This window comes from Pomacea canaliculata, linkage group LG2 (assembly GCF_003073045.1).
Source record: "Pomacea canaliculata isolate SZHN2017 linkage group LG2, ASM307304v1, whole genome shotgun sequence".
In the NCBI taxonomy this organism is placed as follows: Eukaryota; Metazoa; Mollusca; class Gastropoda; order Architaenioglossa; family Ampullariidae; genus Pomacea; species Pomacea canaliculata.
The window spans coordinates 11,441,746-11,585,240 of NC_037591.1; the positions used below are offsets into that span (position 1 = coordinate 11,441,746).

A 143,495-nucleotide genomic window follows, 5' to 3' on the forward strand; every position below is an offset into this window, starting at 1 on the left:
TTTTTTTTAAAAAAAAAAAAAAAAAAGTTTCAATGCTATTTTTATGTGTTGCACGCGCATTTAGCTCTCGCTGCATATAAAAATGTGCTGATGAGAACGAACGTCTGTTTTATACACTGTTATCTTATTTCAAAAATTTTAGTTTGAAAAAGTTCTAAAAATATGTTTTGCCGGGTGTTTCTAAAGAAACTAAAAGCCTACAAGTGTTTAAAATTAGAAATGTGTTATGCAACTAGTCCCAGAGTATAGGAGAGCATACCTAGTTCACTCTGAAAGTTCCGATGGTACGACATCCCTCCCAGAAATCAGTATCTCTGTACAGGCAACGCCTGCTCCGTTGTAAGCTGAATGTAATGTACTGTAATGTTGCTTTAGACCAGGGGTGGGGATCCTTTCCCCATCCATTTTGATATTTATAACATCATTTGCAGGCGTTACAAATTTTTGCATTTAACAATTTTATCAAACTATAGTTTCGCCACGACACTTACAATCCCAATATGCTTGGAACTGCCGCCCTCTAAGTCACCACAATCCGCCTTTCCTAATTAGGTGAGCACACACTATGCTCTGCCACTATGAACAACACAGTAAAACATCTGTTTGGAGTCTGTAAAATATATGTTTATAATTAAAATGTTTCTAGAGGAGACAGAATATATCGTAACAAGACTTTTTTCCTGAAGCACAATTTTCTATTTGTGGTTTGGCAGTAAAAGTACAAAATACCTATTTAGTACTCACATACCTCTCCCTGGTCATAAGAAACGTGTTTCTTCCCCTACTCTGAACGATTCAATGCTTGCGACGCCCTTTTTTTATGGATAATGCATCAAGATACCGAAGACGAAAACTGGTGATCAGTTATGAACGTTTGCTTATAAAGTGCAAACAGGAAGAATTAAAGCAAAAGTTATCGAAACTTTAAGGATCACCTTTTAAAATAATATTATGTTATTTGTCTACTTTAAAGAGTTTTACTGGACTAGAGAACATACTGCGACTAAGTCCGTTTCTAACTCTCAGAACCTGACAGAAATTGATGTACTCAATACTTAGTGATGTGTTCGTGACAGAAGGCTTGTTTTTGGTTTGATTTGTTGTTGTTTGTTTGTTTGTTTGTTTGTTTGTTTGTTTGTTGGATTTTTTTTTTAGTGGGGAGTCTAGCGCAAACAGTATTTCAAAATTCAAATTTTGTCAAAAAATGTTGAAAACTTTACCAAACGATTCCTTTAAACTAAAAGTAAAAAAAAAAAAAAAAAAAAAAAAAAGAATTGCGGTACTTTTTATGGAAAATCGATGAAGGTGGACACTTGAAAGACGGGGGATGCCGGTGGGGCTGGAAAGGTGCTGGCTCACAGTGGGAGGGGGGCATTTCTATTCTATTGGGTTGAGGACACGTGAACACATTAAACCACACTATCTGGCACAATCACTTTAAACCTTCTATTGAGTGTAGAGTGTCTCCGTACCATTCTCTTTCCACACGACAGTGAAAGGGACGTTTGGGAAGGACTGTCATGCGATTTTGGAGAAAGCGCCTCTCGAGATGGTTTCTGGAACGATCGAAGGTCTGTGGGCGAAGTGGCGGCAACTGGCTGCTCTCCCCTTGCTAGAGCTCTTACAGTCCATTTGCAGGAAGAGGCGATGTTATCAGAACGGCTTCACGTGCTCTCCCTCCTCATCTTCTGCACGCGCCTGGCTGCCGCCGCCTGCACAATTCCTCTTGCCGCTCTTTGAGAGTCCAGCAGGCAAGGACAGCAGACGAGACATGCCACGGACTTGTTCTTCATCTTTGACATATTCTTTAGCATGCTTTGAATTATACATAATAGGTGAGAACTCAATCTCCCTCCTATCTGTGTATCCGTCAATCCTGCCTGTCTTGTCTTCGTGCATGTCTGTCTGTTTGCTCGTCTGCCTGTATTTGGGGTTTTCTTGAAGGAGAAGATACTTTTACGTTTTCAATGTAAGGATTTATTCCAGTTTCCCTTTTTAAGTATGTGTATTTATGTTTGTAAAAATTTATGACATGCATGTGTGTATACTTGTATGTTCATTCACACACACGCAGATACAATGTAAGTACATTCTAATTCACACATACTTCTGCATAAATAAATTTCTGATAACTTCGACTCTCAGAATGTGTTAGTCTAAAGTACATTCCTTCCTGCGTGCATGGGTGCGTTAGGGCGCATGTTTGTGTGTGCAAGCATCTCTCTGTAGCTGTTGGCTCAAGTCCCTTTTCATCTAGTATTCAGTGTGTTCACCCCAGGGTGCATTTGTCACTCAGACTCGTGTGACAGATTCTTGATGTTCTCGACGATAACAGTTTGTATTGCAGCCCCGGTGTCATCATGACAATTTAATAAGGTTCTGTGCTCTCATGTAGGGACCTAAATATATCTTAGTAGTAAACAACAACAACAAACAGCAAACAAGCAAACATATGTCCAGATTCTTTGCCTCTTAGAGTCTTAGGGCATTCCTCCTCCCCTTCTCCTCCCATCGAGCTCTTGCTTCTCGCTAATCCTGGCTTTTGTTGACCTCATGGCATCGAGGCTGCGAAGTTCAACAGGATTATCGTAGAGCCTCATAGAAAGTCCTACACCGGCATTACTAGGTAAAAGCCGCCACCTTGCTAGTAAAGATTTATAATTTAGAACGGAAAGTTAAAGATGCTTATTCAGAAAAGAGGTCGGGACAGATTTGCTTCCTTTTATTAATCGGCTTATAGTCTTTTGTCTTCGGCGTCTTCCTGACGTGTACTTTTTTTGTTCATTGCAGACATAGAGGCAAGGATGTAAGACTCGTGCTAACTTTTTCGCTTATAATATTTTTCTGGCCTTCCTGCAAGAAGAGTGTTAGTCTTCAGCTTTCTCTCTATCTCTATCACTTCTCTTCCCGTTTGGGTTATATCAGTGCTTGCTTAGTATAGATATGCAATAGTTTTTACAAAACGAAGAATTGTAGTAATTAAGGTTTGGCAAGAAATCGACTATTGTATATAATGGTGCGATAGTTATTTCATTCTCTCTTTCTCTTTTGCTTTTTTTCTGTCTCTCTTTTCGCTCACTTTTCAAGATTTTTTCGCCCTTTCTTTTCTTTTACTTTTCTTTTTTAACTTCTTTTTAATTGTCACCTGATCCACAATTGGATTTTCGAGGGCTTTACTGCGGTGTTGAGTGAGATACTTTGTTATATTTATCTGGCACCGCTACTTTCTGTGAACCTAATTTAGTACTTTGGTTCGTTAGACCTTGATTCCACCGAGGGTGTTTTCTAAAACCATTCTTTTACAAGAGGTACTGACCGCAGAAAATGCAACACAAAAAAAAATAGTAAATACAGCAATGATTTGATACGTTCTCAAAATAACTCAAGTTTTAAGTACTCGCCAGCAAAACAAGGTCACACATGTGTCACGAACTCTCTGAGGGTCATTGCACGATAGAACAAAACTGAGAAAGTAAGCATGTATATTTGTATAATATTTTTTTGCTAAAATTTTTGAAGATGGATGTCAATATCGTGAACACTTTCTTTTTTGTTCTATTTTATTTTTTTCTTTGTTGTGTTATCGTTTGTTGGGTTTTTTGGTTTGTTTCTTGTTTTGTTTGTTTTTGTTTTTTAAGGGGTTGTTGTTGTTGTTGTTGTTGTTGTTGTTGTTGTTGTTGTTGTTGTTGTTGTTGTTGTTGTTGTTGTTGTTGTTTTCTTTGTATCTCCCAAGGGCTTGAACCACCTGGAGAAAAAATCGTCCCCTTTTTGGTAGAGTTTAAAACCAATGAGGGTTGAGTATCGCAATCCTCGTGTGTTCTTCACCTAGGACATTATCTCTCTTTACCCCAAGAATAGTGAGTAAAACGAAGCTGAAACGTGTTCCGTTAGTCACGTGGTGTATCCCTGCTGCCCTTCCCGTCATCGTTACGCCGGAAGTTCTGCTGCTCGCCAAAGCTGCTCGTAAACAGCGAACTTATTAACGAGGAAGGCACGTGTCACGCGGGATCAGGGTGGGGATCTACAGACGTACACAATTAAGACACGACAGGCTTTTTCGATGGTGGATGCAGAAATCCATAAATACGATCACTGAAAGAAGCTGAGGATAGTGAAAATCCTTTCCTACATTCAGGGTCTTGTTGTCCTTGCATGCATTAAAGCCCCCATGCCAGTTTTCTGCATATTTTTTGTTGTCTCCTTGATCTGTACTAGTGCCATTGTGTGTTTTGTGCCATGGTATGCATGACCTGCATAGGATACTATCCTGTTCACTAACATTTCGATCCTCAGTGCCAGGAGTTGATGACCATGTGCCCCATGAGTTCATTCAAAACATAGACCAATTGTTTAAACCAACTTTTCTCCATCACCTTGACTGCGGGATCTTGTTATTTTACTTTGATGTTGTGATGTTGTGATGTTGTGCCTTTATATATTTGTTATGATTTTGTCTCTGTATAGAAATTATGTCCATTTGTAATCTATATTTGTACACATTTGTGTGTTTTGTAAGTGAATTGAGCCTACAAACGTAGTGAAATGTGCTCTACACATCTCATCATCGTCGTCGTCGACTTGTTACTGAAAGGGTGAGCATCACGTTTTCAACTCTTTAAATTTGACAGCTCAACGGTCAAACTATACAAGCTCAGCACAGCCGAGGGCGTTATTTGCAAGAAGAATTATTAAATAGCTATCTATTCTCCAATGTTCATTTTAGGTACATCATCATAAACTCTTTTCCGTTATATCAGTTTGAAAGCACGCTAACACACAAACAGATAAACACACAGAGAATACAACGTCCTTTGTTTAACTGATCAAGTGACTCAGTGCATATCTCATACAGTCAAACTAGCATTGATAAAAATATTTAAAAAGTGCCAGTATCGGTGTTTAGACACAGATTGGAGAAAAGGGTTTTATAAAAGCCTTTGAAGCAATGCAACATCTGTATTTCTGTATTTTCATTACATCAAAAAAGACATATGTACTTTTGGTATATACCATGTTCATAAAAGGCGTAACTGAAACACAACTTACAACAGTATATACTTGACTTTAAGCTGAAAGTTGATCCGAGTATTTCTGTATTTCCCAGAAACCGAATTAGGTATATTTCGATATACCAAAACATATCCAAACAAAATATTATAATACATAAACACTCACAAATGCAAACACCTAAAAGCGAAAAACATGTATGGCGTCAACTTCAATGTAATCATAATAACTGATATAATCTGTTTTGTGTTTATTTAGTTAGGGATCTTTGGAAATGCGTTTCGTAACGGCTAAAGTAATGTATTGATGATAGCCTACGCAAAACATGGTGTACAGGAAATTTGATTATCATCAAACAAGCAGCAGCAATAATAATGATAACAACAACTGGATTTGTAAAGTGCATTTCCCCGTCCTGATGTGTTCTCAATGCGCTGTACACAAAAGACTACGAACAAACCAACAGTCAACAATACAACAAACACAAGGGTCAACAAGCTGATGTCACCATGAAAAAAATAGCTTTTGTATCTACGAGGGTCTAAAATATTTACTGTGGTAAAGAACCTAAACTAATGTCACACTTTTTGGTCAAACTCCCCATAATCACTCAAACTATTAATAAAATAAATGTCGTAAAACACCCGATGTCTGATCTTAGTGTTTCTGTGACACCGACTTGGCTGAAAATTGGATGTCTGGTACTAGTAATAATTATGTCCGTCCTGGACCCATAACTAGACCAGGTGCTGAGGTGCACGTATTTATAGGAATGACTCAGCTCTTGTTATCTTCATATCTCGCTTAGTCTTCCTTTCTACGGGAGGTGAAGATTTTCCACAAGCAGCAACTTATTTATTTATTTATTTATTTTTGGTCTGGGGTATTTTAAAGGAATGATCAAAAACAACATAAAAACTGATGTCGTCAACTTAATCTCCGCTAATATGCGTTAAAATTAAAACTAATTAAAGCCAATAAGTAATAAACTTTGTCTTTGGTCAAGTGAAACACTGAGAAGATTAATATTTTAACTCTTGAGTTCATTTCCTTTGGGATCTGTACTCTATTTTCATTTTAGTATCATAAACTTCTTTTTCTGACTCATATTCGGTTTTTTAACCAGCCTCTTTGGGAAGATTTGCTAGCTTTAATAATTTCTTTGAGCTTCAAGTTTTTGTTATTTGTTTCTTGTTAGCTTTTTTCAATTTGGTTTGGTTATTTTGGGTTTGCTTATTTGTTTTTGTTGTTTTACTTTAGTTTATTTTGGTTTGGTTAGCTTCTTTTGTTGCTGTTTTAGAGGTTTTTTGGTTGTTTTGTTGTTTTTTGGGGGGCTCAAACTCTCAGATTTTCCCTTCATATATTTTAGTCGCTCTGCTGATGTCAGTTCTTGTAAATCCCTATGTAAGAAGTGGTCCAAATGTGATTTCCATAATGAACGTTCACAAAGTGAAACATTTCTTTCGTTAAAACCTGATTTTAAAGTAAGGCAATAAATTGTGCGAAACTAAATTTTTTTACATTCAAATCTACTCCAGGTCTCATTTCTCTCGCTGCGCCTTTAATCCGGTTTTGACAAATAAACTCTGGAGTTGTATGAGCACGTCTGCCTACCCTACAGAAGATTAATCAGAAACATCTCGTTGAAAACAATAAAAAGAGCATCCTTGCCATCACAATAATTATGGAAGGGGATCTGGACCAAATCAGTCTGTCAACACACAAGGAACACGCTTCTTTTCTTCATCCGCACGCGCCGGGCTGGGAGCGAGGAAGCGTCCGTGCGCGCGTAATCCAGCTGTGCCCTTCCGAAGGTGCGAGCACACGATCAAAACGTGATACTGGGCTCAAAACCCGGAGCCGCCCGCTTTTTTCTCATTGGCTGGATCTGCAACGACTCTTTTTGTCTGCACGCACTCGGGGCCTGCAATGGCGTCGCGGTTCTGACGTCAACTGCAGATTCGTTCCACCTCAGAGAAGAACAGGACAAACATAGGGAGGCTGGAAGTGGGAAAATGGAAGGTAGGAGGAGAACAAAAAGAAAAAAAAACGAGGGCGGAATAGAGGAACAGACAAAATAAGTGAAAGTACAAGAAGGGTGGGAGATAAGATAGGAGAGCAAGAAAAAGTAAAGAAACTCTCAAGACAGGAAAGCGGGGGAGGAAGGGCTTAGACATCAAACAACCAAGCCGTGCCCATCAGGCCAATGTTCGGAGTATTTACTATGATGTTTGTGTAAGAATAACCCTAAATGGCATTAAGTATTTTGGGGTTGTCCTTCAACTACCCAACCAATCGTTTGCCCCTTAGATGAAGTCAGTCCAGATTTAAATACTTCGTCGACTCCATCATATTAGGAATCATACTACAACCGAAAAAAACAACAACAAAACAGCAGAGTGATTAGAAATCCAGTCTTCCCCGTCCACTCATTTCTAACAGATTAATGTATGGTCGTAACCACTGCATTCAGTTCTTACAAAACTCCAGCGTTTGTGTTTAATGTTCATCACAATGGCGGTCATTTCAATAAGAAGTAGTCTCTGCTCGTATTTCGGAAATGCCTTATTCATCTCGTTTCAAAACCTTGATTGCTCGACACGTGACAAGCAGCGTGAAGCATTCAAGCGTTGGGTGCGCACTGTGCTGGAGGACAACCGCCTGTGGATTATGTTCCCGCAATGTGGTGGCGAGCAGGACAATGGCGCAAGACAAACAAGTGGAACTCTAACTGCCAGGCAGCATTCACACTCACGGCAGGGTGAGATGACAGCCAGTAATATGTTCTTTCCATGCTTCCTCCACTCTGGACCAGCAGGATCCTAAAATCTTCGACGCATGGCCCTTCATGCAGACTAAGGTTTGGTTGAATGAAAACACCTCGTGTGGCGATGGGAATTGCTTCCAAAGACATTGTGGGGCAGTAAACAGCTCTGTAGGAAGAAGATTGCTGGTAGTAAGAATATTTAAAGGACTGGTCGGTTGAAATTATTGTCTAATGATTGTGCTAAGCTCAGTGCAAGATGCTTCTTGGACGAATAGTTCGGTTTAGTTTTAAAGTTATACGCCTGTAAATATCAACATGAACATAGTCGTTTCGTAGTCTTTTTCCATCTTCCATCCATTATTGTAGCTTTGAGAAGAAATTTAAATTAAATAATGAAGAAAGCTATATCTCGACAACCTATGTCATAGTGGTCTGTACGAACTCCACAAGATCATCTCTCATCGCCATATTCCTTCAATCCAAACTACTAAGATTCTCATTGGGTTTTTTTTAGTTCTATCCAAATTAGACCATCTTCAATCTCGTCTTGTTGGGTGTCCACGATACCTAATTCCCAAGCTTCAAAAAGTCCAGTTCTCCTGAACATACTACACCACTCTTGAATGCTCTGTACTGACTACCAATTGAAAATTAGCATTGATTCTTTACTGGCCCCTCCCCTGATTTCTCTGATTCCTTGCCTGCTCACACGCCTGCTAGAAACCTCTACTCATCGTGTGACCCTCGCATTCTATCCTTTCTACCTACAAGACAGTCACATATGGATAAAGTATTAATTTTGTTTAAAAACTGATTTTAAACGAAAGCAATAAAGTTTGTGAAACGATTTTTTTTTATAAAAAAAAAAACCTTCTTCAGATCTCCTTTCTCTCCCTGCACTTTTAATCCAAGTGAATTTTTTTTACAAAAAGTTAAATATCAAAGCTTTAAAATTTCCCCAAGATGGATGGAGGCATTGTGTGGCTGGCATACCTTGGCATACCAAGTTAACTCTTGTCGTTCTCTAATTACTTCCTTTGGCATCTCTTGCACTGTTTTCGGTGACTTTCAAACACATTAGTAAAATAAAAAAAAATTAACTCTTACCTTGTTGTTCACATTGTTCCTCACGACTGCCGAAGAAACTGCATTAATGAACCTTTACATTCTGAACATTGGTGTTATTCCCCAACTGCTATCACCGGTATACATTTACTACATAGATTGTATTTTAATGGGGAGTTATTGCATGTATTTGTATTTATCAGTGTAAATACCCCAGCATAGAAATCTTGTGTAAATATAATGCGTAATCCCTGATTTGCTGAACCGATACACAGGTGCTTTTACGTTTTTGTTTGTTCCCAGTACTAATGCTGTTAGAACACAAACGATGAATATTTTAACAAGCACCACTGACATGTCCACTATGTTAGTACGTACAGAAGCCACAGCAACAGATGTAGTAAGGGAAGGAGACAGTATTTGTTTCTGCTACGACAGTATTTGTTTCTGTAGTAGTAGTCCTGAAAGTGGAAACACCGATCGTTAGAGGCGGCCCACACTAGGCGGTTCGAAACCCGCGTGGCACAGTTTCTCGCTGATGAATGGCTATCTGACACCTTAGAGGGTTAGAAAGAATCGCAGGGAAGGATAAGAGATGGGTACCGCCGTCACAGAAAAATAATAATGAACACCTTACATCTTTAATACCTCACTCCGAACGACTACAAGTCTTTGGGACAATCTATTTCTACAGAAGCAGTGACTGCAGCAACAGCCGCCACAGTTTAGTAGCTGTAGTAGTAACAGCAGCAGTCCTTGTAGTAGCTGTATAGCAGATGTACGAGCAGAAGTAACAACAGCACTTGTATTTATTATAATAATTATTGTAGCAGCATCTGTAGAAGAAAAACAACACTGCCAGTAGCTGGTAGATGTCTTTTTTTCTACGGATTGTAATCTTATTCCACACCACGCTAAGGTTTTTCTCTCCCCTTGTCCGTCTCTAGAGAGTTCCACAATGGTGTCTCGCCTTACGGCGGGCATTCGATCAGCAAGTTCTATTTCCGCTTGCTCTTTTATTCATCCTTAACCACCACCACGTCCAGCCCCGCAAAACCTAAGGGTACCATTCTAAAATACGTGGGCCGCGAGATGGGATCTGAAAACCGCCACGGCCCTAATTTACGCGAAGCGAAGGTTCAGACGGTCAGACGGAGGAGTCGGAGGTGACCACACGGACCGATAGGCGAGGCCTGGAGGAAGTCTGCCGATAGGAGATAGCTGCCCAGAGCTATTGCTTCATCTCCTCCCTAGGACCCCTTGGCATTTTGCGAGGAGGAGGCCCTCGCTCCACGGGTATTCGGGGCCTGTTATATGTGCCCCTGCGCATAAACTTGCTTCGAAACATCATTACTGCATCCTCCTGAATGCTTCTTTTGGACCGACTGCTACTGTCCCTTTCGAAATGGAAGAAGGTGTTTAATTTTTGGGAACAACATTGTCGTTTCTTCGCCTTCCAGATTCTTCTTCTGGGCAGCTTTATGCCGCCACTGGTAATGTGTTAACGAGTCACTAAAACGGAAACTAAAAGGGTCATTATCATACTTTTGTAGTCGTGTCCAGTTCTATACGGATTTCAATTTTGTAAAGCCAGGAACTAGCAAATAAATTGTGGTAAATGTTTTAGGAGTGCTTTGCGAAGACAATGAATGCCTACTTCCGATCAGTGTCTTCCGGTCTAGAAAGGCAAGCTCTCTTGTCGAATGTCCATGTTCCGTGCAACTGCTTTCAATTAAGTAAATATTTTCTGTGAACTTTTATTAAAGAATTCATTACTGAGAAGATAATGTGAAAAGCGTGTCGTCCGTGTGCACTTAAAATATGTCATCTTAGTTCTTTCCTCTTGTCACGCAGTTTTCAAACCCTTAAACTTCTTGTTTGATGTATTGATAATGAATCTCAAATGTAGAAAACATCTTTTAAACATTGCTTCTGTCAATAAAGTTTATCTCACAATGTTTGATTTCTTTGTTGAATAATTGTTTGAGCTTTATTATTTTTTTCATTTTTTTCTTTCTTCCTTCAAATAGACATACCTGTTTACTGTTTCCAGCAGAATACACTGCTCTATATCTGGAAATTGAATAGGGAAGCGATGTTATTAAGAAAAAGGACCGCTGGTATAATTGTCATTTAAACTTCTTCTGTCTCAGTGAGTACACTCGACGAGATGTGATTGAAAATGTGTGAACTGTTCCCCAGGGTAGCCCTCATCTCCCAGAGACCGATAAATCTCATTTGACTCGGCAATGGGCAGACTTCTGGCTGTGAGAAATATCGAGCCAACATCATCCATAACTTCACAAAGGTAAGATTCACAATGGAAACAAAGCTCCTGTCGGCGAACCTTTTGTTTCCTACTCCTCTTGTAACATTAAATCTGTAATTCTATATTTCACAATAGTTACATCCTACACGTAAGGCCTATAAAATCAACCATCGACCAATGGACACAGAATACCGTTCTGTCACCAAAATGTTGCTAGTGCTTTTATTGTATTTAAATTGTTTTCCTTTGCTTTGTGAAGTGTAAATTCTAAAGAAGCTTTGTTGCAAGGTTTATTACATTATTACTACATAACAACATTTTTTTTTAATCATTTTGATATTAAAACAAAGTTTTCATTTTGAAAATGCATTAATTACATTCGTCTACTCACAGTTTAGTGCTTATGTTTCCGAAGCCTGTGTCAGGCCTGAAGCAATGACAGCAACTTTGAAAGATGCTGGGCTTTGTAAGTTAGTTTTTGAAAGAAAAAAAAAGCCAGAACTGCAAGCACCTTCTTACATTTGAAATACGATAACAAATCTGTAAAGTCGTATATACATTATACACTGCCATACAAGGACATTTCTCATCGTAATGTAATCAGGTTTGGTTAGTTTTCTTTCGTGAATCATACAACGCCATCTTCGACACTATCTCTACAAAAGTCAGCCACACAAGAAAGCTATTGTATACAGATCCAGCACAATACTTCAATACTTGACCTTTTTCTGTTCACAAGCTATAAAATTTGAGACAAGCAGAATGTTTCAGAAATTTCAAGTACTGATGGCAATCCCTAGCACAACACTGCAATCCCACAGTTCAAAGCCCGCAATTACCGTACATACTTGTCACTTCTAGACCACGTGGCTCAGCAAAAAGTTATGTGAAGGTCTTCATGCCCTGTGTGAAATGGGGAGACAATAACTCCCATTTCCGGCTATTCTAACACGAGCACTATAACGGCTGGATGCCATATCTGGACACTGTTTGAAAACTCTAGAAATAGAAAAATAAGTTCATTAAATGTCACATTCGTTACCCTGACAAAGAATCCGCCGATGTCAATAATCAAGCCAATGAACACGAAGGCAAAAGGACCAAAATGAATTTCGAAGGGAAGGTTTCGAAGCAAACAGCTGTAGCTGCTGAAACAAATACGAAACTGTCATACCTATTTTAATGACTAATATTTGTTTTTTATCGGTTACTTGTGACCATGATCAGATGGTAAGCTCTAATTTGAAATAATACGAATTAGTTTCTAAAGACCTATTTTCATGTCTTTGTTAATATTCAAGCTTGCCACAAGGGAGTCACTGTAAAGTGTTTAGGCAGTTACCATCGTGTTTGCATACCTGTACTTGTAGAGCTTGTATCAGTGTTTTTCACAAACACAACAATCTCTAGCCATTAAAATAATTTGTATCGAATCGTGACATCTGCATTGATATCATAACAAATTTCTTTATCCTTTATGTCATTTGTAATCTATTTCTTTAATTACTTTTTTAGCGGAGGGGGTTGGTTTGTTAGTCTGTCTGTCTGTCTGTCTGTCTGTCTGTCTGTCTGTCTGTCTGTCTGTCTGTCTGTCTGTCTGTCGACGCATTGACGCCTCACTTACATTTCCAGATATCCGATCAATTTCATTATGGTTGATGAAAATAGTTTTTATTTTTATTTTAATTTTCTCTCTTGACATCTTCACCAAGAAATGAAGGAATTTAGATGCTAAGTCTTGACAGGTGCACTGCAGCAAAAGATGATTTTCTAGACAACTGAACATGATGATTTTTTTCTCAGTTTGCAACCTGCAAAGTTTCGAGGTGTGTATATGTATAGGTATGTGTGTGTGTGCACGAGAGCATGTGTCAGTGAGGAAAATGCAAATGAAACTGATGTGACTTCAAAAAAAGTCGGAGCAGACGAGCGGCACTTCTTTCAGATAATCGTGATTGTGTTTTGTTGGCATCAACATTGCCTTTCACTTTGAAAGTTTTTCCCTACCAAATGTGGTGTTACAGACTGCTGATCATGCTATTATTGTTTCACAAACAACTCGCAAACAGCACGAGTGCATGTGGAATGGAGATCAGCAAGGACAAGAGTGGGGCAATGGTGATGAGCATAGGGCAGGGAGAAGTGGAGATCCACATGAACGCTGTACAGCTTGAAGGGGTACAGAGATTCAGGTACCCGACATTCTCCAAACACGGCAGCTGACCGGCTGACATTCGTCTCAGTATCACAGCAGCAAAATCATAAATGACTAGGTTCTACAGAACATGGAACAACATATAGCTACAATCGACACCTTATCGACGAAGCTCTTCCAAGATAAGTGTAAGGAGGATGAAGTCGAGGTTAACAGAAAAAAATTGCTGGCAACCATAAAAAAAGACAGGCCAATGAGCGACCACGTAGGGGTGCACAAGACTGGTCCTGTTAGCGCCTTCGTCACTTCTGCGTCTTATAGAGTCTTTCCCGACGACAGGTAGCGGCGGGTAGGCCCCACGGGTGGGGCGGCTTGCTCTGGGTACGTCAGGTGTCGAAGCTCGAGTTCTTGCATGCCTCAGTTCGTGACATTCCGAATCGATACGGATCCATCTCTCTAAACGAAATATTTAGAACAGATAATAAACTAGGTAATCTGCAGAGGAGACGTGTGTTTGTGCTTCAGCCATTGTTTCAACCTAAACTGGTTATTCCGAAGGTTGCTTTCGTGCATCTAATTACAAAAAGGCCAGAGGACAAACGTTTGACCAAACCTGACAAAGTGTTTAGGCCACGGTTATACACAAACTTGGCCAAACTGTTCAACCGTTTGCACATATTTGTATGGCTAAGAAAGACCTTCACAAATCAGACTACCTGTAGGCCCTGACCAGGGACGGTAATCAAGATAAAGTCTGAGTTCATTGCCTTTGTCCTTTGACCCATTAACATCCAAGCTACCATTAGAGATTTAAAAAAAGAGAGGAAGAGTATTTAGTTTTAATTTTTTTAAAGATATTCCAAATAAAAAAATCAGGAATGCGTTTAACCTTCAGTTTAAAACACAGAAAGATGTGTTCCTATCATGTTTTAAGTACCGCCCGTTATGCCCCATACTGAGTGGCATTGTTTATTATGCCTGGTTTAGTTTCTTTGTATTTTTTCAAGAAGCGTGTGACAATAAAATGATTGTATTAGCCGGTGACTAAAGAAAACCGTTCTCTTTAAGCGTTTCAATGAAGCACAGTGACATAAATGAACATAGACAGGAGCACACGCACGAGTGAATCCGACTACTCACCTGCATTTATCAAGCTTGATTATCTACTCCTTCGAACATGGTATTTGTCGGACATACATGATTTGATACAGGAAAAAAGAATGTTGAGTCCGCTTTTTGACAGATGTGCTGGCTGAAAATTTCCCATAAATTCATTTATTTAATAATTGAATTAACCGAATTTAAGAGCGCGTACCCTGTAGGACACATGCACTGAAGTTGATTTTACTGCTTTAATTAATTTTATAAGTGAATTAACCGTATTTATAAAGCCCTCTTTCACGCGTAAAGCCAATCTTAATGTGCTAAACGTAAAAGACTATCCACGAGCTGATAATAATTTTTATGCTATGCAGAGAAAAACACAAGTAAACAGTACATGGAAGATTGGTAAATCATGGAGTACAAGGAAGGGTTCGTTTGACTATGAAAAGTATTTCTGAAAGAAGAGGCAAGATCGAAGGAGTTCGGAGTTGTCGGAGCAGGATCGAAGCAGCTAGAACTTGTCAGAACCTCAAGTGGCTGGCTGTGCCCAGAACACGCGACAGCCGCCTGTCCGTTCGCAGGACACAATTTGCTCGGCGTCCCACGCCGCGATGCTCTCCCCTTGTTTCAGATGAAGTCCCTCTGGGCGGCTTTCAGGCAGGATGTACGAAGACATTGGACATTGAGGAGACCGGAGAAGAAAAATTTCCCAAAGGGCGTTAGGCCGTTGCCTCAAGATGCCTCCGCCATCTGCATAACGCACGGGTGTGATGACCGTTTGAAGACCTGTCATCACCGATCCAGGAATGTCTTGCACGTGCGGCCCGTCAGAACTCATCTTCGAGGACATTAGCGCCGTCTTCGCCAGTCGAATTATGCTCACTTGCCTGTCTAGAGACGAAATCAAAGCACCGATCCTTCTTCAGGATGAGGCTTCGCTTATCTTTGCAATAATATTCTAATTAGGTCTTTGTCAGACATACGCTTGGGTCTGTTTGAAAGTATGATATTCACAATACGGGCAAGTAAACAAAGTGATCGTTAAAGTAATTTGTGACTGTATATCACTGGGGTTTGTAATTTTTCTGTGGGGATTTTTGTTAGTTCTTTGCAGATACCTTCCCAGCACAAGATAGGATTTTGTAGAACCAGTCTTCTGGTTAAATCGCTCTTTAGGACTGTCACTTTCAACACAGGCTTGAAAGATAGTAAATTTTCCAAAATAATGTTTCGCATTGCACAAAACACCAGACGATGAGGCGGATCTCATTTCGAAGTGGCTAGCTTGCGGCACAGAACCAATACAATGAATAATTAACTTTACGAGGCGAACCAAGGACAAGCTGACAGAGTCTAGCTCCGGTACTTTGTTACCCCGAAGGTAAAAAGCTAGAATAGAATTGAAAGGCTAATTCAATTGCTAGTTATCAATTCAAGGGCGACCAATAGGATGCAATTAATTGCTCTGCCACCGTTCTGCATTGTGTGGAGGAAGCGCTTGGCTGTTTGTTCATAAGGATTGTTGACGAACCTGTGTGCGTGCGGGTGTGTGCGTGTATGTGCACCTGTGTGGATATGTGGCTGGGTGCATTGGTGTGTTAGCATGCGTGCCTGATTCGTGGGTGGATGCCTGATTAGCTTGACTACGTCATCCGATAAAGTGGGTTTTTCAAAGTTTTCTTTGGAACGGGTAAAACACTCAGCGCGTCATGAGAAGGGAGTGAATACCTCCATGGTTACTAAGCCAGGGTTATTGCGGGTGCGCCTTCGCAAACAATATCGTAAACCTAGGTTTGATTCATCCCTTTTTCCTGCAGCCAGGAAGAAAAAATATGGCTGTCATAGACTCCTACAAACACACTAGTTCAGACGAACAAATACGCGCGCGCACATAAATACACACACATCACGCCTACACGTCATTTCTCTTTATTTCTCTCTCCTCCCTCCCTCTGCCCACCTCACTGGAGCTGGCAAACCTACACGTAAGCCTGTCTTCACATGGGTACGTGCTGCCCACGTGACACGCTAATCTTGGCCCCGCTAATCAATCGATCTGGCCGGCTATAATATCATTGGCTCACGCCAAGCAGTACAGTCGCTCCTCTACGAGCATCCAGCGCCACCGTGTGGCCGTGCCCACGCTAGGTCCGGAAGTTGTCTCCACCATCATCAGCCGGCCCGCAAAAAAGAGTTGTCTTCTGGCTCACCAGTTTTCAAGCCATCTTTCGAAGACGAGACTGTGACCAATCGTAAGAGAGGGAAACTCCTCAGTGATGCTGTAGAGGAAGGTTGCAAGAAGAAGCAAAAGAACATCGAAACATTTTGCTCCGACCTTCTCTTTTATAGACTTTGTTGCTCAAGTCAGGCTGCGAGAAAAAGTTTGAGTCACCCAGACTCCATTCAGCCAACAGCCAATCGTTTTCTCGTTTGTCCGTGACGAAAAGACAAAGAGTAGGAGAAACAGAAGAAGGCCTGATCGCAAGACGGATAAAAGCGGTTAGTAACTTCTAGATTATCTCCATTCCTTACTTAATTATTTTAACTCACTGTAACTCTTGTGCATCTAAGCAGTTGATGTAATCCTTGATCAGAAGACGAATTTTTGCAAAAATAGACAGCAACATATGCAATTCACAGAATGATACTAAAACGAAACAGATGCATTTGTCTCAAAAAAAATATAAATATTTTCTTTGATTTACTTCAAAAAGTTTGTTCTATTTATCATAGCTCTTCTAGCAGCACTTTACACATTCAGATAAAGTGTTGTTTATATAAACTTCACAAGTTCAATGCTAAGCAGTGCAAAGACTTGTTTGGTTAAGTTTTATATTTATGAAATGTTTTCTGGAATTTCGTCCGCTCCCCAATAGTATGTATTTATATTTTGATAGTGATTTAATAGTGAACCTACATGCAGAAACATTTCTACCAACCCTGTTTACTTTCATTTAGAAGATGTTACACGATCATTAGCTTCTTCTAAAAAATTCTGCACTCTGTTTTACAAACAAAAATTAGGTTAATTAATCTCTGGAGATTTCCAAGTGTTTTTTTACACAACAAAAAGCCATTAACATTTCTATCATTTCTATGACTATAGCTTTGCAATTTTGTGTTTCCATCTTTATTTGAAACACGCCTTTTTCACTGACAAAAACAGGGAACTGGAACATTTTGAACAAGACAGGACTTATTCTGGAACTATCTTGAAGTTATCTTTAAGGAGTTTAAATTTAGTTTCCTGGCAGACTTGTAAAGAAAAGCATTTGCATTGATAAACTATTTACTGGAAAACTACTTCGTAGTTTAGTTTTTACATGAAAACGTTTACCCTGCATATTTTTTCTAGATTCCTGAGTTACTTGCCAGATTTACGTTAACTTTTCTTCATTCGTTCATGCTTCATCATTCTTTCTTTCCTTCTATTCTTCTATTCATTTTCTTTCTTCCCTCCTTGCCTGTATAAGTATTTCGTCCATAAACACATTTCTTTCTTTCTCGTTATCCTGCCCTTCCTAAAATTTTTCATTTCGTTCGCATTTTTTAGCGAGTGTCATTTGACTTCTCCTCCACCCGTCCTGTTTGTTGTTGTATTTTCTGTCTTTCTGTCAGTATGTTTGTCTGTCTGTCCCTTTCTCTTATTTGTCTCTATACAATATCATTTTGTCCTTTTTTTTCTTTTTTTCTTATGGTCTAACAATGACGTCCAATGGATTCATTAAGATTTTTTTCTGTTGCAGACTGCTACAGCATCTGTAAAACTCGTACAGTCCGGCAAACGAACTTCATAGCCAACTTGTAAAATACCGCTTCAGCTTCCATCTATCAATTACTGACAGACGCTCACTTAATTTCCCATCGGACGCTTTTTCAAGAGAACTAACAGTAGCAGGTCCTTAAAACAAAGCTAACCAGGCAACGTTTTCCTAATTCTTTTCTGATATTCTCTCAGTTGTAGTTTAAATTAAAAGGTATACGAAAACTGCAAGAAAAATACTTTATAAAAAAGAAAATTTAAAGGAAGCCAAGATATTCAAATTGCCCTCGACATGTCCTCCACATTCGGTCCCAGATGTCTGCGTATTTCGTCTGTGTTAACCCTCCTAGCGCTGCTCTTCCTCATCCTCGTCCTGGAATCCGAGGGTATGAGTCTCGAGAAAATCTGTGAGTCGCGGTGTTTCTACGGGAAAGGCGGGCAACTCTGTAACTGCAATGCTGCCCACTTCGCGGGCAAGCGCACGGCAGGTCAGCAGGTTGTGGCCAAGAGAGACTTTACGTCCAGCAGCAGGGAAGACGGTGAGCGCCCTGAAGATGCTGCCACCGACAGTAAAACCAGTGGCGACATCTCCCGGCCAAGACACAACGGCGACGGCAACACAGACCTGGATGCCAGCGACGACGGCAGCCTGGTGCTCGGAAGTTTCGTCGATGACGACCGACACCAACGGTCGACGGCCGTGCAGAAGCTAGCGTCCTTGCTTAAGGACGCCATCGACGAGAGGTAGGGGAGTCCTCGTTTGTGACATTGTGTGGTACAGATTATGACCAAGTCCAAACTCTACAGCCGTCAGGTCGAAGACTTTTACCAGATCTGATTTTTGTTGGCTATATTTCTTTCTTTTAGTACGAAAAGCGAGAAAAAAATGGAAAATTATGTTACACGTTATTCGGGGCAACACTACTTTCCAGGCGTACATTGCAAATTCGTTCAATTAAATGACAAAGGAGCATGCGTGTTTTATTTATGTTACATAAGAAGGTCCGTTGTGTAAGATTATACGCTCGACAACGTAACACGACTTTTCAACCAATCAGACGTTCGGGAAACCTTAACTCCCATGTCCCTTTGACACAAAAATATTACCATCATCGCGCAGGTCCATTAAACGATTTAATTAGCAACGGTAATGATTGCTTACAGAAGCCTCTGTTACAAATCAGCCGTAAGGTCGGAAAAGCTTTCTTGGAGCGAAAACGGTTTTAATTGCAAGAGTGCTATGAAGCGCAGAGAAAACGTTTGAGGTTTATTTTGATTTCCGGGAGTCAAAAACATTTTTAACAATGTTAAAAGGTTAAATCATTCATGGAGACATAAACCTAACCCAAGATAAATAAATTAATTAACCGCTAGAAGAATGAATGGGCTTACAATGTAGGTGAAAAGTTCATTCAGAATGTTTTTCTCATACAATTTTCGTTTTGGAAAAATATGTATTATTGATTACTCTATACCTTAATGTTAAAAATAAATATAAGCTTTTCAAGTAAAATTGTGGCTGCCATAATTTTCTTTCCTTTATGAATGTTAGGTTCCAAGAACTGGATACTTACAGATTTTTCAGTGTTTTATCCCTAGCAAACTTTGTCGTTCTTAGTGTTTTTAAACTTAATTTTGTTTTGTTTATTAACCTTTAATGTACATTGATTATTGTTGATATTTTTTAATTGGTTGCAATTCTTCCTTCAGTAGCGTAGCCTATCACTACAGACAGAGAAAGATAGACTGTTAGGAAACTGGAAGTGTGAGGGAATGGCTCGCTACCATTTGATGTAATGCTCGGGAAACGCTGGCACAGAAAAATTAGTTGTGTGAAGGGATAAGACCTTGCATTTGACCCCGCGCCAGTTCCAGGACCCCAGGATCTGGTTAACTCTGGCCAGTTTGTATCTCCTTTACATATTTTAAAAAACCCTGAATTTCAAATGGTATCCACATTACATTTTTTTTTCAAGTATATAAAATAGTACGAGCTTTCATACAGCCCACAACTGGAATCTTGGATATGTTCCTGGACTATATCGCGTTTGTTTTTATTTTTCGACAATTATTTTTCTATACTTCTTTCTTGTGTAAATGTTTTAGAGGCGTCGTTATGTCTTCAGTACTTTCAAAGACAGTTTTGCGTTCTCTTGGTATAAAATAATCACAACTATCCATACAATTGTTGGACAATCTCTGCATCACAGCTTTTTTCAGTACTGAACTAACATTAGGAGTTTCTAGCGTTTGCTCTTCAGCACACACCCGGGTCTTCAGTAGATATCTTACAAAAGGAGCGCTAGATAAAAATTCAGTCTGTTTTTACAGGCAGGTGCGCGCACACACACACACAAGCACACATCTTCCTCCAATGAGCTCATTAGCCTGAAGATTCACGTAAACAAGGGAGGCGCTGTCGAGCTTAGACTGAAGACCCGAATAGTTTATATTCTGCAACAAAACACGTCAGCCATTACGCTTGCAACAAAAAATAAGGCTAATATGAAACATATATATAATTACTTTCTCTTTTTTCCCGATAGTTTCCCCCTGGATATGTATGTCGTTTTATTACAATAATTATACCTTCCTATAACGAATTGTGACTGTCTTTATCTTTTGCTAAACTACAAATTATACAAATTAGTAGAAATGATAGACGAGAAAGATGTTTGTATACAAAAACTACTCGCTGAGCATTTTTTCAGCTTTTAATTCCATCAACTCATTGTCTGTGAAAACTTGATTCAGTATTGAATAATTACTCAATGTTATTTTTCCAGTTGGTTGAGTTTTAAATATATTCTCTTTTCAAAAAATTGTTTCATGAGAAAATCTTACGGGATATGTCCTCATTACACACAAAAAATAGTATTTTCCCCTGGCCCTTTCTTGGGGCACACTTGTCTAGACAAGCCATTTCCTTGCCAAAAACTTGGCGTCGAATCTACTTCCCTGTGGTCCTGCCTCCCTTCCTTCATCCTTGTCACCATCATTATTCTTCAGACCATCCTTTCTTAGAGAAAGTCAGATCTTACCGCGTTTAAGTTACGAAATAGTATATCCATTATATTATCTTTAACCCGTTAATTCTCGTTCATGCGAGGGTCCGCGCGTGCGTGCGTGCGTTGGAGAACATATTTTTGTAAGTGAGTGGAGGTAACCATGTTCAACAGTGATAGACTATGATGAACAAGGTTGTCAGGACTGATCAAGTAATCATGTCTCTGTGGTTCGATGTTTGTCTTCCTTGGGGTTTCTTCTGCTTTTGTCATCTGATTCGTGACATTGAGTGCAAACAAGTGCAAACGCCTACTGTTGGAAGGTCTAAGGTTTTAGATATAAAAAAAAACTGTGTTTAAAGCAAAAAAAAATATAGTATCTTTGATTTAAATACCTTACCATCGTCAGAAACATTGTTGAGTTTTAACTTCTGCCATCTTTTCGATGTCTGTCCAAGCCCTCGGATACGCTCAGGTATTCCACGTATTTACCTGCATCCCAACCTGTTTCTTCTCGTAATTATAATGAAACGAATAGGTACAGAAGGGGTAGGGGGTTCCCGTCGCTGGCCTTGAACCTACAGCATTCTGTTTCTGAGGTCAAGTGTACTAAAAATATGAATGTGTTTGTTCGCTTGACTGTCTGATATTTCTTGATTGTGATGAATGCCGAATCCGGGTATGGTTTACATGGTGTGCCACTCATTCCGAGCCACCTTCCATTTACAGATGAGAGATTTTCTACGCAATTGACGTGCGGTGCAGACTGTAATGGGCTTTGACAAGCACATTCATTATGTTTCCCTCCCAATATGTTTTTCTGCTGCTGAAGTTTGTCGCCTGCCTTGATGCAGGTGCACCTTGACGCTCACCTCCCCCGACATAATAGCTTTGATCAAAAGAGTCCATCATGCGTGTCCAAGCGGATGTCGCAGCAAAACAAACAAGTGTCAGTTATTCACGGGTAGTTTTTAGTTATGTTACGTTGTCTTTGAGCTTAAACCAGAATGGAGTAGGGTGTGTGTGGGGGGGGGAGGATTTGGCAGTAAAAGATTAATTCGTGCTGTTTATGGTCATGGCTGTTAGCACGAACTTGTATTACTGGACTGCTGGCAGACGATTTTTTTTCCAGTTAACTACTTAAACGAGGCAAGATACTACAAAGCTTCCGGTTTATTCCCATTCATTGTTTAGGCTCGCCAAGACTATCAGCGGATCACTTCGCAAGAGACTAAGCGTTGGTCTCGACAGACAGACATCAGTCTACCTGTCCGTGCTATTAGTGACCGTCAGAACCTTGTCCTACCTGTAAAATTTAAATTTGGCCCTGGTATAATTTATATCATTTTATCTTTTCTCTCCTCCTCACCCATATACTCTATTCTTAATCTCTCGTTTTCTTTTCTTGTTCATTCACCCCTTTGTTTCTCTGTCTACCTGTCTGTCACTACCTCTGGTTCTCAATGTATTCTCTCACTCTTTCTGTCTTTCTCATTCTCTCCCTCTCTCTCTCTTTGTACACGCTTCGCATCCATACACAAATATTTATCGCCAGGTAGTTTACAGTTCCTATAATCCCAACGGAAAGCGGTGTGCGAAATATGGAGTCTCACGTCTGCTTTATCTACAATAGACTTTACTCCAACATCAGTGTTTATCGTTTAATCTTTACTAGTCGTGTTCCTCCGCCCATGTATTCTTTCGTAGTTTCAGGCTCGAAAGAGTTTTTCTCCCTCTCATGCTTTCCAGATCATGGCAGCAGTTAAACCTGATTTCGCAATTAATAAAATGAAAGAATCAACTGCTTAGTCTTTATAGCCGCTTTCTCTCCGAACATTTAGCGTGTTCAAAGCATTCTAAAATTAAGACAGCAGTGCACCATCTGGATGTCATGTTTGATTTGTTGGACATCAAATACTGCTGCAGAATGAGGTACTTCCGAATAGTTATAATATCCTTAAAAAGATCCTTCGTTAAAATATCCTTAGAACACGTAATCAAGCTCTCTTAATTGATAATTTCCAGAACCCACCTTCTGCGGCACATGAGAGGTTGGTATCAAAGCATTCTAGTCTGGCTGTTCTCACACTTTGTGTCGTGACTTCGTGCAGTTTGCATCCATTATTTTCTTCCTGTGTTTCTTTGAGAGTCTAATCTAGTCATAACTGCTCTTGGAATGTTTCTATTGACCGCTGTATACACTGATTCCATAAGTGTATGTCTTTAATTTGGATTTGGACTTCTTTTGCTAGTGCTTCAATTTCAGAAAATTTCGTTGAAAACATTGCTATCACAAAACTTTTTAAAAATAAGACAATGAGTCATCTTAAAAATGAAAGTACAGAGGACATCAAAAGTCATATTTTCATAGATATTTATCTATAGAATATTTCATTTTGTTCTGTTCCTTTTTCGTCTTTCTGTTTTCTTCCTTCATCCTCCCCTTTTCTTTCTTTACTTCCTTTGCTTTTTTTTTTTCTTTCATACTAGTTGTTACTTTCATCTTCGTTCTCCTTTTTTCATCATTCGTCCCTCGCTTACTGTACATTTCTTCACAGATGCATCGGGATGACAAAGCATGCGCTCTCGCTTTCTATACTCCTGACTTTTTCATCGGATGGCAGTTTGACTGCTTGGTCGGTCGGATGGCTGGCTGGCCAACAAACTAGATAGATGGACTGTTCGCCGTGAGCTAAGTGATGTCTTCACATTTGATATAAGGGAGGAGAGAGAGAGAGTAGTCTGTGATGCTGACGTGTCTATTGATCCAATCATGAGTCACCACAAAGTGAGGACGCAAACAAATAAATCGTTGTCTTCATAACTGACTTTATTATTATTTATAGAGTAGATTGCTAGTCGTACATTACAATAATTTATACCTATGTACATCCGAAAGCAAAATCCATATGATGAAGATTTTACCTCACCTTAACCAGTTACACTCTTGTCCCTCCACTCTCAGAATGGCTGGGTCATCTCTGACTTCTTACGTCTTGTTTGCTCTAACGAAAACCTCAACTTCTCCTTCATTTTAATGTTTTTTTTCTGGTAAAATGTAGAATTTTTTACCCTTCTATCTTTTTCAAAAGGTTAATCGTATTCTTCTTGACTAAGGCGAGTACATCTCGATTGTTTCTTAACATGGTCATTGATGACAAGTTGATGACAGTTGAAGAGACTCCACGACAAGCAAGATAGTAACGGGACTTGAACTACTACTCAAAACAGGGTTTTTCTCACGTAGGTACGCAGTAATTGGCCCACTCTATTAAAAGATATTACTAATAGCTAATAACGAAAAGTATCGCAAAGAACTAAAAATGCAATTTTACATATAACATAATGACAAGCGTCGTAAGCCTGAAAAAGCTCTGATCACACAGTGATGCAGGGACTAGTTGCTCAGTGTTTCTAAAACTTAAATTTGTTGTAAAGAAACTACTTTAGAAACTTTTTTAATCGCTCCTATGCTGTTTAAAGGCAAACCAAAATCTGGCTGAAATAATTTTGTCCTATTAAAACAACTTTAAATTAAATTTTACAATTTTCTCAATTGCTATGTGCACTGTTTTTATATAAGTGATTGTATAAATAGATTTAATGACTAATAGTGTTTAAAATTAGAAGTGTGTTGTGCAATTAGCCTCCAGTGGCTCTCGGCTAACTCTCGTCGCACAGTGCGCACAGCTCACGGACGGGTGAGCCTCGCTGTCGCACAGCCTCGCAGCCCACGTGACCTCGTAAGTCAAACGTGCCAAAAGGCTGCGAGCTCTAGTTCCGGGCCGGGGCAGCTTCATTACAGTGATGAACGCGTGCTAAGCGCGGTACGTGCAGATCACACAGACGCTTGTTTGCATGAATGTTTTATGCTCTGCTGCCCCCGTCATGCATCTCTCTTGCGAGCATCCGAGATGATGAAGAGGGTTTTTTTTTCTTTAAGGGTCAGTGCACTCGAGTGCACTAGAGTCAGTGCTTGTAAGTGCATACACGGTTCTCTGTTCCCAGCTATTGTGGTATTGTTGTAACAATACAAGATGGGAAAAAATTGAGATCACTATACACAGGTGATTGTCGAAATGTTAATTGATTTTTACTCCTGTGATTAATAACTTAGTTAATAACCATGTAATATTGTGTTGTCTGATTTGTAATCTGCGTGCTGTTAAATTTTCTTGTTCTTAAATACATACAGTGTATAAATACATAAAATCCATAGAAAATCCAGAAAGATGAATACACTAACATGTGCAAATACTTTATGCGAAACAAAGAAGGTTCTCAGCATGACAAATACCAAAAGGATCGTGACGTCATCAGACGCCATTTTGCTAGACTGTAAAATGTATTTAGAAGCATGTCAATCATAAAACATTAAGGTAAGGATTTTCCATGGTGGTAGAAGATTTTTATCTAGGGTTTCAATTGGCTTCACTAAAGAACGGTTATAGTTATACTCAAGTTCCCGCCAGCAACCAAGATGGCGTCTCGTGCATGGTGTCTTGGCTACCCTGTTCTCCATGGTCTCTGTAAGCTTACTTTACACGAAATGGAAGCCCTCTATGAGAGAAGCCTATTTTTTGGTTGTTTGTCTTTGCAGCCTTTAAAGCGCTGCTCCTCTGGGAATAACAGCCGGCATGAAAACAATTCAACTTCATTTACATTCTTTTCTCGCGTTGGCTGCTGGGAAATGCCTGTTTTGCCTTGAGAGTTATTTGGACTTCATCAACATAAACCAAAGAAGAGAAATCTAAGTGAGCTTATAAAATAAACCTAGGTTACAACAAATTTGGGGACCGTGGGATTAGCTTCCTTTCTTGCTGTTTTCCCATCCCTCTGTGTGTGTGGTGTTGGGGGGTGTTGGGGGAGAGAAAGATGAAAAATGATCTGATGTGCTGTTTAGGCGTGCACTGAAAATTCCTTTCTTATTCTATACTTATGCGATATATATATATACACACATATGAAAAGATATTGCCACCCCTATACTGATATGTTTGGTAAATTATTCATTAACTCCAGAAAGTACAGAACTCCGCTGTACGTCTAATGCTTAGAGTTAGGAAACGGGACCATGTCACCCACAGGTTTCACAGCAGTGTATTTATCTAGATGTCATTTTTAATTGTTTAATTTTTTTTTTTAATTTTCTTTAATTTTCTGCTCTTTGTTTTAGTGTATTTAGTCTGCAAGGTTATGTAGCAGTAGAATCCTTTACTAAAATTTAAAAGTACACGTCTTCTTCTTCTCAACGTCCTTCAAAGATCCCTAAAGGACTCCATCTGACTAAATTAATGAAAGGGCAAGCGAAGAAGTATATTTCTAGACTTCGTGTCCTGGGTTGACTGTTGCTTTACACAACATCAGCGATATTCACGTTCGGAAACGGAGTCAACCCGATCACATGATGGGATCAAAGGCAAGCTGAGTCTGTTTGTCTTCTGTCTGCATATTCTATTATTGGGTGGTTAGAATGGCCTACGCCCACCTGCATGCTATCCAGCACTCAAGTAATCAAATATATTGAAACACACGCGCGCGAACTGACTCACTCGTACAAGTAGCAACACAAATTAATTAATGGACGATAAAAATCGTCCCTAGCCCTGAAAAAAATGCCAGGCCTTCTGTAAAGGAAGTTTTGTCGAAGAAGAAAACTATTACTAGCCTTAGAGGATTAGTGGAGTGCAAAATGTTCTGATGACTGGGAAAATCTTAGTTGAGGACACTATTTTACAAGATTGGGTGAAATCACACCTTCCTCTCTCAAGATACACGCTTACAAACATCATTCACAGAAAGAGGTGAAAATCGTGATTTTGTGTTTGTACACAGATACTCCAGTATACAGATACTCCCGGATTCGCTTAGTCCCAGCTCTCTCATTGTCCGAGTCCTTGACAGGGTAAACGTATACATGTACAATCCTGAAACTGTGTTGGTTGACCTCTTTCTGTGCATAGTGGGTTTTTTTTTCAAGCGGGTATCTCGAGAACGGAAGAGGGGTATTCACCCATATTTCTAGAAAAAAGTGTCTTTACACAGTCGTTAGACAAAGCTTGTACTCTGCATCTTTAAATTGTGTCTTGCAAGAATAGTACAAGAAAAACGAAGGTAAGAAGGTAAGATTAAAGGTGGATAATACCCAAAGACAGACAGATGGCGAAAGCTGGTAGTTAGATCGTAGTGTGTTCTAACAGTTTACAACTGTTGGATGATGATAATGATGATGATGGATTCCTCCTCCTCCTTCTCTTCCTCTTCTTTCTCCTTCTTCTTCATCATCATCATCATCATCATCATCTTAAGGCAAAGAAGTTTAAAGCTATACCAAAGGAGGATCATAAGTGGCATTCTCAGTCGAATTTAGGCCAGGGTGTCTAGCCGTACTGTTAGTCTGTTATTAAAAATAATAATCTTTACGAGTCCTTATCCATTTCTTCTGCCAAAGTACAAGGGAGTTAGCTCTGCCGTCTGTAACAAAACCAGTCGGAGATAGTAAGTCAAATTTTCAACCGAAGACTTGTATTGACAGACAGAATTTAGGTCCGGCAAATGTTCGGACTTTTTGTCTGAAAAGTATTATTTTTAAGAGGATTAGCTATATAAGTTGTCGTCCGTTTTTCTGTGAATACTCAAATAAGGGCTTCCTCAAACCCATCAGACATCAAGGAGGCAAGCTGCATCCCCCTTATCCTAATCTCCCATTATAAAGATGGGTGCTCGTGTTTTAATCAACCTAAAACGCAGCAAGTAGAGAAAAAGGTGGGAAGAGAGAGACAGCAAGATTCACCAACAGTTGTAGTGGTCACGTTTGGTTATCGACCATTTCCCTTCTTTTGTCATCATTTGCATGGGCGTGGATTAAGTGTGCAGGAGTGTGTAAACAGCCACTGGTTAATCAGTGCAACATTGACCTAAAAGGTCGAATTTACATTGGATCGAAGCTTGTCCGTTTTGTGTGGCGGAGGGACGTAAGGCGATGAACATGAGGTTAAGAGAAACAAAACAACTCTGTTTGAAAATTATTTTTGTAATGACCACAAAAACAGTCATTTTATAAGTTAGGTGATCCTGAAATTGTTTTCATTATATGTCCATCTGCGCGAATGAGATAGGAAAACTGTCAGCAAAATGTATTAACAATTAATAAAAATAACAATTAATACCCGGTCGAACTAATTGGGCAAAAAAACAAAAAAAAAAAAAAACTTAAACACATCGTAAAGTTAAAGATCGAAAGACATTATACAAGTTTGTGACAGAATTTGTGTTTCTTGCATAAGAACATTCGATAACGAAGACATTTTTCCCCATTTGTTTACCATGATACCCAGGTAGCAAAAGAAGACTAGCAAATGGACCACTGATTCTTCTTCAACCTGTGATATTGTAGCCTGAATATTAATATGTGAATAAACTGTTTACTAGTAATTGAGAATGAGTTTTACCTGACTGAAATCCTACTCTTGGTATCCTTATGGTAGTTTTTGATGTTGTTCGATCGCATTCGATTAACCAACCAAAGAAAAGCGTATTATGAAATAATCTAATTTCTACCTGAATGTGTTACTTTTATGATGAAATGTCTGCTTGAGCTCCCCTTGAAGTAAATGAAAGCATGTGGGGGAAGTAGCTTATTGTTCTTTTTGATCTTTGGGTGATTTCATTCCGTTCAAGGTAATGACCATATATGAAGATTAGGAACTTGATTAGGTGAAGGTTTTGCATGGCAACAAAAGCCCTAATATTTTTCCTTTTCTTTATAACTTCCCGGATTTTTCACTTTCTGCGACAATATCACGAAGCTGTCATTTTCTTTAGTGTTCTAGATTGACGGAATATTAATTTACCGATAAAAGAATCTCTGTTGTTCTCCCTTTGTACATAATTATTGTGGACTAGCTCATTAGCTGCCTTCTCGCCAACACTTGACGCACCTGCAAAATTGCCGTGATATAGCCTTAGTTGCTGGCAGGGCGTTAAAAACAAACAAACAAACAAGCACCTGCAAAAGTGCGAGTGATCTTACAAAGACGGTCTGTCCTCCTTTTCCTCAGAAATCAGAGTTTGTGTACGGCAATGAAATCATCAGAATCTACTATGCTGTCACGTGAAACAAAAGACATCTATAATTTGATAAATTTTGTAGTTCTCCTTTCTTTCCTTCGTCTATTTTTTTTTTTTCGTCTTCATTCATTTATTCTCGCCAACCCCACAATATGCAGCTATCTAAAAATGGAGAAAGTGACCGTTAACTCATTTTTGATTACTGATCCTGCACAACTGGGTCAGGTTACATTAACTTTCATATCTCCGTTTTTCGCTCACAAAAGTGTTTTTCAAGTCCACTATCATCAGCGTTTTACCTGCAGAATGTTCTCTGTGGGAAAAAATACCCGACGTGATGTGACAGATAAAAGGTTGCTAAGGGAAGCTTGCGTTGCGCCTAATGGTTGCTTCAAAGGTGAGCAGCATTATTTAATTAATCTGATCGCGAGATATTTCGGGACACTACCACCTGCACAACAGTCCCCCATCAGAGGAGGACGACACAGGAAGCATCACAAGAGCGTCAGATGCAGACCATGTCAACCCCGCCAGCCGCACAAACTGAAAATGCTTTTTTGTTTGACTTTGACTAGACAGGTTTCCTGAATATGATGACAAACTGGTGGCTATGTCTCGTTTGATCCACACCGAAAAATCCGCGTTTCTATTTCTGTTTAAGCGTAGAACTGATAACATAGGGTGACCATAACCTGTGAGTGTAGTGGTGGGCAGTATAATACTTTGTCTTTTTGTGAAGCCTTAGACCAATGTCAATAATTAATATAGATTTTTACAAAAAAAATGTTACTGTAATTGCTTAGCATATAAAGATGCTATAAGCCACTGCATTATCCCTTTTGGATTATTGTGATCGGTCGCATTGATTTTCGACTCTTACAAGAAAGAAATAGAAATTGTAAGTGTTCTGTGGTATCATTTTCTGCAGAAGATTACCAAAATTGTTTCACCGAAGCATCAGAGCAAAACAATGTACGCAAGCAAATGGATTTGTATCGCATGAAGGATGATGACTAGTTGAACTTGTGTCGAAACATTATAGAGGTGGATTTGACTGATTCTCTTCATATGCATGGTTTGTGAACTCATTATGATTTTTTAAGAGGCATTCCGCAGACCACCTATGAGCAGCTAAAAATGATTTGCACTCATGGAAGTTGTTCTATGGCTGGAACAGTGGTGCAGACAAGAATATTTGCAGCCTTAATTAATTTTTTTTTAAATTATCATTATTTATAAAGTGCCATGCACGAGCTTGCCCATCGGCTGGTCGTTGGTTGGTTTATTTAGTAAGAAAGTGCTTCCACCTTGAGGTGATTTCACACTCTGGTGGAAGAGGGAGGGGGTTTCCTAACCGGAATACCCGGAGAAAACCCCCAATGCCCATGCAGCCCTGCGGACAGGTGTCACATGGTGAATGTCCCGAGACGAGATCTGAACCCTGAGTGCAGTAGTGACAGATCTGCCCATCGGCCTGAAATATGATATTATATAAGTGGACTTTATTATTATTGGGTTTTTCTTAAAAACTCGAGGCATTTCTCTTTGCAATTTAACTCTTGCTGTCTCTTTTGGATATTCCTTATTTAATATATCTAAACCTTCCTGTCGTCCTTTCATTCATCCAATCAACCCCCAAACAATTAATTCTCTTCAGATTAATTTTTAAAATGCTTGAAGAACCAAAACTTAAATTGGCTCACTCAAAAAGGGAGCTCAACATTTGGTGGTAAAGTGGAAACAATAGCTGACTTCAGTTTCAGAATGAATTCAAGCGTGCATTCAACATGAATGTATTTTCAATGTAAGCCTCTTTCTTGCCGCAGAGCATGCCTGCTATGGGTGTCTTTATATTGTACACCAGGGCAGCCACAGTCGTATGCTTAGTTTCTGTAAGTCCTGCAAGTCATTCATGCTTGTTACGAAATCGGCAATATTGCTCTTTTGAGGCCACCACCACCAACACTCATATATATCACATTTATGCTAAAACAACATCAAATATAATTAAGATAAAGGTCGTCCTTCACAGCTGGATATATAGAGGCATATTGTAACTTTGAAATGTGTTCCCTCTCCAAGTTATTGGTGCTTGAAACGTACATCTGTAGTTTAGAATTCTAGTATAGCATTTAACATATGCGATAATTGCATGCCTATGATTCCCTATAGATAAATAAAAATTATACCATTTCTGTCTCTTCATATCTTCTTCAGTATTTTGATTCTTATTAGTTTTGGTTTGAAATAGGTATTTAGCAGAAGACTTTCTCCTCCCCTTTCCCTTTGTGTGTGTTGTAAGAGCACATAGTGCACATTTTTGGTCTAGGTATACGTACATTTGATCTCACAATGAAGTTCCTAAAATTACTTTCATTATCCTAGCTGTCATAAAAATTGCTTTAGTTATTTAAGTCTCTGATATTATATGCTGGTAAGAGATTATTGTAATTTTGTATATTAAGTCTATGCATGCATATCAAAATGCTGTCGTGATTTTATCAAAAACGTATTTTAACACGTAATCATTGCCATATACATAATTCACAAGAACATTAATTCTGCATTTTGATTGAATTTATTTTCCAACATCAACATCAATGTTATCATCATGATCATTGTAAACATCATCTTCAACATAATAAATAACAGCAGTACAGATTACCAACTCTCAAAATGCGATCATACATGTGGCTTTGATTTTTTTTTTAAATAACTTTTCAGACTGGTTTTTCTTTTTTAATATTTGTACAGGTTGGTGGACAGCATGCCCACAAGAAAGTTTAGTCGGTGGCAAAGTGATATCCCTTACGATGAAGATGGTGCTCTGTATTAACGATGACGGACGTCACTGCTCAAGGAGACAGAAGACCATATATAAATTGAAACTGTTCGATTTTCTCAGTCGTCTGTCACATTAGTGCTTAAACTGATGAAAAATTTAAAAAAATTAAAACAAGATGGGTTAAGTCAGTGAGTTGTTTGCGATGATCAATTTAATCGTGTTTCTGGGCTATTGGCTTACTGTTGTTGCATCAAACATGTCTGAAACAGCTAAACTGGTTTACGTTGTTTTTCCCCAAATGATACAAATCAGCTACAGTGCAGGATCCATTCATCACATAATATTTTTTATGTTACTTTGTACCGGATCAACTCAAATGATGACCAAAACTGATCTTCAAACAAGCATGCAGATGCACATATATATGTAAACTTTAAAAACATTTTAGAGTCGGGGGAAAAAACACATTTAGAGACGAAGATACAGATAGCTAAATAACAGGAAGAGAAAAAGAAACATTCATGTACACAGAAAATCATGAATATGTCACATGCAAAGTGTTTTCACAAATTTATAGTTCATTTTATTTTAACATATTTGAACTGTAAACAATCTGCAGTGTAACAAAATGGGCTTCTGCAGTCATCTGAGTGCTTCCTAAAAAAGACTAGAAAATGAGTTGCCTATGATATGGTGAGCTCCATACATTCCTGGAGAGAATAAATAACTATTTCTTTGCTCTACACGATCAGCACATTAATTACCATGCACACATAACCATAGACATGGAGGCAATCAGTGTAACTGTGCTTGAATTCTTTTTTCTAGATCCTAAACTTAAAAACTGTAAAAAATGTTTTCAGAACAAGAAAATCTTTTTGTGTAAATAATGGCTACTTTCAGTTTTACGTAAGTTTTTACCAATCCTAATGAGTTCTACAAGTACTTAACAGCAAGCAGCTATATTTCCATTACATAACTGCTAAGCTATCATTAATCTTCATTTGCTTATTCACTATGTCAGCTGAATGACTTAAAGAAAACACCCAAAAGCTTCACAAAACAAGCAATGGTTTTTGTGTGGCAGGGAAAAGTGTAGCTAAAACTACCATCACCTTGTAGCTCCTATCATGTTGAACATTCACTATATTTTTTTTTCTCTTCTGTTTTAGATACTTTTAAAACATTATTTCAAACATTAGATATTTCTTGATGCTGTCAGGGACCCCTTGGATGTCTTCAAGATCTCGTGTTTGTCTACCCAATGAAATCACATATCTCCAAATGGAAAGCCGACAGAAAGAACGAAGCGAACGTGGGTGTTCTGAAAAAAAGATGAACAATTCTGAATATTTACATAAATAATGAGAAAATGTTACACATATATACCCATTAAATAAAAATTTACACAAACATGTGTAACACATGTAATTAATTATATTCACAAATGCATACAATAATAATGCTGATTTATATGGTACATTTCACCACTGTCCAGTAGAGTCAAAGCGATTTACAAATATTTTTGGAATATAAAATACTTAAAGCACAAATTCAAACAGATACAAATGGGTATAATACACACACTGTAAAAGACCAAAACAGAAAGCAAACATCTCAAAACTTATCAACAGACATAAAAGAGGGAAAAATCTGCTCATGAAGCATCCCAGGCATTCGGTACAGGAAATGACTGGTAGACTGCAAGCGGGAAAAGATGGAATTTAAGAAGAAATCTTTTACTTCAGATCTCAGATTAGAGGCAGCGCATGGAACCTGGCAGAAAATAGTTTCTTGACACGAGTGAAACTCTGTAGCTTACCTCGTATTATTTTAAAGAACATCATCAGATCCCTTGTCTGATCTGCCATCACATCTCCAGAAGTGGTTTCCCAAGGATAAAGTTGTCTGGCATCTCTGATCCATGGATTAAGTCCAAACTCAAACATCAGTTCCAAAAAATTAACATTACACTTGTGTTTCACAGCCAAATGGTAGAGGGAGCTAATCCCAGTAAAATGGGTGTGCAGCTCTTGTTGCTGAAGCGGTCTGTTTGATGCTGCCAACATAACTTTAAGACAGTCATAGTGATGATAAACCAATGCCATCTGTAGAGGGTCCACTGTAAACATGGGACCTCCAAGTGACCTTCTATGCAAGATGATCGCAGCATTATACTTGATTAGAAGCTGATTTTTAAAAAAAAGTTAACCATAAGAATATTTCCATTTAAAACATTAATCACAAAACAGATTGATATATACTATTTTATACATATGCAAAAGAGAGCTAAAAGGATGGTATTCTAAATACAAAAGGATATATACCTCTTCCAAAAACTGCATGCATGAAAACATGACTTTAAAAATTAATTTATGTGCTAAAGTATTGTCATTTAAAGAAAATACTGGGCTTCATCTCAGACATAACAATTGTTGTTGCCTATTTCTACATTTTCCTTCCAGTCTCTGAAACTAATGAAAGCTGCAGCAACAAGAACACATACTAGTTCTGATACATGATTTTTGTTGTTGTTCCCACTGTTAAAAATACATACCTTCACCATTTCAAGATTCGCCATTCATTGCAGCTATGCACAGTGGACTGCTGCAATTGGCTGAATTACCATTGGGATTGGCACCTGCTTGTAGGAGTAGTTCTGCACACTCATAGTGGCCATTCTTAACAGCCACTTGCAATGGACTTTGACCTTTCACATCTGACATGTCAACAGTGGCACCATGCTGCAACAGTAGCTTCACACAACTGAGATGACCTTCTGCACAACAATGTTTAAAAAAACTGATATTATTTTCCTGTCTCTCCTTCCCTCCCTAATATCTCTCCCCCACACAGTCTCTCTCAAACACACATACAAAAATATGCATGACATGCACACAGAATCACTCATAAACATACATCTTGAACTTTCGCTTGTTTCATTTATATATAGTATTTACTATCAATTTAAATAATATTTGTTGTTTCTTGATGAACGACAATAACACTAGCCCAAAGTTATCCTGTTTCTTACCTTAACCCTACCTCTCCCATAGCCCAACCCCTAATTCTAACCCTTTTCCGCTTTGTAAAAAGTGTCATAAGGCTTGGACCCTCCTTAAATAAAGTTGTGTCTCTCAGCTTTAATGATTAGACCTTTTCATTCCACCTATACTTAACAGATTACTGTATAATGCACAATTGCTACATAGTGGCTCAACAGCCGATCAAAACTTAATCGAGTTTACCGCCGAAACTATGCTCCTATCAATGCCAAGCATGCTTTGCTCTATTTCCTTTTTTCACTGTAAAATTTAGGTAACGACTAACAAGACCCACCAGTTGCTGCAAGACGCAGTGCTGTGCAGCCCCAGTGGTTTCTTTTGTCGATTACTTCCCTTTGAAGTTCCAAACTCAATATTTCTTTAACAAGAATTTCATTGCCTTCGAATGCTGCTATCTGTAAATCAGAATCGCCACTGTCGTTATTCTGGCAGTCTCTGAACTGGGCAGCTAACGCTAAACTGATTGCCGCTGGCGTTGACGGTGTCATAATGTTGGTGCATCAGTCCTCAGACATCAAGTGAGCGAGAGTTAACGTACTTGTTCGTGGTAACCGTTTTGTGGATTTCAGTTTACGACCGCGCGAAGAAACGTTCGATTCAAATGTATGCATATTGAATACAGATATGCTAGGAGTAATATGAAGTTGATCGTTCACTATAAAGGTTAACCTTTTGCACTGTTGTGAATACGAGAGCTGTTGCGCACACACACATATTTGCCATAGGTAAAGCGGTCAGCATAAACAACCACCCACTAGGTTATTTTGAGATATATTGCTCTTTTTTGAAGTCATAGATGAAGATGAATGCCTTTTTGTGTGATTTTACTTAACATAGCCCACATATCCTGCGAATAACAAACTGTCGATCACACACATATTAACGCGCACAGCACTAAGCTTTTTTTTTTTTTTTAAAAAAAAAAAGCAGCAGAGAATTGTCGTGGACGGGATATTAGTTCGTGGAGAAGTCGTGTCAAGACGATCAGTCCATCCACGATTTAGTTACGATCATAAACTTGTACTATGCACGTCTGTGGTTATATCAAAGACACTGTAATATACAGCCTTTGGTTATATGTAGTCTTTGAAGCAGCGGATCATCAATATGAAGTGAAAAAGCAGACGAAGCGATATAGCTTTCATAACCTCATCATACGCACCACAGACCACTACCACTCTCTGGGCATGCCCTTGGCCAGAAATGCTTGGTGGTCGGTTACCATGATCCACCCAGAATTTATGAGTTCAGGTGTGTTTACGCACATGCATATGTTGGGCCCCAATTCCATACTACTATATTAATATCATGCATATTAATACATATACCCTCACACTCATCAATATGCTTATGTGAGCTTTCTCACACACAATCATCCCCCTCTCCACCAATTTTCCCTCACACTGATGTTATAAACACAGACGCCAAGTATTTTCAATACAGTCTTTATGATCCAACCACCACACATTACTACTGCAACTTCAAAAATGGATATTAGAGAAGTAAAGCATAAAAAAAATCTGTTCAAATAAAAACCTACAACTGTGTATAATACAGTGATGAACTGAATATCAGGAATTAAAAGCAAGCAATGAATCATTTGTGCTGAGATTAAAATGAGTTTTAGTTTACATTTGAAAAATGTAGGTCTATCTCATCACATTAAACAGTAAGTTTGTTAACTAGTTATTACAAAAATATATTAATTACTTAAAAGTTATATATTAATTACTTAAAAGTTATATGTTAATTACTTAAAAGTTATATTAACTAGAAATATTCAATATAAAAATGGTGTGACACACCAGCAAATGATTGATGTAAATGTGGAGATACCAACTACACCTAACAGAGTCTCAGAATTTTGAAGAAAATATTTGTTCTTTCAACCTGTAAAACATTATGCTTGTCATAATGTAGTTTCATACTGACTACTTTGCATTATGCATTACTCTACATCCCTTAGTGTTATGCACAACTTCTATGAAACAGTTTTCTTCAATGATTCATTACCAATTAAATATTAGCATGTAGAAAGACAAAGTATACTTTTTCATCACAGGGTAGGTAAAATACTTCATCGCTGAAGCAAAAAATATAATCTAAAGGTATACAGTAGCATGGCACATATAGTTTTACCCCTCTGAGAAATCACACCAAGGCAAGTTTTGAAAATAGGGGTAAAATAACATCAAACAAGTCATGGTTGTCTTACTGAAAGACATTAATAAATTCTGTGATCATTAGATTTCAAAAATAAATTTATTGCATTATCCACAAAAATCACCACCATATTGAAACACAATCAAATAACAATTGTTACAAAAGGGATAGCGACACTAAATTAATCTATGTCATCTATCCCCGCGAATGATGTGAATTAGCTCTTTACATGTATATGCAAAGTCTGCAACATTTCAATAAAGCACTCACTGGTTTGAAATGTTGTGATGTCTAAATAATGAATTTTTGTCAAGTTTTTCAATTTTTTTTATTTTTCAGTTCATGCAGAATGTCCAACACTCAATTATATTTCAGTTGCTGGCATATATTTTTTTAATTAAACTTTATATAACATTATGTAAAATATTCTCCCCCACCCCCTCAAGTAGTCAAAGCAAATAAACTTTCTGAGTGTAGATTTTTAATGGTTTGCATTACGATAAACTTTGCAAATTTAGAATCTGTTGATAAAACAGAAAACACATAGCCTATTTACACAGTACCATTTTCCCAGAAACACGTATAAAGAATTGTTGTAGTAACCTTTGGTGATAATATGCATAGCATTTCTCTTAAAAAAAATTTTGCTTTTGAACATTAAGAAGGCATCCACTGTCGACAACAATTAATGTACTGCAATTTATGCATAGCACATATGATAACAAAATAAGCAGAGTGCACAATGCAAGTCATCAACAAGATGTACCGCATGATCGTCTACTTACAACAGCAGCAGAACTACAAGGCAAGCAGCTTCATAAAAGCTTTTGGTAGTGAACATTCATGAGTGATATGTTTTTAGATAGATCGTTGTTATCCATAGTTGTGGTGAGAGGAAATACAAGAAAACTTGCTTCTCGTCAGTTAAGTTTCACCTGAAAATATTTCATCTGCGTCATTTTATTTGAGGATAAAAGTAAAGAAAGACATGAAGGTACTGTTTAACTATTAGGTTTAAATAATGAGATCAGTCCTCGCACACAGTAATATTTCTTTGTATTATTTCTTCCGAGTATTAGTGAAAACAATGAGTATGGTTTCAGTGCACAAAAGATAATACACAATGAAGCAATTAAGTCTTTGCTTCTTTTCTCCAAAGATGTTAAAATTTACAATGCATACAAGTATTTTTGAATTACCAAATAAATGATGACAGGTGTATCCAAAAGCAAAAAAAAAAAAAAAAAAACTCAAACACTTGAACATTTCTTAGTTTTAAAACAATATCAAAGCTACTAAGAAACAGCAATATAAAAAACAACTAACGAGGCACCGATACCTTGTATTAATGGCAAACTGGCATAAGCATGAAACAATCAATTATGCGTTGACTCACTTAAATCTTCAAATGTAAATGTTTACTAAATACAGATCTAGTTGAAGATAATAAGCAAGCACAAGAGGAAAGTGCATATTTATAAGGAATGGGTTCTTTTTGAAACGCTGATATTTTTTTTGATAGGTGCCTCTGTCTCTAATAAAGGTCCAATAAGGATGAATAACAGCAGACTTCTGATGTCTGAACTGTGAAGACACGAGGCTCATTGCTGTCATAGACTGTCTAGAAGCTAGCATAGTTCTGAGTTTTTAAACGCTGACTCATGGAGATGATTATATATGCACTCAACTCAGTATAAAATGTAAGCACTCTTATATTAAGTTTCTGGATGGTAAATAACAAAAGTAAAGCTAGCAGAATCATAATAAAAAGACCTTTATTACTACAAATTATATTCTTTTCTTTTCTTAAAGCAATCTAAAAAATTTTCTCCACAGCTTCTTTAAATATTCAAAATGAAAACATTGGTTTACATTAATTTAACATCAATACAGATTTTGTTTTCATAGTATATTTAACTATTCTTTTACAATGGTTCAAGATTAAAGACAATAAGACCAGCAGGCTAATAACACCCTGTTTACTACAAATGAAATAATAAAAACTGACACTACCTTAGGTTAACCAGTAGTTTCACATGGTAAAAAGTATCTGTATGAACTACTTTTGATTTTAAATCACAAAATAACATGCATAATAATTTGATTGTATATAGTTAAAAAAGTCTCTAAAAAAGAAACTGAAGTTACTGGGTACTATCAAAAGAGCTGTGTAAACAAAGAAAAAAAAAACTCTAATAAAATATTTGAGCATATTTTATTTAAGTGTAACATTAAAACATTAGAGCTGATGGATTTAATTATAATACTTAGAAGTCATTTGTAAATACTGGAGTGTTATCAGTGTCTACTTAGAAGTAGTGATTTGAACAATGTCATCAGACTATATGCAAGCCTATACTCTCACAGATACATTGATGTAGTACTGCATTTTCAAAATGATGTTTTACATCAACTAAGCCACACTCACTTGAACCAAACTGTGGGTGAACTTAAAAGCGCTGCACTCCCATGTTTAAACCAAATGTGTTCACTGGGCCATTTAATTTTGTTATTAGCTTGTAGTATTTTTAAGACTTAACACCATTAAAATATATTCCTTTCTGTACTTAAAAAAATTACAAAACCAGCATGTTAAAACGTCAGCTGTCTTGAAAAAAATTTTTAAGACTTTACATAACAATCACAAGGGAAAATTTCTGATTTAAAAATGAAAAGTTTTGCTTTCCTATTAATTCATCATTGACAGAAAAGACTCTTCAAAACAAAGCATCAAATAAGACTATAAAGCATCATTATTTTAGCTGTCCATATTGCACTATGTTAAATGAGATTGTTTTAGTGAAACATAACTGAGATTTCAACCTCAACCTTGTTGAATTTCTTGTTCATCCCGGAAATTTTGTAATGAACACGTAATGCACTAGTATGGGTTAATCTCAATGATGATCAATGAGAATTTTATATAAATTACCACCATTTGGTAATGACAGTTAAAAAAAATGACTACACAGAAAAGGATCAGTGAATTATGAGCTTTTGGAAAAAAATAATTTTAAAAAATGAAAGAAGGCACCATGAAGAAAATTAAGAAAAGAAGTAATGATAAAAACCAGATACATATACAAAACAATGTGATTAAAAAAATCTCTAAAACCTATTGCAGGGTTTTATGTTACTATTTTATACTCAAAAAAGCAAATCACAAACAAGACAATTCTAAATCTAGAAGACGGATATAATTATGGCAGCAGGATCTACAGTTTTCATTTCTCCTGTAGAATTTTTACCAGCAGACAATGCAGAACCCCTCAAACAACTTCACACTTCCGATTCTAGGGAAGATGCTTTGATTGAATTCTCAGGTGCCAAATCAAACCTGCAAGAAGATAATATATATACGTGTCAATTAGGTATCTACAATTTCTTTTATTCTGACCATATTTTATAGTTTATGCTGAGGTTTCTAGCAGCAAGTTACACACTTCATTTCTTACAGATGCTAATAAATAAAAGCAACCCATGATTGTACAAGATTACAATCATACACTTCTTAGCACACGCCAACTCAAACATGGAATGTGTGTTATACTATGCAAGCAAATAATTTCTAAAATATCTACAACTGAAGAATCACGTAAGCCATCCATACAAAATTTTAAGAGATGCTCTGCACTATGTGGATTCATGGCAAGATGGAGCCACTACATGGATAGGTGAAAAATCAGTTTTGTAGAAAGTCACTTTCCTATGTCCAAATGGTAATGTGCAAAAATCTCCACTGATATTTTCTGTTATGAAGTGACAGGGAACAAACCTAAACCAATTATGAGGTCTACAGTCAAACATTTTATGTATTATGATTATGTATTTAGTGTTTTTCAGAGTAAGCATTCTAACCAACCACAAAGTCTACAAGACGTGAAAATACAAAATAAAAACTTACCACTGGGTGACTGCACGGGAGGTGTCCAAAGTAGACAAATCAATCAGAACCATTCCCATTTGTGTCTGAGAGGAAGAAAACATGCCTGTCTCGTTCTTCACTGTCAGTTCCAAAGAACGGTTGTTCAGTTCTGGGGGACTGACAGGGTACTCATAACTGGAAGAGATGAGAGGACTTTAGAGAATAATGTCCTCAAGGGAATTTTTTCCTTTAAAGAAATAAGCATGCATACATGCACACAAACCCTTACAAAAAGTGCAAAATTAAAAAAAATACTTTTATGCATTCTTCCAGGATTGTGCTAGTAATAAAATCAGATGTAAATGAAGAATTTATTTTAAGCTGCATAAACTGATTTTCTTACTAATAATCGAATCTTAAAGCTTAAGGAGGAAAAAGTTCTCACGTCTCATCAAATACAGGATTGAGGTTATCTTTGACCACCTTAGTCTTTCGTTTGCTTTTGGTATCTCTGTCAGGCAGCAGATACATTCTAACATATGGATCAGCCAGGCCTTTGCTGTCTCCTTGTGCTGGTTTTAGGTTGCTGAAGCAAATTAAGTTACAGCCAGACCTAGGTTAAATTTTGTGAAATCATCTGTCATTTATTATAATAATACTAATACTATAACTATAAGACTTGGATTGTGCACTGATCCCATAGGACAGTTCAAGGCAATTTCCAGTGAGTTGTTTGCAAATACACGAGAGACGAGTTTTAAGCTGTTTCTTGAAACCAAAGAGGCAGCTTGCAGATGGGCAAGAGGAGAATGTCCTAATCACATGGAGCAGTATAGGTGAAGAAACAATGGCCAGTGGAGGAGAGTTTGGTGCCGGTTCTATGTACTTACTATACTGCTGCTGCAGCTATCTAGTATTTAAAGTGTGGACTACTTTATTGTTGTGTCACAGTAGCATTGCATAACCAGTTACACAAGGTTTGCACATATTGTACACACCTGCATAACTTCCAAGTCCCCATGCTGCAAAACAAAACAAACCAATTCTCTGCCAAATACCTGATTTTGTGGATAACAATAACCAGTATTTGACGATGAGTGCTGTAGCGAAGAGTCAACTGTATACGACCTAGACCAAACTGTCCACTTCCTTCAATACTGCAACAGAATAACAATGAAAAAGTTAATGATAAATGTACTACTTTTGGTAGGAAAATTATTTTCTTTGAGTACTCACCAGATGACATGACTGTGGAGTTCTGTTCATCTTACTAGCTACCTAATTCCAGCTTTCTGCTCCCAATTGGTCAAAGCTGACCAATGAAGAGGGAACACACAAAATCAATCAACTTCCCACCCCAACTCATCTTGACAAAATGTCCACTTCTCCAGTTTTTTTGCCAACACAAGTTGCCTTGCAAAGCAAATGCAGGGGGCCTAACAGGAACCACCCAAAAGAGAGACCAAAGAAGGCACAATGGAAAAGGAAGATAGGAGAAAAATCAAAACAGACAAAAGATAGGAAAGATAAAACAGAAGGGTAAAAAGGGGAGAGTTTGTGAGAATATATAGAGGAAATCGCCAGTAAGAGAGATAAATAGTAGAACAGAAATGAGTGGGCCAGCTCAGTCATAGCCAGAAAAGACCGGGTGTTCATCCCCAGCACCAGACACCAGACCCATGGGGGTCAATGTCAATGCAACAGCTGCATGCATAGGATAGTGTAGCAAATGAGTTTGATTGCTCCCTGCTAGTTGGTCAACTTTGACCAACCAGAAATGGACAGCTAGAACTGGGGAGCTCATGGGGTGAGTTCCAGTCATGTCATCTAGTACAATTCTAAGATGGTATGCAAGTTTTTTCCAAATCACTGGGTTAAGATTGGTATAAAACATATATCTCTAAACATCATCATGCAGATGTCAAACCTGTGAGATTAAAAATATCCATAGATACAGCTTGAAGTTTTGACAACTGGATAGCCTATTAGCCTACTCATTATCGATAATATAAGTTTTTCATGTTGTACAAATCAAGGATAAAAAGGAATGCAAGAAAGCATTCTAGGAAAGTTTTCAAATCAACCTTGACAAAAAAATCTAGTTCCAGAGTTTTATGACACGGACCTCTGCGTGACAGGCAGCGTAGGAGAATTGGGTTTGCGCTGACGCACTTCCATGTCTACTGCGGAGGGTGATGACGATAACATCACCACCTCCTCCTTGTTCACCGGCTTTTCACCATTTTGTTTTCCAATGTTCTCTGGAGCGGCTGACACTGAAGACAAAGGCTTGCTGTCACCACCTGAAGGTGGAGTTAGTTCATCTTTCTTGTCCACAGAACTCCCTCTCCTCCTAAGTAAACACCATAAGAGAGTTAAAGTTCACAACATCATTTCTATCCCTATTATCAAAAATTAACTGTTAGTTCTTTTTAAGTGATAAATAATTATGTGCATTTAAGTTCAAGCAAAACATAATGCTAAAAAACACACATCAGTATTCATGGGTGTGTGTGTGTGTGTTTTAAAGTACAAATTTCACACCTAATTGTTTTTCCTTTATGTCCATAATCTTTCAAGGTACAACTGTGAAGTACGAAGCTGATAAGGTTTATGTGACTTGCTTAGTTCAAAATAAGGGAAAAGAATTTAAGTAATGAACTTGCTGAAGGGTGATCTTTATGGATTATACAGATACAAACTCAATTTTCATGGACTGTTCACAATTTTGTAGAACAGCATATACTTTACTTATTTTCTTTTTAAGTTTTCTTATTGTAATGTTTGAGATGATTAATTTCAGCTATTCAAATAAAGTAAAAAACATTGTGCTCATCAAGCACTGTTACTGAGTTTGACTTAGACCATATTTACAATAAAAAATATATTTGTAGATTGAATTAAATTACTTTAGAGTATTCAAGGCATTATGAGATTAAAAAGATAGGTGTTACAAGATATCAGCATGTTTTGTCACAAAACAGTACCCTGTCTAAACCTTTGATCAATAGATATTTAGATTTCAGTAGTTCTCTTGATGCAATAATTACTGAGCTGTGGTTTATAAATATCACAAGTGCAGAGCCATTAACAGCACACAATAATAAATAGCATTTCAAGAATATTGTTTATTTAATGGTTAGAAAATTAAAATATCCTTATCTAAGAAATTCAAACTCAATATATATCAACACTGTACATGTTTTCTATTTTTTTAAATCTATGTTTTCTTTATAAAGAAGATAAACAAGAAAAGTAATAAAAATTTCAAAGATTTTTTTAACAGTTTATCAAATGTTTTTGCAGAGAAAAATATTTATTAAAATATTGTCAGTTTTTATACATGCTGAATGGTCTAATAAAAATAAAGGCCATCAAAATGTCTACCCCAAATATGATAAAAAACACAACATTTAAAAATAAAAATGTTTAAACAATCATCAAACATTTAATCCAAACACCAAAAAAAAAAAAAAACATCAGAAATGTGTTTTAATAGAATTCTAGTTAAGTAAGCTATGAAGGCTTTCATATTTTCTTCCATCGTTCAGTCAACTTCAGAATCACAATATGAAGGTCCTGGTGAAAAACAAATGTTGTCTTAGCCATTTGTGTGCATGAGTGGTAATGACAGCTACCAATCCTTGAATGCTGCATGTGCACAAGTGGTATTTATGCCTCCATTCATGTATGCATACTCAGTCTATTCATTTTGATACTTAAATACATGTCTAGCTGCATGCAAATTGCAAACATTGGTGAAAAGGAGAAAATGTAACCACACACACACCCACACCCACACATATATGCACATAATATGTACATGAGTGGCTGGGTGTGTGTGTGTATGCACATAAGCTCACATGCATGATTTGTAAGGTTGCATCAGTTGCTTTATGATGGGTCATAAGAAATGCAAAAACAAAACTTTATGTACGCAAATCAGGACTTACCAGGACCATCGTCCTTCAGCAAGTTTTCTGGTTCCATCCACTGAGGGTTGGCATTAGGAGTCAAAACCTAAAGCAGTTTGAGTTTAATCATATTAGATTTGTTATAAATTACTATAAACTATACACTAATTTTTAAAAATCAATTTGACCACAACAACATTATTCATCAAAGAAAGAAGTGCTTTCTCTTGATCTCTTGCCAACTACAAGAACCATGGTCCATACAGACATTCAGCCGCATTCAGCTACCAAGACAAATTTTCATGTAATAACACACAACTTAGCCACCAGTTTATCAAACAAAGCATTGGAAGGAAGTGGGTTTTAAGTTCTGAAGCTCACAAACTCTGTTTTCTGCTCTTGACACTGACAGACCAGCCATTCATACAGCAACCTACTTACTCGGAGAATCAAACTCATGTAGATAAAGCAGCCCGTCTCTTTGGTCCTAACAGGGAACCTTTGGTCCATAAACATTTCTTCTGCTGACAGAAGCTCTTTTAAGCGAACACTGAGCTCCCCAATTGTCTTTTTGGTCTTGGTGTCACGTATCTGTGAAACAAGTAATGATAAATTCATCAAATGAAAAATCAGATTTAGATTTGGAACATGGTTTTTTATGTCCTCAGGGTATGACTTTGTGTGTACTTTTTATATGAAATATGCCAATTATGCTACCCCCTTAAATTAAGCATCCAAAATGTATTATTTGAAAAAACACCTAAAAGGGAAGCATAAAAAAGCACAAAAAGGCAACACAAACAGCTTCAAGTTTATTCAACTACTCAGACAAAGCAATGATTTAGTGATATAATTAGAACCACCCATAACATTAAGTTTTAAAAGCAGCATAAGATCACAAGAAATGGTACTTAAAACTTTACTCTAGTACAATAATAAAGAAATAAGAAGTCATTAACCTCTAGGTCAAGATTTTGATGGTAAGGACTGGTAATCAGGAACCGGAAATTCTCTTCCCATTTTGGCTCAGTGGTGTTTACTCGCACTGTGCTCTCCTGAGTATTTTGTCCCACAGTAAGATAGACCATAGGAGATGGTTCCACTAATGTCTTCTTTCCTCTCTGGTGAATCAGGTAAAAGGTGTTTAATATAACTGATATCATGTACTTTCAACGTACACAGAGTGTCTACTGTTATTGACATGTGTCTAATATTTAGCACATGTCCTTGAAAATGCATTGCCGAAGCTAGATAACCTAGCAATCATTGAAATAATATAGAAATTACACATAATATGAACCACAACCTCTTAATCCTAAATATTTTTTGCCCAAGTCCCAAACTCTGCAGCTGTAACTGGACAAAGTTTAGCATACACTAGTTTACAACATCATGAATGGAATACTGTCTCACGCTGAGATCAGTAGATTTTCTTTAAAAAAATTTAGGCATAACTGTGTCTACACTGTTAAAATAAAGCTTCTGTGTTATGTGGTTTCTAGTTTCAGTTAATAAAATCAAATTCATTGATTTTCAATTCAACAAGTTTAACCTGTTATGACCTTGATCATATTTTTGGGTTGATAACAGATGTTTTCTTTATTATATAGTCTGATATAAAAATATGTAAATTTTCCCCACATTTGGTGAATTTATATCTAACTTTAGTGTTTGATAAATTCTTCATTCTCAAGGGCATATTTAATATTAAAATTAATTAATATTAAAAAATGAAAATAACGGAAGACAACTGAAAACTCAACTATACTTGTAATTCAGCAAAAGAATAATAGACAATTGAAAAGAATAACTTACTATCCACTCTTACTCTGAAAAGTTAAACTGCAAATCCCCAGCTACAGAAAACAACTAAACAACTAGAAATGCATATAATTATTTAGTTTAAGTCAGTAAAATCTCCTAACTTTTTCACACTGGGTTGAGCTTAGCTGATTCTACTCTCTTCAACTTCTGTTCTAGACAGAAATCCACACTGAAAGTGAACAAAGGGGAAGAGGGGAAGAATTGGTGTTTAATGCTGAGCCAGCAACTAAGGCTATATCAGGGCAAGGCAGCCAACCCTGTAAACAGATGCCACATGCAGAGAAAGAACAGCGTGCCTGAGACAAGAGCTGAACCCAGGACAGCTAACCATCACTGTATTGGTGACAGGCGCTAACCGTTGTGCCATCAGACCACTCAGAAGTGAAAACAGATCTGTATCAGTAATGAGACATGATGCAAAAAGAGAACAATAAAATATACTCCCTATACAGAGGACCAAAATCTTTACTTTAATTATATCTTGTCTTAACAGCAGATCAGACAATTTCTTCTGAACATGTTAATTTCCCCCACTCCAACACAGCACTCAAACCTTTCCCTTTAATACAATTAGTTCAACACAATTATTCAAAAGATAAAAATGAAAAATAGAATAAACTTCCAATTCAGAAAGCCAAATCCTTAAAATGGTATTTACCAAAAATGTATAATCAAATGATGCCTGGAAATTAAAAATAACAAGCTGAGCACATCACAAAAGGGAAATTTAATCTAGTCTATGTCAACAACAATTGGGAGAGGAAAAATGGTCAGCTCGGTCTCACATGTTTATCAGATAAAAACATCACAAAACCACACATCTTTGTATGTATAATTCCTTGGTTCCATTCTAATGTCCAAATTATAAACTGAAAAGCATTTACAGCCTCCAAACCTGATGCCTGATATTCGATATGCACCAGACTATGCCTAAAACTATTATTATTATGTTTATAAAACAAAATTTTGGTTAAAAAATAACCTAAAAAAGCAACAAAATAACTAGTATGAGATAAACTTCATTTGCACATATGGACACAACAGATCCAGAGAGATCAATGACTTTCATCAAGACGTTTATGTATACCTACAGGTAACCCAAAGGCCGAGTCCAGATTCACAATTAAAAGTGCAGTATGAACTGAATCCTCATCCAAATGTTCCTCTGCCACCTGTGCCATTACCTGCAACCATTTCAACCAAACCTGCAGGGACTCCAAATACATAAAATTTTGTGCCTATACTATTCATTGCTTGTGAGTTTTCTCTCTTCGGTCAATCAAGAAGAGTGTTCAATAATGTCTGGGTAAATGCAGTATTCTGTTCCATTAAGTTTGTGTTAATTTTAATTATAGTCTAATAACTGAAATGCAACAGACTCTAAAATTATGTGCACAAAAAACACACACACATGCTAAAATTACAGGATATGAAATTATTTTACTGAACTTTTTTTTTTTTAACATTATCCATATGTGTGGTGCTTGGATTCTTTCCTCTTATTTTTCCTGACCCCAACAAGTTTATGAGTTTGTTATGAGCTGGGAAAAAATATGGATAAAAGTCTGTGTTCTCTTACTTTAAAATTCCCGTTATCATGCCATTGTTTTATTTTCATGACATATCCTCATTCACATAATCTATTCTCACACTGTCTACTTAAAAAGAATTCATGATTCTTCATTATGGTTTTGTGGTTTCACTTTAAAGAGAACAGCCAAGTAGCTTTCAAAGATATAAGTGACTGTTTGCTTGGGAGGAAAGAAAAAAGTGAGTCTTACTTGTTTATTGTTAGAAATATGTTAGGAATTCCATCAAAAGAAGATGCAAAAGTAACAAAAAAGTTTTAAAAAAAACAAAGAAACAAACGAAACAAAGAGGCAAAGACTGCCTTCATAATCTGAGTAAACAGGACTAGAATGCACAAAGAAAAACATAAAAAGTCATGATCATTCTATGCATGCCACATATAATAGCCGTTTGCTGGTTTCTTCATATTTCAGGTGCCTAAACAGTCATAACTTTGACTATGTGAAAAAAATGGAACTTTGTATTTTAAGCATACAAATTGGTACCTTGAACTGGTATTTTAAGCATTTCCCTAATAAGATTTTAAATAACTAAAGACTGACTATTTTGTAGTGTTCATACTGCATAAATGTGACTGCTGTCAATGGATTTATTATAACTAATTTTGCTAATTTTGCTAAGGTAAATCAATACCAACACCCTGAAGCACATTTTTACTCTCAATTTGCCTCTACTGTCAAAAAGTTCATTCACAAGTCCATTAAGCTCAAAAGCTAATGAAACAACAATCTCTTCATAACTATGCAGGTTATAGCTCTTACACCGGTATCTGACATCTGGGAACACAGACTATGCTCCTCAAGGAATAGCAAGGACTAAACTAAAGTAATTGTCCCGCCTCTTTCCTTGCTTCTTAATTAACACATAAACACACATTTATTTGTAAATATGCACATACTAATATAGAACTAGCTTTCTCATGCTGGCATGAAAATAACATGGAAAGAGTAAATTATATTCATAAAATAAACCTTAAGTCTAGGCCATGGAAATGTAGGCTCAAATCTGACTTGAGATTGATGCATCGAGGCTTGAATATGGTGGTTACTCAATGTCTCAAAATTTATTTTTTCAAAATGAATTTTCTAGGCACTTTTGAATTTAACAGTATGAAAAACAAGCACTGTTACTTGTAAACAAAGGCAGAATCTTAAATAAAAACCTTACTCTGACAAAAATGCTATAAAATAAATAAAGTACCCCACTAAAGTACATCTTGCAAAGAACTCATTTAAACTTTATCACTGTGTCTACATTAAAGTGTTTGATAATTTAATAATGAAACAGAAAATGAGAAGTCTCAAGTCACTGTGGAAACACCAAGGTTCAGGCAAGCTGTTACTATTTCATCAATGCCCCTAATTTGTTTGAAATTTCCTCCACTAAGGAAACTGGTTCATATGCAATGAAAAGTTGTATGCTCATTTTATCAGTGCACTCTCTAAAATGTTTCTGTATTAAAATAAAAATACAATTTCATATCTTTTCTTTTTCCCATTTTATTTTTATTTTTTTACTTTAAGTTTACAACATTTCTTCATTTACATTCTTTTAGAAACTTTCTGATATGTTCATTACCCCTACCCCACTAATTACAGATTATGCCTAGTGTGCATGTCTGAAATTTCAGAAAAACTGCATGAACCCTGGATGAGAATAAATCCAAGAATTATGTGCCAGCATCTATTATTTAAGCATTAAATAAGCAGCTTTATGAATATGATCAAACATTGAAGGAATTCACAGTGCTCTTAAGAAGCGCTATTTTTGTTTCCACTTCTGTTTTTTTTTCATTATTTGCTTTCAGGAACAAACATTTCTGGAATAGTTTTGTTTTAAAGTTTTAACTGTTTCAAAATTACTAGAAAATTTGAAAAATGTTTTTGTTTGAAACAAATTCAAATCTCATGAACGTGTTTGTTAGATATCAAATAGCTCTATCATCTAAATTTACGAGTGCTTACAGTTTCAGATGCAATTTTTCTGAAAACCTATAAAATAGTATGCTCTTTCTAATTCACACAAATTCTAAAAAGAAAAACACTACAGAGCAAACATTAGCTTAGACACACACTCTGTTTCAAATAATTACTTCAACCAAGCATGTTCTCAAGACATCAACTGTTAGTCCTACAAAAGTAATCTAATCACTTGCGACATATATCAGAAAATAATTTTTTCAGTTTCAGGCATGTTTACAATGCTTCAACGATTTTGTCCTTCTCAATGTTTTTTGGTCTTATTTTTTGTGTCAGAGGTGGTCTTATAGGGAATATTCTTGTGACAAACCATAGAAATGCATTCACAGCATTATTTACTAAGGCAAATGATAAAGAATTTTAATTATATTTAACTAATGTTTTCTTATGTTTTTGAATTAATTTTATGGCACAAGGTGTGAAGTCTTTCTATTTACTTACAAAGGTAAAACATCAAAAAAAACTGCACGCTCATTCCTGTCCTTAAATGAACATAGAGGATAAACAATGTAGTTATCCATGACAAAACTGCAGCCAAAGTAGGGGCATTATACAAGTATTGTGAACCGATATGCTGTGGAGAGGAAAGTTCAGAAATCTTTCTCTCCACCTGACTTTTCAAACAGAACAGATGTTTGCATCTTACCATTATTAATACATGCACATACCTTGCAGCTAAACATCTCAAAACTAACATTTTTGTTTTTGTCACTAAAGAACTAAATAAAAAACTCATATGTGAGCACGCTGAAGCTAAAAAAATCTACTGATTTCACTGCAGCCATCTGCACAAAAAATGCATTAAATGTAAGGGAATAAAAAGAAAAAGAAGAGAGCAAATTAAGCACAAACGTTACACAAGCAATTCTGAGGAACAGGACTTCATGCTCTGTTCCTTCACTTACCGTTAAAATGAAAAAAAAGAAGGCCGCGATGCCAAAGTCTTACTTGACCTCAGCAAAAGTAAATTATACATAAACATTAAATCATGCAGGAGATTATAATTAATGCACGGTGCTTCATACCTCAGTAACACGTAAACTTTGATCATGGTGATATTTTGTGAGATGCTTTCACATGCAAAGGTTCTGTCTACCAAGCAAAATGATTGTGGAATTATGACATTGCAAATGAAAATCACTCCCAACAATAAAAAAAAAAGCATAAAAATAAACAAAAACTAAAATGGCCGATACTTTCACAAATAAAATGATGCTTAAGCTATAAAATAAGTTGTGGAGCCGTATAACACTATCATTTAACCACAATTTTTTTATGCAAATGCTGAACCTAAAGTGTTGAACTCAGATAAAATGATAAAGAAGCACAACAGCAGAAGCAATCCAGACAACTTCAAAGTTCCAAGCACAACTTTCACAAGTCCTTGCCTGTCTTTCACACTAAATTCTGTTCTCAGCTACCTCAGAATCACCTCCCACCCAATACTGATGGCTTGCATGCTGTTCAGAATAGCCTTGAACTCGAATCAAGGAGACAGTAAAATTTTTAAAGACCTCTACACTCAGTCTCCCCATCCCTAACACAGGATAACAGATTTCTTGTTTAAAAATAAATTGTCCATACTGATCAGCTCACATTTATCATTTTCTGAAGAATCTTTTTCTACTTGTTAAGATCTTTGTCATTCCTTAGTTCAAGTACTTACAAGTCATCACATGCTAGTTGATAGAGATACTGTGATGTCAGCGACAAAGATAACCATGACCAAATATTGATATCACTGAATTAGACCGCACGATGACTTTAATGGTATCATCAAAGCATTTTAACCAGAACATTCTCAGGTTGTCAGACAAAGGAGAGACAAAAATTAAGATATGGGGTAGGGGTAAAACTGAGATGGGTGCTAAATTCCAAAGAGGAAAAACAAAGAGAAAGGTACTACATAATGACCACTTACCAAACAACAAGACCAATGTAGCAAGTGAACCAAAAACAAATAGTCTAGACTATGGAATGGTGACTTAAATGGATATTAACAACTAATTTCAGCAAAGAGATATCCCTCTCAAGTTATACACAAAGAATTTTTACTGAATCAAAGATCATGCAGCTATTATCTCATTTAAGAGTAAAAGTAGTATTTGAAAATATTTGTGCCTACTAAAATGTCAGCCACAAAATGTCCAAGACAGGATCATGCATACTGTATGATCAGTTAAGCCAGTACACAACTATGATGATACAACAAATACTGCTTACTGATTCCACTTGCTGCAAAAAGAGCACAAATAAAATCCAATCACCAGTGATAGCAAACCTACTTCATACTCTCCAGAATGCTTCACAGCCCACTCGGCCTTGCAAAACTGGCATTGGAAAACTCCTGTGCTTTAAGCTTTACTAAGCACAAAAACTACTAAACGCATCCCTAAAATATATTGCCACACTTGGAGAGAATGAGCAAGTGAACAAATAATGTATCGCAACAGATTTTCTACAAATAAGGAAAAGGCATTTTAGCCAGTGTAAATGAGGGTTCAAAATATGTGATTTGTGAAGATGTAAATTTTTTTTAAATTTGAAATGACAAAAAAGGAAAAGGAAAAGAAAACTAACATACCCTGTCCAGCTCAAGTGGGTCATTAGCAAGATAAAGCCATCTCACTTTGGCATGCACCATGCCTGTTTTCACATCTTCCAGAGTAAACCACTGCAGTCAACAAAGCCAAATATCCAAGGAGAAATTTAGCATCAGGTTAATAAAAGAGTATCATACTAATAATAGGGATTTCTGTACACAAATAATGAAAGAATATTTGACAATATTGTAACAGTTAACTTTACTTATTATTAAAATACCTGAAGTCATTCTAATAGCCTCTAAGACTAAACTGTAAAATTGCCATCCTATAGTATTTTTGCGCTCTCTGAACCTTTGGTGTTATTAACTAATCACCATCTTCTCATGAATCTCACACTGATAAAGTCTGCAAGTCCACCTTCCACAAACTTTGCAGAATCAACAATATCAGACCCTTTCAAACAGTTGCCCCCACCAAAAACCTTATATCCACATTTGTGTTGTCAGGACTGACTTATGAACCCTCCATTCTGAGACCTCAGAACAATGAACTGGTATTGCCTTCCTCAGGAATAAAGGCTATCCTGCAATACTCCTCTTCTGCTAGTTAAACTGGCTGCTGGTTCAAGCTTGCATTGATTGTAAGATGGCCACCCTGTGCTTCTGATATCTTCACAGCCTTGCCCTATCAAATGTATCAGAACTATTGATGCTCTGTCATGTGTCAGAGCAATAGATGACCTATCACTCAACAGGTCTCTTCAATCTGCTACTACTGACCTATCTATGCCAAGCATGAGACAAGAGAAGTAAAACCAGTTCTTTTTTTTCTCCCCAGACCCACTTGGAATTCTCTTCCCCTTTCTCTTTGACCTGTGTATGTGTGTAAGCTTTCAAGTTTGGCCTCAAAATGCACCTTTCAGAAATACCTCAAGTAACTAGCTAATTTTTCTGCACACTCTTCAATAGCCTATCTTTGTCTATACAATGGTGTGATTACCATTACATAGCCTATATGCTGTAGCTTGTGTGTGGTATAATGTTAAATTGTTTGTTATTTCATAGTTCTGTGAGCATAGCACACTGAGTTTGCCTCCACGAGGGGAGATTTGCTTTGCAAATTCTTCTTCAATTATTATTAATATAAACATTACTTCTGTTATTGTTTTATATCTTTTCCATAAAGAGTCAATGTTAGCATTATTATGTACATTGCAGTTTTTTTTAATTTAAAGAATGTTAATAAAACAATAATGGCATATTTGTCTTTAAAAATTACAGTCACAAATCTAAGGCAGTCAGAATTCCAGAAATAACATAAAGAGCACAAACGTTTTCTTACCTCATCCACATTACCCTTCTTAAAGATTGTAGAAATGTCAACAGAAGCCCTGTGAACATCAAAGTGGTAAACCAACCATAATTATACCAGTTGTGTACAGTTCTCTTAATCAACCAGGATACAGTTACAGGTTATGCTGCTGTATATTTTATACATTAGTTTTTGGACATACTGTTTGCATTTTAAGATGATTTTCCTAATTATACTGTCAATGTTCTAAATATTTGTTATGCACAGAATTCAACAGTCTAAAAATTTCTGCAAATATATTAAATTCATCAGAGTTAAAAGGTTTAAAAACTAAAAGAAAAATTAATAAACATGTGGCATGAAATAACTTTGTGCAATTCTTACTAAATAAACTGTCTTTTTTTTTTTTATCAGTATAGCACAGGTGAATCCCTGGACATGTCAGGAAAGGTAGATTCCCTAATCAAATGCACTTAAACTTTGCATTTAATTTTTTTTTTAAATTCACGGCAAAATATTTCACATAAGTAGATCACTGAATGTAGTAAAGTTTTAAAGCTGTCTAAAACTGTAGTTTTATGTATGGTGAAAACAAAACTTGGGTGATTAGCTGTAACATTTCCCACAGCAATTTTTTGATGGCAAATATGGAGTTCATGTGTTTGATGGGGTGAAGATTTCTTAGTTTGAAACTTTGTTCGAGGATTTGTTTTGTGGAAACAAATGTTGAAAAATGCCTGTCTGAAGTAATCCTTAACCTCCTTTGGTCTTCTGTGTCCTCCTGAAAGTTCTTTGTTGTGCCTCAGTTTAAATTTGCATGTTTTTATTTTATACAGAACTGGCTGAGTGTTTTATATATCACTATGATTGCAGTCAGCATTTGTGTTACATTTATGAGACAAGAACCCTTTTCAATTGGCAAGCTATGCTGTTCATAGTACTGAGACTGTCCTTCTTTGACTTCTCAATGACATTCTGCCATCTTTAGATGTTCATAAGCTGTTGATTTTTTTTTTTCGGTCAATTGCACAGTAAATCATGTTGTTATGATTTCTCGCCTTGAGACTGTATTTGGTATTTATTCCACAGCACTTCAGTGGTCGCAGTCTTATTTGCAGAAATGTTTTCAGCATGTGTCAGTCTTGTTCGCTCCATCTTCACTTTTAAAAGAGGTTCCCCAAAGCTTTTTGCAGCATGTCCATTATCACCTTTTGCTGATGACCTACAACTGTAACATTCAAGGACTGACATATACATTCTGAGCTTGTATCGCTGACAGACAATATGTTGCAACTTAATGATGAGGGCATTTGCCTTTGTCGATCCAGGTGGGTTTCAGTGTCATCCCATTTTCCAGGCATGGGAGAGATCTTGGTTTCTTCCTGGCTTTTACTCTGTCAATGAAATACATGTAGCACAATTTTGCAAGTAGTGCTACTCTGAGCTTCAGAGGATTAGTTCAATTAGAAAATTTCTTGTTTTGAAAACTTTTTGTCCTAAGGCATCTCTCTCTCTGCACTTCAGAATGTTCAATATTTTGCAGTCCAGCTTATTTTCAATGCACATCACCACCAAACCTGGGTCCCTTTAATCATGAAGCTGCACTGGCATCCTATCTCTGAACCCAAGGTTATTTTTATCAGCTGTAAAGTCATCACTGTGCCATTCTTACTTACATTTCTCTAACTCTCACTACTCTCCACCTGATTTTCTCAGTTCTTCTGTGGATAGTTGTCATCATCATCTAGGCCACTTCAATATCACTCCCATGGATTCTGCTCCTTCTCTTCCCAGGAACATAGGCTTTGGAATTTTCTGCCCTTCAACTTTAGACACTTCTTTTTTTTTCTCAGCTTTTAAATCTCCCTTTAAATTTGTTCAGAAAGTACTACTTTTAATGTTTCTTTGCTTGGTCTCATCTTGTTTGGCTGGATATGCCTAAGCAATTCTTTGATTGAATGAACGGTGAGTTGTTCATTGTGTTTTCTGACTGGTGTACATGACTGAATGAGTATGCCTAGTGCCCGTTGAATAGGCACCTTAAAAGAGCTGATTATTATTATTTTTATAGTTCAAACTTTTTCATGCATATTTCAAGGTCTGTATGTGGACACTTTGTGAAATTCAAACTAGGACATCAGTGCTGAAGACAGCACTTAAGTATATATATAGTTGGCAAAAAAGCCTAGGTCACTTACTTTCCAAGAGGATCATCCTTGTTAGGATCTTTGTCAAAGACATCAAGTTTCAAAAACTGTCCATCACGCTCATCCACAATGAACTGCAAAGCAAAGCCAGTTAATTAAAAATTATTCCACTCATAGCAACAGGAACACATAAAACAACATTAATTGTCTGCTTTTTTGAAAGCTATTTTTAGAAAGACAACAACAATCAACAAGCACTGACAGAAAGTACCTGTAAACAATCATTACAAGTCTTTCAGCAATGAATTTGAATCTATTTTTTTGTGATATTTCTGAATCAATCTGGAAGTCCATACAATTAACACTCTGGGTCCTGTTTCAGTGCATAATAGAAGCCACTGCAGAAGCGCTGTCTTTATGAATTAAAAGTGTTTTGCTTTGTTGGTATCATGAGTTCTGGAAGACTGTACATCAGATGTAAGTGCATGAGGAAATACTGTATTACTGTTCTGGAATAGTCCTAAAGTGCTGGTAACCAATGTAAGCTAGTACATTAATTAAAATGTTTTGTTGTTCATTGCCCTGTATATAGGTTTGAGCAAACATTTTTGGAATCGACAGGCCACCACCATGGACTTTGAGAGTAAGAAGTGCTACTATCAGAGTTCTCTGCAATATCCTTGCCTCTTCAGCTAAAACCTAATTTGCTGTTTGTTTTTATAAGTAACAGTTATTGCCATAATGCACAAACCAAATTTAGTTCATAACTGATAGTTATTTGGAAACAAAACCTCACCTCAAACACTTCATTCCATACAGGCTGGAGAGTGTTGTTAATTACCTTTGTCTTGAATTCTTGAGCTCCAACTTCAAAAAAAAAGCACAAATCACATGCATGCACCAATGCATTCACAGGTACATGTATACAGATATTTATAAATGCAAACAGTCAATATGAACTCATGTATTTCACAAATAATTATATGATATAAATATAATTAATAATAATAGTGGCTTTAAATAACATATTTTCTCACTTTTCTTCTCTTCTTTGCAAAAAGAGGGAAAAATGTTCCTATTCTTCCTTTCACTAGTATGTACACACTCACAAGCATATGCTCTCTCTCTCATATATATATATATGAAATGATCATATATTGGTAAAGTGCAACATCACATTCTTATCTGACATTCTACAGTGGTGTACTACCCAGATTTATATTTATAGCAATACACAAACAAGTCACACAGACAAGAAAAGACTTGCATGTACAAATGACAATGGCCACAGTATCACTGATTCTGGCTTTAGGAGATATATTATATAGGTGGACTGGATAAAACGCGTATATTACACACATATGCATGCACAAACTATGATTTTATCAGGTGATAATTAATCAGGCAAGAAAGAAATCAATTTATTAATCAATACCTGTGAGGACGACATAGGGATCAGATTTGCCCTGTCCCAAGATGCTAATATCGGCTTTTATCAGTTCCTTGGCTTCAACAATGTGTACTCGCACCACACCCTACAACATAAAAAAAAAATAAATAACAGGAAGAACTTCCATGACATATATGACTTCAATGATGTCATAGTTTTATCTATACAGTTAATCCAAAAACTGCATCAAATGATAATAAAGTATGTTCAAGTGGTCACTGTCCTCACACCATCAAAATGATGTGCATTGAAGACTAGCCAACACGAACACTGAAAACATTACTCAAAGACATGTAGCATTGGAGGCTAAGATCACAATGTACAATAAAAAATTCCAAAAATCACATAAAGAAAATATACTGCATTACACAAGTGACTGTTTTTCATAATACTAGGATTTCCAACACTAACAGGTTCTATGAAGCAAAATGATACCATGCAATATTAAAAAATTGATTAGTTCTCCCTGGAATAATAAAACAATAAACTGGTTGTCATTAAATGAGGACATAAATGTTTGGAGAAAGGGCTCCATAAATAATCATGAACAGAAAATATAAGTGTAATAATTAAATCATATACAAGATAATCTGTACACCTAGTGTCCTAATATTTTGCACTTATTACGGACATTAAAAAAGATAAAGCAGCTTCAGAGAAAATGCAAACAAGCAAACATTAACAAAGGTTAATAAAATTTAAGGTTACAGCTATTTTCTACATATGAAAAATGAGCAAGTATCTAAGTAATCAAAAGGAAAACTAATTTAAAAGACAGTTATAGAAAGATCAACAGTTACCTGTGGTAGAGGATAAGTAAGTTTGCGAAGGTCCACTTTACTTGCTAACTGTATTGGAATACGGTTGGGCAAAACCATAATGTTAGCAACTTGTTCTCGAATGATGGTATGCAGAAGGTCACTGAAAAAAGACTACTACTTAATAAAATAGACAGGTGTGTAGCGTGATGAAATATGAAGGTATTTTAAAAACATAAAAATTCATGAAATTGAAATTAATCTGGTAAGAAGCAAGATTATGTGAAATATAAAAACAACTTCAGGACATGTTCGTTATATCATTAGAGAAGGTGGATAGGTAAAGAATCAAAGGTTAGCAAGCATTACAGGTCAACAGAATGAATAATCTAAAAGATCTTAAAGGGCAAAGCTTTCAAACCTCAGGCCAGGTAGGTCTAGGGCATTTGCAAGATTTGTCAGGTTGAAATCAATATCCTGCAAGGTGAAATATATTTGTCAATTGTCTTTCCCTTTGTTACCAAGTTCAGCTTTATCATTAACCCAAACTATCTAAATTTTCTTTCTGCAGTTTTCAGATTGTTTTAATAGAAAAAATTTCAAATGGAGGAATTGCCTAAACATACTATTATAATAAAGACAATAGTTGGTTTAACAAACTCACCGGATTGTTCAAGAAGAACAAATTTACGCCCCCTATCAAAGGCATTTTGCTGATAAGAGGTCGGAAGATGACACGCATCACTCCACGCAACTAGTTTTTAAAAACATGTGCAGAAATGTTAAACACCATTTCAATATAAAAAATAAATGGCAAATGATCTTTCCTTTCTCAAGTTACTACAACCCTCTGTGAAGATGTTCATACTATTGCCTCTTCATAAATAAGCATTTCTATGGTCATCCCTTTGGTAATACATGTTTACAAACTGCACACAGTAATGAGAATTATTCACCATCACTGGAGATGGGTCCTTTTTTCACAAATGCTTATTTTAAAAGAAAGAATCTCATACATGTCCTACTTGACTTACTTCAAAACTGAAGGTGAATCAAGTGACTTCTTTTTATGAATTTCAACAACTGAATTTCTGATAATGAAACTATCACAAACAGACTGTAAAAATAAGTCTTTAATCAATATAATAAACTTTCTTTATTTTTAATTAGGCACTACAAGTTCAGACAAGTGCATATAATTTCACTTCCTCTCGTTCCTGCAAAGCTTAATAATTTCCTTTCACTTTATCCTGAAAATGTAAAATCAAAAGACTGCATCTTTACATCATAAATTTTAAGGAAGGAAAAATGTTTAGTAAACAGAAGAATATGTACATTGAAGTCTTTGATTCCTGCAGACATCCCTTTTAGCTGCACAACAATATTGCTGTCACTTGCATAGCTGCAATGACAAAAAAACAACTTGTTATCTAGCAAAACAAAGAGATTTTTTTCCTGACTTAAGAATTTCTTAAATGTGTTGGTCTTTTTAGGTTGTTAATGTTTTATAAATTCATGCAGTACCTGGAAATCTTTTTTTTGTTTAGTTCGCGAATCAAGATCATTTTTCACGTCATTTTTTTCTCATTCATTCAAAACACAAATATCAATATTTGTGCCACACTTGCTTTATTTCAAGATCCATATAGACTTCATCCCTCCTAACTGTTGTTGTATACACCTTAATGCCTCCAACTCTTGGTGGCTGAAAAAACAAACAAACCAACCAGTCATGGTAGATAGTCTTGATGGTATTAAATACTCTCTTGTGCCCTTTTTTTAAACCGTGGTTTCTTTTTATGCATGCACATTCCTTTACACACCCATCTTTTGCCACGTAAGAATCTAGATACTTCTGTAGTACAGTCTGCCCACTGTACAGTTTGTACATAGCAAACATATTACATTAAGAATTAAAGAAAAGTACTTCTGCCTTTTTGTTAATGTTCACTTCCCCGAGTTCTTACATCTATCAATAATGCTATGTAAATGTAAGATGAAAGCAGTTAAAATAACTTGAAAAGAAATTATCACATTAATAATAATAGATGGTTTGGAAACTTCAGGAGAAAATTTCAAAAAGATTTACAACCACTGTAAAACACATTCTAGCAAAGCAGAAACCATAAAATTTGACTACATGAATTTGTGAATGACAAATATTTTTCATTTTAAATAGAGAGTAATGATAATTTCAATTAAAATGCTAAAAATGGAATAAAGAATATAACATTATGACAGAGTATTTTTCTTACTATGTCCCCAAGATCAATAGTTGTGAAGCGAAAGGAGCTCAGTGTTGCAGGAAGACTGGTTCGAACTTTGGGCTCAATACTCTCACGCAACATCTTCATAATATATTCACCAATGTATGGCCACATCTGATAAATCATCTGCAACATCATTATCAACTATCATCAGTTTAACAAGCTGAAGAGAAACTGAGTCTAAAGTAAAATTTTCTATTTATAAAGAACCTTCGCATCCTTGAATGAGACAAATTAAGCAGACAAAGCACAACAGATACACTAATCTGAAATTTAAACTGCTTGATTTATTTGTGCTAGCCTCTACAATTATTTTAATATTTTGGCGCTTACAATATGATGAATGTACATTTTTTATAATAAAAATGCAACTGCATAAAATTTTATTTTATAATCTGAAACTTTTCAGTATATCGTCACCAAATTATATTCATATATATTTATGTAAAAAATATCAAATATATTTACCAGCATATTAAAAATAAAATTATGTCAAATAAGACTCTTCTTGAGACAAGACACCAAATATTTACACCTTGAATAAATGACGGAATTTTGTCTTAATCGATGGTGGGTTGATGTATGTCAGGAGCATTATTTGGTAATAAGCAAATGTGGTGTATACCCCTTGGGGATGATATATTAATTTATTCTTAACTACTACAGTTACTCCTTTGATGTGGCTTATAGCATGTAATTTTCCCATAGATGGTGTTACTGTCACTCATTGTGATGCACTACAAAAATATTACACACCATATTTTCAAATTCCTACAAATAGTACACAAACATATATCAGTAAAAACAAAGCTTTTAAGTACGTATTTGTTTTACTTCCATTTTTTAAAGTAATTTTTATGCTTGCTTTTTGCATATATTATTTTATGTTCATCAAAGGAAACACCTGACTAAATTGCCTAAGCGGGTCAGAAAAATACAATAGGTCACTTTATGTTGCTATGCCATAGTCATTCAACTACTATGATGGATGCCTGAAAACTTTGAAAGATCTCTGCGAGTCTTATCACAATGCTGCACATTTGCACAATCAAGTGTTCTTGGTGGCTAAGCACATCAACTTCCTACATATCTTCCGGCAAAATAATTAAACTGATCTAGAGATACTATCGTCTACAGTTCCTTCTGGCAGAGGTAGGATATAGGGATAAGGAGTCATATTAACAGATTAAGAGAACACTCAATGCATGATCTTCTTACTGTTAATCATCATAAATACTGACACTAGTCACTAAAATTTGGCCAGTTATTACTGTCACACACCCCCAATCTGATGTATACAAGTAAACTCATACCATGTTCTAAATGTCTTCAGGTTAACTACATTTATAGAAACCCTTTCAGGGCTTCTGCTAAGGCTAAATTCTTGGGGGTCCCAGGGACCCCTTCTTCAGATTTTTAAGGGGTCCCTGTTCATCGCCCAACTTTGAATGGGACCCCATTGACGAAAATTGAAGGGGTCCTCCGAACTTTCAATGCGTACTGTACGCAATTTTTTGCGTAAGCAGAAGCCCTGCCTTTAATTATCCATCAATATGTCAAACTTTCACTGTACTGCAGGAAAAAGCAGATTTGATCTGGTGGATGGAGAGGGTACTTGTCAGGCCCCACTGAGGCAATTAGCAAAAAATGACCACAAACTGTGCATGTTCCTCTCCTTCCTCCTTTGTGTTGAAGCATTCTTTCCCTCCATAACCATAATATAAAAGTTTGACTTTTAAGCTGAAGTGTTCCATCCATTCAAATCTTAACACAAGACTTAAGCTTGTGCTAGAATCTTTTGTAAATCTGTTACAAGACTTCCACAAAGTAAAACACTACTTTGTGATATAACAACTTTTCAAAATCCAGTTTTGTTACCATTTCATTTGATTCGATAAGGTGCTTTTCAGTTATTAATTACCCAATTAACAAAAATGGATTTATAATTTAATGATAACTGAATTTGTACAGTGCATTTCACCAAGTGGATGTGAGCTCAAAGAACAAATGTGTATGGGTGGATTTCTGTCTGTCTGCTGAGACCCACGATTAGCCTCTTGCGAAGTTCTCCACTATTGGTTTCAGCAAGCCTTAACAATGAATGTGAATAAAGCAAAAGATTTGTACACATCTGCCTCATTTTAGTAGTTAACAGGAAAAAAATCATCTGCCAGCAGTCCAGTAACACAAGTTCATGCTCAAAGTGCTGCATATGAAAGACTACAAATGAACCAACAGCATAGGGAGAGGGTGATCATTTTCTTGTTTCATAAAGCATATTTCATTGATATGACAGTTGATACTAATTTTTTCCTGGAGATTCATAATTATTATTACCTCTGTTAGTGACTCTCATATATGATCATTTATGTTGAAATGACAAAAAAAAAAGCTCTTATTTTTTTCAAAAAGGAGAGCCAGATTTTATTCTCCACTGCCTGTCTCTGTTCGGGTAGGTGATGCTGATCTTCCTTTTGTTACTTCTACAGGTAACTTAGGTTACATAATGTCTGCTAACATGTCTCTTGATAAGCATGTTTCTTACTTCTGTCGTTCTGCATACTATGATCCATGAAAGATCAGCTCCATTTGCATAACCCTGTCCATCTCAACCACCAAAACTCTCATCTCATTTGTTTTGTCTAAACCAGTCGATTGCAACTCTCTTCTTGCTGACTGTCCACAATACCTCATTGATAAGCTTCAGAAAGTCCAGAACAGCTGCTTGTATTGTTTTCTGGACTCGCAAATCTGAACATGTTACACCACTTCTTTACTCTCTTCATTGGCTACCAATCAAAGCTAGAATAGACTACAAGCTCTCAACTCCATGCTATGAATTCTTTGATGGCTCCTACCCAGACTACTTTACTGAAACCTTGTCTGTCCACACTCCTGCTTGAAACCTTCGTTCCTCATCAAACTCACACATTCTATCCCTCTCTCCCACAAAGACAATCACATTCGGACAACAGACACTCTCTCTCTCTGTGGTGCTAAGCAGTGGAACTCTTTTCCACATCACATTTGTTATTCTGACTCAAAGGCTACATTCACACATTTTCTGAAAACATATCTGTTCACTAAGTACTATCGCTGAATTACTTTTCGTAACTCCTTTTGTAATATCGTCTGTCATGTTGACCATCATGTAACAAATCCATCTTTATACTGTTTATAGTATCTACATCCCTTCATACCTTCATCCATTGCTTTATGTTCTACTATTAAACTTCATCTTCATGTTGTTCAGTGTGCCTAAATGTATGTATCTGTCTGTCCACTAGTTGTTTTCTAATGCTCATTTCATTATTACTGGACTGTGAAGAGAGTGTGATCTATCTTGGTTATGATGCTGCATGTTGCAAGTACACATGTTCTCTTGTTATGCTGACACTTTTTCAACCCAGGTATTCACTGGGATATGTAGAACAGTCCTTAATCCAAGCATAAATCTGATAAGGTTTTGTCAGGTGAGGTTCCTGACATAAATATACTGTTACAAGGTTGAGATTGAGAGCTGAATTGAGTTGAGAATGGAGTTAAAGGCCTACCAGAGTACAAAGTACATTTGCTTCTTAGTGTGGGCTAAACTGTACAAAATATTACTATTTACCAAAATATAAGTTAATCGCTTTCTCTGTTCTACTCTTGAGATAAATGTCTACAAACATCACAATGCATTAAAAAGGTCAATTTGTTGATGTACCTAAATAAAAGATGATTCCTCCTCTCCCCCTTTATGATTGTAAATACATAAGGAAATAGTTTTTTGTGATGTCTGTAGGCTTGTAATTTGAGAATTGAGGGTAGTTATTCCATCAGATTTTGCAAGAGTATCTTTGTACAGAGCTCAGCCTAACCCCTTGAAAAAAATCTTTCCTCTTAGACCTTTAAAGCCTCAGCTACTACAAGGTCTCTGAAATGCTTGACTGATTACTTTCAGCACTACATGCTAGCCTTATCATGGCAAGTAAATTGTTAGCAGCTCTCGAGTTTCAAGCTCTATGAAGGACAAAATGCCTTGGTAACATATACATGCTAACAGCCCCGTTCTTAGTCCCCGTCGGGGCCCGAGGCAAAGGGCATGTGCGGGGCCCTCACGCCACGATCACATGGTTTTAGTTGGGATCTAAAGTCACTTTTTTCCTCAGGGATATCTCGTCTTTTATCATTGACAGCACGCTGCATACACATTACAACATAAGCCTACGATTAATTTAAAAGCGCGGGCCCCTTGAAGCGCGGGGCCCTAGGCAGATGCCTCGTCCGCCTGCCCCTAAGCACGGCCCTGCATGCTAAGTATTACAAGTATAATTTATATATTTGAATACTCTTCCAGCCATATATTTTCAGTGCTTATATACTATATTCTAATCAAAGTGTTTCAGCTCATACAAGTGAAGCAGAAAGTAACTGAAAATAGTGGTTTGTTGACAGTGAGTTTGCTATGTGAAAAATTGTAATGTGTGCACTTTCATGATATCTGCAGCTAAAATAAAAATCAAGCATAAGACTGCATTATGTTTGTAGTGATGTCTCACACTATTCTGTATTTTTCAGTCAGTTCCTCTCCCTTTGTCAGTTTGCATGTATGGTGGAACCATAATTTCTTCAGCGCTAATTTTCCTTTGTCAGAGAAAGTTACTAATGGATAGCAGTACCCAATTTCTGATAAACATAAGAAATATTTATCATGACATTTAAATAGTTTCATGTAGCTTTTTTTTTTTTTACAGCAGCTTTTCTTATTATCCATGTTACTATTGTTTAAAGTATAGCAAAACAGTAATGATAAGTGTGCTGATGGATGACAACATATTTTACTGAGTGGGTGTGAACACAGGAAAAAAATATTTCTTACCTTGTTTAGCCATTCTGCACGCTCAACATCAGGAAAGAAGACCTGTCGGCAGATATTTATAGAAGTAAAAATTACTTATGTGAAAAGATCATGGCTTTAAGTGTAATATCTTGACAAACAGTGTACATTTTATATTCTATTACTTCAAGATATAAATGTACTTAGGACTTGAGGTTTAGTTCTGACCTGAGTATAAGTTAATGCATAATGATCATAATAATGTACATTAATTTCCTGATACACATTCTCTTTCTCACACACACTACATATTGTTGGAGTCTTATTCCTCACACATACACACACACTATATATTGTTGGAGTCTTCTTCCTGACTGATGGTATGAAACCATCTGTGAAGTGATTTGTCCTTCTCTTAATGCCACTGAGTCTAAAGACTGACAGGAGTTCCTGATGGAAGAACTGTTATATTATAAAAAGATAAAGATCATGGATTTTTCTAGCCCTGCTTGTCAATCTTGGAGATCAGATGGAAACTCTCTTCTGACTCCACTGAAAATGTCTTTCAAAACCATGCTACTCTGTCTTGATGAATCTGGTATTTGCTACACTAACACTACTCACAATCAATTCTTTGGTTTTAAGACCAGCTGTGTGTGTTATCTTTTAGTATAGCACTTTGAGCCTGCCTTGATGATGGAATAAAGCACTATGTATAAAAGCAAATGTATCATCATTATTATTTCACTCTCTGCCAAACCATATAAGAAGAATGTAAACAGATAATGAAGTAGTGGTAAAACTAACCCACTAACTAAAACTTCTATGCTGACCCTAAATCACCTAGGTTTCTTGAGCATGAATATGTAATGTTTGGCTTTTTGTAGATAAATCATAATAAATAAATTACTGTTAATTAAAGACAACTGTTTTACACATGAAACTCTCTACTGTTAAAAATTTGGTTGCTTTTTTTTGGGGGGGAGTCTCTAAATGACATCTTATTATGCTGCAGAAACCACAGAAGTAATTGTAGTTGAGAACAAGGAAGATCTCTCTCACGGACACACATACACTTTCCTCTCACTCACAGTCATAATATGCACAGCATTAACCATATCTGTTTTGATGACTCCTTAACTTTTTAAATTAGCTAACATCATAAGAACTTTATTAAAATCTGCATTATTGAGAACAGCTTAATCTAGCCCATACTTTAAAATTTACTCTAAAACACTATATGTTTAGCGCAATTTAGGGACAGCTGAAATAGTATAAAAATTCACTATTAATGCCTTACAACAGTGTCCTTACAACGTTTCCTTCTTTACTTCATCATCAACAACAAAATTGTAACAACCAGTAACATCTGACTATTAGATCAACATAAGTGTATGACCTGGCAATGTATGGATTTTCCTATATTTATGTCGAAAATACTTAAATCTGAAAGATGTTGCAAAGATGCCGGCACATTTATTTTGACTCATAAGTGTCATCTCTTCAACTAATCGAGTAACAATGACTCTATTTATACTCTGACTACGCCCATTCTTGGCATCGTTTTTATTTGCTTACATATACGGAAATATGTGAAGACATACCCAGGACGGTAGATCTTCGACCCTGGCAAGAATGGCACCCCTTTCATCTCTTGCAATTTGTTGGGAGATCGCTATGCCGTGTCTTCTTGCTGCCACATGACGCTCTTTCCATACATACAAAACCAGCCCAAGCAATAACCAACTTGGGCTGAACTTGTAATATCCCGTCACCCAAACTGCCAAGACCACCGCTGCTTTCTTGAAGAAAGATGTTACAACATTTAGAAGCAAAGTGTCGTCCACCACCCTAACTCGTTCCTGGTTGACACTAGGGGAACTTTCCGGAGGGCCTGGCATTCTTGCAAAAGAGACAGGGTTTAAAACATGAACTACAACTGGGGCATTACTAACATCACAGCATTATATACACATCCCACCCATGATCCACATCTTTTCCTGTAGTTACAGACCATTTGCTAAACGAGCAATTTAGGAATTAAGCAGGAATCGTGGATTTTATGGATATTTTTAAAGATCTCTGCAATCTGAAGTGCCGTTATAAAAATTAGTTTACAATTCCTCACCAGTCAATAATGTCTCTATATCATAAAACTGTAAAGTTTCTGTGATATAATCTCAACAGTGCGTCAGTCCCCATCTGATGCGGAGCGCGTTCCGATTTTAACCCTTTCACTCCCCAAGGAAAAGTCACTATTGAGAGCCACGAATATATCGTCTATATATATAATTTATTATGCATATTTATCACAAAGGCGCTGACAAAGAAAATGATTTGAAAGATGTTATATTTACACTTTCTACGGAAAAATTTTGGAACTAATATAATCCACCACCATCGTCCTAATTGTCCAACGAACAAGATGAATATTTTCTTCGCCCATGGCACGTCCCGTTTTATTGTGTAAAATATAATCCTAAGTCTTTAAGTATCACGACCAGACTCTCTTTTCGGGTTTACTGCCTTAAAACATCAGTCACAGTTAATTAAAGAGAAAAAAAGGAAGTCTTTTACGACGATCGAGTGTCATCAAATTACTCTTCTTTCTCGATGTTACTAATTAACCCCGCCACGGTGCAAATTAGTGTAAGGTGACCAGAATTTTTTTTGTAATCCAATCCGGGGAGGGGGTGAGACTAAAATAGTGTAGTCTTCCATGCCACTGCCAATAAAAGTGCACCACCCAATAAACTGCCTATTATATGAGGTTGTGGGAAATAGATACTTTTGACGGTTACCAAGAGCAGGTGATAAATTGCCATGGTCTAAGAGTACACAAAACTAATGATTACCAGAGCACCTCACCTCTCGTAATGAACACCTTCCACAAACAATATTCTATTGGCAACAGTAATATGACACAAATTTGTCAGTTTTAGTCAAGTGACTTGCAAAATACTCTAAGATCATTTGTCAGAGCACACTGTAGGGAGCCTGACACCAAGATCAACAGAAGAACTAGCTGGCAAACATAATGAAGTAATGGACTCATCCTATGCCAGATTTGATGAACCCATATTAAGACTCCTATTAGCTGCTGTGTCTATCATTCATCCAACAATCAATATAGGTTGTGGGACTAAACTCTACAAAGAACTAGAAAACTGTAACTTCAATATTTTGTGTCCTTAGTTTATTCCTTGTTACTCCTTGAGGAGCATAGGACTGCAACCACACTTCGCCAGCAGGCCCGGTTTTGGACAGCCCATATGTGGTTCACTCTCTACTGTTCTTTTTCAAGTCTGCTTTGGTCTCCTGACTCTTCCCTCGAGCGTTCCAGTCAAGTGCCTGCCTGGCAATGGTGTCAGCTGGTTTGCACAGGGTGTATCCTATCCAGTTTTGTGTCCTTAACCATTAAAAAAGATTCTTACCAAAAAAGCGTTTTTAATGATACTAACAGATTACAAGATGTTTGCTTTGTCCTTTACATAATATGGCTCAAGATTCAAGAATTAGAGCTGAATATAGAGCAGGCTCCTTTGCTACAGCCTTCTTGATTATTTCTTGCAAAAGTTAGTAGCATCCAATCTATAACATCTAGAATTTATTAAAATAAAAAAGACAAAATATTTTAGGCAACTTTATTTACCAGGATATTGCATTACTTTTACAATGAGTCTTATCAGTGTTCAGTACCAACAAGTTGTAAAAAATGTAAAGCAATTATTGAGGACAATTGAGGTGATTCTGAAATGGGGAAAAAAATGTGCATGAGTTTGTCCTTTCCAGATATTTAAAATGACATTTAACTTCTGTCTTTAAGGTTTTACCAGTCATGCTCCCTTGACTTTACACACACCACAGACTTAGAGAAATGAACAGCTTGTTCTCTTGGACCTTTTCCAATAGTTCCAAGCAGGTTGAGACCTTTATGCAGGACTGGCTGTTTGTGGTGTTCGCATAGTCTACCTAGTCTACCAGTCATCCGGAGAATATTTTTATTTCAAAAGGAATATAAAAACCAATTTTGTTAGAAAAACAATTGCGTGCTTACACCTAGAATTCAATAAATGTTAGACAAGTAGCTGCACACGGGTATATAAGTGAAAACAGCAGTACCTTTACCGTGTGCTAATCTTGCGACTTTCTAGATCACACATCACTAGTAGTAATACAGTCTCTCAATGTACATCTGACATACATACTTTCATCTGTCATTCTTAACCCTGAACATTTTTTTTCACACTTAATCATCAACAAACATAAAAACTATTTCTAAAAGTAAAATTAAATTCATTAGAAACAAATAGGCATATTTTAAAAATAAATTATATGCATTAGCATAGTGCATTAACTAGCCACAATGACTTTAAAAAAATACACACACATACATACAAAACTCACCCAAAACATTTTTTTACGTTTATATAATTTTCGAAATTGCTAAAATTAAAGGAATTAAAACATGTGGTTAAGTGTTTAGTTTTCCATGAATAAACAAAAGGTAAGCTGCTGAACCAAGATTTTAGAATCCGACAATGTCACCTGAAAAAAATGAAACCCTAAATTTTCTCCACCTCGATATCCTATTAACGAAAGAATAAGGTTTGTCTAAACTCTCTTTGTGTTGAAAAAATGTATAAATATATATATACCTCTCAATAAATACGAGTGTAAAAAAAAGAGAATTAACAGTTGACATCCTAAATACCCCATTCCACACTACAACTTCCGACAGAAGCGCATTCAAGACTAGATACTTAACTCCCCAGTTGAACATAAAGATCAGAAGTTCTAAGATCTTTGATCCTTCTTGGAAATACACTTGTAAAGAAAAAGCTCTCTCCTGACATATGCATATATATATAGGAATATGTGCATTATATTTTTCCATCCACATTCAGATATTCCTGAAATTGACAATGTGTGGTGAAAAGCTGTTCCTTGCAACAGCAATCATTACACCAGCCTACTATAATACTACTTCCCTGGTTAACACACTTCTGAAGGCTGGCACACACAAACTCACAAATACGAGAATTCTGAAAGTCTTTGGAGTGTGCTTCACTTCCAGAACTCGTGGAAACAAGGTTCACAGTTTATCTGCTGCTAACAATTTCACTTTGGCTTAACCATTCACCACAGTTAACAATACCTTTCTCCTTGACACAGCCATTTGATATAACCTTATTTGTTTTTCCACAGCACATGACAGATTCCAGAAAACTTTGTATTTCTTGCAGGTGGCCTCTGCCTAAGCCTTCATCTGTACCAACTTCATCCACACAGGCACTCAGCATGAACAATTTGCACAGAACAGTTGTGAGGACAGCCGTCTGGTCACAAAGACTTGTTTAAGGGTTTACCCTCCACAACAGCCTGGATGTCGTCTTTGTCCAATGTCTCGTATTTTAGCAGAGCATGAGCTAATGCTTTGTGCTCAGCAGTATGATTCTTTAGGATAGCTTTAGCACGATCATAAGACTCCTGTATAAGACAAATAATAAAAAACAAAATCAACAAAAGAAACCCATTTTTAAACAATTTAATCTAATGTGTGTATATGTGTTAATGTGTGCGCACATGCATGGATTGTTTTCACTTAGATCTCTAACACTTTTTGTCATCAGATTTTCTGGGGATATTCCTTTCATCTCTAAGGTTATATCTTACTGGTGTTATGTTGCTCTTGTTTTATTCTTATGTTTGTTCTGTAATGTTGCCATTGCTCTAATGAAAGAATACTATGCAGAAAAAAACTTTGACCTATCTCTGCTGTGCAGGGCAAATTTTTACATTATAATTTGAAATGGTACCAGAGAGAGGAAGAGAAAGAAGAAAATGATAGTGGGAGGGAGTCATATGGCAGCAACATTCACTTCCCTATTTCACAACCAGTAGACAGTTTTTTTCCTCTCCCTCCTTGTTTTTCCAATGTTGTTTGATCTGTTTCCCAAAACTCCTTTCACTCACACTCATGAACGAGCAGAAATGAATCAAATAATCTGGAAGACAATACCTGAAGCAGACGTTTAATTTCTGTATCCACTTGTTCTTGAATGGCAGGACTCACTTCATTCACTTTCACCATTGACAGACCACTGTCAAAAACATCTTCATCGCCAAAAGCACGTAATCCCACCTATATCATGAAGTGTGTTCATGCCCACACAAACGAAGCATAATCAATAAAACTGCAGTTAAAGGACCAGTGATATAATGAAATATAACCATACTGAAAACTCACAACATACTAACTCATAACTTCATGCATGCTTTATCATGATTTGCCAACTCAGAAGAAAACAAATGTGACAATATAAAATAAATATTATTTTTATAAAACTGAGTTTTAAACTAGTCACTAGTAAAGTAAAATTGAAGTGTAAACACTCTTTGCTATGAAATAATTCGAAGACTCAAATACTGCAAAACTCTTTTAAAAGATCAACACCTTCATCATGTGACTAATGGTAATATAGTTACTCATAAAATGTTATCCATATTTGAAACCTAAATGTTATTATCTCATACTTGTACAATATGAAGTCCATTGTAAAAAATTCACAGTGCACATTACAAACCAGAGAAAATTAGACAGGAGACATTTTTAGCTTCATGTACTTGAAGATATATTACATTATTTTCCGAGTTTTAGAAACTGATCTAGTTACACTATGAAGGAAAGTAAGAGTCAGAGGGAGTGATAGGAGGGAGATGAAGGAAATTTGTGTTCTATAACTGTGAGACTTCCTCCCCAGTGACTAATGGACCAATGGCATGTTGGGGGAGGTTTCTGCCTTCACATTAACATGGAGGATCACTTAAAGTTCACTGCCCTCTAGGCCAGTGGTTTTCAAAGTGTGGTCTGGTATTGATTTCACACAAGTTTTAATTTTATTGATGCCCAACTGCTCGTTCAAATAAATTGCTAACTTACCAACTAAGTCTTTGTGTCACAGCGTGAGCATTGAGTCACTTGACCGTGTCATCCATTACCCTTAGTAAAGCAGTGCACTTCCTTATTTTTAATTTTTATGCATATTTTGCAAAGTATGTAAATTTTTGTAAACTTATTACTGTACTACTGTCACAAAGGTACATTTAGTTTTGAATTGTAACGAAACAAATGCGGCAATGTAAACTTGAAATTCACAGTACAGAGTGACTTTAAGCCTAGGTGGTCTGCCATATTTTTCGCTTTAGTGAAGTGGTCCACAGGCCAAACTACTTTGAGAACCACTGCTCTAGGCAATGAGACTTTTACCTTACACAAAAACTTTATCACTAGCAACTGCTTAAGTACCGTAACTTTGCATTTGTGGGGAGGAGACCATTGGATAAGAAATTATATAAAACACCATGCAAATGAAGTAAGAGTAATTTTAAAAATCCACAATAAAACATCTGCAAGATTTTATGGTTATACTCTGTGAACAGCATCAATCATGCAACAACGATCACTTTGCATATATTTGTAACCATAAAACAGAAGGTGGTGATTTATTCAAAGTTTTTTTTCTTTTGTCTTACACAGTTCAAGTCATCATCAATGGCCAAAGTCCGGAAGCCAACCTTGATAAATTTTAATATTAAAATAAAAAACTGTTTACTTTATAAGGTATATAATCAGACATTTATTGTACAAAAATATGCAGAAACAAGAGCAGTACAGATTCAAAGCACACTCTAGCCGCCATTTAAAGTCAAACAAGATCAGCATGCTAGTTTTATTTAATGAATCTGTAATATACGAATTCTAATTTACAGATTCACCTTCCAAAGATGACAATACATTTTGACTTTTGAAGAGTTTACTGAAAGATGTGAATCTCCCCAATTTGAAGTGAATGTGTTATTCCTCACGCTGGTCAAAATCTCATATCATGCGCAATTACAAAAGCAGGTTTGCTTTTATTATTAAACCCAGGGCTTCTGCTTACGCAAAAAATTGCGTACAGTACGCATTAAAAGTTCAGAGGACCCCTTCAATTTTCGTCAATGGGGTCCCCTTCAAATTTGGGCTAAGAACAGGGACCCCTTAAAAATCTGAAGAAGGGGTCCCTGGGACCCCAAAGAATTTAGCCTTAGCAGAAGCCCTGATTAAACCCTTATTACTAACTGCTCAAAGTTTTTGGACTGGCTTTGAAATTCAGTGACATAACTTAAAAGTTCTGAAGAAAAGACATAGTCTCTGTTTTTATCCAAAACATTAATTAAAATAAAGTCATACTGTAGTTTTGGGACAAACTAATGACAATGCTGTGTTCTATTACTTGTCAGCTTTATTTTATTATTAATTTGGATTAGCATTTAGCATTCTTTTGATGCAAATAATGCATGGCACAATTATTGTTAGTCCAATTTTATCTTTGACTTTTCATTCTACATCTTAACTGCTCACCACATGAAAGAATCCACTTATAACTTAAAGGAAGATAGTTTGGTAAAATTAAATCTTGCTAAAATGACATATGCAAAGTTTGGAAATGAGGTAAAAACTTGCATCCAAAACTTTGACCTGTTTCTTTTTCAGACTCTTCATGGCTCTTGTTGGCTCCTTTTCTCTCTCTTAAACATGCACACACAACGTGAAAAAAGACAGCAAATCATTTCTAGTTTTGCAGCAGGCATTAGTCCACCTCAAATAAAGTACAAAGAACAATTGAATAAATAACACAATGCTCACCTTTTCAGACATTCCAAATCTTTTCACCATCGCAGTTGCAATTTTGGTGGCTTGCTGAAAATCACTGGCTGCACCTGTAGAAACACACACACACAAAAAAATGTGCACAAGCATATGAAAATATACTGTCAGTCTGTTGATGTGGAATTAACAAACCAATATGAATTTCATTGATAATAAGCTGTCAGATTAATGCAGCCAATAACCACAACTAAAGTTTCAGCATTTGTATAATATTAATGTATAATGACGATTAAAAAAAAATTAAAGTATCCCATAAGTATAGGAGGGATCCTAAATGATGACCTAGCTTTTTTTTTTCTAGGTGACTGGGTTTGATAGTCCTTCTGCTTGTACTCTAGGTGCATTCTAAATGTTGTCTATTGTTTGGCATCAGTTGACCACATCTGCTCTTCTGTTTTATATGTAAATGTTTCATTCTAATATGTAGTGCAAATACTGACCCATCAATTTATGTTTACACCTGCTAATGTAACTGTTTTTATTTAAAGATCAGTTTTACAGCTATTACACTTCAAAACATTTAAAAACTCCAGCATATCTTTCTCTTGTGATGTAAAAAATTTAATTATGGTCAAGTCATATATGTAAATTTGCACACAAAAAGTGCTTGTTAGATGTGCATTATTCATCTACATACATATGCATATCCACATAAATATATGCGCACACAAAAAAACACACACAAAATGTGCATACAAAACCCTAACCTGTGGTCACTTTATCAGGGCCAAAAATAACTTCCTCAGCTGCACGGCCACCCATGGCCACATCCATTTCCGCTTTGAGTTGTGATATGTTTTTACCATACACCTCTTTGTCCTCAATGAATGAGGTCTGCAACACCAAAACAAATCAAAATATTTAATTCAGTATTAAATGGGCAGCTTACAGGCTTGTTCTCTTTATTTTATATAAAGTTTATATGTACACATCTGATAGTTTTTTCTTTTAAACGTAAACTACAATCATAGCTGCCAGTTATTTCTAGAAATGGGAACATCATCTATACATAATAATAATATTGGTTACAAGAATGATGGATAAAACCCACGTGGCCAAGAGACATCCCACGTGGAATGATGGTAACTTTGTGTAGTGGGACTGAGTCTTTGCTGTAGAAAGCCACCAGTGTGTGTCCTGCTTCATGATATGCAGTTGTCAAGTTTGTCTCTTCATCTAATATCTTGGATTTTTTTGCTGGGCCTGCACAAAGAAAGCAGTTGTTAAGAAAGATAGACATTTCCATCCCATCACCTCAAAATAAGAAAAGAAATACTAGTAATCACTGAGGAAAAGGCTCAGTTTTGATAATGCCCTCAAGAGTGCAAATTTAAGTGTCACCCCAATTGGGATGATTTTTACTGAATAATAAACTGATGATTTTGAAACAGTTACTAAACTAATGGCAAACATTTTCCACAGATAATATGATGTACATAATAATTGTTATGTGTAGAAAAAGGTAGATTAATGTATCATCCTCATATAATATTCATAATGAATGCGTGAATAACAATTTTAAACTGCACCAAAATCAAACCAACAAACAACTGTCTTTTTTTATGTGAGTTCTTTTCACCAAGAACTATCCAAAAAGTCGTTCTACACAATGACTTGTTTAAAGTTTCCTTGAGCAAAATCTGTGGCAAACTAAAGCATCATATACTTTTAATCATAGAGGAAATAGGATTTTACCATTTGTAGCAAGAAAAAATAAAATCAAGATCATGAAATTTTTAAAAAAACTTACCCATAATGACTTTGTCCCGAGCAAAGTCAAAATGCTCCATGGTAACAGTTACTGCTCCATCTATAGCAGCTTTAAGTGCTGCTTGATTGACCATGTTCTCTAGATCTGCCCCTGAGACATCAGTATAAACAGAGCTATAATTATATATGTCTGCACATCTGATAAGCCCTCAAAGTCAAAATAGCAAGATAGTAAGAAGAAAATTAATAACAAAGAAAGAAATTTGTAGTTTACCAATACAAAGTTAACCCTAATTTTGGTTGGTTACTTGACAGTGTTTTATGCCAAGTCAACAACTAATGAAAATTGGGGGAATCTAAATTTTGATGCCACATTCAAGAAGCAAGTGCATGTGCTGGAGACAAGATCTGAACTATGCACCCACAATCCTCAGTCTTTAGCGAGTGCTTTACTAATGCACCTTGAGACTCCTCAAGGGAAATAAAAAAAAAAAAAAAGAAAAAGCTGTGAGCCTATGCATTACAAAACTTACCTGTAAAACCAGTTGTTCCTTTGGCAAGTACATCTACATCAATACCTGTTTCATAAAAGAAAAAAAATTGTGTTATTGATACTGGTACCAATATCATAATCATTAATAAGAAATTTAATTTTCTCAACAACAAAAAAATCCAATTAAATGTCTTGGAAAAGAACAAAACCAAAACAATACAGTAGATCCAACTACAATGCAGATTCAAATACCTATAGATTAAGAGTTTATACCAAAAACAGCTAGATTACTAATGTAAAAATGTGATATTGACATTTATAAGCTGGTAATAATATAGGATCATCATAATAGAACATGTACAACTCCAAAAGCCTGAAAAAAAAACATGAAAACAAAACACACATCAAAAAAAAAAAAAAACCCAAAAAAACTGAACAGCCAGAAAGTGGGGATGGGAAAGGCACAAATACCACACAGTATAGCAGTCTGCACAATTAGCTATAGCATAACTGTACTCTATCCTATGTCACATTGTTCTAGAGTATTACAAAATATGCTCACTGCATAAGAACTTCCTTTATTTTGGAAAGGAAAAAAAAAAATAATTCCTGTCTGAATTCAGAGTGATGACAAAAGCTGCAACCACAGTTAATGCTGTTCCACCCTGTTCTGGAATAAACTAAATATTACCAAGCAATAGTTTTTACTCAAAAGCTATCCTGAATTAGAATTAAAACGAAAATCTGTGTAAATAGTAAATAACCCAGGACTTCTTATCATCTTTGTAAGAAAGAAAAAGTGTCTGCATTTAAGCAGAACATGCTTTTGATTTCAAATGATGCTGCTATCACTGCAACAGGTTCATTACTGAATATCATGAATGAACTGATCTTTTGAGAGTTCATGCTGGTAAACAGGCTGGATTGCAGAATGTTATCTCAATAAATCTGCAAACTTTAAATCTTGTTAAAAAAAAAAAGGTGTTGCTAGAAAAACTGATATAAGCTGATATAAAATGGAAACATTGCTATCCCTGAGTTTTTCCTGTGTACACTAAAAAAAAGCAATGTAGTGCATTGCAAACTCACATCTAGTACAAAAGAGCTCCATCCTGTTTTATGACTGTCTCCCTCAAACACAGACCCTTTCCCAAGGCATTCCACCCCTTCCCCCAACCAAAAAAAAAAACTGCTCCTCAGATTTCTCCGAAGAAGGAAATTCCATTTTGCAGTTTAAAAAAATATATGTTTCCTTTATGAGGCAGAAGAATTGCACCCATCCCAATAGTTTTTTATTACCTGAGTCCTTTTTAATTTTGCTGATATAGTATTCAAGGATTTCTTTTCGCCCTCTCAGATCTGGTGGGAAAACACGAATCTCAACATCAAACCGGCCAGGTCTCAACAATGCCCTGTCACAAAACAGATATCAGTTTTCTTCTTAATGCCATGTATGAAAATAATTTTTTAAGTGGAGTAAATGGCATTATCATGATCAATGTAAACTTATCAAAGAAATTCTAAAAACACTTAAAACAAAAAAAATCAATTACTCACTGATCTAAGTTGTCTCGGCGATTTGTTGCCCCCAAAACTATAACTCCTTCATTCTGCGCAAAGCTGAAACATGGGCCATTTTTTTTTGTAACATCAATAGATTCAAAATCAAAGCTACCGAACATTTGATATTACATTGGTTTCAGTTACTATTTAAAAAATAAAGTACACATACCCATCCATTTCAGACAATAACTGGTTGATTGTCTGGTTAGCATAGGGATGGATCTGTGAACTGGTTCGTTTGGCCCCAACAGAGTCAATTTCATCAATAAAAATCACACAAGGTGCTTTCATTTTGGCTGCAGCTGAAAACAGTGAGAAAACAGGAACTCAATTACTATCATACAAAGAAAATATTAAATATAAAGAGATAACTGTTATTCAGCTGTTTACATACATAAAAGTCATTTGCAACAAAGACATTACTGTGCAAAGCAGCATTGTGACACTTATATTTCACCATGACTGCTCTGCTCAACCTTAAAGAAAATCATCTGCTGTTCTTTCTAGTTTATTTGCCAGTTTATTTAAAGATAATAAGTCATGCACATAAATTAAACAGAAATGAATCTCAAAAATGTTGCTCACACTATAACAGTACTAGAACTAATTCTACCAAATACATCTAGAAAAGTTCAAACACCTAGCTAAGGGTGTGGGTTGTAAAGTTAAATTAATATCCATGAACGTTTATTGCGCATTTGCTCTGATTACTCATTGAAAACTCACAGAACAACTGCCGAACCCTCTTGGCCCCTGTGCCAACAAAAACCTCATCGAACTCAGATCCTGAAGCATGGAAGAATGGTACACCTGCTTCTCCTAAAAAAATATATATGTATAAAAATATTTTAAAAGTCTAATCTCTCCTGAAAAATATTGTTGCATGCAATGATTACTAGTTTCATGCTATTGAGCACTTTAAATAAAGAACAGATAATATTTACAAGATGCTGATTAGTTCAATGTCAATATACATTCTTTGTTAATGAAAGTTTACCTACAAAGAAACTGCTATCTTTATAAAGAAGACATTTTGTGTTTGCATCAAGATCTGAAAAAAAACTTACCAGCCACTGCTCTAGCTAAAAGGGTCTTCCCAATACCAGGTGGTCCAACAAGTAACACTCCTATAGCAAAATTCAAAGTAACAAACAGTACAGCCAGTGCAGTTACACTAAATACCATCTTAGCACTAAATTTGACCTTCTCATCTTTCAATATAGTATTAACTATTTAAGTATGTTTAATATAACTATAAGCAAAAACCATTTTAAAAAAACATTCTCTCAATTATCTGTATCTAGCACACTACCCTGCCCACATCCACCCCGAAATCAACACACTCAACATTCAATGCCAACAAATTCACTTTCTTATCTTGGTGGACTGGCATCAGGATTATCAAAGTGTGATGAGCACACTTAATTTTACTTTTGGTACTGCGGTTTATAAGCTAATTCTCATCATTGTTTTTATTATTCTCATTTCTACACTGATCTCTGACCTTTAGGCAATTTAGCTCCAAGAGCTGTAAACTTTTCTGGATCTTTCAAAAACTCTACAATTTCTTGAAGCTCTTGCTTGGCCTCTGCGACCTGGAATTAGCCAAGTTCGAGCAAAACACTGCATTATCCTTCTTCAAGTGTAGTTCCCAAAAACAAATGGATTGAAAAAAATATGAAATTAAAGAGTATCATAACATGATATATACCACATATAGCTGGAACTAGATGTAAGAAGCAGGTTTAGGCATGAGATAAGCTGCCATAATCTGAAATAAATTGTTTTATATGCACATCTTATTTAGTTTAAACACTAATGTCATTTCTGAAATACATAAATACATGCATTAATACTAAATAAGAAAATAAAACAAAAACAATCATAATGTCTGAAGCTATATTCTGGAATTTTGTGACAGTACGATGAACCATGTAGAGTTAAATAAGCTAAAACAGGTTTAATTATATAGTGTGCAACTACTACACTCAAATGACATCAGATACTTACACCTTTGACATCAGCAAATGTGACATGAATTTCTTCTGGATTAATCTCAAAGTGCTCTCTGCCAAGTACTCCTAGCCCACGTACTGGACCTGTGGCATTCCAATGGTAAATATTATGTCCCTCTTCTGAAGGATAAATGTTACAACTTTCTTTAAATTTATCGCAAATCATTAAACCATCTACTACACTAAAGAATATCATTTACAAGTCTTTAGACATCCTAAGCATTATGTGTATTTTGATAATAATTCATAAGAGTAGTCAGGCACGTCTTACCAAGCTAGAGCTCATTGCTTCTACTGCAATATAGGCAACAATGTTACAATCCTCTTACTGTCAGTCTTAAGAGACTCAAAAAGAAAAATAATGTTTGAATGACCGACCATAAAAAAACATTTCTTTTCATAATTTTTATCAAACTGTCATAGCGGGCAACAGAATAACTAACCTCCACCAACAGCGCTGAAGACTTGTATGACCTGAAGGCCAAGCCACAGAAGGCATAGATAAAAAATAAAACGAAACCCCCTAGACAACACTGTGTTCTTTGACTCTGTCTCTGTTTTCTCTTTGGCATGATAACCCTCTGCAAATGCCACCTGATGAAATCAAATTAGGGCACATAAGTCAATACAATCTGTAAGTACTCAAAGATTTGAATACTAACAAAAAAAAATATTAAAGTTGAATCTTAATATTAATCTTGAAGTTGCTGACCATTTAATGACATAAAACAGTTATGAGAGAGGGCATGGAGGACAATACAAACATGGAGTGATCTAAATTCTGATGTCAACAAAAACAAGACTGAAAGCTCATAATATGTAATATGTTATTGATGCACAACAAAACTACTTTCATGACATCACCTAAATTGAGATACTGACATCTTTATGAATTCTGATTTTATCATTTCAAAAATGCTGCGCACTTAGATGCTAAAGCATCTGAAACTTCAGATGCTGTCAAACTCAAACAAACGAAGAAGAATCTCTTATGAAGAAGGAAAATGTTGCTAATTGAAAATTGCTATATACGCAACTTTTCCACCAAGATTTTACAAAGCCTGCTGAAGCATTAAAAACACATAGATTGTACACCTAGATTTCACAAGAAAAATAAAAATAAACACTTTGTAATTTATTGATGTAACCAGCTATATTTAACATACTATCTGTATAAATCTGGGGTACTTCTCTATTATTTTTATAATACTACAGCAAGATTCTTAATTCCCTCCCTCCATCCCCTTTTCTGTGTCTCGCAGGACAAAAGTGAACAACAACAACAACAGCAAAAAAAAACAAAAAAACAAACAAACAAAAAAATGGCGGACAAATGAAAGCACTCATCCATAACACACTGTCTAGCACAGCAGCATTATGTTTAAAAGCGTATTTTTCAACTACTTGTTTTACGACAGTGACAATACTTTTTTGGGAAAAAAAAAAAAGACAGACTTTACTCACCTTGAGCTTGTCCTGAACTTCAGGATGTGCTTCATGAGCCGTGACAAGTTTAGCGAATTCTCCAGTATGTCGAGGCTTAGACTTTGTTTTGAACACCTTAGACGATACCTGCAAAAGCAATGCCTTTTATGGTATTAAAGGTATGTAAAGTACACAGCATACAAGCATCAACTGGCAAAAGTAACAACAGAAAAAAAAGTTTTTCCTCTCCCTCAAGAGGAGAGTGATGTTTTTTTGCCTAACAGGCATGAGGGGGCCAGCTGTCTGCAGTTTTGTTTCCTTCTTGGATTTGTTGTGCTTGTAGTGCCTGTTATACTGATCTGCACTTTTTTCCCAATGTCATCGACATTGTGTTTGGCAGTTTGCTTGCCTGTGGCTTTTTATTCCTTTGTTAATATCAACTCTCTCATCGCCGTAAATGCTCTCTCACTAATGCCATCAGTTTCATTTTTACAAGTCGTCCCTGGGAGAAACTTTTGCATTTTGCATCAGTGCCAAACAGTCACGTGCTTTAACATTGTACTGCCATTTCTGCTTTGTGATCATCTGAATATTCCCATGACGCTTCTGATTCTTGATCTATTCTGCTCCAGTCCATTGACTGTAGATCTGTCTAACCAACATCTTGATCTATAAGTGTCATTCGGCAGAAGAGCGACCTGGCATTCTCATTAACTTTACAGAGCCACAAAAATTTTGTATATCTTGTGTTTTTGTGTTTGTAATGCGTGGAATGCCTGGCTTTGGCTGGGATAAAGCACTACAAAAGCTCATGCTACTATTAGTATTATTATGGTGCTGAACATTAAATAAGCACAACTGTGCACACATACCTATACGAACACAATAATTCTGTTCACTTTTATCATTTGCTTTAAGAATAAAAAATTGCTATATGTCAGTTAAAATAAAGTCTTACACTGGAACGAAGATCTTCAATGAAACTTGTATCAGCTTTATCTTTCCCCAGCCCTCCTATTTTATCTGATCTCAACGTTTTAAAGCCTCGTCGTTGCTGTGTATCTGAAAATGCAGAAAATCTTTATAGAGGCTCAAATGGTCATTGCAAATATATGAGATCATTTAATTATTCATTTAAAATTCTCATTTGATGCGAGTCTTCACATAGTTCTTCGTTTAACATATTTGGGACTATTTCATTACCTTTTGGTGAGATACTGCTCTATATACATTCTCATTTATTATTATTATATTGTTTAAAAGCTATAATAACACATTTAAAAACACAAGAAAGTCTATAACGTAGAAAAATCTAATAAATCTTACTAAGACTCAGCATATTTTGTCGTAGAACATGCCACACTGCAGAGCTGTGTTCAAGGTGTTTTGGCATTCCATCCTTTAATAACCAGCTGCTGGGAAACCCTGAGAAGCATATAAAATTACGATAATAAAAAAAGTAGAACCTATTTGTCTGGTTGTATCATCTGTAAAAATCTGCAAATATACCCATTTGCAATTTAAAATAATGGCATGCCTTGTATATTGATTACGCTAAGACAAAGGTTAAATAAAAAGTTCCATAGCCTAGTGACCATTGGGCATTTCAGCAGCAGATCACCACCTCTATGATATATCATGTGGAAGATAAGGCTATCGCTAGGTGTGGTTTCTCCCTGATAATTTAGATACCCATTTCTCCAACACAACTGCTTGGTAGATGAGGAAATGAGGAAAGCAATTAAACACTAAAGTTCTTCATTATTTTAAACTTGAATGAAACAGTGACAGCTTACTTAATAATGTTGAATTCAGTATATACTAATATGTCACATAGCACAGTGTACAATATCTGCAATACATAATGTGAAAATAAGAGACTCCCCAATAAATTATTATAAAATTTTTGCTATCATTTTCTATGCAAAACTGACCATTTTTGTTTTCAAAGAAACTCTGGGCAGAAACATGAGATTCTTGCCATGGTGATGATGAAGACTCTTTTTTCTTTATATAGGCCAGCAAAGGGCAAAGATCATGTACATGGAAGTCACTTGGAAGGTCATGAAGTCCACCCTCTTTCAGAAGCCTTGGCTTAATTTATGCAGTAAAGCAAAATCAGAATACAAAGTAACAATGTGATCAGACATTGCAGAGAAAGGAAGAATACTAGGGTATTATTAGAGACTTTTGAAAAAAATTAAAAAAGGAGACACAATTTCCTGAATCTTATTTAGAGAAAGTAAATATAGTTGTCAACTGAACTGCATATGTTAAATTATGTTTATTCCACAAATACTGAAATTAGACTAATAAGCTAGTAATCAATATTTTAAACTTCACAATCCAAATGTTTACTCTCTACTGCTCATCATTCCAAACATCTCTTTTTATAGCTTATAAATTAGCCAAACAGCAACCAGCAAAGAAAAAAGAGGTGCAGTATTTATCTTAGACTTGTTTTAACACTACAAAATACAGATTGAAAAAGTTATACCAGTGTAGATGAAAGAACCTCCTCTGCAGACAGCCTTGTTTGTTGATCTTGGGTGGAGGCGGCTGTGGAAGTAGTGTGCTGTCTATGATTTCTGCCAACAGTTGGAGTAGACAAAGTCCGCAAACCACTGACAAGTGAAGAAAGTTGAGATACTGCTGCCCACACCTGTTTAAAAACCAATCAAATACCTTATTTCTTCCCATAAATTTTGTAAACCTGAAAACGCCATTATATTTATAAAAGCAAAACATTCTGTATGATTCTTTAGCAATTCGATTATATTTAATAGATATTCCCACATATACCGCTTTTCATTTTATTCTGGATGCAGTTCTTCAGGAGTCAGTGAATTTGACAATCTACCAGCTGACAGAGTTTATTTAACCTGCTTTGGATTCATGACACCAGTTATATTAAGTCATATCACACAAGTCCAAAATACTTTGGGAAAATAATGCTATCCTGAGTTTTACTGACGACTGCATATTCATAACATCATAACACTAAAATAGAAAACTACTTTACTTTATCTATTCATCATATTCCCTTCTAATTTTGTTTCTTTGGTTAATCATAGTCATCAGCGGCAGCATGAGAGAATAAATAAAAGATGTTTTTTCTCTTATTTGTAGGTTGTTTTTTTTCGCGAAACTGCAATTAACAAAAATCTGTGTGTGCATTTCATCAGATGCCTTATATGTTATGCTCGAAAGTGTGTGTCCAGTCATACACTCATTTGGATATGGGAAGACTCTTTGGTCCAAACGGTTGTATAAAATCTACTGCTGCGTACAAATGAAAAAAAGACATTTACCTGTGGTTGAAGGGAGCCATGTGTAAAGACAGATGCCATTTCTGCTCACAAGATCTTTATGGTTAAGGTAACACAGGTGTCTTAAGGATACCTTTTGCGTAAGACCTTCTGGTCGACTTTCCGCTAACTTCCTTCGCGTGTTACTTGATTTTGTATCAGTCTCGTCTATTGGTTAGACCGAATAGTCTTTATCCAATAAAATTGTATTTCGTAAAAATAGGAGAGAGTAGTTGCCCGTTAATGTCGTCTGCAGTTCTCAAGGACCTTCAATGAAAACGTTACAAGGTTATCACATTATAAAGAAGAAAGCCGAGAAAAGATATGTATATAAACTATGTCTTCTTAAAATAATGTTAAATTCTTCCAGGCTGTTCAGGTCTGTAGTATTGTGACTTGGTTTTTCTGTTAATATAGATCCTGCAACCACCGAGTGTATGAAGGGTCCTCGCTGGAATCATTCAGCAACAGATCGAAATTTCTCATTCTGTTTGTTTTTTTTCAAAACAAATCATCCATCAACTCAGTCTCTTAAACTTAGAATTTCACGTGAAGTATTATTCTACACCGTATACTGTAGCAAAATATGCAGCAGCACATATATTTGAGTTGACACGGACCTTTAAAATTAATGTCCGTTGTTGACAGCACAGTATATGTACGTACTACTTGAGTTCTCAGGAAGAAAAGCGAGCCTTTATATACAGTTTTCGCACTCACTCTCCAAAACAACACATATGTACATCTGTGAACTCTGCAGTGACGATAAATTTGCAGTTAAGAGAAGATATATATATATAACGTTGGATAGATGACTTCGTTGTACTATGTAAATAAACGAAAACTTTGAAGAATGCTATAGAAATCTTGGTCCTTCATTTATGGATAAGTATACATTCAGATGTCCGTGGCTGACATTACAACTAATGATGAATGTTTGTATGCAAGAAATATGGTCATAAACGATACTGTTACTGATTTATGAGCTTTGTTGTATTCCACTTCGATTAAAGAGTTCTAATCAAGAGTCGTGTCCGGTGCGGCAGAATTGTCTCCCTTGGTTGGGTACTCCGACGTGATGGAAATGTTTACAAGAAAGCAAAAGAGTTCGCATATAGCGTATATCGCATCTGGGTTGCGAAGATCCGAGCAGTGCAAAAGAGCTGGTGGGCAGTCTAGGCAACGTGCTTCACACTTAAGTTCTCGTAACCGCTGACCATTGTCGATCAACAAATTCATTACCTCCTTGCAGTCGGTGCGTTCGTCAAGAAGCAAAGTTGGAAGCTGCCGCAAAAAAGGAACAAAAAATTTAGAAGGCTCTTGTGGACCACTCATGACTAAGAGGACTATGGAGTTTTCGGCATTCTGTATGATCATGCTGTCCTCGTCGTGGTAAGGGCGCACGTCATCCTCATCCGACATGCAGGTAACTCGCAATCCGCAAACGTCGCGTAAAATCTGTTTAATCGCCAGTCCCTTCGCCTCCATGTCTCTGTCTTCCGGCTCGTGCAGAATCATTACATGCCACCAGTTTTGTTCTTCGGCGCAACCGTTGTCTACACATTTCTTCTGAGTCTTGTGTTGGTCAAAGTAAGAAAATTTTGCCCTGAACGCTCCCAGGAAATATCTCTTGTACTGTGCTCCACAACTCGCCTTCGCGTCGCCTGCGTTTAGTAGTGAGTTCCTAGCAGCCATGATGCGAACACGTATGGGCAGATGTGGATCTGTCCACTGACAGAACTGCTCTTGGGGGTTTTCTGTAGTCTCGAGGAGATTCAAGAGAGAGATGGCTTCGTCAAATTGTCCAAGTCTAAGATAACACTGTAACATCGTCTCCTGAACCTCGGGGTTAGAGGCCTCCTGAGGGCTTAATTTGGACATTTCTTTAAGGACCTGTAGACATGTTCCGAAGTCACCTATCATCCTCATTAGATTTTCTGCTCTTTGAGCTGAGAGCCACGATCTCGAAATCTTGAGCTGCACGGCAGAGGGTATGAAAAGACGACCAGATGTATTTAACGTCTGGCAGACATTTGGGGAGTTCTTTGACGAGATCGCACTGCATCTCCAGAGCTCTGTGAAGCATAGTTCGTGCCACAGATAAGTGTTTTTCCTTTTCTGGCTCGTCCTTGGCGTTGGAACTTAGCATCAAGTAAACTAACCCTGACTGTTCGTACGCATTGATGAATTGCAGAGGACTTAGACAGCACTCATCCTGACTAGTGATTGAAGAAAATTGCTCAAGAGCCAGTTGGCATTCACCAAGAGCGAAATACATCAGCCCTAGGTCAAATCTAGCGGTCGTGTTTTCCCCGTGAGAGATCTCTATAGCTTTCAGAAAATGACATTCTGCATCCTTGACATATTCCTGGTCCCATCGCAAAGACCTTAATCTGCATGGAGACTTAACTATAGCTTTAATCGCCCTGGCTTCACTCGATCCAACAACAGAAAATGGCAAGGACGAAACAGCATGTTCTTGTCTTTCGTCTGATATTGACATGCGTGAAATAACGTTTTCAAGAGGAAGTTCGGGATATCCACGTGCACCCTGATTGATCTTCTCCGGGGATTAAGAACGAATACGAGGTTTCCTGACAAACTGGATCACTCCAGCTACTCAGACTGTATTGAAAATTAGTCTTCTTATTAATATATCCATGCTTCTGTTCACACGGTTTGTTTTTTTCGTGTCTTTTTTCAAATCTAGGTCGATTGTGTTTGCTAGTGTTAACTGGGACTTGCTTGTCTTTTCTTGATCCTCTAGCTGAACTTTCGGGCTCCATCTTTGTCCTTGCGTTTTTCTTCGGCTTTCGAGCTGTGTCCTCTCTCCTCCTGTGTTCGTAGCAAGCTTTCTAAAAGTATTACCCAGGTAATAGTGGCCAGTTGATGTTTCTCTGATCTTGGTCCCTTCCTCTAGCAGCGCTTGAGAACGTCTTAAATCACCAACTGTTGTAAAGAACTTTCCACTTTTTATCAACACGTCGACATTTTTGGGCGCACATCGGATGGCTTCTTCGAAGCAGTATTGAGCTGTCAAGCCAACGTCTTGGGCCTTTCTAGAGACGTCCTTAAGTTCTGCATTCCACGGTTGTCCCAGCAGCATGCCCAGCTCAGCCCAAGCATGAGCTTTCAGATCTGGCACAGAAGCACAGTTAGTGATTTCTTGCAGCAACTCGAAAGCTTTCATGTTCTGTTCTCGCGATGTTTTGGCAGTCACCTGGTAGTAAACCCTGTAATTTAAGTGCGTGAAACGTCTAAGAACTAACGCGAGGCCAAACTTCCAGGAGTACTCTTCAGGGATTTGATGGACAACCTCCTCAAACACATCTACTGCTCGCGCAGCAAAGGCCATCCCCATTCTTGAGTAGCAGTAAGCTATTTCCGCTTTACCCCTTGCAACGTTTGCCTCAAACTCAGACTTTTCACATGTTTCCTTGAGATTTTGCAATCTTTCGGCGTATTTCTCGCCGTCAGCCCTGTTTCGTTTCAGCCACAACATGACAGCCATGTTACCCAGAGCAACAAGGTTGCCTCCCTCTGTCGTTTTTAAAACTGTTTCGGTCAGTTGTATGGCGTCATCGATATCATTTATCAGAAAGAGTAGAAAGGCAGTGAAGTTCAGATCCCGAATGTCTCCTGCTGTACTTTTAAAGGGATCATTTTGCTCTCTGCGCAAACGATCATGAATGCTTTTGATTCTTGCATGTGTCAACTCAGAATAGTCTAGTTGGAAAAGGTGAGGAAAATCCTTCAGCTTGCTCAAAAATTCCTTTTTGTCCTCCTCGAATGCTTTGCTTCGTCCCTTGAATCGTTGAGAGAACCCTGTGCGTGAAAATGTTAAGCATTACAAAGCTGTGCATTCTGTGATCATCAACACTTAATAACCCAGTAGGGTAGTATTTTTGTGACTGGATGAAACTGTGAAATATACTTAGTCCCAAAATCTGGCTGTAAACGACGGTTTTATTCTAAACGCTTACAAATATCATCATGCACAGAAAGAGATTAAAATTCTGATTCACTTTGTCCACAGATGCGCCTTGCTAACAAAGCCCCAAACTTCCGTCACCGGCTTTAATCTTGAGCACAGATATCTATCTGTGTGCAATTCTCATGTTTGTGATGTTCATCTCTTTCTCTTTCGGGAATGGGGATGTTTGCAGGAGTCTGTCTCGAGAAAGGTAAGGGATGTATTTGACATAAATTTAGGAAATGGAATTTTGCACCTAACCATTAAGAGAAAATACATCATCTAACTGTTCACTTGCAATTCTGATGGATTAATTGACTGTGCACATGGGAGGTTGTTTTTTTAAATGAATTATTGTCAAGAAGTCCGCAATAAAAGTTTTGGAAATGTGGTGAAAAGGTTGGGTGGAAGATTTTTCGTGCTTCTTAGTAGCTCAGGTGACAACATTATTTCAGCTACCATATTTAATTCCCTGTGCAGGTCACTTGACTCGTGCACCAAACCTATTGACGTTTTTGTCGTAACTCATGTCAGCAATACTTGTATCGTGAACCTCATTCTGATACCTGGCATATGGCCTTTAGGTTCCTACTTTCTTTTTCGATTTGAGAAAACATATTTTCACAATTATTTACCATATCTACGTTTTACTGGTGCCAATAGAATTACAAGCGAACGAGTTTGAGCTTACCTGTTTCGTAGCGCCTCTCCATTGTGCAGAAAGACAATTGAAATGGGTTGAAATGGCTGGAATGGGTTGCGTCTTCTCAACAGCAAGACCGAGGTCTCGTAGAGTTAGCACGATGTAAACAGAAGCAGTCGTCAGGCATAAATTAAGCTTGCTGGTATTAATATCTTCTACGTATATCGTGACTCTGCTAGCTGTGTTCAGTAATCCATTAGCCAAACATTCAGCTGTTTGACTCCTTCGTAGAAGTCCCTTGTACTATATTTTCCACACATACTATCCTCACAAAAATATGTTCTTACTGTTAAATTCTATATTCTCGGAGAATGTTTTTATAGAAAAGCTTATGACTTTCTAGTATGTTTGGGCTTTATGTGGAAAATGTAAAACTGCTCTTGGCAAGTTTGGTACGTGTGGATATGTACTACCCGCAGTCTGCTAGCCGCTTGCTTTTCCCGATGTGCGCTGTGACTGTTAAAATGTTCATCTTGGTAGTACCTGAGATTCACTTACAGGCAATGACCGTTACAGAACGCTTGTTTGTGTCATGTGTGACAATATGTGTGCCCAGTAATCAAGAACCGTCTCTAGTCGCCTTGTCTTCACGATGTGCGGATTACCTAAGAAATATTTGTTGTAACTCGGTCTTATTGTGAACTTGTTTGCAAAGCTTGTGGGACTTGAATAAGTTCTGCGGCCAAAATGAATGAATACGCCAGCAGCTTAGGTGTGTTCTCTATGAATGTATGTGGGGTTTCTGTGTGTGCGCTCCGTGCAATGTTAGCTAGTCTGAAGTTAAAACTAAGGTTTTGTCCACAGATTTGTTTTCACTGTCCTGATATTCCATTTTGTAATACGTATTTGTGTCCTGATGGGCCGAAATTTTATTCTTTGTAGAAGAAAAATGATTCTGTATGCATAAACTATGTAATGGGGATATCAGTGGCAAGTGGGATGATCTCACAGACTGTACACAAAAAATTAAAAAAAATCATGGAATTTATAAGGCTATCAAAGTAATAGATGATAATAGTGATCATAGTAAAAAAAAAAAAAAGTAGTTTTCTCAAGATCATTTCTCCACAATGCGTAGTCACAATGCACTTTAATGGCAAAAAAGAAAAATACAGAAATACAGACTCAAAAAAAGTTAGCATGCATATATAGACCAAAACACCTCAACAAACATACATCGACGCAAAAATAGCATCAATGTACAGGAGCAAGATCTGGTAGTCAGGGCGAATATATACTTGTCACAACAAAAATTCGTCATTTAGGTACATACGATACATTGATGACAAAAATAACAGTGGTTGAGATATTTAAAAATTTCAATAATAGACTTATTCTGTTGTTTGTAAACCATGAAACTTACGCTTGAGCATTGTGATGCAACAGATGAGTTCATAGTGGAAATGTGACTGCAATCAATTTTTTTGCATGCTATTTCACATCTTTTCTAAACTTCCTTCTATAAAAACTGTATCATCTACTATATATTTAAGTTCTTATATTCCAATATTATTTCCACCACGTTTCCGAAAAGTGATAAACGGTCACACTGATATTGAATACAAAACGGAAAAGGTTGAAAATATAGAAAATACATTCTAAAGTATAGACTTCAAAAGGTCTGCACAAAATTGTCGAGAACGGGAACTAGTGATCAGGATGTCGATTTTTCAGACGATGAGCGTTCTCAATTTTTACAGCAAGAAGAGCTTTGCGCGTGCCGTTCCCAGAAGAACAAACTTCAGGAAGCACCTGCAGGAATGTATTGCTAAAGATTATCTAATCGATAGCTACTTCAGCTAGGAAACAAAACAGGTTGCAGATGTCGTCGATCAGTTCTGGAGTGTAAAGGTCAAGAGGTCCAAAGAGAGAAGGCGGACACTGGAACCAGCGATCAGCATAAAGCTTCTCAGGATGCCGAGTGTTGTCAGTTTGCAAAGCAAGAAATGATTTGGGTATGCTATCCCCTGAAGAACACACTCCAAGAAGCACCTGAAGGAAATTATCGCAAAACTCGTCGGAAAAATCTTTGGTGCCACAGAGTACCAAGAGAATCTGTGATTTTTCAGCATTTTCGAGGAGTGTCCAGATCTCGCAGTCATCGTCGTCTGACATGCACGTGACGCGCAGCCCACACACGTTTTGTAAAATTTCCTTAATCGCCAGACCTTTAACCTTCATGTCGTCGTCCTCCAGGTCATGAAGAATCATCACATGCCACCATTTAGGCTCCAGATCTTCGTCCCAACCATTGCCCACGTACTTCCTTTGAGTCTCTTCATCCGACTGGGAGGATTTCGCTGTAATCGCTTGCAGAAAACATTTCTTTATCATTTTGTCATCAGTGGAGCCAAATAGTGTATCATTTACGTTCAAAAGCATTTTCTTGGCAGCCATAACACGAACACGTCTTGGAAGGTCTGGATCTGACCACTGACGAACTAGTTCTTTTTCTTTAGAGGTTTCCAGCATGCTGAGGAATAGCAGAGCGTCGTCATAAAGTTCGTGTTTAAGGTAGTAGATTAGCTGTTTCTCCAGAAACTCAGCATCCATAGCTTGCTGGGGAGTATATTTAGACATCTCTTCCAAAACATTAAGGCATTTGGCATGATCCTTAACCATTTCAAAGAGTTGAGCCAACTCTTTCATTTGACGGTCTGGTGATGACCTGGTTTTAGCTGCATTGCAAAGTTCATAGAATGAAGGCCAGAGAGTTGTAAAATCAGTCAAACCAGTGGGAAGGGATGACGCAGCCTGACATTGCATTTGTAGAGCTGTTTGCAGCAGCCTGCGGCCCTTGTCATGTTCATCCCTAGACTTTTTTCTCATATGGATGAGACCAGACTGTTCGTATGCACTAATAATCTGTAGAGGGCTTGCGCGTGATTCTTTTTCGTTAATGAGTGTAAAACAGGTTAAGAGCCTCATCATCTTCGCCAAGACAGATGTACAATAGTCCTAGATCATAGAGAGCATTTGTATTTTCCTTGTAAGATAGCTTTATCGACTCTTGAAAGTGGTGTAGTGCGTCTTTCACGTACTTCTGATCACGTCTCAGTGGCAGTAGTTTTCTGGGTGATTTAAAGACGCACGCCGCAGCAGATGAATAACAACTCCTTCCTCTTTGCATGCTGTAATCTCTATTTTTAGCACTTTCTCTCTCTTGATTTAGCATGAATTCTTCTTGCACCACAGGATATGAACTTACTTTTCCAGACGTTCTCTTCGATAGTTCCTTTTGATGTAATTTTGCCATTTTCATGAATGTGTTCCCGAGATAATGATGGGCTATTGTTGTTGGTCTAAGTTCAATAGAGCGTTCAAGTAACTCTTGAGATCTGTCTAATTTATTTTTCATTTGGAAAAATTTCCCACACTTCTCAAGCACATGAATATCTGTTGGTGCTAGCTGTACAGCTTTTTCATAACACTGCTCATCAGTTATACCTTTTTCTTGTGCCCTTTCCATGACATCTGAGAGATCAGTATTCCAATGTTGTTCTAATAATGTACCGAGTTCGACCAAAGCTTGTGCTCTTTGTCTTGGTGGAGCGTTGCTATTCCTAATTTCCACCAGAAGGTCGAAAGCTTTCATCGACCTCTCGTGCTTTAATTTTGAAGATACTGGAGAGTGCATTGTGTGAATTTATATGTGTCAAACGTCTTAAAGTGAGTGCCAGCCCTAACTTCCAAGTGTAGTCAAGTGGTCTTGCCTCGACAACTTTTTCAAATTTGCTCACTGCACGTAATGCAAAGGGCAGTCCCAGTCTCGAATAACAGTATCCCATTTCAGCTTCAGCGTCCATCACTCTCTCTTCAAAATTCGCCTGTGAACGGAGTCCATTTAATTTTTGAAGAATTTCTTCTCCCTGAGCCCTGTCCCCCATTTTCCATTTAATTACAGCCATGTTTGCTAAAGCAACAATATTGTTTTCATTATTAAATGATGTCAAAACTTTTTCAGTCTCTCTGACCGCTTTGTTTTTGTCATTTGTCAGAAACAAGATAAAAGCGGTGACATTATTCATGGCTGTGACCTCCGCTGGTGTAACATAATTACTCTTATCAGTTCTCTCTGATTCTAATCGACTTAAAATGCTCAGTTTTCTTTCCATCTTGAGCTCAGAACAACCTTGTAACTGGAAAAAGTGAGGGAAATCTTTTAATTTCTCCTGGAAGTTTTGTTGATCTCTTTGTGAAGCCATATTCTGTGTCTTACACAGCGATTGCTCACCTGTTCACAAACAAACCAACAGAAGTTCCCATTATTTTCATTTCATACACGTCTCTGTGTTATTCCATAAAAGTATTTTAGCCATAGTAAAGTATACTGTAGATCCACTGACAACCAAAATGCCATCTCAGATTGCAACATTCTTGTAGGGAACACAGTATAATTTCCTCTACCTCTATTTAATATTTTACTTGTAATAATTGTTGTCGCTATTAGAGCCTTAGCCCGTGTTAAGACAATTAACTGTTACTCTTTTAATTTCAAAAACACTGGCGGCATTGTAATTGTATGCAAATATAATGTCGCAATAATAATAATAATAATAATAATAATAATAATAATAAAAAAGTTGATTTAAAGAGCACTTTACACATGAAGAGCAGGCTTAAACACACACACACACACACACAGATATTAATAATAAACACTTATGTCAAAAACAAGATTATTGCGCGCCCACGTAAATAATTCCAGCAATATATATGCGGTGCAGCCTTGTCATTTCATGAAATCTTCGTAAGTCAATAAAATTCTGAGTTTAAAAAAGTAGTTGAGAGTAAGATGTTTTTTTATTGAAGCTTAACTGTCAATCTTTGGTGGAAAGGCCTAACTTTTGCAGACAGAAATATGGTTCCATAATGACAGCTCTTGTTAGAGCATCACATTAAAGGTCACGCCGTATGATCGTCTGTCACTATTACGGTCATTGCAGTGACACACTATTCTTATGGCTACCTATACACTTACAGGTGAGCACTTTATTAGTGTCATAAAACACCGACACTGGCACGCCATCTTGGCACCGTAACTGTATTTGCTTATTGGGGTTGTCCGTCTGGGGAAGCAAAACGTTCATCAACAATATGTTTTCTATTTTAAAATAAAAGCTGTGGATAGCTAGTAGATTCGATCCAATTTGCCATTTTGTATCAGTTCAGTTATGCCCTTCGCCCCTCCTGGTGCATAGGCCATCGACGACCGCCCTCCAACGCCTCCTGTCCTGGGCTACCGTCACCAGCTGACCCCATCCAAATCCGGTGAGCTTGGTGTCGGCGGCGAGGTCCCGTCTCCAGGTGTTTCTCGGCCTTCCTCGCTTTCTCTTTCCCTGGGGGGTTCCACGTCAGCGATGTCTTGTGACGTTGGATGTTGGTTTCCTTAGGGTGTGTCCTAGCCAACCCCATCTTCTCCGCAGGATTTCCTCTCTATGGGCTGTTGTTTCGTTCTCTGCCACAGGTCGGTGTTGCTTATCCTCTCTGGCCAGTGAATTCTGAGGATTCTGCGCAGGCACTGGTTCACAAACGTTTGGATCTTCTTCGTTGTGCCCTTGGTCGTCCTCCACGTTTCTGCTCCGTATAGTAGGACTGACATTTTGTATAGCAGTACATTAATTAAGGTGCCACGGTGGAAACTATGTTCTGAGTACATTCGTTGGTTGGGGAGGGTAGAAAGCAAAAGCTAGTCTCCAACTTGCGTATTCTCTGCCCAAGACACTGGGGTCTGCCTTTTTTATAGTGAATGTTTTTCGTTACTTTTCATTATGTCACCATTGATCGAGTTTACAATTTCAGCACAGTAAATCAGTGTTTCTATTCTTCTCCATCTTGTCCATGTAGCCACCCTGTCAATCCAGCCTAGGAGATAAATTCATACCTTGTAGGTCTTGCAAACCACTTTCAATTTTGTAGGTACACAACCTTTTTACTCTAAAATTTTTGTCTCTATTGAAACAACAGCGCGAGACAGGGCAGCAACTGCGGGTGACGTAGTGCCCAAGCTGCCCTGTTTAAAAAAAGCGGGCGTAAGGCAGCGCCCACACAGTCACACGGAGAGAGACAGAGACACCCCGAGAACCTTGAGACTGAGTTAGCGAGAAGTACCTTAGTACCACAAGGCGCTCTGGTCCGCTGGAGATAGCGGCTCGCGACCTCAGTCTCTTTTCTCTCGTCCCCACCCCAGGAAGTTGAGTTAACGAGAAGTACCTCGGTGCCGCAAGGCGCTGTGGTCCGCTGGAAATAGCGGCTCGCATCACTCAGCGTCCCACCCCACAGAGTTAGGCGGTAGGTCTGGCTAGGTAAGGTTAGGATTAGGGTTAAGTTTGGTAGTTGTTTTGTTGGTAGATGTATATATTCTGTAAATAAATCTATGTCTTAAACTGTAGCACTTGTGTGAGCGTGTAGTGTCAGCGAGTGCTAGTGTGTGTACTGTCCCTGTGTATGTAGGCGTGACACAGCAGAAGAGAACACACGAGAAGGTCCGGCGAAACTGACGCACCGACTGAAAGGACACTTTACGTGTAAAGCAGGGTCTTTTGTGGGCTCCTAGGTCGGCTGTAGCTCGGGTGCGTATAGAAATAGGTATAGAAGAAAAAAGAACACAACGCGAGGCACGTAAGAACTAGGCGACGCACCCGACTAACGAGAGCCAGAATTTTCGTAGACAGGAAAATTCTCCTAGGGAACTTCCGTCCTCTCCCCTGGACCGACAAAAGAGGAACGGACTGATTTGGCGCTAGGGTGTTAGCGATAGGTGCCGGTCAGTACGGTTACACTATAATACCTTTTGTTAGAAGGCAGACCTAGAGCTAGTGGTATCACGCATGGTTTCTCATTGTATAGAGATGTACATAAATACGGTAAAAGTGCTGTAAATAAACGTAAATAATTAACTAACGAAGGTCTGAAAAGGTAAGAGAGTTTAGGTAGGAGGTCTCCCAGTGTAAGACATTTTTATTTTTACAGATAAAAGACAATAAACATTTTTTATTACTTGTTATCAAATCAGTGGTACATGAATAAAAACAGAACTGATGAAGTAATATCTTGACATCCGGGATGAAGTTCACTACAATATATTAACATTTGTACATTGAAATATATATTTTTCTGGGAATAGTTTATTCACCTTCCACAACACAGACGTCTAATATGTTCATATGGGACTTTAGAACTCCCGGGAATATTAAATTTGGATCTGAAAATGCCTTTGATTTTATGGAAAGAAAACATTGACATCGCTGAATGAAGGACTAATGACGGCTTCCATGTACTGCCTCTGAATGATGTTTTACCTTGATTGTAAACACACCAACCCTTACTGAAGAAGAGAAAATAAGAATACAAATCTAGTCCCTAAGCACAACTTGCCATTAGCTTGCTATGTCCTTTAAATGCTAAAGCAGACTACCTCTATTATGAGAAAGCATGAAACTGTAGAGGTGGAGCTTGAATAGTGAAATTCCACAAAAGAAGATTAAAACTAGGACGGTTTTATTTTCCTAACACCATTGTCTTACCTTTCTGCTGGCGTATGTCCATTTTAGCTTTCAAACCACCATGTAAAAAAAAAACGACTGGAATTAAAGCACGTATGTTCTGCTCTGCTGTCCTTTCAGCTAAGTAAGTAGGGTGTCGTCTGCCGAAAACAAGTCACTATGACTAGACAGATCAAAATAGATAAGTCAAGAGGTTTCACGTTAACGACGGTGCAGAGCGGTCGCCCAATGGCTCCTTAAAGTGCCTATGACTACAAGGCTGTCATGTAGTGGATGAAAGAACTGTGAATCGCATTATTTACGATTCATAATGAATCATTGGAGGTCAATCAAAATTCCTGTCTAATTTTAGATGGTCAATACTGAGTTGTTCTGAATATTTTGAGCTCGGTTGTAGGAGAAATAAGTTATTGAAAGAGCATTTACACCTGTCAGTGATGTATGAAGGGCTCGGCGAAGGGATGATAGTAGAGGAGCGATGATTATTTGGACTGTGAGGACCTTGTATGTCATACTCACGACTCACGACTCATGCTAGGCTTAGGTTAAGTCTCAGATTATTGCTCTGTTGTCCGCCTCGTTGTTACCAGGGTGGCATCACGTAGGGGTCACGTGAGGAGCGTGGCTGGAGACAGGCTCTGGGAGTACAATCGCGCTTCCATCAAGTGGAGCACAAATTGGTAGGGTGTTACCCTACAGCGTGGACAATAATAATGGTTGTGCCAATAAATTTATAACAGGCTAAACTTTTTATTTTTCACATTGTCCTTAATTTACAACTTTAAGCATTCTCCTGTGCTACAGCCTGTCATGATTTGTGGCTGTGGCTACTTGTAACATTGCGTGTTGTCGGGCTCTGAACTTTTTTTTTCTGGCGAAGGCAACGTGTACAAGAGAACTCGGAAAAAATACACTAAAACCATATATGAAAGTATTTGGATTTGTGATCATGAAGGATGACGAACAGTTGAGAGTCTTCAAAGTATTATTTCGGTGGATTTGCACTGCTTCTTTCCCTATGGTTTGTAAACCTTTTTCTCTAAGATCACGAAGAAAATAGTTAAACACAGCTCTGGGCTTACAAGAGAATCCCTTATCCCACAAGCTACTTAAGCATATATATCTTTTCACAGTAGAAGTCCCTTGTACTATACTTTCCACACATACTATCCTGACAAAAGTAGGTTCTTACTGTTTGTCGTCCCCTAGCCGAGCGGCAGGTCAGTGAATGTGAAGACCACCTATGGAAGGGAGCCATGAGCAACCTGAGGTGGATTAGGGGAAGAGGTGGAAATGGATGCCGATCAACAATCAAACTTGGTTTGGGTGAATCTCAAAGTAACTAAAACAGCTTTTAAGGTTAAATGATACCTTTCTGTCTTTTAAAACAAATTAAGGGAAAGAAAAACGAAACAATATTGTTGATTATGTGTACATAATTTTAATTGCCTTCACTTTGCTAGCTTATAGAATAAATAATAACTCTAGCTTCCAATGAGTATTATTAACTGAATACATTCAATATACATCTTAATGGCGATCATTAAAGGTACAAAAAGGATATAGTATATTACATTGTGAGACAATCATAACAAATAATGAAGGTGAATAGGACAATCAAAATACTTTCGCTCTTGTTGTAGTGATATTAATTAACAACGCTATGTTTAAGCAAAAAATTCATTTTATCGAACAAGTGAAAAATTGTCTGACGACAAAAGTCCAATGCATCTCTCATATCTGTGAGCTTGAACTCAAAAAATACCCCACGAAATGCACAATACACAATCATTGTTGTAGTGGTAAGAATCTACATTATTTCAGCTACCATATTAATCCGTTTTAAAAAATTCAATTTAGAAGACAATATTTTGCGGTAAAATGAATCTTGATTTCAAGTTAATAATCATAATAAGATTTCACATTTCATATCATATTTCCCTTTACAGGCAAACAAAAATACACAAATAAAGAAATATATATTCAAAATAAACATAGTGTACATATAGAGACCAAAACACAAAAAAAGAGCACGACATATACACACATACAGCATCAAAGTATAGCAGCAAGATCTCACAGTAAATACGGCTGTATGATTGTCACAATACATCATCTCTTATTTAAAACAGTCTTACACGGAGGGCAAAGGCACTGATTGAAATGTTTGATAACAGATTCTCATTAGAAGATTTTGGTGTTTCTAAACCATGACACGCGCGTTTAAACAAAGTACTGTAATGGATCAACCCCATTTTACGAAAGTGAATGCAACCTTTTTTTTTTTACATTCTGTTACACATCTTTTCTAAACTTTCCAAAGTATTCCTTTTAAAAATTACATCATCTATCTCACATTAGAGGTCGTATATTCCACAACTGCGTATATCATGTTTCAAGCGTAAAGCAAGACTTTCAAACAGATATGTTCGCTAAGAAACAAAATAGTTTGCAAATATCACTGATTAGTTCTGGAGTGTAGACTTCAAAAGTTCCGTACAAAGTAGGCGAACACTGGAACCAGCGATCAGGATGCAAATTCTTTGGTTGATGAGCGTTCTCAATTTGCAAAGCAAGAAGAGCTTTGCGCGTGCTGTTCCCAGAAGAACGAACTTCAGGAAGCACCTGCAAGAAATTGTTACAAAAGTCATCTGAAAACGTTTTAGTGCCACAGAGTACTACGAGAATCTGGGATTTTTCAGCATTTTCGAGGATTTTCCAGACCTCGGGGTGATACGGTCTGACGTCATCGTCGTCTGACATGCACGTGACGCGCAGCCCACACACGTTTTGTAAAATGTTCTTAATTGCCAGACCTTTAACCTTCATGTCGTCGTCCTCCAGGTCATGAAGAATCATCACATGCCACCATTTAGGCTCCAGATCTTCGTCCCAACCATTGTCCACGTACTCCCTTTGAGTCTCTTCATCCGACTGGGAGGATTTCGCTGTAATCGCTTGCAAAAAACATTTCTTTATCACCTTGTCCTCAGTGGTACCAAATCGTGTATCATTTATGTTCAAAAGCATTTTCTTGGCAGCCATGATACGAACACGTCTTGGAAGGTCTGGATCTGACCACTGGAGAATTATTTCTCTTTCTTCTGTTACCTCTAGTAGGCTCAAGAATAGTAGGGCGTCGTCGTAACGCTCGAGGTTAACGTAGCAGATAAGCCGTTTCTCCAGAAACTTAGGATCAACCGCTTCCTTGTGACTAAATTTAGACATCTCGTCCAAGACGTTGAGGCATTCTGCGTAGTTGTTTACCATTTCAAAGAGTTTGAAACGAAGATATCTAGAATCTTTGTTTCTGGCGGCGTTACAGAGTTCGTAAAACGAAGGCCAGAGAGTTTTGAAATCAGGGTTACCAGTGGGAAGTGACGGCCCAGCCTGACACTGCAACTGCAGAGCGGTTTGAAGCAGTCTGCAGCCCTCGGCAGCATTATCGTCCCCGGCCCTTACACTTTTTCTCATGTGAATGAGACCAGCCTGTTCATACGCATTAATAATTTGCAGAGGGCTTCCACGTGACTCTTGCTCGTTAATGAGTGTAAAGAATAAGTCAAGAGCTTTATCGTCGTTCCCAAGAGACGTAAACAAAAGACCTAGATCATACACAGCCGAAGAATTTTCCTTGTGGGACAATCTTATTGACTCTTGAAAATGATGAAGTGCGTCTTTAACGTACATGTCATCACGTGTTAATGAGGGTAGCCTTCTTGGCGATTTTAAAATGCTTCTGTATGCCGAGGTCGCACTAGCAGCAGGACTCTGGCTGACATGTGTACGGTTGGTTTCGCTCACAGTCATATTTGAAAGTCTACGTCCAACGGAATGTGTCTGTCTTCTAGTGCTTTCTTGTTGACACTGTTTTTGATGGGAAACGGCCATTTTTATAAATGTGTTCCCGAGGTAATGATGGGCAGTTGTTGTTGGTCTGATTGCGATGGCGCGCTCAAGTATTTCTCGAGATTTTCCCAATTTATTTTTATTTTTAAAAAATTTCCCACACTTCACAAGCACATGAACATCTGCTGGTCCTAAACTAACAGCTTCTTCGTAACAGTGTGTAGCAGTTAAACCTTTTTCTTTTGCCTTTTTCAGTACTCTCGAGAGGTCAGCATTCCACCATTGGTCCAGAAGCACGCCAAGCTCAACCAGAGCCTGTGCTCTTTGCCCTTCTGGAGCGTCGCTGTTCCTGATCTCAAAGAGAAGGTCAAAGGCTCTCAGCGATCGCTTTGAGGTTAAATCAGAAGACATTCCAAAGTACATTCTGTAATTAGTGTGTGTGAAACGCCTCAAAACGAGCGCTAGGCCTAATTTCCAAGTGTAATCGTGTGGTCTGACAGTTACGACTTCTTCAAAAATGTCCACCGCCAATGACGCGAAGGACATCCCCATTCTGGAGTAGCAGTAGGCCATCTCAGCTTTAGCGTCTGTCACCTTGTCTTCAAAGTTCCTCTGCCCACGGAGTTCCTCCAATTTTTTAACAAAGGTTTCTCCCTCCACCCTCTTCCCCATTTCCCACTTCATTATAGCCATGTTGGCCAAAGCTACTATGTTAGTGTCATTGTTTGGTGTAGCCAACACTTTTTCAGTCTCATCGACTGCTGTCTCAACATCTTTTGTCAGAAACGAGAGAAAGGCGATGAGATTAGAGATGCATATAGTCTCTACTGGTGTACGATAATTACCATCATCTGTTCTTTCTGATTTTAATTTATCTACCATAAATTGCTTTCGTTCCAGTGTCACATCGGAATAATCCTTCAGTTTAAAAAGGTGCGGAAACTCTTGTAACTTCTCCCGGAAGATTTGTCTGTCCTTTACAAGTTCTTCACACTGATTTTTGTACAGCGACCGCTCACCTGAAAATAAGACACAACAAAATTGGAGACAAGATATGTCGCTACCTGCTTCTAGTGAAGGGGAGATACAAACTTAAGGGAATGCCAGTTCGCTCACTCACTATTCTCCCTTTATTTGTGTTCATCTTTCGGTTTCTCCCATAGGAAACCATCTCAGATTACGCTTGCTCTGCATACCGGTAAGTCGCCATTTTCTCTGCTTTCTACTTTTCTTTCTTTTATTTAGAGAACCATAAACATTTAAGAACTGAGAAAAAGTATCAAAAATAAACATACTCTGAAGAGACAGTTTTCTAACATAGCCTCGGTCAGACCTTCGTATAGGTGAAAATGTTTGACATAGATCCCAGCAAAAAGCCGCACACACACACACATCGCCACATTTTGTTTTATCAATAAAGTACTGATATCTTTACCTTTGCCTTTTGCTGTTTTTTTCTCAAGTAAGTGACACACACAAACACTTACAGTTTTAAAGTCTTTGCATGCCTGTGCGGCGTGCACACAAAAGATAAAGAAAAATGGCTTCTATTGATTTTATTTTAATTCTTTTTAATGTACACTTTTATTTCCGAAGTATATTAAATAAATAATTACAACTCTTTTCACCAATTTGATTTATCTTCTCGACCTGTGTTACTCTGCCCTACATTGTGGAGTCGTTCCTGGATACTCCGTCGAACAAGACACACCCAGCGGCGTCTGTATGCTTCCCAAGATCCTCTCTACTTTCGCTTTCGATTCAACTATCTTAGAAGATACACATGTTTGAACAAAACTTCAAAACATGATCCATAATCTATAGTTTAATTGGTTAACAGGGCTGTTTCTGACACATGCGTGACATATTGCACCTAAAGGAACAACAAAAACAACAATGATACAGAAGCTAAAACTAGCAAAATCATATCTTAAGCTTAAGTGAATAAAAATTATATCGTATATTCGTATGCTTAGAAAATTAACACAATAAGGTTGAATAGCTGTGGTATCTTACCTGTATCCATTTTGATGGCCCGGCTGCAACAAGAAAAGACAAAAAACCAGAGTAATGGTGACTGCTGCACTTCCCTTTGCCTGTCAGGAGTGATATCACGTGACTGCTGCATACGACTGTCAGGAGTGATATATAATTCGCATGCAATTATCCACAATGACTAGACCGATATAAATAGCAGTATGTTATAAAGTTCTATTAAACTTTCTTTTTCCTTCTGCATCACTCTTGTCCTCTTGAGGTCTGTAGGCCTTTTCCAGTCTTTGGTTCCGATAGTATATCTTGTTCCTAGCTCTCTTAATATTTCTGGGCAAAGGCTGCTGTGTTTTTGTTTACCGTGATCTTCAGTAGGGTCTAATGATTACTAACAAAAAGATATTGCTGTTACGAGATGTCTGAACTTGTTTTAGTTTATTCCTTGTTACTCCTCGAGAACTTTAGGTCCGCAGTCTGAACTTGTGTTGTCCTTAAATTGAGGAATAGTGTACAGTGTCTGATGAATGGTTATCATTAAGCAACCTGATTCTGAATTATTAAAAACGGAAATGTCATATATACCCACCGAGCACCTCTCACTCAACATTATAATAAATAAATGGTTGTGACTTGTTCTGACGGACATTACAAACAGCTGGTTAACTTGATAACTATTTTCAGGCAGAATTACCTTATTATTAATTACAAATTGTCATGCACACCGACTGCATACTCTCTCTTACACACACACTACATCAATCTTCTCGAATATTCAGGCAATTTATTATGTAAAGTTTCATAATTCAAAATTAATATATTCACAGGAAGAAAGTACATGTATTTGGAATTAAAGCTTGTAGATTCATGACATTCTTATTAAATAGTTTCTCCATTTTTCTATATTTTTCTTGATTTTCCTATAATTTCATATTTTTTGTGTATTTAGTGATAAGTTTGAAGATAGACGATCCTTTTCCCCTAGCTATATTTATCTACTAACCACTCACAAATATATAAACTCTTAAATGAATACAGTTATGCACATCAAAACAATGTACACTAAAAATGTTGTACATTAAAGAAAACTTCAATACAGCCCATGGAAATTATTGTTGAATCAACCGCACACACAAAGTACAAAAAGAAGTTTAAGCTAGCATCTTGACGACTTTTAAGATGAAAATGTATTACTTGACATAAAAGTTCTTTCGCTGATTTAATCTGTACAGAATTTTCTTTATACGTTAAATTCATATTGTATATATAATAATTATGCTAAAACATATTAATATGCCAATACACAATGCTAACCATGGAACGTGTTTTTTCTGATTGTCAGTCTGTATCACCTACAATTGTAGACAGTGTTTCTGTTATGTTATATCCAATGTAGAATACCAACTTTGGGTATAATTATCTTTTATTAATTTTATTTCTCAGAGGGGAAATGAGATGAAAGCAACACTTAAGTTTTTAATTAACTAGTGATAGAAAACTGGAAATTTGATCAAACTGTTTAAAAACACAAATATAAAACACCTTTATTAATCTTTTTTGCTGAACACCAACAGTTTTTCAAGTCAAAACCTGTAACAATAGATTACAAATATTTTAATTATAACACGCAGTACATGAATTTTTAAACAAACCAATGTCAAATATAGGTTACGGTTATTAAGGATGGTCTACTAATGTCCTAGACCTTCAAACAATATGACTTTGAAGACACTGTGTAATATAATCACTGTTATTATATTTCTTTTCTCCGCGAGCAGAAACATTTGACACGGACATTTGGAAAGATATAATCCTTCTCCTCAACTTTTTCCAAATCAATTCTGGTCTGTGTTAAAATAGTTCTGATTACAATAAGCCCATTTCCAACATGTGATTCACTAGTATTTTGGAATATTTATTTTACTTGGGAAACCACTTTGTTACATAAGTGAGAGGTTTCAGTGAATATTTAATCAATTGAATTCAGAGCGTTGCTCTTCCTTTATTGGATATAAATATACTAATACCTAAATGTTTTAGAATAAAATAAATTTATACATTTATTCTGACACCCCCTTTGTTTTATGCCAAGACAGCATGACTTGTATGGTTGTAGAAGTATATTGTGTGACTCTTGGTAGGTGTTTAAACATTTTGTATTGATGGATCAGCGTCTAAAGTAACATAATAAACAGTTTGTTTCTTTTGAACTTTGCTCTTAGCATAAAACTCTTTCTTGTTCCTAAAGTATATTAACATTTCATAAAAAGATTATAATAATAGTGTTTGCCTGTTAAAAGTGATTGTACGAAACAAACATATTACTGTGAATATAAATATAATAAATAAATATGAATAAATATTTATCACATTAGAACTCTTATGATCCGACTTCAGTCCTTGTTTCAACACCGTCCAAGATGTTGGCTGTGAAACAGAAGATGCTGTGAGTGTAGAGATCAAGAGACCACTGACGAGCGCTTAGCAAAGATTCTTCTGTCACCATGCTTTGTAAGTTTGTAAAGAAAAAGTTCCTTTAACACATATTTTATAAACTCGATATTTCAGAGAGATTGGTTAATGTCGACTAGAAAACAAAACAGATTGCAGTTTGCAAAAATAAAGTGCCTTTCCAGATGAGTTATACACGCTATATTTCAGAGAGATTACTCAGTGTCGATAGTTATGTCAACTATAAAACAAAACAGGTTGCAGATGTCGTCGATCAGTTTTGGAGTGTAAAGGTCAAGAGTACCAAAGAGAGAAGGTGGACATTGGAACCAACGATGAGGATGAAGCTTCTTAGGACGCGGAACATTGTCGAGCTGCAAAGCAAGAATCGGCTTGCATGTGGTGTCCCCAGAACACATTTCAGGAAGCACATGCAGGAAATTGTCGCAAAACTCATCGGAAAAATCTTTGGTGCCACAGAGTACCAAGAAAATCTGAGATTTTTCAGCGTTCTCGTGGATAGTCCAGAGCTCATGGTCATAAGGTCTGACGTCATCATCGTCTGACATGCACGTGACACGCAGTCCGCACACGTTTTGTAAAATTTTCTTGATAGTCAGACCTTTAGCTTTCATATCATCGTCATAGAGGTCATGAAGGATCATCACGTGCCACCATTTCCTCTCCAGATTTTCGCTGCAACCATCGTCTACGTACTTCCTTTGTGTCTCTTCGTCAGTTTGGGAGAATTCGGATTGAATTACCTGGACAAAGCATCTCTTTATTGTTTTGTCATCAATAGAAGCAGATGGTGGAGCCCCATTTTTTAAAAGCTTTTCTCTGGCAGCCATAACACGAACTCGTTTTGCAAGGTGGGGATCTGACCACTGACGAACTAGTTCTTCTTCCTTGGTTGTTTCCAGCATGCTGAGGAAGAGAAGGGCATCGTCATAACGCTTGAGGTTAACGTAACAGTTTAGTCGTTGCTCTAGAAACTCAGGATCAGCTGTTTCCTGGGGACTAAATTTAGACATTTCGTCCAAAACATCGAGGCATTTAGCATAATCCTTAATCATTTCAAAGAGTTTAGCCAACTCTTTCATTTGACAATGGGGCGATGACCTGGTTTTACCTGCATTGCAAAGTTCATAGAATGAAGGCCAGAGAGTTTTAAAGTCAGGAACGGTATCCGGAAGTGACAACACAACCTGACACTGCATCTGTAGAGCGCCTTCCAGCAGCCTGCGGCCCTCAGTGGCATAATCTTCTTTTTTCTTTTCGTCGTTAGCACTAGAACTTTTCTTCATGTAGAGGAGTCCAGACTGCTCGTGGGCATTAATAATTTGTAATGGGCTAGCTCGAGATTGCATCTCCTTAATGAGTATAGAGAACTGGTCTAAAGCCTTGTCATCTTCACCAAGTGACACATACAATAGTCCTAGATCATAGACAGCTGGAGAATTTTCCTTGCAAGACAATTTTATAGACTTTTCAAAATGATCCAATGCCTTCTCAACGTACTGATCACGCTTTAGTGAGTGTGGCTGTTTTGGCGAACGTATTATGTGCAGGTACGCTGCCGTTGTCTCAGTATTAGTTTGCTGAGTGGAATGAGGCTCGTTACATTCTGTTATCGTCATCCTGTTCAAACGTTCGTACTCACTGGAATCTATGTTGCTGGTTTCTTCGTGAACCTGTGCTGACGGAATCTTCTGTTCACAAACGGCCATTTTTCTAAATGTGTTCCCGAGGTAATGATGGGCAGTTGTTGTTGGTCTGATTGCGATGGCGCGCTCAAGTACTTCTCGAGACTGATCCAGCTTGTCTTGAAGTTCGAAAAATCTCCCACATCTTAGAAGCACATAAACATCTGCTGGTGCTAGCTGGAGAGCTTTTTCGTAGCACTGTCCAGCAGTTAAACCTTTTTTCTTTCCCTTTTTTACGACACTCGAGAGGTCAACGTTCCACCCTTGTTCCAGAAGCATGCCAAGTTCAACCAGAGCCTGTGCTCTTTGTACTTCTGGAGCGTCGCTGTTACTGATTTCCAAGAGAAGGTCAAAGGCTCTCAGAGACCTCTGAGATGTTAAATCAGAAGATATACCAAAGTGCATTCTGAAATTAAAGTGTGTGAAACGCCTAAGAACGAGTGCCAGGCGAAACTTCCAGAAGTAGTTGTGTGGCTTGGCCTTTACGACTTCTTCAAAAGTGTCTTCTGCTTTAGGTGCAAAGGACATCCCCATTCTGGAGTAACAGTAGGCCATCTCAGCTTTAGCGTCTATCACCTTGTCTTCAAAGTTCCTCTGCCCACGGAGTTCCTCCAATTTTTTAACAAAGGTTTCTCCTTCCACCCTCTTCCCCATTTCCCACTTCATTACAGCCATGTTGGCCAAAGCTACAATATTAGTGTCATTGTTCGGTGTTCCCAACACTTTTTCAGTCTCATCGACTGCTGTCTCAACATCTTTTGTCAGAAACAAGAGAAAGGCGATGAAATTAGAGATGCATGTGACCTCTTTTGGTTCGTGATAATTACTGCCATTTATTCTTTCCGAATTTAGCCTATCTAAAATGTTCTTCTTTCGTTCCAGTGTTAGTTTAAAGTAATCTTCGAGCTGAAAAAGATGTGGGAATTCTTGTAGCTTCTCCACGAAGATTCGCCTGTCTCTTATAAGAGCTTCGTTCTGTGCCTTGCACAGTGACTGGCCACCTGTAAATAATTAATGACAGTGTATCACCTAAAAATACTACTAATACTTACTTTTCTATTATGACATATAACTTTATTTTAGAAATTTTTGCAGCACAGCAATATTTGAAAAAACACATAAAGCTAAGAATATATTTAAAAGATTATACAAAGGAAATGATAATTGTGCAACAGAAAGATATTTATACATGAGAAATGCAAAAGATCAAAGTTATTTTTAGAGAAAGTGGGCTCATCAATTGGTTTATTTCTTGAAACAAATTACTTTTGGACTGATGATTTTAAATCATATAATGAATTAGCTAAACATATTTCTGCGGATAAAGTAGATGAAATGTTAAATGAACCTATCTTCTGCAGGGAAAATACTAATATAGACAATAAAATAGTTCTCTATAGAAGATGCTTAGACAAAGAAATATATGCAATAAAACATTTACTGAAAGAAAGGGCAATTTCCTTTCATATCAGGCTTTTACACATAAACTCTACTTAAATTTTGTTTCCTACGTGGAATGTATACAAGAAATACACAGGTGCTGACCATCAAAATCTAACAAATGAAATGGATTACCACAATGACATCAATAAAGCTCTACAAATAATTTATTCTATTTAAAAAAGAGCAAGATGGTACTGTGATAAACCAAACTGCTATGATAAATGAGAATTTAAATTGGTGAGAAATATCAAATGGTATCTTCAACAAGATTACACAAATTAAATATAGAAAGCTAAGATGGCTACACATTAGATGAATTCACAGAATTTTAGATACAAAAGTAACACTGGTAAACATGGGAATAGAACAAGATTAACTCTGTGATTATTGTTGAGATGAAAAAGATAATATCCAGCATAGTTTTGGAAATGTACGACAGTCCAAAGATTCTGGAATGCTTTAGAACAACAGATAAAAAACTCTGAGCAAACAAGCTTTTGTGAACACCTTACACTCTTTAGGTGTTTGAATAATTTTAATACTGATGCAACCTTTGACTTGATATTACTGCTTGCTAAACAATATATTTAACTCATGCAAAATAAAAAAGACAAACCCTCAGTCCATTCATTCATAAAAATCTTGAAAAACAGATACAAAATTTTAAAAATTTAACCAAGCAATGTCAATGCAATGTAAAGAATTTGAGGACCATGCAATGGTCTCTTTATCAACATCTGGTAAACTGAAAGTTTCGAGTATTATGTTTATACACATTTTTTTAAAGTTTAAAGTAAATGTTAAACCTATTTCTGAGTGACACCTACAGAAAGTCTTTGATATTTTGAATACCATGTTTGTATTTTGTTTACACTCCAGGTCAAACCATATTTTTGTTTAATTTCTGGCATGAATAGCAGTCTTCATGCAAGAGCCTACAAATTCAAGGCCATTATTTAACTGGCTCAATGCTGAATCTATATTATATCGGGGACTAAACCTAGAGATTCACTAAGACATTTGTTTACTTTTTCTGATGAAGGACTGTCATAAAAATATGACAGTTTATCCCTGTTCCAGACAAGCTTGTCATACTTAACCAATAGTGAATCATTTTTAGACTTCTAGCCATATAATTTTTCATATAATAAATAACTCCACTAGCATGTCAGGGTAAGGTGTAACACTGCATTTCTTGGAAAGAACTTTGTTAGGCTTTCTTACATGTGTGGGTGCAACGTGGGTGGGGGTGTTCTTAGTAAAAGACCTTGTGTACATTACCATGGACGGTCTGTTTTGCTGAGTCACATACTGTTAAATGACTGTGGTATTTTAAATGTACATGTTGTGCTTATGTACATATATACTGGGGTATATTTGGTGTGTATTCAATAAGCTTTCTTTATAATAAAAAATAAGAGTAATTTGTACCGCGCCTTTCACGCCGTATAGGGTTTTTTGAGACAACCCTACACTGACCTAGGAAGGAAAATATCAGGGTCCTGTTTCCCAGCATAACCAACGTCTCAGCTCAAGATAGTAAAGAATACATTGCACTACCGCCTGGCTATCAAGTAATTTAAAGTAAAAGCTTCTTTTTTTGGTGTGCATCTATTATAATTACTTTACAGTATCGGTATGCAGTGTAAATATTCTTAAGATTGGCTCCAGTGTAGTTTACTTAAAACAGCAATTTGCTTAAATCATGTTTACAGCCATGGTAACGTGGACTGCTAATTATACATAACTGCCTGTATGCTTTTCAATATCCTCTCTACTTTCGCTTTCGGTTTAACTATCTTAGAAGATACATGATTGAACAAAAACGTCAAAACAGGATCCACAATCTTTAGTTTAATTGGTTAACAGGGCTGTTTCTGACACATGCGTGACATATTGCACCTAAAGGAACAACAAAAACAACAATGATGCAGAAGCTAAAAGTAACAAAATCATATCTTAAGCTTAAGTGAATAAATTTATATTGCCTATCCGTATGCTGAGAAAATTAACAAAACTAGGTTGAATAACTCTCATGTCTTACCTGTATACATTTTGACGGCCCGGCTGCAGAAAAGATAGAAGACCGGAATAATAGTGACTGCGGCACTTCCCTCTCTCTGCCTGTCAGGAGTGATATCTTTGCTGGCAATGAGCCACAATGACTAGACCGACATAAATAGCATTAGATTATGAACATCATTGACTGGCCTATTTCCTTGATCAAACATTATGTTAGATTGGCAAGTTGTTACCTGTCTCAGCTAAAGCATGTTGAGGCTGAACATTTACTATTAGTGACCTTCATAGCTCCCACTTATCCATGTAAACATATATGAAATCATGCAAGTTTATTTTGTCTGGGTATGTATATTTTTGTTGTTTGATGTAGTTGAATACTTGTCTGCCGTTGTAATTATTTTTTGCCTAGTTTGCCTAATGAAATAACCAGACACTTTAAAATTTTAGTTTTGATTTGGTCATTTATCTCTTACTTTGACATCTGTTATGACTCTGGCATTGTTAGAATTGCCAAGAGCACTGTACTACCTTAAAAAGCAGACTAAGTGATAAGCAAATAATAGGACAGAGAAAGAGAGAGAGAAATCAGTAAACAAACATCACTGAGATATGAATGTACTAGTCAACAGAAACTGTGTCCACCAATTACATTTAGGAAATTATACAAATCTTACACATAAAAGTCACATTCACACACAAAATGGTCACCCACCTGATTTTAGAGATTAATAGTACAATGCGTTTAAAAATATCTAGAGAAATATTTGTACACACATAAATAGAGAACAAAAAAAAGCACATAAAATACAGACTTACAGCTAAGTTTCTACAAATGTAGCAGCAGAAACTGGCACAAAATGGTGCAGATCTTCTATTAATTTTTTTTTCTGCGTCGCTCTTGTCCTCTTGAGGTCTGTAGGCCTTCTGCAGTTTTTGGCTCCGATAGTGTATCTAGTTACTAGCTCTCTTAAGATTCTTAGATAACAAATGTTTTAGTTTTGGGCAAAGGGTGCTGGGTCCTTGTTTATCGTCATTTTCAGTAGCTGTTGGCAGCTTTTCAGATAAAATGTATTACTTGACACACAAAAAATCAAGTTCGAAGCTCTTTAGTTGATTTACTTTGGACTTACAGAATCAGCTTTCTTTACAGGTTAAATACACGTTGTATACTATAGGTTGACTCTGCAACATGTTTTTCTGATTGTCAGTCTGTATCACCTACAATTGTAGACAGCGTTGACGCTATGTTATTTCCAGTGTAGAATACCAGTTTGGGGTATCATTCTCTTTAATTAATTCTATTTCTCAGAGGTGAAATGAGATCAAAGCAACACTAATTTTACAATTACAAACTGGAAATCTGACCAAGACTGTTTACAAACACAAATACAAACCACTTCTATTAATCAATTTGCTGAACACCAATAGTTTTTCAAGTCAAAACTTGTAACAGTACACTGCAATTATTATTGTAATAAAGACACGCAATACAAGCAGTTTTAATTATACCAACTGCCAAATGTAGATTAAAGTAATTAAGCATGGTCTACTAATGTGCTACACCTTAAACGAATATTTCTTTGAAGACACTGTGTAATGTAATCACTATACTATTATATGCTCTCTACTCTCCCCGCGCGCAGAAACAGTTCAAATGTCAAAATTTGGAAAGATAAAATCCTTATCCCTAACGTTTTCGAAACTACATTCTGTTCTGTGTTAAAATATTTCTCAGATTACAATGAACTAATTTCCAAACATGTAATCTGCTAGCATTTTGGAAAATTTACTTCGTTTGGGGAAATTATTTTTTTACCCAAGTGGGAGGTTTAAGCAAAGATGCTCTCCCTTTACTGGACACAACCATACGAATACCTAAATGTTTTAGAATAAATTTCTGTATTTATTCTGACACCTCCCTATGCTTTAGTGCCAAGACAGCATGACTTGTATGGTTGTAGAAGTATATTTTGTGGTTCTTGGTAGGTGGTTAAACATTTTGTATCGATGGATCAGGGTCTAAAGTATCATCATGAGCAGCTTGTTTCTTTTGGCTTTGTCTGCTCTTAACATCAAACTATTTCTTGTCCCTTAAGTGTATTTACATTTTATAATGCGAGTATAAATAATAATATTTGCTTATGTTGCATGTCTCTGAACTACATTGATAAAAAAAAATCACACTCTTTGAGATGTAAAGAAAAACAGAAAAAAATAATTTTTGGTTTGTTATCCATTATACAAACACATTATAACGATTCTATAAAAATAAATCCTATGACTGTCAATATAAATACAGTCAACCCTTTTATATGCTATTCCTAAATTCCTAAGCTTTTCCCTCACAAAAAAAATCATATTTATCACTTTAGAGGTCTTGTGTTTCACTTAAGCTCTTGTTTCAACACTGTTGGCTATAAAACAAAAGATGATGGTAGTGTAGAGATCAAGAGACCGGTGACGAGCGGTGAGCAAATATTCTTCTGCAGCCAGGTTTTGTCAGTTTGCAAAGAATAAAGTGCCTTTCCAGGTGAGTTATACACAAGATATTTCAGAGAGATTACTCAATGTCAATAGTTATGTCGGCTAAGAAACAAAACAGGTTGCAGATGTCGTCGATCAGTTCTGGAGTGTAAAGGTCAGGAGTTCCAAAGAGAGAAGGTGGACATTGGAACCAACGATGAGGATGAAGCTTCTTAGGACGAGGAACGTTGTCGAGCTGCAAAGCAAGAATCGGCTTGCGTGTGGTGTCCCCAGAACACATTTCAGGAAGCACCTGAAGGAAATTTTCGTAAAACTCGTCGGAAAAATCTTTGGTGCCACAGAGTACCAAGAAAATCTGAGATTTTTCAGCGTTCTCGTGGATAGTCCAGAGCTCATGGTCATAAGGTCTGACGTCATCATCGTCTGACATGCACGTGACACGCAGTCCGCACACGTTTTGTAAAATGTTCTTGATAGTCAGACCTTTGGCTTTCATATCATCGTCATAGAGGTCATGAAGGATCATCACGTGCCACCATTTCCTCTCCAGATTTTCGCTGCAACCATCGTCTACGTACTTCCTTTGTGTCTCTTCGTCAGTTTGGGAGAAATCGGATTGAATTACCTGGACAAAGCATCTCTTTATCGTTTTGTCATCAATAGAAGCAGATGGTGGAGCCCCAGTTTTTAAAAGCTTTTCCCTTGCAGCCATAACACGAACTCGTTTTGCAAGGTGGGGATCGGACCACTGACGAACTAGTTCTTCTTCCTTGGTTGTTTCCAGCATGCTGAGGAAGAGAAGGGCATCGTCATAACGCTTGAGGTTAACGTAACAGTTTAGCCGTTGCTCTAGAAACTCAGGATCAACTGTTTCCTGGGGACTAAATTTAGACATCTCGTCCAAAACATCGAGGCATTCTGCATAGTTCTTAATCATTTCAAAGAGTTTAGCCATCTCCTTCATTTGACGGTCTGGCGATGAACTAGTTTTAGCTGCATTGCAAAGTTCATAAAATGAAGGCCAGAGGGTTTTAAAGTTCGGAACGGTATCCGGAAGTGACGACACAACCTGACACTGCATCTGTAGAGCATCTTGAAGCAGCCTGCAGGCCTCGGAGGCGTAATTTTCTTTATCATTTTCGTCGTTAGCACTAGAACTTTTTTTCAAGAGGAGGAAGCCAGACTGCTCATGCGCATTAATAATTTGTACTGGGCTAGCTCGAGATCCCGTCTCGTTAATGAGTGTATAGAACTGGTCTAAAGCCTTGTCATCGTCACCAAGTGACACATACAATAGTCCTAGATCATAGACAGCTGGAGAATTTTCCTTGCAAGATAATCTTATGGACTCTTCAAAATGATACAATGCCTTCTCAACGTACTGATCAAGTGACATTGAGAGTAGCCTTTTTGGCGATTTTATAATGCGTACGTACGCTGCAGTTGCCTCAGTATTAGCTTGCTGACTGGAATGAGGCTCCTCAACGGCCATTCTCTGCATCCTGTTTGAAAGTTCCTGGTGACTGGGATCTGTGATATTAGTTTTTCTGTCAAACTGTTTTGACTGATTTTTCTGTTGCCAGATGGCCATTCTCACAAATGTGTTCCCGAGGTAATGATGGGCAGTTGTTGTTGGTCTGATTGCGATGGCGCGCTCAAGTATTTCTCGAGATTTGTCTAGTTTATTTTTAATTTTAAAAAATTTTCCGCACTTTGCGAGCACATAAACATCTTCTGGGGCTAGCTGGACAGCTTCTTCGTAACACTTTTCAGCAGTTATACCTTTTTCTTTGGCCCTTTCTATGACACTCGACATCTCAGCATTCCACCACTGTTCCAGAAGCATGCCAAGCTCAACCAGAGCCTGTGCTCTTTGCCCTTCTGGAGCGTCGCTGTTCCTGATTTCCAAGAGAAGGTCAAAGGCTCTCAGAGACCTCTGCGATGTTAAATCAGAAGATATACGAAAGTGCATTCTGTAATTAATGTGTGTGAAACGCCTCAGAACGAGTGCCAGGCCTAACTTCCATGTGTAGTCGAGGGGTCTGCTCTGGACGACTTCTTCAAACGTGTCTACCGCCAGTGCTGCAAAAGTCATCCCCATCCTGGAGTAGCTGTACGCCATCTCACCTTTAGCATCAGTTACCTTTTGTTGAAAGTTCTCCAGATTACGGAGTTCTTGTAATTTTTTTAACATTTTTTCTCCTTCTACTCTTTTCCCTCTTTCCCAAGTCATAACAGCCATGTTAGCCAAAGCTACAACATTAGTGTCATTATCTGGAGATGTCAAAACTTTGTTTGTCTCTTCGACTGCTTTCTCAACGTCTTTTGTAAGAAACAAGAGAAAGGCGATGAGATTAGAGATGCACGTGACCTCTTTTGGTGTGTGATAGTTACTCTCGTCAATTATTTCTGATTTTAGCCGGTCTAACATATTCTGCTTGCGTTCCATTGTCAGTTCAGAGTAATCTTTGAGCTGAAAAAGGTTGGGGAATTCTTGTAGCTTCTCTCGAAAGGTTTGTCTGTCTTTCATAAGAGCTTCGTTCTGTGCCCTGTACAGTCCCTGGCCACCTGTAAATAACGGAGGAAAACGACCATCTAAAAATTATGTTTATGCGTTGTTGTCTATAATGTTGCATTGGAAATTTTCGAGCGAAACTAACGTGTTACAAACCAGAAAGATATTTATGTAAAAGATTTACAAAGGAAAAGATAATTATACATTACAAAAATAATTTTACGTGGGAAAGGCAAAACATCAGAAAAGTTATTCGTCAAATATAGGAGTGGGCGTTTTAAACTCATACCTCTATGCTTAAAAACTCATATCAATCTTGACAGTGTAAGATCAACAATAAAAATACTTAAGAACAACATGCATCATTCCATCAGAAATGACAAAGCTCAAATTCGATCCTCTGAGTTTTAAGGGATTCATACCCGATCCTAACGTTTACATAAGCTACGTGGATAACCTTACACTGACCAAGGATGGAGGATGGCAGAACTAGTGTTAACATGGCACCGTATACCGACATAACTACCGTCTTAAATCGGCTTTTCTCCAGGTGAGAAAGAGGGAACTGTATTACCACCTACCTGCATTTAAAAAACCGCTTCTGTTTGCCGTGCATCTGTAATAATTGTCCAGTATCGGTATAGAGCACAAATATTGTTAAATTAAGAGTGACTTCAGAGTTGTTTACTTTGATTAAATTATAGTTACAACTATGGTAATAGTATTTTTAATTATACATGGTAGTTAAATGTGTTGAATTTAAAGCAGTTGTTCATTGGGGAAGGTGCCGAAGTGTCAAACCTCAGACGTCAACGTTAACCAGTCCATACTGTGGGTAATATATCCACTAGCAAGTTCGAGCTTGTTTCAACATGTTGACTCAAATTCCAATCATTTGTATTAATTAATTTCCAGTGACTTCTAAACATAGCTTTCCCAGACTTGCAAACTCTATGCCACATTTCGCTGGTTAAGAATGGTCTTTACATCGTGACTTTCCTCGCTTCGTCAATGATGGGATACGTCTAGTGACAATTGTAAAATACTTTGTCACTACCCCCCTCCTTGCCCCCGTCTTTTCTCTCTCATATTGAGTAAATATAATTTTGAGCTTAGGTGTTATAAGAAATGCTTAAAGGCAAGGAAAAGCGATCTCAAACAAATGTGTGTACATTAGGGACAATAACCTGTACAGATACGCACTTGCAAACAAAACTACATGCACACATACATGTACTCGCGTATAGCTGCACGGCACAAACACAGAAGATGAAATGATTTCTATGTAAAATTTGTATTTTTATTTCTGATTCGCAAGATAAATGTTTTTATAATATCAGGTTTATTCTTTCTTTCCGAGATGGTTCGTTCGATTCTTCTCTCCCGTCCCGACACAGAGAGTGCGTGTTGCGACTCCTGTCCTCAACAATCTGGCATTGAGCTACAGATAAGAAATACTTCAATTTTCTAAACTGCTTCCCGGAAAGCTACTTTCTCTTTTGATTGTCACTTGGCTTCGAGACAAACTTTGTTTTAAAGCAACTTAATCATTCCAAACAAAACTTTATGCTTTCCGAATTAATTGTAATTGTCTAATATGCACATACTACACATGTTTCTTAAACAGCTCTTGATATCTTACCTCTCTGTCGTCCTGCGTCCATTTTGCAGGTTAGCATGCAGGTAGGGAAGCTCCAAACTCACAGTGTGCTTCCTGCTGCACTCACTGCATGACACTGCCCTCCGCGAGTGATATCGACTTTGACACGAAGCCAGTATGAGTAGAACGATATAAAAAGCATGTGATATCAACACTCCCTCCTTATTCCATATCAAAGGTGGAGGTAGACCCGTGATTTAAAGTATTAGCGAGGTGCACATTTTGATAATGGTTTGGCTTCCTCGTGTGTGAATAAATCCCTTCCTTTTGTTATTGTGATCTGCCTACAAACAAGTTCATGCACAGAACGAGGACAAGAACGCTGACGTCAGGTTTGTACATAGATATATGTTCGGTGTGAAGGGCTCAGCCAATGGGATCGTAGGTTCATTCGGCGTATTCGGGGATGCAAGAGTTTGACCTTTTTCTGTGCATGGGGATCTCTGTAGGCGTGTATCCATTAAAAAAAGATCATGTATTCACCAGAATTTATGGAACTAAGATCTTGTATTGAGATGTGCCCAGTTGTTAGAAAAAATTGCTGTCCACTAGATCTTTAACCAGAGGGATATGATCAGTATTAAGGGACACAGGTTAATATGGAGAAAAAGACAGTAAGTTCACATCATGTGATCTCAAAAAAACTTCAAAATGGGGTTATCTGCATTAAAGATGAAAGGTGATTTTTAGAAGTGGAGACGATATCATAGTAATTCTTGATAATAATGATGACAACATGGTAAGGTGGTGTGTGATGATGTTTTCCGCATACACGAATAATTAATAAATAATTATTATTTTTGTTCATAAGAACAAATTACAATGTTCCTACGTGGCATGGTTTTTAAACAATGATAAAACTTTCTCGCTTATAACAAACAGTTTCTTTTAAATTGATATACTTTAATGTGTTAAATAGAGTGGTACAGCAAACGAAACAATTTGTCTTCTGAAGGGATCTTTTGTGACTGTACAATTAGTTATGTTCAGATTAAGCATACAACTAAAATTATTGTCTTCTCACAGGCTTACATTCATTCTGGATATAAACATTGAAAATGAAATAAAACCTGAGCCTAAGTATACAGCTCTAAAGGATCACAACGACTAAAATTCCATTAAACATGTTTTAGTAGAATATACGTATTTATCAAACATTAACTGAACATCATATCCTGATAGTTCTAAAAAGTCTCCTGAATTTCAAAGATAAACATTTCTTTGTAGCACTTTACGAAGTTATCCTTTGACATCGTCAGCTTGCAAGTTCTCGGCATTTACAAGGATTCTTGGCGCACATTATAAACACGCCATTAAGCTGCTTGTTGGTCTCTGTCTTCCATATTGTAATCAAAGACTTGTCATGTGCCATACTGCAATAAATGTTGTAGAAGAATCATAATACAATAAAAACCATACCATGCGGTTCACCACCGTGAAAAGGGCAGAGAAATGCAATGTTTTCATTATGTACATATTAAAATAAAAAGGCAGAGATATTGTACATGGTTCTCTGCAATATGCCAACCAGAGGTTCTTCGTGCCAGCAGCCATCACCACCTAAATAAATGCCACAAGGACTCGTATGGCTTCCATACTACCTGGCATCCTCCTTAGGGGGTTCATATGTATGTGTGTGTGAAAAAAAAATGTGGATGTGCGTGAGTTTGTGTGTGTCAAATGTCTTGTATTGGTATGTGTGTCTGGCATTATGTTGTATATATATATATGCTCATAATATGTTTGTATATGTGGTTGGGTTTGTGAGCAAGAGAAAATTTTTTGTCTTGGACTTCTTCGGACAAACAAAGTTTGATTTCATGTTTTATTTTACATTTTCCTAGAAACATATTATTAAAAGGGGTTAGGATTATTTTTTATATTTATCATCATCTACAGTATCCAATGCCATAATATTTTTTCTTTCGTTTTTCTCTTCTTCATCTCCTCTTATTTCCCTTTCTTCAGTTTTTTTCCTGCAGTGGCCCCATCAATCTTTTACCAATACAGTATATAGATAATATATAAATAAGGATATTAAACAGTCCACACAAAGGTAAAAATATAACGCTTCACAAATAGATACATATAGGACTAAAAGTAGATATTTCGTGCATTAAAAACATATTATTACAATGATACATGTATTCCAGAAGCACACAAAGTGGAAATCGGGAAACTGGTGAAGACTCAGATATTAATCACATTGAAACTTAAAAATAATATTATTTATAATTATATTATTTATAATGTCTGTAGCATGTGCCTTTATGGTATCACTTAAATTAGAAGTTGTCAAAATGTTTTCTTTCTTTGGTTCCATCATCGGCGCCTGCTCTTGAAGACTTCTGAGTACTTGACACTTACAATTCTCAGGGCGTCAATATAAAAGTGATGTTCCATAAAGATCACTTGTTATCGCCAGTTATGTCAGCTAGGAAACAAAACAGATTACAGATATCGTTGATCAGTTCTGGTGAAGAAAGGTCAAGAGCTCCAAAGAGAGAAGGCGGACACTGCAACCAACGATCAAGAAAACGAATATTCGGGCGTTGGGTGTTGTTGATCACCAAAGCAAGAAGTGTCTTGGGTTTGCCTTCATCAACAACACGCACTTGTGAAAACACTGTCACAATGTCTGCCAAAAATTCGTCCGGAAACTCTTTTGGACCACAGAGTAACAAAAGAATACGTGATTTCCTGGCTCTATTCATTAAAATCTCATTGCCACTGTCATCTAAATGATTATTGTCCATTGTCTGACATGCACGTGACGCGCAGCCCGCACACGTTTTGTAAAATGTCTTTGATCGTCAGACCTTTCATCTTCATGTCGTCATCGTTCTGATCGTGAAGGATCATCACGTGCCACCCTTTTTCATCTCCCACTTCTCTACAACCATCGTCCAAGATTTGCCTTTGGGTCTCTTCGCTGGACAGGTAAGATTTTGTCTGAATCGCCTGTAAAAAGCATTTCTTTATCATGTCATCAATTGAAGCAGATGGCGTATCGGTTAGGGTCAATAGCTTTGTTCTTGCAGCCATAACACGAACTCGCCTAGGAAGTTGGGGATCTGTCCACTGTTTGACTAATTCTTCTTCTTCCTGTTGCCTCTAGCAGGTTCACAAACAACAAGGCATCATCAAATTTCCCGCATTCAACCTACTTTTTCAGCCTTTTCTCCAAAATGTTGGGGTCTGAAGTGTCCTGGGGTCTAAATACAGGTATATCAGTTAGAAAGTTTAGGTATTCCGAAAAGACTTTGATCATTTCAAACAGTTTAGCTAACACTTTCAGTTGATGTTCTGGAGATTTCCTCCCGCTTGCTACACAGCACAAGTCGTAGAATGAGGGCCTGGTGTCAAGTGATGAAACAACCTGACACTGCATCTGCAAAGCAGCTTCTAGCAGCCTGCAACCCTCGGCAACGCATTCTTGTCTTTGGTTCTCAGTTCTGGCTCTAGTCTTTGTCCTCATGTAGATGAGCCCAGCCTGTTCATACGCATTGATCAACTGCATGGGGACTACCACGTGATTCTGTCTGGTTAAGTAGCTTGGAGAATTGCTTAAGAGCCTCATCATCGTCCCCAACACAGACATACAGTACTCCTAGATCATAGATAGCTGGAGAATTGTTCCCATGAGACAATTTAATCGCCTGCTGATAATGATACATCGCAGATTGAACGTATTCATGGTCCGGGTGTAATGAACCTGGTCTTACTGCCCAATTGAAGGCGTACTCCATGACAGAAGCACTCTGAGAACGCTGAGTAAAATCATTCTGTCTATCCTCGTCTCTCACTGTCAAGCGTGAAAAGTTCTTTTCTAGGGCCGATGAATAATTTCCAGTTCTTGATTGGCACTGATCAAAAACAGTCTCTCGAAACAGCCCTTCTTCACCATTTTGCATTGCTCCTTCATTGTGACTTCCTCTTAGTGTGGGTCTATCCCATGTACCTCCTCCTAAGTTTTGTCTCCAAGAAGATGAATTAGACCCTCGTCCATTGCCATTATGCCTTCCTCCTGCCCTGTCTCTCCAACTTTGTCTCGACTGGCTTGTCTCTTGTCGTCTCGCCATTTTCATAAAGGTAGTCCCGAGGTAATGGTGGGCAGTTGTCGTCGGTCTGATTACAATGGCGCGTTCGAGAAGTTCGCGAGATCTGTCGAGCTGGTTTCTAAAGCTGAAATATTTCCCGCTGTGCGTGAGCACGTGCGTGTCAGTGGGCGCTAGTTCCACGGCTTCTTCGTAACACTGTTCAGCAGTTATACCATGTTGTCTCGCCTTTATTTTCACGTCTTCAAATTCAGGAGACTTTGCGTACCCCAACAATGTGCCCAATTCTACCAAGGCTTCGGCTCTTAGTGTGTCTGGGCTGTTGCTGTTCTTTATTTCCAAGAAAAGGTCAAAGGCTCTTACGGACCGTGGAGACGTTAATTCAGAAGACATTTGAAAGTACATTCTATAATTAAGGTGTGTGAAACGCCTTAGAACGAGTGCCAGGCCGTACTTCCAATCGTAGTCAAGTGGTCTGGCCTTGACAACTTCTTCAAACTTGTCCACTGCTAGTGGAGCAAAGACCATCCCCATCCTGGAATAACAGTAAGCAATTTCAGCTTTAGCGTCCAATAGCTTTTCTTGAAAGTTTTCCTGTTCTCGGAGTTCCTCTAATTTTTTAACTAACCTTTCTCCTTCCTCCCTGTTCCCCATTTCCCACTTTATTATAGCCAGGTGTGCCAAGGTAACAATATTGGTGCTGTTGTTTGGGGATTTCAACACTTCTTCAATCTCCTTCACGGCCTTGTCGTAATCTTTCTTCAAGAACAACAAAAAGGCGATGAGATTACAAGTGACTGTGTTCTCTGCTGCTGTGCACTGTGTTCATCACCGGTCTCTCTGTTCAAACATGATTTATCTAAAATATTTTTCTGACGTTTTTGTGTCAGCTCACTGTAATCATTTATGTGGAAAAGATTTGGAAATTCTCTCAGCTTCTTTCGAAATATTTTTCTCTCTTCGATAGCATCTTCGTCTCTTATCATGTGTGAAGACTGTGCCCCTGTAAAAAGAAACAAGAATACATTGCCCCGTTATGAGGGTTACACTAGTTGATCCACGAAGCAGAAAGGTATCACAATCTTTGCTTTCTGTTTCATGTTGTTTAGTTGGACAATATAACGGAGAGTTAATGTCTCCGTTGCTCTTACGATAAGATAAAAAGAGTGTAAGAAATGAAAGCTGAAATTTCATTCAACCGATCTCTCTACTTTCGTTTCAAACCCCTCCCCCTTCCCCAAACCCCTCAAAAAAAAAAAAAGAACAGTTACCGTATGACGTCAACACCGTCTCTAAATCTTGTTCAGTAGAGTTGTTTGTGTGAACAGGTCTTCATTTATCAGCAACGGTACTTCCTTTCTCAGAACTGAATTCACCATAATTCTCTACTTTCATTTTCGATTGCAGTTTATTCAGCTTGTGGAAAACGAAACTACCCTTTTAAGCATTACTGGGTGACTTGGCAAATTCTACTAACGAATGGACTCCGGCCGTTTACAAATACATTTTGTCAAACTAGTCCAAACTGATTTCCTTTAGTAGCCACGACGACCTTCCTCTGCTGGTTATTACAGAAATCTTGTCAACGGAAATGATACGATATTGTGAGGTATAATAATCTTAAAAGGAACCTCTTTACTTGTAACTGTAATACACTGGTATTCTAGCCATGAATGTCAAAACATTCCTAGTGGAAACAGCGACAACGACGACTGATCAGCATTATGCTGTTACAAACTGGTAGGTGATACTTGGAACAAAGCTCATACTCCATGATCTGTTAGTTAAACTTTAACGATTCAGTAATTATAAAGCCTTACCTTCCAGCTGCCTCCTGTTCATTTTAAATTTCAAAGTGAAGTTGAAATAAAGATCAGCAAAGAAAACACATGTCCGTTGTGGTGATGTAGGACTGTCTTCCCTCTAGAAAATGTACCATCTGTTGTCGGATGGAATACCCAGAACAATAAAACTAACTGTACACATTTGCTTGCAGGTGCTTGTGTCTACTTTCGATTTACAGTTGTTGCTCTGTTGGGGGTACCATAACGAAACCAGGCGCTGAGCTGTCACATCGGGTGATAAGGGAAAGAGCGGAGAGTGTAGGGTCTGACGATTATTACACTTCCAAAGCAAAGCCATTCCCATGATAAAATTGTTGTGTTGTTAGGCTAGAAGTGTTCTTTGCAAATCTCGTTATTGAATGCGACTGTGTATTTGAAGGGACTGGGGGAAGTGTCATGTGATAATTTTTGATGGGACAGTGGATTTCTCACAATTAAAGTCTGACGAGTCCACATCATAGTCCACTTGAATACTTAAAAAGGCCTTGTGTACAGGCTTTTAAATAAATATTATTAAGGCAGAGGACCCTAAGTAGTCAGAGAAGGCAAGAAGGGGACAGTAGGTGGACTGCCTACTAGTACAGGCGTGAACGTCGTGTAGGGTCCTGGTAATGGAACAGAGAGAAAGTATCCGAGGGCTTGTCACACCTGGACGGCGGAACTTACACCGTTGCATACTTTCTTTCTTTTCACCCCGCCACCCGTATGTGGAGGTAGAGCTATCACCCTCGTGCCAAACTCCTCCTCCTTTGTTTAGAAACAGAAATTAATGCAGCTTACAGTTTCACCCGAAACGAAAAACATGGAACGAACAAGTGTAATGAAGAATTTATTCGACAGCAAACAATTACGAATTTATTTGACACTTCTTTTTCTGACAGTGGGAGTCGTCGTAGACTGTTGTCGGCGTTGTTGCTTCTATTACTACATCAGCTATCAAAGCTGCTGTTGTTTTTATGTCAAGTATTTACTGAGACTAAGCTATATATTTTTGCAATGAAGGCTTATAGTTTGTTGATGTAACAACAATTTCTTGTTTCACTCGGTTAGCCCTTCATTTTCAAAATTAACTAATCAAGAGTAAGATAATACATTACAATCCAGCGTAATATTAATCAACGCTTAATATGAAGCACATACTAATTTTAAAAAATTCTACTATTGTTGTTGACCATAATTTTTAAGAAGTGCATACACTTGAGAGAGCAATATAATGCATAAAACCTTTTCTAAAAACGCTTGCACAAGAAGTAGTCCAAAATAAAATTCTCGTCATGTCCGAAGTAGAATAAAATAGACATGCGAGTTCATGTTCTTGCCGTATGTGGTGTGTGGTTCTTGGCCAGACTCTCACAACTCGTGATCACAATGTCACGTGAGATAAGGTCATGAATGTGCCATGAGAAATATTTTACAAGGGTCATAAACTGTTTGGTATAATTTTAAGCTATCAGAGAATATTTTGCAGCATATTTAAACATACTTTGCTAGAGAACAATTGTACTCAACAGCGCAGAATACTACAACGGATTCCTCACATCGAAGGTACTGCGACACATTTTATATCAAAGTTTAAATCTTGAGAAACCGCAATATCTCAAAACATTTCAAATCCATGAAATGTAAAATACACAAATCTGATTAAATTGTACTTCATAAATTAAAATTAATCACATGATTTTATTTTGTAAGTAATGTAAGTGAGGTAATTTGTCTTAAGTTTCAAATTACAAGATAATGATTAACAGTGATCGGGCAAAATAAAATATGTAAATGCGACAATCTGAGTCAAAGCTATTATTGGTGACAACAGCAATTGCAGTAATTTCTCTTTCCCGTTTTCTGTCCTCCTTTGTTTCATTTCTTTGTCCTCCTCTAGCACTTCGCCGTCTCCTCCTTGTTTCTCTACTGCAGTAAATATCCATGAATTAACAAAAATTAAGTGCAACTGTAAATTGTCTTTAAATAAAAGAAACACAAAATACAAGCGCTATTCGTCTCAAGTACAAATTAAAATAAACAGGTAGATAGTTTTTAATTCAGCACTATTGCACAAAGGAATTACAGAAAAAAATGTTTACAAAAGATAATGCAAAAATTATGCTGAAAATGTAAGTTTAAAATCGTCATTTAAGATCTGAAGCTCATTCATTCAATGGAGCCAGCTTGTGTTGGGATCATTAAAGTAGGAGTAAAAACTTTAAATAAATATATTTTAAGGTTAGATTATATAATTATAATTGTCATAGTCACAGTGTTACTATATTTACAGTTTCGATCGGCGACTTAAAGATATTTGCAAAAATCGCAGAAATTATTTGCGAGCGAGACATTTATAATCCTATAGTCTAAACAAACTCTATTTGAAACACTCTTATTAAATTTGAAAGTATTAAATCGGTATTCATGCAATGAAAACATCCAAACCATTTTAATGAAATTATATTTCATTGTAATCCTTTATAAAACCCCTTGTTCTTTATGTGCCTACTTGATATTCCAGTCTTTCTCATTATTTAATAATTTGAAATTTTCTCACCGTGTCCATCGGCACGTCAGCCAAGAAACAGCACAACATGTGGACAGCTTCGATGAGTTCCGGAGTGTAAGGAGCATGGGGTCCGAAGAGAGGAGACGGGCATTGCAAGCAGCGATCAGGATGAAGATTGTCCGGAGGCCGAGCGTTGTCCATCAGCAGAGCCAGAAGTGTCTTGGCGCTCGCAATCAGCAGAGGAGCGAGCTTCTCTCAGCATCTGCATCATTGACTCCGAAAAGCCACCTGAATGTCCTTCTGGGCCACAGAGAACAACAGGATAAGCGAGTTATTAGCCTTTTCGGCTATTCGTGATTCACCACTGTCATCTGGCAGATCGTCATTATCATCTGCCATGCAGGTCACATGCAGTCCACACATGTTTTGTAAAATGTCCTTAATCGCTAAACCTTTGACCTTCATATACTCATCGTCTACGTCATGAAATATCATCACGTGCCACCATTTCTCATCCTGGTCTTTACTCCAGCCATCGTCAACGTACTTCCTTTGGATCGCTTCATTATTTTGGGAGAATTCGGGTTGGATTGCCTGAACGAAGCATCTCTTTATCATCTTGTCATCAATGGAACCAGGTGGGGCTTTGGCTATATTCATTAGCTTTTCCCTAGCAGCCAGTAAACGACATCGCCTTGGAAGATCTGACCACTGATTGATTAGTTTTCTTTCTTTTGTTATCTCCAGAAGGCTCAAAAATAAAATGGCGTGATCATACTGCTTGCGACTAACATAGCTTTGTAACCTTCTCTCAAATTATTTGGATCGTTGGTGTACTGTGATCTGTATACAGATATATCCTTCAGAACATTCAAGATATTCTGCGTAGTTCTTTATCCTGTCAAAAAGCTTGGTTAACTCTACCAGCTGATGTTCTGAAGACCTCGTCCCGCTGGCTACTACACAGCCCAAGTCATAGAATGAGGGCCTGGCTGCTGTGAGGTCAGGCCCACAAGTAAGAAGAGACGAAACAACCTGACAGTCCATCTGCAAAGCAGCTTGCAGCAGCCTACAGCCCTCGGCAGCGTACTGTTGTCTTTGTCTTTCGTCTCTCGTCTTTTTCCTCATGTAGATGAGCCCAGCCTGTTCATGCGCATTGATCAAACTGCGCTGGGGCATCTCGTAGATCGAACTGGTTAATTAGTGTAGAGAACTGGTCAAGAGCCTGATCATCGTTTCCAGTGAGCTCATACAGATATCCGAGGTCGTACGTGGCTTTTGGATTGTCCCCATGAGCTTCTTCAATCGCCTTTTTATAATAAAAGATCGCCTCTTGAACGCAGTTTTCTCTCGACTGGCTATGACTTTGGATAATTGACATGTGTACAAGTGTCTTCCCAAGACAAGTGGTAAGAAGTTGTTGTTGGCCTGATTTCAATGGCGCGCTGAAGTAGTTGTCGAGATTTGTCTAGCTGCTTTGCATAATTGTAAAAGTTCCCGACGTGTGTGAGGACATAGGGGTCTTCTGGTGCTAGTTCCACAGCTTCTTCGAAACACTGTTGAGCTGTTATGCGCTCTTCTTCTGCCCTGTCCACGAGCCTGGAAAACTGTTTATTCCACTTAAGCTGCAACAACAAGCCCAGTTCGGTCAAAGCTTGTGCTCTTTCTCCTCCTGGAGCTCTGCTATTCTTGATTTCCAAAAGGAGGTCAAAGGCTCTTAGTGACTTCTGAGACGCTAATTCAAAAGATATTCGAAAGAACAATATGTAAGTACTTTGTGTAAAACGCCGTAGAATTTTTGCCAAGCCATACTTCCAAGTGTATTCGTGTGGTCTGGCCTCGACGACTTCTTCAAAAATGTCTTCTGCTCTTGAAGCAAAGGACATCCCCATTCTGGAGTAGCAGTAGGCCATCTCAGCTTTGGCGTCTATCACCTTGTCTTCAAAGTTTCCCTGCTCACTGAGTTCTTGTAATCTTTCAATGATGGTTTCTCCTTCCATCCTGTCGCCTATTTCCCACTTTATTACAGCCATGTTGGCCAAAGCAACAATATTGGTGTCATTGTTGGGCGATGACAACACTTTGTTTATCTCTTCGACTGCGTTGTCCACATCATTTGCCAGAAACAAGAGAAAAGCGATGAGATTAGATATGCATGTGCTTTCTGCTGGTGAACGATAACTGCTATCGTCAATTCTTTCTGATTTTAATGTCTCTAAAATTTTTTCCATTCTATTCAACGGCAGTTGAGAGTAATGTTTCAGCTGAAAAAGGTTGGGGAATTCTTGTAGCCTCTCTCGGAAGATTTGTCGGTCATTTTCAAAAGCCATATTTTGAGTCCTCTAGAGTTACTGCTGACCTGTAAAAGAAACTTGTAACATGAACTTTATACTACCTTAGACAAAAAAGGAACAAGTGAGTATGAGATGTAAAACTGTGATACTGTATACACGTGTAACAGGCTTCATAGTTAGTCGCGGTGACAGGTGCACTATAATATTGCTTTATATATATTATATTATAATTTCCTGCTTTTGTCAATGTTTAAAAACACACTATTGTGTTAAGTGTATTTTTAATTATTCTTCCCACTAGCAGCATGGTTGTAATTATATATTCAACAAAACTTCATGTAAGGAAAAGTACAATGTTTTATTTTTAAATATTTGTGCTGACACGAAGCTCACTACTTTCACTTTCGACTGAGATTCGACTACCTTACATTTTAAGACCAATATTTCTAGATATTCTTTTCAACACATGAGTCATTGACTACTGTTGTAGGGATCTACCGTGATGGATTATGATATATTTAATAAATATTTCTAATCACAGCTAGATAATTGAAGTACAATATAAAAATAAAACCTTAACTTTTTAAGAAATAAAGGCGATAACATACTGAGAAATTCCACTAAAGTGAGTACATTTCAATAGCTTTGATGTCTTACCTTTCTGCTCACCTTTTTTCCGTTTTGACTTTCAAGCAACAGGATTTCAGTAAATTGAAGAGCAGCAAATGTTTGCTGATGCACTTTCTTCTCTATGCGATGTGACAGTCAGTTGACAGTACATCAAGCTGACAACATCGACATAAATAGTCTATCAGATTAACACTTCTCGTGCAATAGTGGACCAGCATTTAACTTATCGAATAGATGTAAAGATAGCAAGTTAACGAACTTTGATGCCTAGCTGAGATAATACAATATACAGTTTTAAAAAATGTGTGTTGAGACGATATCGCGGAAACATGGTTGTCATAAGGTCGGTTGTTTGGCTTGTTTATTAGGAAAGTGCTTCCACCTTAAGCTGATTTCGCACTATGTGGCGGCTGGGGTGGGGTGGGGAGAGGGAGGGGGAACCGTAGTACCCTGAGAAACCCCTGACTCCCAGCCTCGGACAGGTGTCACATATACATACAGTGTGTCCCGAGATAAGATCTGAACCCTGAGTTTTACAATGCATTGGTGACAAGCGAGTGTTTTAACCACTACACTACCGGGCGCCCCTTCACCCCCTTCAGCCCCTTCGAATACCTTTTAAAGATGAAAGGGAAATGTGGCAGCTGAGATGACCTCAAGCATCACCTGAGATGGAAACCATGGAAACTGGCAAATGTTTGTCTATTAGGGACCAGCAATAAGTGATAGACTACTTAGTCCAACGTAGCTGTCGGTAGCACTGGTGGTACAAAAATAATGGTGAACTTATTTGTGATTGATTAAAATATGTGCATTTAGTAATTTATTAGCTAGTGCAGTGCCCATGTGATGTCCATTCACTTGACAACCTGTCAGTGTTCAATGCCCCGTGGTCCAGATTAAACATTAACAAAAGTATCAGCATAATTCAAGAAACTAGTGTCGTTAATCCCGCTGCCACGTGCTTGACTAAACAAGGCTAAGATACAAAAAGTGTTGATGTTTCTGTGAGGGCCACTCCTCAATGATGAACCTGTCTGCAGGTAGGGCAACTTGTGTACTTGTGTACAAGCTTCGTCCTGCGCCGTCACAAAATCAAGACATTTACTCTGAATCGTGTTCTAAAAGCTATTTTGTATAAATTAATAATATCTAAAAAAAATTGGGCAACCGTGGAAAACGGTTTTGTTGAAACACCTTCCTGGCTAATGTTTTGGGTTCGAAATCCCCTGGCATTGAAAAAGAGCTACACACATTATCATTGTTGTCTAAGTACTTAGTGCTCACTGATGTCTTGCTGAGAAGTGCATTGTGATGTTCTTGTTCCCTTACTTCACACACACACACACTCACAAACACACACTCTGCCCATTTCACCTTACAAGTATTTGCAAACCTAACCTAAAAATCTTTGTAACAAGCTAGTTACTACTTTATGTTCTGTTTAGTTTCCAGACACGTTGAGCTTGATATCTTATTTCACTCAGCTTTAATTTCTAGGCTTGTGAGCAGACTTCCATCTAAGACTTGAGAAGGTATGTTTAGTTGAACCACTCCTCTTCCATTCACGAAGCTGTGGTACTAGTTTGCGAATTTCAGTCTTTTGATGAGAGATTTTTGTCATGTCATGTCGTCCCACAGCAGGCCCGGCTATTACCAGTCGTAAGAAGCTAAAATGGCGATGCACACGTAAACTCGTGAAATCTTATACTGTCTTGGGCCCGCCCTAGAACAGTGAACAGCCAGTCCATTCCTTGACATTGGCCATCCACCCTTTCTTCTGTATGCCGTCGACCTTAGAGACCGTCCTGAACAAGGTCTCATGTCGGACAGTTTCTGTAGCATAGTGGGTCAGCCGCCACAGTTATCAATTCATTTCTACTTAAAAAGGAACTGAAGCTGAAATGGATGCAAGTAAGTGTCAGCTTAGTGCTATTAGCGGAGACAAGCTGCCTGTCCTCGATGAAGCTAAGAACTAGAGACAGGCGGTCAGAAGTTTTCCCTTCGTTTGGTAATTGCTAAGCATTAGCAACCGCGCAGATATTTTCATAACTGACTTCATGCCAAAATATACCTGCTTGCTAGATGTAGAATGCGGCATTCTAGATATTGGTGGTCAAAAGATGAGACTAACGAGAGAAACATCTGTGGCATGTGTGAAAGTCATAGTGTGTAACGATGTTTTTAAACCTCCAATCAAAAGCGTTTCTCAATGGTACTTTTGTAGCAAACGATGATGAATTCATATTGTAAACGACTTCAACTTTAATTTCCTATTAAACTACTGTTACTCATTAACTTTTAGTTAACAAGGCAGAAATGAGACAATCCTGTACTGTTTCGCAATGTTTAATATGAAGTATACATCAATAAAGCAACAAAGATCGTTAACTTCTGCAATTATTGGTAATGAACATTAAATCTAAACTTGAGTTGCACGCATTAAGGAAAACCATAAATCACATAAACAATTATAAAATGTGCTGGTAAATAAAAATTAATCCAAGCATCGATTCTCGTAAATTCCAGGGAACACACTATGAGCAACACGAGGTTTCCTTGATGTCAGTCAGTACGCAGCCTCGATCTCGAAACGTAAAACACACACGTTATTTACAGTCAGTCTTCGATCCACACATCAAAACTACCTCATGAATCTTTCATCAGATAAAACTAATCTAGTGTTTATATTTACTGTGTATGAACTATTGCGAGCAATACAGCATAAAACAATTCAACAATAATAGCGTCTTAAATAATAATTCTAACATGGTGGAATAATCTTTTAAAAAAGTAATATAATTCATATGAATCAACATTATTTTCCCTTTAACGGTTGATTACTTGGCCGACAACTTTATATTATGATTAAAAAGAACAATATAGTAAAGTCATTTATATGAATTACACATTAAAAGAAACATGGTAGAGAAACTTGCTACCAGAAGTTATAGCACGAAAAATTTTAATTCAACAATAACGCAGAATGTAAGCTAAAAAAGTTTAAGCCTACGCTAAAAATACACTTTAGATGTCTATTTGTTTTTCTCACTAAATGTTTAATAATAATAATTGCAAAATCTGTACAGCGCATACTCGCACTCCAAAGAGGTATGCCTTTAACGCTTAAGAACAAGAGCTAAACATGGACAGCATACGAAGGACAGGTAAACAAACAAATAATATTTAAAATATGAAGAATAAACAACCGTACTAAATGAAGAATAAAATCAAATACAGAAAACGCAAAGAGAAATCAAATAACAAGAGCAAGAGCTGAGAGTAACATGTTATTGCAAAAGGAATACAGTCATATACTTCCTGACCACAGAGAACCAGAAGTATAAGAGAGTTCTAGGCCTTTTCGATTCTATGCTCGAAGTCACTGTCATCTAACTGATCGTCATCATCGTTTGCAATGCACGCAACCCGCACACGTTTTGTAAAATGTTCTTTACGGCCGAATCCTTGATCTTCATGTCGCTATCGTCTTCATTATAAAGGATCATCACGTGCCACCATTTCTCCATCTGATCTTCGTTCCAGCCATCATCCACAAACTGTCTTGGAGTCTCTTCGTCCGACAGGGAGAACATTGAAGCAAAAGGCTTCTTTTTTATCGTCTCGTCAGTGGAAGCATATGGCTTATCAGTTAGGCTCAGTAGCTTTTTTTCAAGCGGCCATAACGCGAACTCGATTTGGAAGCTCAGGATCTGACCACTGACTGATAAGTACTTCTTCCTCCGTTGTCTCCAGCAGACTCAAGAATAGCAGAGCATGGTCATACTGTTGGCGAGTAACGTAGTTTTTCAAACACTCTTCTAAATTTTCGACATTTAATGTTTTCTGGCGTGTAAATTTGGATATCTCAGTAAGAACATTCAAATAGTCTCTGTAGTTCCTGATCATTTCATACAGTCTGCTTATCTGTTTTAATTGGTGATTAGGAGACTTCGTCCCTTTAGCTGCACAGCAGAGATCATAAAATGAAGGTCTGCTGGCCGGAAGGTCAGGCTCACTTGGAGGAAGTGATCTCACAGCCTGACACTGCATCTGCAAAGCTTCCTGGAGCAGCCTGCAGCCCTCGGCAGTGTATTCTTGTCTTTCTGCCTGATTTCTCGCTCCAGTTTTTTTCCTCATGTAGATGAGCCCTACCTGCTCATGCGACTTGATCAACTGAATGGGACTACAACGGGATGCTGTCAGGTTAATTAGTTTAGAAAACTGTTTAAGAGCCTGATCATCGTCCCCAACACAGACATACAGTACTCCTAGATCGTAGATAGCTGGTGTGTTGTCATCCTGGGAAATTTCGATCGCCTTTTCAAAATGTTCTATCGCCGCTTTAACGTGTTTGTGATCTATTTGTCGCTCATTGTCATATCGTCTGCCTCCTGCACTAGCTCCCCAGTCCTGTCTTGACTGGTATTTCTCTTCCCTTACCAGTTTTGTCAAGGTGGTCCCGAGAAAATGATGGGCAGTTGTTGTTGGTCTGATTTCAATGGCGCGTTCAAGCAGTTCTCGAGATCTCTGGAGCTGCTTCCTATTGCTGAAAAATTTTCCGCTGTGCGTCAGCACGTGCGGGTCAGTGGGCGCTAGTTCCACGGCTTCTTCGTAACACTGTTCAGCGGTTATACCATGTTTTCTTGCCTTTACTTTCACGTCTTCAAACTCAGGAAACTTTTCATTTTGCAGCAATGTGCCCAGTTCCACCAAGGCTTCCGCTCTCAGTGTGTCGGGGGCGTTGCTGTTCTTGATTTCCAAGAGAAGGTCAAACGCTCTAAGCGACCTCTCAGACGTTAACTGGGGAGGGATTCGAAAGTACATCACATAATTAGTTTTTAGAGATCGCCTCAAAGCGACTGCCAGGCCTAACTTCCAAGTGTAGTCACATGGTCTGGCCTTGACGACCTCCTTAAACATGTCCACCGCTAGTTGAGCATAGACCATCCCCATCCTCGAACAACAGTAACCAATTTCGGCTTTAGCGTCCACTACCTTCTCTTGAAAGTTCTCCTGTTGACGGAGATTCTCCAACTTTTCAACGAACCTTTCTCCTTCTTGCCTGTCTCCCATTTCCCACTTTATTACAGCCATGGAGGCCAAAGCAACAATATTAGAGTCATTGTTTGGTGATTGCAAGACATTGTTAATCTCTTCAACCGCCTTCTCGCGATCTTTCCTCAGAAAAAGCAGAAAGGCGATGAGATTAGAAGAGGCTGTCTTCTCAGCTTCCGTGCAGTGATGATCGCCATCCTCTTTCTCGACAGAGAACTTCTCTAGAAGAGTCTGCTGTCGCTTCTGTGTAAGCGTGCTGTAATTAATTATTCCGAAAAGATTAGGGAATTCTCTCAGCTTTCGCCGAAAGATATCTCTTTCTTGATGCATACCTTCATTTTCTTCCGTGCACTGCGTGAGGGCACCTGTGAAAAAAATAAACATGAGTTATACTGTACAGTATCTTAATATACATTTGTATACTTCTACTGCTGCTCCTACTCGTACTTTGTATAACTCAAAGATATTACTCCTAGAACTTTTTTAACACAATGAAGCTCGTTTTGCTTTAACATCCTCCTAAACAAACACATGCACAAAAGCTTACAGCTCACATGAACATGCACGTACATAGTTGACTAGTCAATAAAATACAAGGGTAACTGTATTATACGATTTCCGAATATCAGCGTGAGTCTGAATTAACGAACGGGCATTTAAAGGAAGATTTTTAAATGAAAGCCGAAAGGCCACTGATACTTTCCTAATACAGAGGAATAAAAACATTCAAGCGATTGACCACGACTGGCTGGTACCGTGTGAATGATTGGCCAAAGTAGCAAATGTTGTCTTCGAGCTAATGTACTTATGGGGTAAGCGGTTGAAAATGAGAGTGAAAGAAGCCAACGTGCAAAAGTCGTAGACGATTATCTCTGTATTAAAATGTTCATTTTCATCTGTAAATTTTGTGTATGACATGAAATACAGAATAGAATCGCAGCACAAATAAACAGGACGAACTATGTTTCACTGGTGACAGATGCTCGTCACCTGAAGTTTCTTATCCACGGAATTGTCACATGTCTTATCTACTGTCACCGCTCAAACAGAGGCTACACTATGGGAAGGGCAGACGATATTTAGGGGCGATGTCAACATTAAATATCAAGTTTTTTAGTGACTGATAACCTTTATCTTTCGTTTCTCCCTAAGACAGCACTCTTGAGAGCACAGGAAGAGACATTCTAATAATGTGAAAGCTTTGTCATGTCTGAGATAGCGAGGTTCTGTCACGGCTAGTCTGCTTTCTGCTGGAAGACAGGCTGTACACATATTACCCCTTCCCCCTTAGAAACTATCCAATGACAACACATCCAACAAGAACATTATTTGTTGGGGAATTCTAGTAACTGCTAGAGCTAAGAATAAAATATAGATATAGCTTTATATGCAATAAGTATAGCTGATAATATTTAGGCAGTTTGAAGTTGTCGATGATATTCTATTAACAGAGTAAGCAAAAGCATAAAAGTATTCTGAATGTCTTACCTTCTTCCTGCCCTCTGTTCATTCTAGTTGGTGAAACAAGTGTTCAGGCTGCGACTGTCCTCAACATAAAACAATATATTTATACGGTACCAATGAGACAAGAGCTAAAAATAGCTGCTCAGATTAGGAAGGGGGAATTCATAGTTCTCGGTAGTTTCGGTCTCCATTCCGTGGTCGTTGCTGAACTCAGTAAACAAAGTGTCGTGTTATAATAGCTTAAATATAGTTCCAGCCAATAACAAGTCAATGTTTGAATAAGCTGACACGAGATAAGGTACAGAACCTTTTAAAACAGAGATAATTGTGACGTGGCTATATTCCTGGTCCTCATATATAAAAGGTAATTTGTAGTCAGACTAGGGCTGTAACTATAAAACAAGAATAGGTTGTTACTCCAGTGTCCATACCCCGAACATTACTTTGTGTTTCTTTACCCCAGGGCACCTTTACCACCTCTTTATAAGTATTGCTCCAAGGGCATGAAGCTTAAGTAGGACGCTTCTCCAGGGCAAAATGGAAACTCAAGAAAAAGTTTCCAACGTTATAAAGCAACGTCCGGACTCCGGTAATACTATTTCATGTTATTTTACCCCAGACCACCCTTACCATCTCTTTATAACTACGGCACAGATAAAATAACAACTGCCGGGTCTGGACACCGCATTATAATTTTGGAAACAAGACACTTGTCCTTGAGTTTCCATTTTAACCCAGGGCAAAGACTTACCCTTCGTGTCATAAGTACTATTACTGGGGTAAAACAACATGTGCAGGGTCTGAACACCGCTTTATGATTTTTTAAATAAGCCGCTTGACCTTAAGTTTTTTAAGTTGCCCTAGAGCATTGACTTATCCTCGTGTCTTAACTACTGCCCCAGGTAATTTGTTCTCCAAACCTCTATACTAAGCACATTACTGTATTTAAAGAACTTAGGGTGTGTCTCGCGTCTGGTGTCTAGAGTTTAGTTTCTAGTGTCAAGTGTGTGCACAACTAAACCTGACTTGCAATTTTGTTTAGAACCCAGTCATGTCATCTCCAGATCGTGATCATCAATTCTTACCTTGCTCTTATGGTCTCCAGTAAATAAGATGAGATTTTTCTTTTACTTAAACCTCATCTCGCTCCGACTATGCTATGGTGTATTTAATGCCAACTTCTCAGTTTGACCAAGCCGCAGATGAGGACCATGAGGTTTTGGAGCCAGCCGGGTACAGATGAGATACAAGACTGTCTTGCTCCCACTGACTGGCATGGACCGATATTCATGAGGAGACAGAAATCTTCGTGTCTTACATTGCTTTCTGTGAAGACCTGCTCATTCCAAAAACACATCCTGGGCCAGCGACAGACTGTGGTTCAATGCCTATCTCAAAACTAAACTAAAGACAAAAAATGATGTATAGGGTCCGGCGATACTTCTAGCTTTGTGTTGGCCTCTGCTCTTTATAAACATCAATTATCGTCCCTGCCCAGAAGACCAGGGTGGTCACTAAGCGACTACAGATCGGTGGCCTGGACAGCTGTCGTGATGAAAGTTCAGGAGAGCCTCGTCATCAGACATCTTTTATGCACCACCAGAGGCAAACTGGACCCTCTAAAATTTGCTCATCGAACCAATCGGTCGGTGTACGATGATATCTTTCAAGCTCTTCACTTATCCTCCAGTTTTTCAAATACATTTTTTACGATCTATATAAATTCCCATTGTTATTCTTCTTATTCTTCTTACTCTTCTTATTATTATTATTGCCAATGCCCTTTCTATTCTACTTGTTTTGTACTCAACGTTAGCAGTCTCGCAGGAGATAAAGTGGTTTGTCGTTGTACTGTAGTCTCTGATTATGAGCTTTGATAGTACTCAGTAGAACTCTTCATGTGAGAAAGTTTCCTTCTGATGGAAATGAGACGATTCGTTTTTGTTTGCGAACACTTTTGTTCTTTGAAAAGCTAAAGTATGCAGTTTTGTATTGTGTTTTCTCAACACATACAAAATAGGTGTGCAACTATAAAACTGATACGAAAGCTGAACACATTTGCTGGGAGCGGCCTTTTGTTTACTGTGTATTGACACTTCTCACCTGTTGCTGTACTATACACTGACGCATAATTGTTTCTGCCATGGGTTGGTAAAATCAAATGAGAAATGATTACACGATCAACTTTAGTAATTAAATGAGCGATTATAACTGGAAAAGGGGTGCATCAAAGCTAAACACAGAAATCCACAATCTAGACCATTTGACAGCACACATACATCAGCACACACTCATCTGTGTTTGAGCAGCATGACTGAAGATACCATTTGATGAATATAAATATAAAAACAGAGTTTTTCTGCTCCTCTCTGTTTGAATGTCTGCAGACAACACAACCACATGAGTATGTGAGTACCTGAAGTCGCTATGCATTGTCTGTTCCTATATTTGTCACATTAAGATGACTCGCCTGCTCGCACTGTCTTCGTCACTGATTTCTATATCATCTTCCTCAACCCAAATTTGTATCGGAATAAAAGCCATGTGCCGATTTATAGTATCACGAGCGTTGATCCACTCAATATTTCCGAGAATAGATTCAGATACCGCTGGCCGGACGAGTTTGTGGAAACATACTTTCGGTACATGACCAGCCACATGAAGGAATATAAAATAATGAAGGAGTGTAGTGGAGGATAACTCTTCCGGTTTTATTAAGACTAACACAGGTGTGTAGTGACTTGGGTTCTCCTGATGTCGTTTCTTTATGATATATTCTCTCTCTTTCTACTTTCATTTTCGTTTGCTATATAGTCGGATTCTAGAAAACGAAACTTCACTTCCTAGCATTTGTAGGTGATTATACAAGTTGCACTCTGATAAGCGATCGCTTGAAAAATGCCTATTGCAAACTGCTATCAGCAAGTGTCATTAGTGTCCTTTCTATTGAATGGATACAAAATTAATTTGTTAATTATTTTAAAGATATAGCTTACAACCAACCTATTTATTTGTAAATATCTATATAATACACGATTATCCAAGAAATTGACTAAGAACATTCCTTTTTTCTTATTTTATGCCTTTCAAAAATGGCGACATGCTTCCTAGATGCACATTATGAAAGAAACACAAAATCCAAAGATTGATCAGTTTGATAGTCATTCAATAATTAGTTCAAAGAAACAATTTTACAACCAGAGTCCAATTAAGTAGGAAAACTATATACTGTAAGAAAATGTAAATAGTACAAGTGAATAATGCTGTTTCTTATTTAAAAATCACCTACAGTGCCGTCATACAACTGTAGATTTTAGATATAAATGTATAGATATTAACCAAGTAAAACACAAGTCAGTATATTAAAAACATTTTTAAAAATGGGGTGTTATAATAGCTTGAATGTAGATCCTATCTATAAAAAGTCAATTTTTAAATCAGTTGACACGAGCTAAGGTGAAGAACTGTTTAACACAGAGAGAATAGTGACTCGTGGCTATATCCATGGTCCTCATATATAAATGGTAATTTTTAATTAGACTAGGGATGTATGGAAATGCATGCCGTTTATCTACATTTTGTTGCTGTATTTATAATGTTGAAAGATGACAACACAAAAGTACTTATTCGGTGGAAAATGACAAACTAAAATGAGGTCTCTTGCCTACCTATAACAATTTCATTTAAAGCACGTTTGTTAATAGTTCAAAAATCAGCCACAGCAAATAATGGTAATAAAAACCTTCAAAATTTTACAAAATTATTTTCTTTTACGACCCTTCACAACATTCTTTACATTCCTATGATCCTGTTCGTACAGCTTCGTCTTTTCTTGATTAAGCACTTTCAAAAATATTATTATTGGTCGTCAATGGGCACATCAGCTAGAAAACAACACAGTCTGTACATAGCTTCTATCAGTTCTGGAGTGTAAGGAGCATGGGGTCCGAGGAGAGGAGACGGGCATTGCAAGCAGCGATCAGGATGAAGATTGTCTGGCAGCCGAGCGTTGTCCATCAGCAGAGCCAGAAGTGTCTTGCGCTCGCAATCAGCAGAGGAGCGAACTTCTCTCAGCATCTGCATCACTGTCTCCGAACAGCCACCTGAATGTTCTTCTGGGCCACAGAGAACCAACAGGATAAGTGAGTTCTTAGCGTTTTCTACTATTTGCTCGTCCTCGTTATCATCGGAAAGATCGTTGTCGTCGTCTGACATACACGTCACGCGCAGCCCACAATCCTTTTGTAAAATGTCCTTAATCGCCGAACCTTTGACCTTCATGTCGTCATCATCCTGATTATAAAGGATCATCACGTGCCACCATTTCTCGTCCTCATCTTCACTCCAACCATCGTCTACGTATTTCCTCGGAGTCATTTCGTCAGTTTGGGAGACTTTGGGTTGAACTGCCTGCACAAAGCACCTCTTGATCATTTTATCATCAATGGAACCAGATGGTGCTTTGATTACATTCACTAGCTTTTTTCTAGCAGCCAATAAACGACATCGCCTTGGAAGATGGGGATCTGACCACTGATTGATTAGTTTTCCTTCTGCCGTTATCTCCAGCAGGCTTAAGAACAACAGGGCGTGATCATACAGCTCGCGACTGATATAGCTTTGTAACTTTTTCTCCAAAATCTTTGGGTCTTGTGTGTCCTGGGGTCTAAACACAGATATCTCATTGAGAACATTCAAGTAGTTCGTGAAGTCTTTGATCATTTCAAAGAGTTTACCAACATCATAACACATGTTTGGCAGTTTGCCAATGACCGCACCACTGATATCAGAAAATGAGATAGCGGCTTTGTCAGGCTCGCAAATAGAAACTGATGATACAATCTGGCACTCCATCAGCAAAGATACTTGAAAGAGCCTGCAGCCCTCGTCAGCGCATTTTTGTCTTTCTTCGTCACTTTTCATTTTATCCCTTTTCCTGAAATAGATTTTCCCACAATATTCATGTGCATTGATCAGCTGTAGAAGGCTTCCGCGAGAATCTGACTGGTTAATAATCAGACAAGTAGTTAAGAGCCTGATCATCGTCCTCAGGCAGAGATATACCCGCTTTTCCTAAATCATACTTGCTTAGTGGACTGTCCCACGGAGACTTTTCAATTGCCTCTTGGAAGTGATATATGGCAGTTTTAACGTATTCTTGGTCCAGATGAAGTACACCTGGTCTTATGTGAAGTTTCTTGAGGTAAACATAAGCTCCCGATGTGCGCTGCTCAAAAGTGGTCTCATTTCTGCTTTGCCATCCTGCTTCCGATGAGACTGGTCTTTGTTCCTTCCCATGCCATTCTTTTCTCAGACCTTCCAACGTATTATTTCCTGGTTTTGGTCGCCACGAATACGACTCAGATCCTTGGCCATTGCCATATCGTCTTTCTTTTGTTGACTGGCGTTTCTCTTGTATTGCCATTTTTATGTATGTTTTACCAAGGCAATGGTGTGCAGTTGTTGTTGATTTGATTGCAATGGCGCGCTCAAGGAGTTCGCGAGATCTGTGTAGCTGGTTTTTTATTTTTTTTGAAAAAATTTCCCACTGTACGTGAGCACGCGGACGCTTTGGGGCGCTAGTTCCAAGGCTTCTTCGTAACCACTCTTTCCTCCTTTATACTTCTTTCTTTGCCCTTTCCATGACAGTCGAGGCCTCAGACGAATACCACCCGGCCCCAATAAATTGCCAAGTTCGGTCAAAGCTTGTGCTCTTCGCCCATCAGAAACATTCGCTGTTCTTGATTTCCAGGAGAAGGTCAAATGCTCTCAGCAACTTCTGGGAAGCCAACTTTAGAAGATACTCGAAAGTAAAATTTATAAGCAAATTGTGTAAAACGCCTGAGTACAAGTGCCAGACCTAATTTCCAAAGTGTAGTTGTGTGGTCTGGCCTTGACAACTTCTTCAAAAATGTCCACTGCCTAGGTGCAAAAGGACATCCCATTCTGGGAATAGCAGTAGGCCATCTCAGCTTTAGCGATCTATCACCTTGTCTTCAAAGTTTGCTTGCTCACGGAGTTCTTGTAATCTTTCAAGGATGGTTTCTCCTTCCATCCTGTCGCCGATTTCCCACTTTATTACAGCCATGTTGGCTAAAGCAGCAATATTGGTGTCATTGTTGGGCGATGTCAACACTTTGTTGATCTCTTCCACTGCTTTGTCCACATCGTTTGACAGAAACAAGAGAAAAGCGATAAAATTAGAGATGTATGTGTCCTCTTCTGGGGTACGATAATCAGTACTGTCCATTATTTCTGATTGTAATTTATCTAGAATATTTCGCTTTTGCTTTAACGACAGGTGAGAGTAATCTTTCAGCTGAAAAATGATGAGGGAATTCCTTTAACTTCTCCGGAAGATTTGTCGATCCTTCGTACGAGCCATTTGCTGGGTCTTGTGCAGCCACTGTTCACCTGTAGAATCAAATGATACTTTTAACAAACAGTAACATTACCGTTGTACTAACCCAGGCCAAAAGTTACTATATAATTAAAATTATCACTTTTACGCGTGATTATGTATACACGCATAGCGACTGTGAAACAGCTAACACACCTGTCATCGCTCTAGTGTGAAGGTGTCTTGGATTTTGGTCTCAGTTGCGATGTGCATCTCTCTTATGGATGTGACGAGATTTGTGTTTTTGATTTCTATTTTTGAACTGCAGTATGACTAGGAAAAATGCGCACAGAACTAGCATAATGGGTGGCCTTTAAATTAAATTTTTAAATTACATTCAAAAGTCTAAACTTCGCGATTCCACCAATCTGGAGAGGACAAGGATTTTTTAAAATCCTTTGATGTGTGGGCCGTAGACTTTTTTATATGAATCAACAGTGGCAGATTAGTTTGTGGAAATATTTCTTACTGGAGGTAGAAAAACAAATAAAAAAACACAAAAATAAAGTCTAAAGGAAATAAATGAAGATTATTTGCTACAAATTACATGAAATGCCATTCATGTGCTGCAAGCGTTTTTTTCAGTTTTATTCCCATTGGCAAGTTTTTATTTTATTTATTGGCAGCCATACGACCATTATCAGAAGAACAGATGGTCTGATCGGCGCAGGCCTCCCCTGCAACATAATCTCCTCCCGTTAGGTACCATGGCAACGTATGACAACACACGAACAGTTAAGTTACTCTTATCGCATTTTCTGCAAACGGGATTTTTTTTCTCCCTAGGTTGACATAAAATCAAATTCTCCAGTACCGGTAATAAGTTGGCTTAATCTGGACACACCGCTTTCCATAGGTGGGCCCAACCTGGTGAAAGTAGCTAGTGGGTTTGAAGGCTCCTAGCCAAAGGTAAATGACTCTACCAACTTGCAGGTAATCATGGGAATTATGACGGCAAAGAAGTAAACTGCTAACAAGAAATCATGACACTAGCATGCGGCAAGACTTTCCATGTGGAAAGTCCCAGGTAAAATGTTAGGTCTGGTATGTCTTGGACAAGACGACCCATAATTAAAAAGTATTGGAAAAGCTGGGAGACCCAAATTGTCACGGACCAGTCCGTTGCCTCCCGTGTTTTTAGGATATTCAACCCTTTTACGATTATCTAGACCAAAGTGTGTGCGTTTGAATGTGATGTCTGAATTGGATGAAATCAGGGCGTCTTTTCCCCTGTGTACTGTTTACTTTTTTTTTGGAAAAACCATGAAAGGAACTCTTCACGAGAACCTTGCCTCTTTTTTGCAGACGAACATTGATCTGATATGCATTGGAAAGGTAGTTACTTAGTCATTAGTACTGACAAAAGAACGGTCGAGAAAGCATATTCGTGGTCAATACTACTATTATTAAAATTATGTATTATTTCGCACGTATTATTTGTATTATTTTATTTTTGGCAGCTGTTGCAGCCACCATTGGGACGTACAGAACAACAGGTTGTCGAGCTATCACGTGACGACCGTCAAATTGTCCAACTATATTTAGTGTGTGATTGCAAATGGTTGTTAGCGCGCACGCTGTGGACATCAGACCCGATACATAAAGATTCATACAAACGTTAGGTGCAGTTGAACCAGTTTGATTTTTCCTCCAAACTCATTGTGACCTACGGTGCGTGCTGAAAGGATTGAGGTCTGTTCTTAGCTCAACACTTAGACCATCCAGCTTGTTCATATAGGGTGGACTTGACAGTCAGTCTTCAAGTGCAAAATCCCTCGCTGTTCGGCGCAAACAACCGATTTGTCACGAGACCGGAGATCTCTAGACTTCATGTTTAAGGACCACCTCATATGTACACCATGTCTCACAGCTAACACCGTCATCTCGTAATGACTGTCACAGGTCACCATGAAGAATTCCCACATAATAAACTTCACTTTTCTATGCCGAAATGTATTATCATCATAAACAGCAAAGAATAACTATATACTAAAGTGGACTCATCCCGTGTAGCGGGATCGCTTGTAGAGGCAGT

The 143,495-nt window shown here is 37.5% G+C and overlaps 12 protein-coding genes and 1 long non-coding RNA gene across 17 annotated transcripts; 1 reads left to right on the forward strand and 12 right to left on the reverse strand.

The window, feature by feature from the left end:
• Positions 1-16,379: 16,379 nt before the first annotated feature.
• Positions 16,380-32,162, forward strand: LOC112556477. Its single transcript, XM_025225516.1, has 3 exons — positions 16,380-16,866; positions 18,114-18,874; positions 31,960-32,162. Exons 2-3 carry the CDS (start codon positions 18,423-18,425, stop codon positions 32,039-32,041), a joined length of 534 nt encoding a protein of 177 aa, XP_025081301.1. The 5' UTR covers positions 16,380-16,866; positions 18,114-18,422; the 3' UTR covers positions 32,042-32,162.
• Positions 31,765-34,552, reverse strand: LOC112556479. The gene is made up of 2 exons (XR_003097739.1): positions 33,813-34,552; positions 31,765-33,314 (listed from the first exon to the last, which is right to left on the reverse strand). It is a non-coding gene; the product is annotated as an uncharacterized LOC112556479 (long non-coding RNA).
• A 5-nt stretch (positions 34,553-34,557) lies between these two features.
• On the reverse strand, positions 34,558-35,543 carry LOC112557847 (ankyrin repeat and SOCS box protein 12-like). The gene is made up of 2 exons (XM_025227926.1): positions 35,330-35,543; positions 34,558-34,769 (listed from the first exon to the last, which is right to left on the reverse strand). The coding sequence occupies exons 1-2, from the start codon at positions 35,541-35,543 to the stop codon at positions 34,558-34,560; spliced, it is 426 nt and encodes a 141-aa protein (XP_025083711.1).
• Positions 35,544-36,484: 941 nt separating this feature from the next.
• On the reverse strand, positions 36,485-67,709 carry LOC112557856 (extended synaptotagmin-2-like). Its single transcript, XM_025227940.1, has 25 exons — positions 67,296-67,709; positions 65,734-65,775; positions 60,858-60,995; positions 60,231-60,307; positions 59,938-60,004; positions 59,267-59,356; positions 59,024-59,079; positions 58,645-58,765; positions 57,830-57,929; positions 57,191-57,261; positions 56,446-56,528; positions 54,278-54,326; positions 52,975-53,064; positions 52,614-52,625; positions 47,913-48,005; positions 47,480-47,503; positions 45,957-46,118; positions 45,439-45,588; positions 45,037-45,103; positions 44,722-44,734; positions 43,209-43,436; positions 42,142-42,240; positions 41,529-41,669; positions 41,123-41,278; positions 36,485-40,555 (listed from the first exon to the last, which is right to left on the reverse strand). The coding sequence occupies exons 1-25, from the start codon at positions 67,590-67,592 to the stop codon at positions 40,498-40,500; spliced, it is 2,484 nt and encodes an 827-aa protein (XP_025083725.1). The 5' UTR covers positions 67,593-67,709; the 3' UTR covers positions 36,485-40,497.
• A 1,612-nt stretch (positions 67,710-69,321) lies between these two features.
• On the reverse strand, positions 69,322-85,271 carry LOC112556458 (ATP-dependent zinc metalloprotease YME1L1-like). 2 transcript variants are annotated; one of them, XM_025225486.1, is made up of 22 exons: positions 84,925-85,271; positions 84,111-84,275; positions 83,548-83,707; positions 82,940-83,038; positions 82,572-82,675; positions 81,653-81,760; positions 80,632-80,782; positions 80,184-80,272; positions 79,678-79,768; positions 79,241-79,300; positions 78,900-78,992; positions 78,343-78,475; positions 78,168-78,230; positions 77,910-78,022; positions 76,651-76,695; positions 76,158-76,268; positions 75,459-75,610; positions 75,115-75,241; positions 74,384-74,457; positions 73,228-73,269; positions 71,714-71,836; positions 69,322-71,181 (listed from the first exon to the last, which is right to left on the reverse strand). In XM_025225486.1, exons 1-22 carry the CDS (start codon positions 84,961-84,963, stop codon positions 71,035-71,037), a joined length of 2,289 nt encoding a protein of 762 aa, XP_025081271.1. In that variant the 5' UTR covers positions 84,964-85,271; the 3' UTR covers positions 69,322-71,034. The 2 variants fall into 2 exon arrangements, with proteins under 2 accessions (XP_025081271.1, XP_025081272.1); XM_025225487.1 differs by lacking the exon at positions 73,228-73,269.
• Positions 85,272-86,971: 1,700 nt separating this feature from the next.
• On the reverse strand, positions 86,972-92,489 carry LOC112556464. Of its 2 annotated transcripts, XR_003097738.1 has the most exons (3): positions 89,586-92,489; positions 88,947-89,091; positions 86,972-88,746 (listed from the first exon to the last, which is right to left on the reverse strand). XR_003097738.1 is itself a non-coding variant. In XM_025225498.1 (2 exons), exons 1-2 carry the CDS (start codon positions 89,605-89,607, stop codon positions 87,542-87,544), a joined length of 1,227 nt encoding a protein of 408 aa, XP_025081283.1. In that variant the 5' UTR covers positions 89,608-92,489; the 3' UTR covers positions 86,972-87,541. The 2 variants fall into 2 exon arrangements, 1 of the variants encoding a protein (XP_025081283.1); XM_025225498.1 differs by lacking the exon at positions 88,947-89,091.
• Positions 92,490-92,934: 445 nt separating this feature from the next.
• On the reverse strand, positions 92,935-97,614 carry LOC112556474. Its single transcript, XM_025225513.1, has 2 exons — positions 97,124-97,614; positions 92,935-93,831 (listed from the first exon to the last, which is right to left on the reverse strand). The coding sequence occupies exons 1-2, from the start codon at positions 97,143-97,145 to the stop codon at positions 93,161-93,163; spliced, it is 693 nt and encodes a 230-aa protein (XP_025081298.1). The 5' UTR covers positions 97,146-97,614; the 3' UTR covers positions 92,935-93,160.
• A 1,289-nt stretch (positions 97,615-98,903) lies between these two features.
• On the reverse strand, positions 98,904-103,582 carry LOC112556454. Of its 2 annotated transcripts, none has more exons than XM_025225481.1 (2): positions 102,968-103,582; positions 98,904-101,970 (listed from the first exon to the last, which is right to left on the reverse strand). In XM_025225481.1, the coding sequence occupies exons 1-2, from the start codon at positions 103,077-103,079 to the stop codon at positions 99,518-99,520; spliced, it is 2,565 nt and encodes an 854-aa protein (XP_025081266.1). In that variant the 5' UTR covers positions 103,080-103,582; the 3' UTR covers positions 98,904-99,517. The 2 variants fall into 2 exon arrangements, with proteins under 2 accessions (XP_025081266.1, XP_025081267.1); XM_025225482.1 differs by lacking the exon at positions 102,968-103,582 and adding an exon at positions 102,387-102,961.
• Positions 103,583-103,709: 127 nt separating this feature from the next.
• Positions 103,710-111,704, reverse strand: LOC112556456. Its single transcript, XM_025225484.1, has 3 exons — positions 111,379-111,704; positions 110,585-110,705; positions 103,710-108,098 (listed from the first exon to the last, which is right to left on the reverse strand). The coding sequence occupies exons 2-3, from the start codon at positions 110,592-110,594 to the stop codon at positions 105,607-105,609; spliced, it is 2,502 nt and encodes an 833-aa protein (XP_025081269.1). The 5' UTR covers positions 110,595-110,705; positions 111,379-111,704; the 3' UTR covers positions 103,710-105,606.
• A 302-nt stretch (positions 111,705-112,006) lies between these two features.
• On the reverse strand, positions 112,007-117,512 carry LOC112556455. The gene is made up of 2 exons (XM_025225483.1): positions 117,204-117,512; positions 112,007-115,614 (listed from the first exon to the last, which is right to left on the reverse strand). The coding sequence occupies exons 1-2, from the start codon at positions 117,238-117,240 to the stop codon at positions 113,123-113,125; spliced, it is 2,529 nt and encodes an 842-aa protein (XP_025081268.1). The 5' UTR covers positions 117,241-117,512; the 3' UTR covers positions 112,007-113,122.
• Positions 117,513-118,107: 595 nt separating this feature from the next.
• LOC112556465 lies at positions 118,108-123,331 on the reverse strand. Its single transcript, XM_025225499.1, has 2 exons — positions 123,100-123,331; positions 118,108-122,282 (listed from the first exon to the last, which is right to left on the reverse strand). The coding sequence occupies exon 2, from the start codon at positions 121,931-121,933 to the stop codon at positions 120,719-120,721; it is 1,215 nt and encodes a 404-aa protein (XP_025081284.1). The 5' UTR covers positions 121,934-122,282; positions 123,100-123,331; the 3' UTR covers positions 118,108-120,718.
• Positions 123,332-124,528: 1,197 nt separating this feature from the next.
• LOC112556472 (interferon-induced protein with tetratricopeptide repeats 5-like) lies at positions 124,529-128,713 on the reverse strand. Of its 2 annotated transcripts, none has more exons than XM_025225509.1 (3): positions 128,566-128,713; positions 125,663-127,973; positions 124,529-125,031 (listed from the first exon to the last, which is right to left on the reverse strand). In XM_025225509.1, exon 2 carries the CDS (start codon positions 127,942-127,944, stop codon positions 126,973-126,975), a length of 972 nt encoding a protein of 323 aa, XP_025081294.1. In that variant the 5' UTR covers positions 127,945-127,973; positions 128,566-128,713; the 3' UTR covers positions 124,529-125,031; positions 125,663-126,972. The 2 variants fall into 2 exon arrangements, with proteins under 2 accessions (XP_025081294.1, XP_025081295.1); XM_025225510.1 differs by having other exon boundaries at positions 125,663-127,975; positions 128,581-128,696.
• A 2,158-nt stretch (positions 128,714-130,871) lies between these two features.
• LOC112556461 (interferon-induced protein with tetratricopeptide repeats 5-like) lies at positions 130,872-135,228 on the reverse strand. Its single transcript, XM_025225489.1, has 2 exons — positions 135,085-135,228; positions 130,872-133,961 (listed from the first exon to the last, which is right to left on the reverse strand). Exons 1-2 carry the CDS (start codon positions 135,104-135,106, stop codon positions 132,211-132,213), a joined length of 1,773 nt encoding a protein of 590 aa, XP_025081274.1. The 5' UTR covers positions 135,107-135,228; the 3' UTR covers positions 130,872-132,210.
• Between the last annotated feature and the right edge of the window lie 8,267 nt (positions 135,229-143,495).

Excerpts from the sequence above, each read along its gene's own strand:
- LOC112556461 (XM_025225489.1), bottom strand. The coding sequence starts at position 135,106 with ATGAACAGAGGGCAGGAAGAAG. Across the intron at positions 133,962-135,084 it reads GAACAGAGGGCAGGAAGAAG|GTGCCCTCACGCAGTGCACG; the intron begins GTAAGACATTCA and ends TTTTTTTCACAG.
- LOC112556454 (XM_025225481.1), bottom strand. The coding sequence starts at position 103,079 with ATGCAGCAGTCACGTGATATCACTCCTGACAGGCAAAGGGAAGTGCAG. Across the intron at positions 101,971-102,967 it reads GGCCATCAAAATGGATACAG|GTGAGCGGTCGCTGTACAAA; the intron begins GTAAGATACCAC and ends TCTTATTTTCAG.
- LOC112556465 (XM_025225499.1), bottom strand. The coding sequence starts at position 121,933 with ATGGGGAACAGGGAGGAAGGAGAAAGGTTAGTTAAAAAATTAGAGGAA.
- LOC112556464 (XM_025225498.1), bottom strand. The coding sequence starts at position 89,607 with ATGGAGAGGCGCTACGAAACAG. Across the intron at positions 88,747-89,585 it reads GGAGAGGCGCTACGAAACAG|GGTTCTCTCAACGATTCAAG; the intron begins GTAAGCTCAAAC and ends TTTCACGCACAG.
- LOC112556477 (XM_025225516.1), top strand. The coding sequence starts at position 18,423 with ATGTCCTCCACATTCGGTCCCAGATGTCTGCGTATTTCGTCTGTGTTA. Across the intron at positions 18,875-31,959 it reads AAGGACGCCATCGACGAGAG|GTTGGTGGACAGCATGCCCA; the intron begins GTAGGGGAGTCC and ends ATATTTGTACAG.
- LOC112557847 (XM_025227926.1), bottom strand. The coding sequence starts at position 35,543 with ATGACACCGTCAACGCCAGCGGCAATCAGTTTAGCGTTAGCTGCCCAG. Across the intron at positions 34,770-35,329 it reads ACTGCGTCTTGCAGCAACTG|AAGGTCATCTCAGTTGTGTG; the intron begins GTGGGTCTTGTT and ends ATTGTTGTGCAG.
- LOC112556474 (XM_025225513.1), bottom strand. The coding sequence starts at position 97,145 with ATGGACATACGCCAGCAGAAAG. Across the intron at positions 93,832-97,123 it reads GGACATACGCCAGCAGAAAG|GTGAGCAATCGCTGTGTAAG; the intron begins GTAAGACAATGG and ends GTTTGTGAACAG.
- LOC112557856 (XM_025227940.1), bottom strand. The coding sequence starts at position 67,592 with ATGCCAGGCCCTCCGGAAAGTTCCCCTAGTGTCAACCAGGAACGAGTT. Across the intron at positions 60,996-65,733 it reads GTGCAGAATGGCTAAACAAG|ATGATTTATCAGATGTGGCC; the intron begins GTAAGAAATATT and ends ATGATGTTGCAG. Across the intron at positions 41,670-42,141 it reads ATTGTTATCCACAAAATCAG|CAACCTAAAACCAGCACAAG; the intron begins GTATTTGGCAGA and ends AATTTGCTTCAG.
- LOC112556455 (XM_025225483.1), bottom strand. The coding sequence starts at position 117,240 with ATGCTAACCTGCAAAATGGACGCAGGACGACAGAGAG. Across the intron at positions 115,615-117,203 it reads GGACGCAGGACGACAGAGAG|GTGGCCAGGGACTGTACAGG; the intron begins GTAAGATATCAA and ends CGTTATTTACAG.
- LOC112556458 (XM_025225486.1), bottom strand. The coding sequence starts at position 84,963 with ATGGCATCTGTCTTTACACATGGCTCCCTTCAACCACAG. Across the intron at positions 82,676-82,939 it reads ACAAAATATGCTGAGTCTTA|ATACACAGCAACGACGAGGC; the intron begins GTAAGATTTATT and ends CTGCATTTTCAG. Across the intron at positions 81,761-82,571 it reads TTGAAGATCTTCGTTCCAGT|GTATCGTCTAAGGTGTTCAA; the intron begins GTAAGACTTTAT and ends TTGCTTTTGCAG.
- LOC112556472 (XM_025225509.1), bottom strand. The coding sequence starts at position 127,944 with ATGGCTTTTGAAAATGACCGACAAATCTTCCGAGAGAGGCTACAAGAA.